This window comes from Neofelis nebulosa, chromosome 3 (assembly GCF_028018385.1).
Source record: "Neofelis nebulosa isolate mNeoNeb1 chromosome 3, mNeoNeb1.pri, whole genome shotgun sequence".
Taxonomy (NCBI): Eukaryota; Metazoa; Chordata; class Mammalia; order Carnivora; family Felidae; genus Neofelis; species Neofelis nebulosa.
Window position 1 is genome coordinate 150,669,057 of NC_080784.1, and position 122,151 is coordinate 150,791,207.

The following is a 122,151-nucleotide window of genomic DNA, read 5'->3' on the forward strand; positions in this document are numbered from 1 at the left end:
AGTATTTTGAGGTCTAGTACCTAATGATTTTAAATATCTAGGATCTGATCCATTGATGATACAAATGTCTAGACAAATAAAATTAGTAATATTTTTTTTCAGCAAAGATAAAATAATTCTTATGATAGTCATATATTTGATTGTATGTATTCATGTATTTGATTATGTGTATTAAAGTATTTTGCTATGATCTTTAGTGTTTGACAGGTTACTTTTCAGAAAATTTTAATAAGTCTGCTTAATACTATTTCAGTCCAGATATCGAGTCCCTACCTGCCTAATTAAAGATAATTTATTGCAGGACCTATTTAGTTTTCCCTTTTATTTTATTTATTTATCTAAGCATATTATGTTGCTCTTTGGTGCCACCTAATGATCAAAGGTGATACTCCTTCTGAAAAGAAAGGAATCAAAATAAAAATAGATCTATTGTCCTTTCTCAAATCTATAGGGTAGAGAGGGGATTTAGTCTCCCTTGGTTGTCTGTGTGTGTGTGTAACAGAGACAGAGAAGAAGAGGAGGATAAGGAAGTGGAAGGGAGAAGTGGCAGTACTTTGTAGTTTCCCTAGTCCATTAATTTATTTTTTTAAGTTATTTATTTATTTAGAGAGAGCATGAGTGGAGGAGAAGCAGAGAGAGGAGAGAGAGAGAATCTCAAGCAGGCTCCGCACTGTCAGTGCAGAGCTCCACGAGGAGGTCAAACTCACAAACCTTGAGATCATGACCTGAGCCAAAACCAAGAGTCAGACACTTAACTGATTGAGCCACTCAGGTGCCCCAGTCCATTTATTTAACGTTGGTTTGCTACCACAACTCTTTCCCAGACACAAAATTTAAATATTTTCATTTAGAATGGTTGGAAAACACCTAACCTGAAAAACAAAACTTGGAACCTCTTCAAGACTTGTAGCATCTTTCACAAAAGTGTGTGGAGTTAGGGGCACCTGGGTGGCGCAGTCGGTTAAGCGTCCGACTTCAGCCAGGTCACGATCTCGCGGTCCGTGAGTTCGAGCCCCGCGTCAGGCTCTGGGCTGATGGCTCGGAGCCTGGAGCCTGTTTCTGATTCTGTGTCTCCCTCTCTCTCTGCCCCTCCCCCGTTCATGCTCTGTCTCTCTCTGTCCCAAAAATAAATAAAAAAAAAACGTTTAAAAAAAAAAAAAAGTGTGTGGAGTTAAAATAAATCTTGAAGTCTGGGTTTCCTCTTAGCTTTCAATGTTTCTTCTCTGATGCTTCCATTAAGAATCCTTAAGTTTTACCTCCTCCTACTGGAACTAAAGAGAATATCACTTGTAACACCATCAGAAATTAAAATATCAGGGTGCCTGGTGGCCCAGTCAGGTAAGCCTTGGACTCTTAGTTTCAGCTCAGGTCATGATCTCAGAGTCGTTGGATTGAGTCCTGCATTGGGATCTGTGCTGACAGCATGGAGCTTGCTTAGGATTCTCTCTCTCTCTCTCTCTCTCTGCCCCTCCTTCACTTTCTCTCTCCCTCTTTCTCAAAAATAAATAAAGTTAAAAAAGAAATCAAAACATTAGCAATTATTTTTTCTTTGAATATTTAATAAACCTCTGAAACTGTCAAATCTGATACTTATTTTCTCTAAGTACTAAATGGCTTAAGTTTAAAGACTATAGTCTTATTTAATTGCTTATTAAATTATTACATTTCTTAATGTTATAATATAGCATTCAATAATCATTAATGAAATGTAATCAAAATCATGTTATTGATGTTTTCTTTTTATTTCTTGCTGATTAGAATCATATTTGTCAGGGATGTCTCCATTTCATGTATTTTTTAATTTACTGGCAAAAACAAAGGTGTTAGTAGATGTCTTCATCACTTTCATTTTATAAATCAGTTGTTCTTATTTGCAATATGGTTTATATATGTGATACTTTTATCTTAGTTCATTTTGCTTTGATTTCTTCAATTTTAATCTTTATTTTTTTTTAGAAAGTTGTTTGCTTTTGTTTTTCTGCTCTAACTACTCTTTCATTTTCTGCTTTTACTTGTATTTGAGTTCTGCATACACAGAGTTTATTCTGATATATTTTTCTTTTTCTAACTTTTAAGTTGAATTATTATCTCATTGTCTAATAGCCTTTTAATCTTAGAACAAAAAATTCATATTTATGGAAAAATTGTGAACATAGATTTCTCATATACCGTACGCCCAATTTTCTCTTCTATTAACATCTTGTGTTCGTATCATGCATTTGTTACAGTGAATAAACTAGTATTGATACATTATTATTAACTGAAGTCCACATTTGATTCAGATTTTCTTAGTTTTTACTTAGTGTGTTTTTTTCTGTTCCAGAATTCTAGCTAAGGTACCAGATTACATTTAGTTCTTATGTCCTATATCTATGGAAGAGCTGTTCTGACAGGTCTTCTTGGCTGTAACAGTTTTTTCCTTTTTGATGACCTTGATAATTTTTAGGAGTAACTCTCAAGCTATTTGTAGAATGTCTCTCAATTGGCATTTGTCTGATGTTTCCTCATCATTAGAGTGGAGTCATGAGTTTTGGGAAGGAGCAGCACACAGGTCAAGGGCTATTTTCATTTCAGCATTTCAAGGATGTACACTACTAACATGATTTATCACTGTTGATGTTAACTTTAGCAAATACGACAACATGCTTTGGATCTCATCCCCTCCTGAGTTTCTGATTCAGTAGACTAGGGAAGACCAACAAGTTCCCAGGTGACACTGACACTGATACTGCTAGTCGGGGGATCCCACTTTGAGAAATTTGTAAAGGAAAAGAATGAATTAAGGGCAGAGCCTGGCCCATAAAAGATAGTGAATTTTACTTCCTATACATTATGCCTCAATAAGCCTGACTTAAACAAACAAAATAAAAAAGAATTTTAGAATATTATTTAGTAAAACAACTAGTATGAATTCTGGGACAATCATCATGGCTCTCTTACCTTCTAGGTGAAGGATGTTGTGTGCATTCCTATCATTTCTGTGACTCTATTTCCTTACATACCAAATGTAGATGATAATTCTGTTTACTTGATAGAGTTTTCCGAGGGTTGAAATAGTACTTGGCATATGGTAACATTCAATCTATGTTAGCTAGTAATATAAATCGGTGGTAATGTCTCATAAAAATGAGAGGGAAAACTATTAGGTGAGTATGTTTTCCTAGTAAACCTCAGAAAAAGAATAAATCTGATATCTTTTTATTTTTCAAAGACAATCAGGGCTAGCAAAATGATAGGCCAGATTATTAACAATGGTTCTACTCTTAACGGAATGAGAGATCATGATCTGAGGCAAAGTCAGAAGCTTAACCCACTGAGCCACCTAGGTGCTCCTATTCCACATATTTTATTATATAGAATAATTTTATTACATATAGTACAAATATTTCCTTAAAAATACTGAGTTCTCTGTGTTTGATAACATGATTGAGATACTTATTTTTTATATTCAAGTCTTCTTATAATCTGATAATATTTTGTTTTAGTGTATCCTAGAAATGAAAATAAACAAAACAGTTTTAGGAAACATGTATTTCCACCCACTAATAGAGCACTAATATATTTATAAATCATACAAAATACATATCTTCAATGAAACCAGTTCATCACATTTTTACTAAGGTAATCCAAGAAATCTTTGATGGAAAAATAAAAATTGAACGGGAAAATTACATTTAACTTATATTTCTAATGTCTTAAAATAACATCAACTCTACAAATCACACTGTTCCCTTTCTAATCAGTCATGCTAATAATAAAACACAGAAATGGCTCTGAACATGATAAATTGATTTATTGCATTTTAAACCATTTTCTTAAAATAAAGGGTAATTTAAATCCTATTTTACATCTTTACTTAAGATTATATTGCGTTAATCTTAATGCATTAAAATGAATTTACATGAAAGATTGGTTATATCATGGCAGAATGTCTAAGAAACATTCTTTTACATTCATATAACATGTTATGAATATTTCAAAATTCAGTTACATCTTCTAGTGTATGCCAAGCCTTCCAATAAGAAGGACAAAATTTGGGGGAGGAGCCAAGATGGCGGAACAGCATGGAAGCTTTCTGTGTGTCTCCCATCCGTGAAATACACCCAGACCAACACTAAACCATCTTACACACCTAGAAAACCAATTGGAAGATTAACACAACAAACTGCACAACGTGAACCACAGAATTCAGCAGGTACGTGACACGAAGAGCTGAACTTGGGAAGCAAGAAGCCCCAAAAGTTAGGGAACCACTTTGCAGGAGGAGAGAGGACCGAGACTGAGTGTGGGGGGGGGGGAGCATACGGGAAAAGCACCCCTCCCCAAAAGCAGCTGGAGAGAAAGTGGAAAATTGGAAACAGCCACAGGGACTAAACTAAAAAGGGAGAAAGGAGAAAGGAGAGGGTTTAAATTCCATTAAGACTGTAAACAAAGGGAGCACAAAGGCTGCAACCCCGCAGCTTGATACCTGGTGGTGCTCTGGTGGGAAAGGTGAATCCCCAGGAAGAGAGTGGGGTCTGGGAGGTTCTTGGGCCACAGGGGGAAAAGCGGTTCCACTGCTGGAAGGACATTTGGTAGAGACTGTTGAAGCCACCTGATCCCAGCAGACCCCGGAAGGCAGCCAGATTTGCTGGTCCTGGGGCAAGGTTGTTGAGGGTGAAGCCTGGTGTCAGATGTGTGTTGTGATTTTCTATCGCCCCTGAAACGCTGAGGCTACACTGTCTCACGATTTTTTTGCGGGGCGAGCTGGCACCTGGCTGCAGTCTCGGGGCACCAGCAACAGCAGGATCCAGCAGTCGTTCCTGGGTGCAGCTGACATTTGGCCATTGCTCATTCAGCCATCGCTGGGTGAGACCCTCCTACAGAGGGGCGTAGAGGGTCAAAGCTGCAGTCCTTCTGAAGTAAGGGGCCAGGGAAACAGCCGCATCTGAGATAAAACTTGGGAGAGAGGTACTGTCTGGGGCCTACTCACGGAGAATGGAAAAGCAGGGAGTGGACGAGAGCTGAAGACGGAGGACCGGTGCATGACTGCTCTTCCGGGAGAACAGACTGGGTGGCTGCATGGCACCATTTTTCACCTCTCCCGCGCATGCGCATGCGGACAGACGAACACTGCAACAATCCACCCCAGTAGGCTAGCAGCGCCATCTAGGGGAGAGCGGAGCTGTTACACCGAGCCCTGCCCAACTAGGCCAACTTTGCTCTTCAAGAACTAACCTCACCGCCAGCTTAATCTATGGACTATAAAGAGCTACAAGGACTGACCTCTAGGGGAAAACAAAGCAATTTCAGTCCTACTTCAATCTATTAGCAGGTTCATCTGTTCAATTTTTTTTTCTTTCTTTCTCCTTTTCTCTTTAAAATTCTTTTCTTTTTCTTGAATAAAGAAAGAGATAAAACCCATTTTTATTTTCAATTTTTATTAAAAATATGTCTTTAATTTTTTACTATATTTTTTACTTTGTGTAAATTTTTTCAAATTCTACTTTACTTCCATCATTTTATTTTAGTCTGCTTCATTGTACTCACCTTTTCAAATTTTCAATTTCCTTTATTTTCTTTTTCTTTTTTTCTTTTTCATTTTTTTTCTTGAATGCAGAAAGAGAAAAACTTCATTTTTACTTTCAATTTCTTTTAAAAATATTTTTATTTAATTTTTATTACTTTATTTTTTGCTTTTATGTAAATTTTTTCAAATTCTATCTTACTCCCATCATTTTGTTTCAGTCTACTACAGTGTATTAACTTTTTCAAATTTTCAGACGATTTCTTTTTTTTGTCTTTTCTTTTTTCTTTTTTTTATCTTTTTTCTCTTTTTTGTTTCTTTTCCTTTTTTCTTAAATACAGAAAATGAAAAAATTCATATTTCTTTTTAATTTTTATTAAAAATATTTTCTATAATTTTTTCTACCATATTCTCTATTTTGTGTATTTTAGTCTACTTCAGTGTATTCATTTTTTCAAATTCTCAAACGATTTCCTTTTTTATTTTTCTCTCCCCCCACATTTTTTTTTGGCTTGTTTGTTTCTCTAATCTGTCAAACCACTTTCTACACCCAAACCAAAACACACCTAGGATCTGACATCATCTATTCAATTTTTGTGTGGGTGTGTTTTTAATTTTTAATTTTAATGTTTTTTCATTTTAATTTTTTAATTTTAATTTCTCTACCACATTAATTCCTTTTCTCCCTTCAAAATGACAAAACGAAGGAATTCACCCCAAAAGAAAGAGCACAAAAAAATGACAGCCAGGGATTTAACTGACACAGACACAAGCAAGATGTCTGAACCAGAATTTAGAATCATGAAAATAAGAATACTAGCTGGAGTCAGAAATAGATTGGAATCCCTTTCTTCAGAGATAAAAGAAGTAAAGAATAGCCAGAATGAAATTGAAAATACTATAAATGAGATGCAATAACGGATGGATGCAGTGGCGGCAAGGATGGATGAGGCAGAACAGAATCAGCGATACAGAGGACAAACTTATAGAGAATAATGAAGCAGAGAAAAAGAGGGAGATTAAGGCAAAAAGCACAATTTAAGAATTAGATAAATCAGTGACTCATTAAAAAGGAACAGCATCAGAATCATAGGGGTCCCAGAGGAGGAAGAGAGAGAAATAGGTGTAGAAGGGTTATGTGAGCAAATCATAGTGGAAAACTTTCCTAACCTGGGGAAAGACACAGGCATCAAAATCCAGGAAGCACAGAGGACTCGCATTAGATTCAACAAAAACTGACTATGAACAAGGCATATCATAGTCAAATTCACAAAATACTCAGGCAAGGAGAGAATCATGAAAGCAGCAGGAGAAAAAGTCCCTAACCTACAAGGGAAGACAGATCAGGTTTGCAGCGGATCTATCCACAGAAACCTGGCAGGCCAGAAAGGAATGGCGGGATATATTCAGTGTGCTGAATCAGAAAACTATGCAGCCAAGAATTCTTTATCCAGCAAGGATGTCATTCAAAATAGAAGGAGAGATAAAAGTTTCCCAGACAAACAAAAATTAAAGGAGTTAATGACCACTAAACCAGCCCTGCAAGAAATATTAAGGGGGACTCTCTGAGGGGACAAAAGACAAATATATATATATATATATATATATATATATATATATATGTAATATATGTAATATATGTGTATATATATATATATATATATATATACATATAAATATATATATAGCAACAAAAGATTATAAAGGACCAGAGAACACCACCAGAAACTCCAACTCTATAAGCATCATAATGGCAATAAATTCGTATCTTTCAGTACTCACTCTAAACATCGATGGACTCAATGCTCCAATCAAAAGACATAAGGTAACAGAATGGATAAGAAAACAAGACCCATCTATATGCTGTTAACAAGAGACCCACTTTAGACCTAAAGACACCTACAGATTGAAAATAAGGGGATGGAGAACCATCTATCATGCTAATGGTCAAAAAAGAAAGCTGGAGTAGCCATACTTACATCAGACAATCTAGACTTTAAAATGAAGACTGTATCAAGAGATGCATAAGGGCATTATATCATAATCAAGGGGTCTATAAACCAAGAAGACCTAACAATTTTAAACATTTATATGCCAAATGTGAAAGAACCCAAATATATAAATCAATTAATTACAAACATCAAGAAACTCATCGATGGTAATACCATAATAGTAGGAGACACCCCACTCACAGGAATAGACAGGTCATCTAATAAAAAAATAAACAAGGAAACAATGGCTTTGAAGGACACACTGGACCAGATGAACTTAACAGATATATTCAGAACATTTCATCCTAAAGCAGCAGAATATACATTCTTCTCCAGTGCACATGGAACATTCTCTAGAACAGGCCATATACTGGGACACAAATCAGCCCTAAGTAAGTACAAAAAGATGGAGATCATACCATGCATATTTTCAGACCACAATGCTATGAAACTCTAAATCAACCACAATAAAATTTGGAAAGGTAACAAATACTTGGAGACTGAAGAACATCCTACTAAAGAATGAATGGGCTAACTAAGCTGTTAAAGAAGAAATTAAAAAGTATATGGAAGTCAATGAAAATTATAGCACCACAACCCAAAACCTCTGGGATGCAGCAAAGGCGGTCATAAGAGGAAAGTATATAGCAATCCAAGCTTTTCTAAAGAAGGAAGAAAGATCTCAGATACACAACCTAACCTTACGCCTTAAGGAACTGGAAAAAGAACAATAAATAAAACCCCAAACCAGCAGAAGACAGGAAATAATAAAGATTAGAGCAGAAGTTAATGCTATCAAAACCAAAAAAAAAAAAAAAAAAAAAAAAAAAAAAAAAAAAGAGCAGAACAGATCAATGAAACCAGAAGCTGGTTCCTTGAATGAATTAACAAAATTGATAAACCACTAAGCAGTTTGATCAAGAAAAAAAAGGAAAGCACCCAAATAAGTAAAATCAAGAATTAAAGAGGAGAAATCACAACCAATACAACAGAAATAAAAACAATAATAAGAGAATATTATGAGCAATTATATGCCAATAAAATGGGCAATCTGGAAGAAATGGACAAATTCCTAGAAATAGATACACTACCAAAACTGAAACAGGAAGAAATAGAAAAATTTGAACAGACCCATAACCAGTAAGGAAATCAAATTAGTAATCAAAAATCTGCCAAAAAACAAGAGTCCAGGGACAGATGGCTTTCCAGGGGAATTCTACCAAACATTTAAGGAAGAGTTAACACCTATTCTCTTGAAACTGTTCCAAAAAATAGAAATGGAAGGAAGACTTCCAAACTCTTTCTATGAAGAGCCTGATCATTAGCCTGATTCCAAAACCAGACAGAGACCCCACTAAAAAGGAGAACTATAGACCAATTTCCCTGATGAACATGGATGCAAAAATCCTCAACAAAATATTAGCCAACCAGCTCCAACAATACATTAAAAAAATTATTCACCACAACCAAGGGGGATTTATACCTGGGATGCAGGGCTGGTTCAATATCCACAAAACAATCAACGTGATTCATCACATCAATAAAAGAAAGAACAAGAACCATATGACCCTCTCAATAGATTCAGAGAAAGCATTTGACAAAAGACAGTCTCCTTTCTTGATAAAATCCCTCAAGATAGTAGTAATAGAAGGAGCATACCTCGAGATCATAAAAGCCATATATGAATGGCCCAATGCTAATATCATCCTCAATGGGGAAAAACTGAGAGCTTTCCCCCTAAGGTCAGGAACAAGACAGGGATGTCCATTCTCGCCACTGTTATTCAACATGGTATTGGAAGTCTTAGCCTCTGCAATCAGACAACACAAAGAAATAAAAGGCATCCAAGTTGGCCAGGAGGAGGTCAAACTTTCACTCTTCGCAGATGACATGATACTCTATATGGAAAACCCAAAAGATTCCACCAAAAAACTGCTAGAACTGATTCATGAATTCAGCAAAGTTGCAGGATATAAAATCAATGCACAGAAATTGGTTGCATTCCTATACACCAACAATGAAGTGACAGAAAGAGAAATCAAGGAATCGATCCCATTTAGAGTTGCACCAAAAACCATAAAATATCTAGGAATAAATCTAACCAAAGAGGTGAAAAATCTATACACTGAAAACTATAGAAACCTGATGAAAGAAATTGAAGAAGACAGAAAGAAATGGAAAAAGATTCCATGCTCCTGGACAGGAAGAACAAATATTGTTAAAATGTCGCTACTACCCAAAGCAATCTACATATTCAACGTGATCCCTATCAAAGTAACACCAGCATTCTTCACAGAGCTAGAACAAACAATCCTAAAATTTCTATGGAACCAGAAAAGACCCCGAATAGCCAAAGCAAGCTTGAAAAAGAAAATCAAAACAGGAGGCATCACAATCCCAGACTTTAAGCTATACTACAAAGCTGTAATCATCAAGACAGTATGGTACTGGCACAAGAACAGACACTCAGATCAATGGAATAGAATAGAGAACCCAAAAATGGACCCAAAAACGTACGGGCAACTAATCTTTGACAAAACCAGAAAGAATATCCAATGGAATAAGGACAGTCTCTTCAGCAAATGGTGCTGGGAAAAGTGGACAGCGACATGCAGAAGAATGAACCTGGACCACTTTCTTACACCATACACAAAAACAAACTCAAAGTGGATGAAAGACCTCAATGTAAGTCAGGAAGCCATCAAAATCCTCGAGGAGAAAGCAGGCAAAAACCTCTTTGATATTGCCCGCAGCAACTTCTTACTCAACATGTCTCCAGAGGCAAGGGAAACAAAAGCAAAAATGAACTGCTGGGACCTCATCAAAATAAAAAGCTTCTGCACAGGGAAGGAAACAGTCAGCAAAACTAAAAGACAACCAACAGAATGGGAGAAGATATTTGCAAATGACATATCAGATAAAGGGTTAGTATCCAAAATCTATAAAGAACTTATCAAACTCAACACCCAAAAAGCAAATAATCCAGCGAGGAAATGGGCAAAAGACATGAATAGACACTTCTCCAAAGAAGACATCTAGATGGCCAAGCGACACATGAAAAAATGCTCCACATCATTCATCATCAGGGAAATACAAATCAAAACCACAATGAGATATCACCTCACACCCGTCAGAATGGCTAACATTAACAACTTAGGCAACAACAGATATTGGTGAGGATCCGGAGAAAGAGGATCTCTTTTGCATTGTTGGTGGGAATGCAAGCTGGTGCAGCCACTCTGGAAAACAGCATGGAGGTTCCTCAAAAAAATTAAAAATAGAACCCCCCTATGACCCAGCAATTACACTACTAGGTATTTATCCAAGGAATACAGGTATGCTGTTTTGAAGGGGCACATGTACCCCAATGTTTAATGCAGCACTACCGACAATAGCCAAAGTATGGAAAGACCCCAAATATATATATATATATATATATATATATATATACACACACACACACATATACACACATACATATACACACATACATATACACACACAATGGAGTATTACTCGGCAATCAAAAAAGAATGAAATCTTGCCATTTGCAACTACGTGGATGGAACTGGAGGGTATTATGCTAAGTGAAATAGTCAGAGAAAGACAAAAATCATATGACTTCACTCATATGAGGACTTTAAGAGACAAAACAGATGAACATAAGGGAAGGGAAACAAAAATAATATAAAAACAGGGAGGGGGACTAAACAAAAGAGACTCATAAATATGGAGAACAAACTGAGGGTTGCTAGAGGGGTTGTGGGAGGGGGATGGCCTAAATGGGTAAGGGGGATTAAGGAATCTACTGAAATCATTGCTTCACTATATACTAACTAATTTGGATGTAAATTTATTTATTTTTTTTTTTTTAATTTTTTTTCAACGTTTTTTATTTATTTTTGGGACAGAGAGAGACAGAGCATGAACGGGGGAGGGGCAGAGAGAGAGGGAGACACAGAATCGGAAACAGGCTCCAGGCTCCGAGCCATCAGCCCAGAGCCTGACGCGGGGCTCGAACTCACGGACCGCGAGATCGTGACCTGGCTGAAGTCGGACGCTTAACCGACTGCGCCACCCAGGCGCCCCTGGATGTAAATTTAAAAAAATAAAAAATTAAATAAAAAAAAGAAGAACAAAATTTGGCAATGTTAATCTCTATTTTGAGAGCAAAGGTATTTAATATTTATTATTATTGCATTTGGAAAATACATTGACTTTCAAAAACATATGTAAATCACCCATAGTAACTGGTAATAAATTTAAATAATACAAAAATTTATCACTTGTGATTGAATCTCTACAAAGCTACTTTTTGTTTAATAGACAAGTTTTAAAAAGAATTCCTAGGTTTACAGAAAAATTTCACAGAGGGGCACCTGGGTGGCTCAGTCAGTTAAGTGTCCGACTTCAGCTCAGGTCATGATCTCACAGTTCATGAGTTTGAAATCCACATCTGGCTCTATGCTGACATCTCGGAGGCTGGAGCCTGCTTCAGATTCTGTGTCTTGCTCTCTCTCTGCTCCTCCCCTGCTCACAATCTGTCTCTCTCTGTCTCTCAAAAATGAATAAACATTAAAAACAAAATTTTAAAAATTTGTAAAAAAATGAAATAATAAAATAAAATAAAATAAAATAAAATAAAATAAAATAAAATGTATTTCAGATCTCTCAGTCCTCTGTTCAGATCCCTGTGATGAGTTCTCCCAGAATAGCCCAAGAAGTTGCAGTGGGCTGCATAACCTTCCATCTGGCTCCCCGTCTCTCTTACCTCACTTTCTCCTTGTCCCTTTTTCTCCTAGATCCATAGTAACCTCACTATTCCCTAAGACATACTTGGCACGTCCTTGACTTGGCACATTTACACTAGCTGTGACCTCTTTTCTGGAGTGCTCTCCCCCAAAATACCTTTTTGGTTCACTCAACTCATTCAGATATCTGTTCAGATGCTACCTCCTCCAAAAGGACCTGACCACCATATTTAAAACAAACTCCTCACCCTACACCCTACTATCCTTCCTTAGTTTAAAAATTAATGCTAATCACTATTTGACTTTCTGAATGTTTACCGGTTTATTTGTCTATTGTCTGCCTCATCCCAACAGATTGTGGGGATTTAGGCTTATTTTTGGGTGCCCACTATGCCCTTAATAAGTACATGTGAAATGAATCAAGTGAAAATAATGTCTTTCCATCTGTGTACTAAAAATGATGGGATATTAAAAACCAGCTGGGAGACAGCCACTTCAACCTTGCCACAAAAGTTGTACTCTCAGTGGAATAAATATTGGTGCTGTTATAAATTTTTAATACCTATATTTGTTTATATAATCTGAAAGTAAATGTGAAATGCCTATAGCAGAGATCAGGGGTACTATTAATTATGGTGATAATCTTCCTATTCTCCCTTTGCCCCTTCTCTCTGCCTTTCTCCTGAAGCAATGTGACATGAGCAAGATAGACTGCAAATGCAAAGGCAATTTCTCCTTCTACAGGAGAAGAACCCACAACAAGTAAGCATTTGGGAGTTTATATACATGTCAACCTTCTCTGGTACTGAGAGATGAAAAGAAGTTTAGTCTCCCCAGTCTAAACAAATTATAACTGGGAAAGGAAGAAGAGGGTTTCAAGGTACTTATCCTTTGGAATGTAAAAGACCCAAAGTCCTGAAGTTTTGCAAACCCAGGAAAGTTTCCCCATTCCAGATTTTGATTCTATTCCACTTTGAAATGTAAACACATAAATCCAAGGGAGAGTTAATCTCAGTTCTAACTATCTATTCAGCCATCTTTTAACTTCTAAACCTTGTTTGTTGACCTATGTCCAAGATTTCTTTGTTCAGAAAGCCGTAACCAAATGTATACAACCAAAATATAAAAATATTTTCTCTAGTGTCCTTCCATCCAGTCATCTTTTTATCTATTCTCTTTTCTTCTGCTGAGTAATTTTATTCCATCTTGTCTACAAGTTCTTCTTAATTTCCCAGGGAATACACTAATATACATCCCCACATTCAAATCTATACCATCACATTATATAAATCCAAACAATTAGATAAAGCAAAGCCAGTATTTGATGCCACTCAATTTTGTATCTTTTTTCAGAGGGTCTTTAGAGATCAATTTGCAAATATTTACTTGTATGTATATATATATACTAAGACACATACATATATTAAAAAACATATAATGTTTTTGTTTATTTTACAATAAGGAGAACACATTGTATGAATTGTTTCCCCCAGTTTTTGTCATTTTTGTCACTCAAGAATATCCTGAAGAAAATTTATTTCAATATATATACATCACTATTTTTTTAGTACTAAGTCATTAGACATCTTGTATCTGTTCTTCTCCCTCTTTTTTTTTAAAGATGGAAAAGGGGCAGAAAAAGGAAACTATTTGCAAATAATGTATTGTTTCAGGCAAGGTGGCCTTCCTAAGAGGAATGAAGGGCCTATGGAGTGGGTAACCTCACTAACAAGTGATAATTCCAGTGCTAACAAGGTAATTCCAGGTTGACTGGTTAGAGTTACATTCCAGGGAGAGGGCAGGGTTGAAAGTACAATTAGCTTAGGTAGTAAGTCTTAGTTTGCTGAGGTAGTATTTAGTACAAATGATTCCATTCTGAGCCTCATATCTCCTTTTTGACATGAGGAATACCCTGAAATGAGAAAACAATCAAAACCCTCTTATCGTCTACCAAGTTCTAGCAAGTTTGTCTCAAAAACTAGGCATTGCTGATGAAAATCTTAATGTGTAACTGATCAAGGATGAGGAGAATGAAGACATTTACTCTTCTTCTCTGTACTCCTTTGTACTTTGCCATTATGATAATTGACACTTTCTGCTAGTGTTATCATAGGGTGAGTTTCTTAAAGGTAGTATCTACCTCTGATCACACTATGTGTGTCCAGTGACTAATATGATGTCTGGTACTTAGTTGATGCTCAGAAATGGTTTCTTGAATTAACTTTTAAATAATCATTTGAATTGCATCAACTAATGAATCTTAGATTCATTCCCTCTCAACAGAACTTTAAAAAACAACAGAAAACTAATAGAATTGACTACCTTTAAATTTTCTGATCATTTTTGTTTTTTATTGTGCCCTCAGCTAGAAATTCAAAAATGAAATAATGTTGCCTAGTCAACCTAGTTGCAGTTACTGGTATGTGAGAGCAGAATGATCCTGTACTGCCAGTAACAAAGACTCTCCTTGACCAAATTTCAGTCAGGCTCCTCTGAGCCCTCTGCTCAACGAGGCCTGGTCTTGGGCTTCATCTCAGTGCTTGTGGCATCTAGTCTTGGCAGGAATCCTGCTAAGTCAATTTAGTAAGAAACCCCCATCCTCAATATCTGATCATTCTCAATATCTGACCAATCTATCCCGTCTATCTACCAAGGTAATATCTGATCGTCCTGGTTACCTTCAGCCATAATTTTCTTTGGTCATTTTAGCAAAGAATTGCATTCTACCCTCTTAGTAATTTTCCATCTATTGACCCCCTCTCCCATAGTGCTCCTTTTAAATCCCCGTCTTTCCTTGCTGTATTGGGAGCTGGGCCCAATCTGTCTCCCTTACTGCAAAACCCTAGTGCAGTAATCTCCATACCCATTGCAATAGTCCTGAATAAAGTCTGTGTCTGCCTTACAGTCTTTAGCAAGTTTCATGAATAATTTTTTCTTTAAAATTAGCATAGCCTAAAGGCTCAGAAAATTCTGGAGTTGGTCAGATGGCACAAAGTTTTCAACAGTAAATTCTTTCTTTCTTTCTTTCTTTCTTTCTTTCTTTCTTTCTTTCTTTCTTTCTTTCTTTCTTTCTTTCAGGCCCCATGCCCAATATGGGGCTTGAACTCATGACCCTGAGATCAAGAGTCACATGCTTTACTGACTGAGCCAGCCAGGCACTCTCTCTACTTCTTCATATAGAAATGTACTACATGAATAAAACAAATAATTCAAATAATGAAAAGATACAGTTTTTACACTCAAAGAGCTGGTATTTATATAATTAATTAACCAGGGACCTTTTCTTTTTATAGTGATACTGCATCAATTTTGTTCAAAAAGTTCTCAAATAGTGAGACTTTAGTAAGATCCTAAATACTCAAAGTTTAGGGTGCCTGGGTGGCTCAGTCGGTTAAGCATCTGACTCTTGATTTCAGCTCAAGTCACAATCTCATGGTCATGAGATTGAGCCCTGCATCAGGCTCTGTGCTGGGCATGGAGCCTGCTTAATATTCTCTCTCTCCCTCTAAATTTGTCCCTCCCCTTCTCTCTCTTTTTCTCTCAAAAAACAAAAACAAACAAACAAAAACCTCAAAGTTTAAAATTTTCGTATTTATTCATATGCCTTCTTTTTCTACAATATATCACAAAAGAATAATAATTAATAGGAGATTATTTCTAAGATTATTTTTTGATTATTTTATTTCATCTATTAAAATATTTTTGGTTTCTAATTTTTTATACAATGACTCTGTAGGCCTTTTTAAATTAAAATGTAAATGTGGGGGAAATCCGTATAACATTTGGTGCCAACTTGTTTAAGATTGGCCAAATATGATAGTGAGGAAGTAAATAGAAGAAGGGCAAGGAGAATAGGACTGGTGGCTGCTTAGTAACCACCATCAACCTTCTACCTTCCAAGATGAAAGGCTGACTTTGACATGCAACTGTCAGTGCAAGAACTTGTAAATAATCATGGAACCACCTATTAGAAGAGATAATGAATTAAAGCAGCTATTCACAAAAGGACAATAACGGCAAGAACAACAAAGGTGAAATACGCCTACCCGTACTGCTGGAATAATGTAAGACTTCGTGAAAAAAAAATCATGAAGCCTACAAAAAGATGAAAATTAAGACTTGAGTAATTGAAAGATTCTATGATTTTACACAGGAAGACACAAACTCAGACACTTGACAATTTTTCCTAAGTTAGCTAATAAAGCATTCAGTCTAAGTGCATAGCTCTTTGATGGCCTGGCTTAATCCAGGGGTAACATTTTAAATATCCAAAGGAACAGATAGAATCCACTCCCTTCAAACAACTTTCCATAAATATTGCTTATCACACCCAGCCTTTTGATAAATACTGGACAGCAGAGAATTCAAAGTTACTATCTTTGACAGGTTAAATTTGATTTGTTTTCTACTTGAGCAAGATGTGGAAGCAAGCATGGGGAAGAGAAGGCAGTATGTTCTAACTAGGAAAGAGAGAACATGGAGCTCTTCCCAACCCCTCATACTCCCCACACTTGTTTGTTCGGTTAATGTGTATGTTACTCATATTAAAATAACATGTGTGATGCTTTTCAGCTTACAAAAATTTTAATAATAATTGCTCCTTTCCATTAGTAGGGGAGATAAGTGTTATTGTACTTTATACTAAGAAATATTAGTGAAAATAATTACCTTGCATCGTTCAGTTCATAGTAAGCATAGCCCCAGGATCTGGCCTGTTCTCATTCACTATCCTGTGTTGTATGGTATTCTATGGAGGGCTCTGTGAACTTTTGAACAGATAACTACATTTCATTCCTTATGTCAGTGTATTTACAATTTTGTGACATTGCTGACAATATTGAAGTGTAATTGCTGACAATATTGAAACTTTCCCAAGTTTCTGGAAAGAGGGGAGGCTGAAGGAATCTCCTCACAGTTTTGTGTCTTGGAGAAGGGCTTATTGCAAAGAGACACTCTTCCCCATAGGAATAAGATAAAATGCAAAGATGTCCTCTTGTTTAAGGGCAGGGCCAGACACAGACTCTCCAGTTTCCTATTCTTTGCCATGTAAATAATCAGGTGAACTGGTTGTCCAGCTAATCAGTAGGAACAAAATAGTTGTTAACTAAACTTTGGTTAAGATTCCCTCCATCCCCCAGGACTCTGAACTTTCTTCTACCCTCAATCTGAATTAATTCACAAGAGCTCACTCTGAGAATAGATAGGCTGGTCTCAGGCTAAACATTCTCTGATCTTCTATTCCCAACCTCTCACCCCACATCACCAAGCATGACTCTTTCCAGCCTCCTTGACTTTTTTGTGTGAAAGAAAAACCCTGTTGTGTGACTCCTCCCCCCATTCTCAGCTTTACTGAGGCATAGCTGACAAATACAAATTGTATATATTTAAGGAGTGCAATGTGATGATGTGGTATAAATAAACACTGTGAAATGATTACCGCAATCAAGCTAATTGACACGTCTATCACCTCACATAGTTATCCCTCCTTTGGTGTGTGTATGGTGAGAATACTGAAGATCTCCTCTTTCAGCGAATTTCAAGTATACAATACAGTACTATTTACTATAGTCACCATCCTGTACATTAGATCCCAGAATTCATTCATTTTGAAAACTGGAAGCTTGTACCCTTTGACAAACATCTCCCCATTGGCCCCTACCTTCCAGCCCTCCCCCCACCCATGTAACCACTATTCTATTTTCTGCTTCAATGATTTCAACTTTTCAATTCCACATATAACATCTACCCTACTTAACTCTTAAAATGCTTACTAATCTCATGGTCAGAATGTTCTCCCTATTGCAATAGTACCTCCCCTGCCCCCGCCAGACCTCCTAACTCCTGACAATAATTCTTTCAAATAAGGTCCCTTCTTACTAAGTCCAGATTTGTTTCTGGTTTGGGGGATTCTTTTTGACATTGCGTGATTACAATTGAGAAAGAACATTGTCCCTGTTACTGCCTGAGTAAATGCTTTTTTTGAAATATTAATCTGACCTTGATATTCCCATGTTCTTAGCTGTAAGCACTGGATTAATTGCTGTTGCCCAATCTTCAAAATATCAGTCCTGAACTTTCATAGCCTTTTATAGCTTCCCACTTCTAAGTACATATGCCTTACATTTCTTAGCTAAAAGAAGAAATTTCAATGTATTATAGAAGTACATTTTCTTTCTCAAATCTGTGTAAACACACGTAACTACTAGATTACTTTAGTGCCTTCTGTATTTTACTAACATGCAGTGTTCTTCCCTTTATCTACATCACATACATGACCTATGTTGATGTGACTATTATTTATTTAATCAGATGGGATCATTTGGAAAAATTTAACTTTATTTTCAGGATTCCTTTTTTAGTTGGCATTTTTTTTGAAAGAACAGACAACTGCAAAACATCAATACTTACAATGAGAAAAATTAATTTCTTGCTCATGCTGCTTGAGGGTGGCAACTCAATTATGGCATAGCTGTGCTCTGCTAAATTTCACATGTCTTCTCATTAGGGGACTGAAGGTGAAAGAAGAAGTATTATCCAGTATATTATGTTCTTATAGTAAAGGATTAGAGCAAGAGTGACGTCCAAAACGCATGCAGATATTCCAGGCTTTTGTTCAGACATAGCCTATGTCATGTCTGCTCACATTCAAGTGGACAAAGCAAGTTACATGGTCAATTCTAAGATCATTGGAGTAGAGAACAAGATTCTACCTGCAACCAGTTACCTCGGGCTGCCATAGCAAAGGACTATAAACTGGAACAGAAATTTATTCTCTCCCAGTTCTGGAGGAGAATTTTAGAAGTTCAAAATCAAGATGTCAACAGGGTCTTGCTTCCTTTGAAACTGTGGGAAGAATCTTGCTTCTTCCTACCTTCTGGTGACATCCATCAAGACTTTGTGTTCTTTGGCTTGTAGTCCATAATTCCAGTCTCCACCTTTGTCTTCACATGGAGTCCTTCCCTCTTATCTTTACCATTGTATTCTCATAAGGATATTTTCATATTGGATTGAGGGCCCCCTCCTCACTACAGTAAGATATCTTGACTAGTTGCATTTGTAATGACCCTAAGGTCACATTGTGAAGTACTAGGAGTTAGAAATTTAATATCGATTTTGGGTGACACAATCGAACCTATAATAGGTAGAGAGGGGAATACCTTCTTATAAATAAATTATAAATCTGCCACCATTTTTGTTCCTTCTGCTCTGTCCCTGACCATTCAAGAGTCTAACTACAAAACTTATCAGAAATTGAGGAAGTAGAGAATGGGTTGAGATTCAAGATGGAATCCTTTCCTAAGAAGTGGCTGAAGTAGTAGAAAGTGGGCTGACTGCAGAGTGCAGAACAAAGCAGAGATCCACAGCTGCCTGGACAAGCATAAGTACAAGCCATTTCTGTGACTTTAGATCTTTAGTACTTGCCCCTCGAGTACCAGTCCCCTGGTATTGTTGACTCTAAGAAAGATTCCTGGGGGACAATTCAAAAATAAGGATTATACCCAAGTCTCTGCACATGGAAGCAAAACCCTCTTGGTAGGTGAGAATGATTCTGATGCTATAACTTGCCCATTTCAGAACTGACTGAATTCTAACTAGGTGATCTCATCAGAGAGAGAACTAGTGAAGAAAAAGAGAGAGGACATGATGCAGCAAGTCAATGTCTTTAAATGTTACCAGGTGCTACCAGGCTTGAGAATTATTGGACTAAACTAAGCAATTGGGATAAATCTAAAAAGCAATATCCTCCCACCCCACAAAAGGATTTCTTATGTATCAGCACAGAAATCCAGCAACAAGAATCTGATAGAAGTCCCATAAGAATACAAAAAGTTTTGTTTATTTTTGAAAGAGAGAGAGAGACAGAGTGTGAGTGGGGGAGGGGTAGAGAGAGAGGGAGGCACAGAATCCAAAGCAGGCTCCAGGTTCTGAGCTGTCAGGACAGAGTCTGATGTGGGGCTCGTGGGGCTCAAACTAAACATCATGACCTAAGCTGAAGTCAGTCACTGAACCAACTGAGCCACCCAGGTGACACCTGGCCTAAGTCTTTCTGGTTTCCATAGCTGTGACATCTTCCAACTCCCTGAGGCCAATCCTGCCAGGAATAAGGGGGAAGTGGGAAGTGGAGGGACAAAGCTAAGGATAGTGAGGAGATTGGGGGTACTCAGTTGTTATAGTCCTTTGGCACAGGGGTTTATAAATGAGTTCTTGGATTAGTCGGTTTAGGTTCAAAACCCAAGTCAGCCACTTAGTGGCTATAAATTTGTGCAACTTGACTAACCTCACTGGCTTTCTCTCTTTTTCTTTCTTCCTTCCTTCCTTTCTTTTTTCTTTCTTTCTTTCTTTCTTTCTTTCTTTCTTTCTTTCTTTCTTTCTTTCTTTCCTTTCTTTTTTTGCCTTAAAATGAGGAAATAGTACTAATTCATAAGGTTATTGTAAGGATGAAATGAGATAATCTATGTAAAGTACTTAGCATAGTTTTGAGATGCATTAAGCCTTGTGAAACATTAGATATTATCATCATTATTTAGCTATGATTTAGCAGCTTAACAAATCAAGTAAGTGACTTTTTCTTATGACCAAACACCTGCCTTATGTCCCAGATTTCTCATTTTTTTTCACATTATCAGAATCTTCATCTAATTTCTTCTCATATAGAAATTAGACTTGTTTTTTTGTTTTTTTTTTTTTTGTCACTCTGGAAATTAGTCCTGCTTCTGAGCTCCAGGTAGTAACATCTCACCAACCTCCTTACCTCTTTCTTAACCTGTCTGGTGACTATTGATTACTGCCTGACTCTTAGAATACCACCAACTCTCCCATTCTCCAATTCCTGACTCCTGATACCCACATGTATATTACCTATTACACCATGCTCTCCCAATTCCACTGTCCTAGCACCTTCTGTCTATCTGATGTGTCATTGTTATCATTTACTTTATCAAGATATGTAATTCAAATCTAAATCAGTTTAAAATGAAGAATATACTTTCTTGAAAGGGTTTATGATTAGCCCATATTCTCCTTCTCTTTACCCTGAAGTTTCTTCTTATAGCTAGAATCCAGTATCACAGTATCATCATTCCAGTATCCACCTGCTGACCAAGTCTCAGAATATAGTTCCAAGACATAATCTATATGCTAAATGTGATGATCACAGATAACTATACATAAACTGAGTGGCATATAGTAGGTATTCTGTATATTTCATGATTTCTTCTTCCTCCTGTCATTGTTGCTGCCACAGATGCATGAGTAAGGAAAGAGCCCAATTACTATACATAGGTTAACATGGTACCAGTAACAAGGTTGACTTACTACAAAATACATGTACTATTAATAGTGTTTCAAAATGTTTTCTAATTTGCCAAGGATTTGGAGTAGAGAGTTCAGGAAGGGGTAAAATGAAACAACTTAAACCTACATATCGGTATCATTTTCGAGAATTAGACCCATTTAGGAGGAAAGGAATGAAAACAATAAAAGAAAAATAGGATTTCACAATTTTCCCACCAGCTGATACTTGCTTGAATTCAAGAGAAAGAAATTCCCACAAAATAAAGGGATTCACAAAAAATTAGGTCATAATATGAGGATTTTCAAAAGTCTTTACAAAATTGTCAGTACCATTTTTAAAGATATAGTAATACAGGGGCGCCTGGGTGGCTCAGTCGGTTGAGCATCCAACTTCTATCTCGCAGTTTGTGAGTTCGAGCCCCGCATCGGGCTCTGTGCTGACAGCTCGGAGCCTGGAGTCTGGAGCCTGCCTTGGATTCTGTGTCTCCTTCTCTCTCTGCTCCTCCCCCACTTGTGCTCTGTCTCTCTCTGTCCATCAAAAATAAATAAAATTAAAAAAAAAGATATAGTAATACTATACTAATTATGTGATGATGGCACAGGTAGTAAAAGAATATGAATTATAGTCTATTTTACATGTAGTTTATTATTTTTTAAATGAACAAGGTTGTTGGGGCACTTGGGTTGCTCGTCAGTTGGGCGGCCAACTCCTGATTTCAGCTCAGGTCATGGTCTCACAGTTGTAACCCCCATGACACACTCTGTGGTGAGTGTGGAGCCCGCTTGGGATTCTCTCTCTGCCCCCTTCTCTCTCTGCCTCTCCTCTGCTCATGCGCTCTCTCCTCTCTCTCTTTCTCTCTCTCAAAATAAATAAATAAACATTTAAAAAAATGTACAAGGTTGTTAATTGGATAAATCTAATTTGGAATTAACAATGTAATATATAGGCTGAGAACTCCTGTTTTTAGCATTGAAGCTAAGTAATAATTGGATAGCAAGAATATATCTGATGGGAGTGACAATGAAAAGATAAACTAATAAATTTGATATTGACAAAATATGAATTCAAGATTTTCTTCTACTAAGATTAAACAAAGATGCAAATTATTTTAAAATTCCTGACATTTAAGTATCCAGCATTTCAAGGTACCCATATGCTCAAATAAATGCTACTAAGAAGTTAGTGCTTATGTCTTTCTTTTGTGTTAAGATTCCCGGGGACTTTTCATGACTGAGAGATTATTGTGATCACTTTTTCTAGGCTTGAGGAATATGAAAAAGTGAGGCTACATCAATGTATTAAAGCAGTCATATCCCTGGTTTCAGCTTTGACATAGAAAGAGCATCAGTCACACCATCCTTCATCCTTGCAACAATGACAAAAACTGAACTGGAAATCAGCAATTCTTCTTAGATTTATTAGAGAAAGGAGGTCACAGGGAAGACTGCAGCTCCCAAAACTGGAGAGACAGCATGCATAGAATGAGAGCAATTGAGAGTAGAAGCCACTGAAACCTGTAACTGATAGGAAAAATTACATGATAACTGATGTAATGCTGGAGACTGAGTGTGGATTAGTTTAAGACTTAAAAACTCCTGGGAGCTCCATCTTAGAAAGGCTCCATGCTTTGGGGAGTTTTATTTCTGGGAGTCTCACTAGCTTATCATGATGAATAAATGGAGAAAAATACCCTTGAGCTTCAGGCAGAGGGAGGGGGAAATAACCATTTAAAGATAAACCTAGAGTGTTCTCCACCACACAGTCTTACTCACTATGGAAAAAGATATTATCAGAGACTTATCTAACCTGGAAGAAGGGAAATACTCAACTACAGTCCCTCTGGCCTTCCTGTCTCATAAATGAGGTGAGGGAAAGACAAAAGTGGAGATAAAACAAGGATGTTAGAGATAATTGAAGTCTGTGACACTATAGCACACAATGTCCTAAACTGAGAACACTGGATGTTGGTGACAATGTGGATCAATGGTAATTTTCATTCATTGCTGGTGGGAATACAAAATAGTACAGCTATACTGAAAGTTTCTTACAAAGCTAAATGTAGTTTCACCATATGATCCACCAACTGAACTCCTAAGTATTTAACCAAATGAGGTAAATACTTATGTCCACACAAAAAATTGCACATAAATGTTAATTAATAGCAGCTTTGTTCATAATAGCAAAATTGGAAGCAGCCAAGATGTCCTTCAATAGGTGAGGATATAAACAAACTATGGTAACATTCAGACAATTGGATAATACTGAACAATAAAAGGAAATTAGCTGTCAAGTCACCAAAGACATGGAAGAATCTTGAATGTATATTGCTAAGTCAAAGAAGCCAGTTTGAAAAGGCTACATAACTGTTTAACTCCAACTACATGATATTCTGGAAAAGGCAATATTACAGACAGAGTAAAAAGGTCAATGTTTTCTGAAGTTCAGGGGAGGGGACACAGAATTGTTAAGTAGAACACAAGAGTTTTTAGGGGTTTGAAACTATTCCAAATGATACCGTAATGGTGGGCATGTGACATTATGCATTTGTCAAATCTCATCGAAATTTATAATACAAAAAGTAAACCTTAATATAAACTATGGACTTATTTAATACTAATGTGTCAATATTGGTTCATGAATTCTGAGAAATGTACCACATTAATGCAAGATGTTCATAAATAGGGAAAACTATACAGGGGAGAAGAGTTGTATCAGACCTCTCTGTACAATCTGCTCAGTTTTTTTAACGTTTATTCATTTTTGAGAGACAGAGAGAACAGAGCGTTGAGTGGGGGAGGGACAGAGAGAGAGGAGACAGAATCCAAAGCAGACTCCGGGCTCTGAGTTGTCAGCACAGAGCCTGATGTGGGACTCAAACTCACTGACCACGAGATCATGACCTGAGCCGAAGTCAGACACTCAACCAACTGAGCCACCCAGGCATCCCTCAATGTTTTTGTAAGTGCAAAACTTCTAAAAAATAAAGTCTGTTAATTATAATAATTTAAAAAAACAGTCACACTCCCACCTATTTTCTCACAATTAGTGTTGAAAACTTGTCATTTATGAAACAGACCCTCAAACTCCACCCAGAAGAAATAAGTGTGTGATTCAGAAGGAAAACAAAAAGCTCAGTGGTCACAAATAAGGAACAACAGGTGTCTTAGCTTTTTGTCACACAGATATGCCAATCTCATATTTGTTTTTAGTGTTTTGGAGAATGACAGTGGTATAAATATCAACTCTGCCTAATTTCTAATGGTCAAGATAAACACTGAAAAAAAATAGGTGCTTATCTAGGATTTTTTTTTTTCTGGAATGAGTATACACAGGAGGAAAGCTTAGGCCAAGGACTCAATCATTTTGTAACTTCTGTACTCATTGATCATGGAGAAGGATGAAGGTTAGTTAAGGTGGCCATTTTGCCTATTGTTTTATTTTGATCAGCAAGTAAATTCTCATCATTTACAAGGTTTTCTTTTCAAATTTTTATTTAAATTCTATTTAGTTAAGGGGAGCCCGGGTGGCTCAGTTGGTTAAGCATCCAACTTCGGCGCAGGTCATGATCTTATGGTTCATGACTTTGAGTCCCACGTGGGACTCTGTGTTGACAGCTCAGAGCCTGGAGCCTGCTTCAGATTCTGTCCCCCTCTCTGTCTGCCCCTCCCCCATCCATGCTCTGTCTGTCACTATCTCTCAAAAACGAGTAAATATTTAAAAAAAATTAATTCTATCTAGTTAACATACAGAGCAATATTGGTTTTAGGAGTAGAATTCAGTGATTCATCATTTACATACAACCCCCAGTACTCTCCTTAATACCCATCACCCTTCCAGCCCATCCCTCACGCATCTCCCTCCATCAACCCTCAGTTTGTTCTTTATCTTTAAAAGTCTCTTATGGTCTCTCTCTCTTTTTGTCTTTACCATATGTTCACATGTTTCATTTCTTAATTCCACATATGAGTGAAATCATATGGTATTTGTTTCTCTCTGACTGACTTATTTCACTTAGCATAATACCCTCTAACACTATCCACATCAATGCAAAAGGCAAGATTTCACTCTTTTTGATGGCAGAATAATATTCCGTTGTGTGCAATGTGTGTGTGTGTGTGTGTGTGTGTGTGTGTGTGTGTGTATACCACATCTTCTTTATCCATCAGTCAATGAACATTTTGGCTCTTTGCATAGTTTGATTATTGTTGATAATGTTGCTATAAATATCGATGTGCATGTACTCCTTCAAATCTGTATTTTTCTATCCTTTGGGTAAATGCCTAGTAGTGAAATTGCTGGATTGTAGGTTAGCTTTGTTTTAAACTTTTTCAGGAACCTCCATACTGTTTCCAGAGTGGCTGCACAAGTTTGCATTCCCACCAACATTGTAAGAGGAATCCCCTTCTCTGCATCCTCATCAACATCTCTTGTTCCCTGTGTTGTTAATTTTAGCTATTCTGTCAGGTGTGAGGAGGTATCCCAGTGTGGTTTTGATTGGTATTTCCCTGATGATGAGTGGTGTTGAGCATATTTTCACATGTCTGTTAGCCATCTGGATGACCTCTTTGGAAAAAGGCCTATTTATGTCTTCTGCCCATTTCTTCACTGAATTATTTGTTTTGGGGTGTTCAGTTTGATTAGTTCTTTATAGATTTTGGACACTAATCTTTTATCATATATGTCATTTGCAAATATCTCCCCCCATTCCAAAGTTTGCTTTTTAGTTTTGTTGACTGTTTCCTTTACTATGCAGAAGCTTTTTATCTTGATGAGGTCTCTATAGTTCATTTTTGCTTTTGTCTTCCTTGCTTCTGGCGACATGTCTAGTAAGTATTGGCTCTGGCTGAAACAGGGAAGTTTCTGCCTGTTTTCTCCTGTAGGATTCTGATGGTTTCCTGTCTCACATTTAGGTCTTTCATCCATTTTGGATTAAGTTTTGTGTATGGTTTATGAAAGTGGTCCAGTTTCATTCTTCTGCATGTCACTGTCCAGTTTTCCTAACACCATTTGCTGAAAAGTCTGTCTTTTTTCCATTGGATATTTTTTCCTGCTTTGTCAAAGATTAGTTGACCATAGAGTTGTGGGTCCACTTCTGGGTTTTCTATTCTGTTCCAATGAATATCTATCTGTTTTTGTGCCAGTACCATAGTGTCTTGATCACTATCACTTTGTAATATAGCTTGAAGTCTGGAATTGTGATATCTCCAGATTTACTTTTCTTTTTTCAAGATTGCTTTGGCTATTAAGGTCTTTTGTGGTTTCATACAAATTTTAGGATTATTTGTTCTAGCTCTGTGAAAAATGCTGCTGTCATTTTCATAGGAATTGAATTGAATGTGTAGATTGCTTTAGGTAGTACGGACATTTAACAATGTTTGTTCTTCCAATCCATGAATATAGAATGTTTTTCCATTTCTTTGTGTCATCTTCAAATTCTTTTATAAATGTTCTTTAGTTTTCAGAGTACAGATTTTTTTTTTTCCTTTTTGGTTAGGTTTATTCCCAGGCATCTTATGCTTTTTAATGTAATTATAAATGGGATCGATTCCTTGATTTCTCTTCCTGCTGCTTCATTATTGTTGTATAAAAATGAAACAGATTTCTGTATGTTGATTTTATAACCTCAACTTTAATGAATTCATATGTTAGTTCTAGCAATTTTTTGGTGGAATCTTTTGAGTTTTCCACAAAGAATATCGTGTTGTCAGCAAATAGTGAAAGTTTGACTTATTCCTTGCCAACTTGGATGTCTTTTCTTTTTTTTGTCTGATTACTGAGGCAAGGACTTCCATATTCTATTAAATAATAGTGGTGAGGGGTGCCTGGGTGGCACAGTCGGTTAAGCATCCGACTTCAGCCAGGTCACGATCTCGCGGTCTGTGAGTTCGAGCCCCGCGTCAGGCTCTGGGCTGATGGCTCGGAGCCTGGAGCCTGTTTCCGATTCTGTGTCTCCCTCTCTCTCTCTGCCCCTCCCCCGTTCATGCTCTGTCTCTCTCTGTCCCAAAAAAAAATAATAATAAATAAAAAAAAAAACGTTGAAAAAGAAAAAAAAAAAAAGAAAAAAAATATAATAGTGGTGAGAGTGAACATCCTTGTCTTCTTTCTGACCATAGAGGAAAAGCTCTCAGTTTTTCTCCACTGAGGATGATATTAGCTGTGGGTCTTTCATATATGACCTTTGTGCTGTTGAGGTATGTTCCCTCTATCCCAATCTTGTTGAAGGTTTTTATCAGAAATCAAAAAGTATTGTGTCAAAAGCTTTTTCTGCATCTATTGAGAGGATCACATGGTTCTTATCTTTTCTCTTATTAATGTGGTGAATCACATTGATTGATTTGTGAGTATTGAACCACTCTTGAAGCCCAGGAATAAATCTCACTTGATGGTGGTGAATAATTCCTTTATTGTACTGTTGGATTCAATTTGCTGGTACCTTCTTGAGAATTTTTGCATCCATGTTCATCAGGGATATAAGCCTATAATTCTCCTTTTCTAGTGGGGTCTTTGTCTGGTTTTGGAATCCAGGTAATGATTTGTAGAATGAGTAGTAGAATGAGTTTGGACATTTTCTTTCTATTTCTATTTTTTTTTTTTTTGGAAAAATTTCAGAAGAATAAGTATTAACTCTTTCAAATGTTTGGTCACATTCCCCTGGGAAGTCATCTGGCCCTGGACTTTTGTTTGTTGGGAGATTTTTGATTACTGATTCAATTTTTTTTGCTGATTATGGGTCTGCTCAAATTTTCTGTTTCTTCCTGTTTTAATTTTAGTAGTTTGTATGTTTCTAGGAACTTTTCCATTTCTTCCAGATTGCCCAATTTGTTGGCATACAATTTTTCATAACATTCTCTTATAATTGTTTATATTTTGTGGTATTGTTTGTGATCTGTCCTCTTTAATTTGTGATTTTATTTATTTATGTCCTTTCTGTTTTCTTTTTATTTACAAGATTTTCTAAGGCTTCAGAGTGTTTTGGCCTTTGGAGGTTGCCAACATCACATGACTAGAAGCATTTGAACATCCCTGCAACGACTCGTTTATAAGTGAAAGATAAGAGAGAGAGCATGAAAGTTAAACCTATTCTGGTTAGCTTGTATTTGTATCTTGACTTTTTGAATAAAAGATTATTTTTGGCAAAGAATAAAGGAAGTCTCACAGATCTTTATCATTAAAAAATAATAGGGGCACCTGGGTGGCTCAGTTAGTTTAGTGCCCAACTCTTGATTCCGGTTCAGGTCATGATCTTACGGTTCATGAGATGGAGCCCTGTGTTAGTCTCTGTGCTGACAGCACAGATCCTGCTCGGGATTCTTTCTCTCCTTCTTTCTCTGCCCTGGCCCTGTTCACGCTCTCTCTCTCCCTCTCTTTCTCTCTCTGTCTCTCAAAATAAATAAATAAACTTAAACAAAAATAATTAAAAAATTAAACTATGCCACAAGGTTAAAAATTATAGTCTATATTAAATTTGTATATTTAATAATTAAATGTTTTAACACATACATTTTATCTAACTCAAAAAATACAAAAAATAAAATGACCAACTTCGCAAAACCAAATAAATAATATAAAATCTAAATTTGAGTCTCTGATTATTCCTGCTGTACCTTGAAAAGCCTCATTTCTCAGAAACCACTCATCTGTTCTTTTTTAGCTTTGGTAGGGCTAGGTATGAATGCCGCCTATAACTAAGGACTATGGTTTTCTTAGCTTGTTATGTCCCTTGCACACATTAGCCACTTTCATTCAGTTAATATGTATTCAATGCATAGCCTGCTGAATGCCAGACATAGTGAAAACCTTGTGTCTAAATCAGTTATGTGCTAATAAGGAAGCAGGACAAATAAAGTTTAATTTCGGCACAGTGGAGAAAGTGTTACGGAGGACAGTGTAGGGTTTGAAGGTGACTCTAAAGGATATTCAGTTCTGCAAGAGTCACGGAAGGCCTTTCAGAGGAAATGCCATCTCATTAAAATCAAGAGACAAAGGAGAAGTAATCAGGTTTGAAACTAATTGGTTTGAAGGTACTGGTGAGTGTAGAGGGGTAGGAGCAAGGAAGAATTTCCTCAACTGAAGACAAAGCAGGTGCAGAGAGCTGCAAAGAAGAAAGGTGAAGGGTTCTTGGGCTGCACAAACCTTTGACCTTTTATTTTTTGCATTCTCTTATCTAAATTCCATTGAGATTAACGATTAACTTTACATGGAAATTCCACAATATGCGTTAAGCGTGTGTTTGGGAGTGAAGAGAATTTTAAAATAATAGCTCAAAGGTGAGTGATGTCTACATTCTTTCCTTAGCTGTCATCTGTTTTCAGGGTTGCTTCAGAGTTAAAGGCAAAGATCTTAAGCAGGATGTGTTTTCCAATTGGCTTGTTAGAACACAACCAGGTACTACAAAGCCTTCTTAAACAGTTCTCAGGAAACAAAGCTGGGTCTCCCGATCCAGGGTCCTCACTGCCCTCCTGTCTTTTCCTTCTCTTTTTCTTCTCTCACTCCTCTAGGAAGTTTACTTTTTTGAAGGTCAACCTCATTTTATTATTTGCCGGTGTGTAAATAAAGGACCCCCCTTCCAAGTTCTCTTATATTTTTCTCCAAACCCTTTCTCCTTCATTTTCCCAGTCACTTCCTCTCCCTCCCTCTCCCCCACCCACTGATTGCTATTGGCAAATTTAGGAATTTGAATGTGAGCCAAAAATGAAAAATAACAGCAGAGGCTTTTTAACATCTCTGTATGAATGGGAATGACTCTGGCTAAGTGCATCAGCTGGTATATATACATATTTGTGATACTCCAGTGAATTACAGACTCCAGAAGACCAACCCCCGCAAATTTATCTCCGCCTCCTTCTCTGGCATGGAGAATAAAAGCTCACCAGAAACATCCCAAATGCATAAGTGGTTCTCATCTTTTTTGGCAGCCTAAAACCTGAGTGGAGTTTAAAGAGAACTAAATTGGACCATCCAGTTTCCTTCCCAGGATCATCTGGACAGGTTGTATTTTTATTTTTATTATGATATTAGTATTAAAATTTTAGATATAAAAAGTTTAGGTGCAAATTATATATCACAAAACTGTTAAAAAAGGAAATATAGAGAGAATAAAGTCTATATTAATACTTTAGTTACATAATAATGTAAAGCATTTTAAAGCCTTTTTAAATCCTTTGTTTGTCATTAAAAATAAATCTTGCATTACATAATGCTTTTCTGTTTAAATAATTTTAACACAAAACTACGGTATCATAGTTACCTTGTAAGTCCTGAATGCTGGACATGTTCTCCATTTCATTAATAAGGAAACAGAGCAAGCAGAGTAGAAACAGTTAAAATGAAGAGTGACTTCTAATCTGGTGATCACTTCTGTGAAATATGTCAGAACCAGTCTCATAGTACCATGGGCCTTATAAACATTATCATTACTTTTAGGTGAGATACATCAGAAAAAAATACAGCATATATCCAAGTCCTTAGTAAATAGTTGACAGGTAGATTTTTGGCAGCATAGTCCCTATTTTATCTAGGAGTCCTTAATTAAAATTGGAAAGCGCAGAGAGATTTGATCTAGCAATTAAATTTAACAAGTATTTTTTAGCATCTGCTTTGTGACATAGTGCTGAGGCTGGGGTGGATTGATGGAGAAAAGGATGTTCTCTGCTTTCAGCCATTTTACCCAGATCCAAGTAAGTAGAAGATGATGAGGACTGAGCAAGCCCTATACATCTGCACTGCCCACAGTTTGCTCAACACTTAACACTGTGTCTGGAAATGAGGTAGGCACTCACAGAGCTTATTTGCTGAATGAGAGTCAGATTAAGGGATGGAAGAGGGGAGGATAGAAAAAGGGAGAAAGAAAACAGGAAGAAAAGAAGAAAAAAGAGGAAAAAAAAGAAAAATTCTTTCTGAATTCAACTGAGTTTATAAATCACAGTCTTAACAATTTTTTGTTGGTGTTTCTAGACCACAATAACCTTTATAATGAGTTAGAAAATAAAATTGACAATTTCTAACTGAAATACATTTTTAAGAAAGAAGAGATCATCTAGAGGGTAAGTCCATATATTGTGATAAGAGATAATTTACCAAAAGAAGTTAACAAGAAAATAGATATTATTATATGCCTCTTCGCTTAACCCTGAGACCAAAATTGACCATGAAGGGGCAGCTAGAAGTCAGCCAAGTGCTGAATGATAAATCAGCTACTCCCAATCGACTGTAAGCCAATTTTTGCAAACTTGGCAGAATACCAAGAAAGTTGTTCACATTAATAAACAAATCAGTAGGTTGGGCAAGCAACACCTTTATACACATTTCTTCTAGTGAAAGATTTCTATTTTCTGACAACAAAGAAGGTTTAAGGAACAAGGTGATTTATTAACAAAACTGATTTTTAATCAAAATGTCATAATTCTGGTGAGATTACATCTAACACACTTGAGAGAGAGGTCTTGAAAGAGTTGAGTTTGCCAATAGGAACTGGAACTTTTTCCCTTTTAAGTTAGAACATGCAGGACTAGTTATTCTGTGGTTTCCAAAACATACATTAAGCCATTCTTGAGTCAAAAACAACAATTGAAAAAATTTTTCATTTTGTCTCTCTTCTGGTGTGTAATCTGAGGCCGAAATGAAATAAATGCTATAGTGGGTTGTCCCAAAGAACTTTAGTGGAGTAAACACCTAGAAGTCACATTGTGTAAAAGTCACATTGGATATTTACAGATTTTACTCTCCCCAGTGAGAAAACAGATAACTGATCATCAGTTTTGCCAGATAATTTTATATTTCTGAAATATATTCTTGGGAATTTTGACAACACATATTTTCCCTGATTTGAAAGGAGATATTACTATGTAATGTGTACTGTTTCTAACTTAGAAGGTCATAAGTGTCTGGCTCCTTGTCATGAGCCAGCTGTGAAGGTACACGTGCAGGTTGTGTCTTTCCACATTGTCAGCTTTATTGAATCATAAGGCAAAGTTAATCATAGTCATAAAGCAGGTTCGGGATCCCAAACTCAGTGTCATTTCCCCATATGATTAAACTTGGCTTCTTACACAGCACACCGAGCAGAAGAGAAGACACACCACACAACCGACAAGGCAAACAGAAGGGTGTGGGAAGTCAACGAACCAAAGGCGAAATCAGTTAGAGCTTCAAAGCTGAGCTTTGGTCACGTCCAGGTCAGCACCCGGCACGTATTGCCTATTACGTTCAAGAGGTGAAGGACCTCAGCTCTGTTGGGAAATCAGTCAGGCAGAGCCCTCGGAGGCAGCTGACTTTTTTAAGTGGTCAGACGTAGAAGGGTCATGTCTGAAGAGTCTGACAGTTTGTTGCAAAAATCCTCCCCTTTTCAACGGGTCTTGAGACCCCTGCAGACCTCCTCTGCTTCTGCTTGTTAGCAGTTCTGGGTGTCACCTGATGCTGGTCTGGGCCGTATCTTGGCTGGGCTGCAGTACCCTTAACCGCTTCTGCCATTGCTTGACACAGGCTCTTACTTGACATGACAGACTCCATCTTGCTCTCTACGCTCTATTATCATATGGATTTGACACAATAACAATAGGGACTCATGTTTATTAAGCATTTATAATGGAAATTTATACTTCAGTTGAGGTAAAATAATTTGCTAAGATTATATAATTTCAAATAGCACAGCTAGGATTTAAATGAGGTGGTCTAAGGGCAACTGGGTGTCTCAGTCCATTAAGCATCTGACTCTTGATTTTGGCTAAGGTCATGATCTCATAGTTAGTGAGTTTGAACCCCACATTGGGCTGTGCTCTGACAGCATGGAACCTGTTTGGGATTGTCTCTCTCCCTCTCTTTCTGTTCCTCCCCTGCTCACACTCATACTCTTGTTGCTTTAAAAAAATAAATAAATAAAATTTAAAAAACAATTAAAAAAATAAGCAGTGTGGTCTACTTTAGGGCCCACACTCTTAAAATTATATTCTATTCTTTGTTATGTACACATTAATCATCTAAATTAAAATGAATATATAAACTTTTAACACATGTATTTCTCATTATATGAACACATTGAAATATTTATGCTACCATATCAAACATAAGGCAAAAACTTGACACATTTGATTTTATGAGCAATAAACTTCTATATAACACTATTAAAAGAGTTTAAATATTACTGGCATATAAAACAGAAAAATAAGCCATACTTTCAATATAAAATCAACAATAAACTACTAGCTAAAAAATCAATTAGGAAAAAGTAACACCCTTGATAGACAAAATGAATCAAAATAATTAAAATAACCAATAAATTTATAAAAGATGAAAACAAAAAGTTATAAAATATCTCTGAAACACAGTTTTAAAAACATATATTTTCAATTGTGAAAGATTACAACAAATAATTTGCAAATACTGGTGAGCACGTGAGAATATAGGCAATTTCATATAGTGTGCAAATTGGTATAATTTTAGTGATTAAAAAATATTTAACAATATACCTTTTATTTTGGCAATTCCATTGTCACTGTGAAGATAATTGTGAAAAACATAGAGACATTCATTAGAGTGCTACTTATATCTAAAAAAAGTTGGGAAAAACAAGAATTTCCATCATTAAAGAAATATTTTCTATATTACACCCATACTATGGACTTCTATGTGTAATTTATAAGAATAAAAACAGAATTTATATATTAACAGCAAAATGCTCACATTATATAGTGAAATAATAGAGTACAAAATGAATGTAAAATATAATAAAATTAGGGGCGCCTGAGTGGCTCAGTCAGTTAAGCGTCCGACTTTGACTCAGGTCATGATCTTGAGGTTCATGAGTTCAAACCCCTCGTTGGGCTCTGTTCTGATAGCTCAGAGCCTGGAACCTACTTTGTATTCTGTGTCTCCCTCTCCATCTGCCCCTACTCCACTCACACTCTGTCTCTCTCTCTCTCTCAAAAACAAATAAACATTAAAAAAGTAATAATAATACAAATTAAATTAGGTACATAAGTGTATAGGTTTTATATACATTTAAATATTTGGAAGCATAAATATCGTGGTATTAGGAGCGATTATCTCTTTAGTTTGGATAAAGAAGGCACTTTCATTTTCTTTATGTTGTTTAATTTTTTTCACCAATTATGTGTCAAAAATAAGGATATTTCGGGTGCCTGAGAGTGTCTCACTCAGTTAAGCATCTGACTTTTGATTTTGACTCAGGTCATGATCTCATGGTTCGTGGGATTGAGATCCATATGGAGCTCCATGCTCACAGTGTGGAGCCTGCTTGGGATTCTCTCTCACCTCTCTCTGCTTCTTCCCCAGTTTGCTTGCTCACTCTCTGTCTCTCTCTGACAAAATAAATAAATAAATAAATAGATAGATAGATAGATATTTATATATGCACATTTACATGTATACATAAAAATGTGTACTTTTGCCCTTCCTTGCGTAAGAAAAATATGGTTTCTGTCTTCAAGAAGTCTGATGCAGGACAGACTTAACCTAATTAATGACGTCTGCTTTTTGATGTAATTTTATGACATATAAATAAGATTTTAAAATAAAACTTTTCAAATCTGGCACAAAGTAAATGCCTAGTAAAGAACATCCATTTCCTTTTACTGGTGGTTGTAGAAAGAAGAGATTTTCACTTTTTATAGGAAAGCCAGTTGGAAAGCCAGTTTCATATTCAATCAATAGTTGGATAGGCTTTGAAGGAGAGCAGTGAGCACAAAGGAAAAAAAAATGAGGGAAATGACAGGGACTGAATCCATGGAATTAGTGCCAGGTGCTAGTGATTGGGAGTTAGGAAGCAACATCTGAAAGTCTCCATCTGTAATGTGCAGGCTACAAATATAGTGGGGAAAACATGACTGGAAATAGCCTTTAGAAGTCAACGGTCTATTCATTTGGTTTGGTTTGTAAGACTTCTCTTCCTAAAAGTTTACCATCAGGTATTTCTTATTTTAGGTGAATCCATTTGTCATGGTAATTGCAATTTCATTTTTCTCTTTATTTTTTTCTTAAGTTTATTTGTTTATTTTGAGAAAGAGAGAAAGAGAGCAGGGTGAGGGGGAGGCAGAGAGGGAATCCCAAGCAGGCTCTGCACTGTCAGCACTGAGACAAATGTGGGACTCGAACTCACAAACCATGAGATCAAGGCCTGAGCTGAAATCAAGAGTCAGACACTTAGCAGACTGAGCCACCCAGGTGACCCTCGTTTTCTCTTTATAATGCATCTCTCATGAATTGGGATTCTCTATATTGAAGGAAACACACTGAGTGGTTAAAAGAACTGCTGCCTCCAGAAGGCTCCTGTTATACTACAAGGTCTCTGAAAAAGACAATAAAAGCCATAGCAGTTACAAATGTATAAGTGTATCAGGCAGCTTTTTAGCAAGAGTGAGGTATATGCAAAATGGGAGAGGGAGGTATATGCAAAATGACCTCCAAAGACTGAAGGAACTATAAAACCAAAGAAAAAGGCCAAGTCCAGCTTGACAAGAAATGGCTTATTAAGAGGACTTACGGATAAAAGAGTATGTTGGGCCACACAAGACAAGTAGATCTCTGTAACCCCACCTCCCTTAAGATTTGCTTTTGTAACGCTACAGGCTGGGAGCACTGCTAGGGAACCATCCAAGAGGAAAATGTTTAAGAATAAGTGTGTGTCACAGTCATGTCTCCAGAGTGGATCAAGGACATTTTGCCCTAAGGGTATACTTAAGGGTAGGAGGTGATGTGCTCAAGAAGGCTTCAGGTCACAGAGACTTCATCATGGTGGATTTGCATTAGTCTGGTTCACACAGATGAATAAAAAGGAGATCTAGAGTGGCTAATATCAAAGATGGACGAATTTTGTTGAGATGCTATATCACAAACAGAATGGAGAAGAAAAGATAGTAGAAGAAGTTGAGTCAATGAAGGAAAGTTTGCTTAATTAAAAATTCTATGACCAACCCTGAACACAAAATGGGTTATCATGGAATCAGGAAATGAATTATCTGTGATAACCATCTTGTTTACCCTTATAAGTTTCAGACAAGTCATTCAATGGAAATATCCACTACTTTACTAATCAAGTGAAAGAGAAAATTAAAAGTAATGTGAGAGGTCCCAGAGGAATCTTCTATTCCCTCAGGAATCATGTCTTAGAAATATCCATTACAGTTTCATTAATTTTATCTTCTTTTATATACACTCATTGAGCATTTGAATTTTTTCATTAAATGAAACATATTCAGGAACTAAGGAAGCTATATGGCAATAGCTATTGAATGTTACCATCAATCTTTATTGTTATTTAATGTATACATATTTAATCAGAGTGATTATCTACCAAAATATTGTTGTATTTTTGAGCATATTCATCTTTTTATATACCCCATCAATTTGTACAGAAATAGTGTTGTTGTGTTATCCTTCATCATGGAATTTTCTATGTCAAATATTGTATATAAATATAATATAAATGCATCACATTATTTTTATGTAGTTAAACACTTTATAGTGCCTTGTACTTTCTTACTCTTTTTATATGTTAGACTTACCTTCTTAATAGGAGAGATTCTTAAAGCACCAAGACTGTATTATATACTCCTTCAATATGCTTTTTACCTTAAATGCTCAATAGCTAAGAAATGCTAGAAACCCAATAGAACCTCAGTTAGAGCTATTATTAATGTTAATATATTTTAAAGTACGTATAAAGTGGAAAACATACTTTTTTTTCTTTTAGTGTACCGCTTTATGATGGATTCTTCCAAATCTTCTGACTATTGTGAATACTTTGGCAAAATCCATGGAATTCTAATGTATAAAGATTTTATAAAACATTGGGATGATGTGGAGACATTCCAGGCAAGACCAGATGACATTGTCATTGCCACCTATCCTAAATCTGGTAAGTCTCCTTAGTATGTCAATGTCGTTCTCTTTTCACCTAGAAATGACAAACCCACCTTGAATAGTAAATATTAAGCTGTTCACTTCTACCACACTCATTTTTCATGTGAAAGATACAGTAGTTTAGACATAGAAAAAGTGGAATATCAGAGCTGTATTCGAAGAGCACAATCTGTACCTATAACCTGAGTAGCACATTGACAGATAGGTATGGTTGGCCACTTTAGAAAATTATGTAATATAAATGGATGAATATAGAATCATAACTAAAACCTTAAACTACCAACTGCGTTTATCTAATGTCATTATTGTCATCACATAAAAGTATAAGCAATTTTTGCAAACTTTTAAAAAATTCTTTTTCAGCTAACTAGCTCTTTTTCTCTAAGGCTATCTCCCAAACTCCTTTTTTAAGCAACATCTTTTTTTTTTTCCTGAAATTAGCTCATAGTTCTGGAGTTTTACAGCCATAGATCTTTAGAAATTAGGAAGATCTGATCCAGACTTCTCTGGTTGCTACATTTAAACACTTACATATGTTAAACACTGAATATGTCTCACTTCATTGTTATTTTACCCTTCCACCAGAGGAATTCTTCTAAAACACAATCCTGATAATTGTGCAACATTGCCTGTACAACATTGTCATTCTAAAACTTATCAAAAGCTCAAACTCTTTAGTATGAACTATAAGGAATTTTCTGCTTGCTGTCTGCTTGCCTTGGCAGCCTCCTCCTCACCTATCTCTTCTTCAATTTAGGCTTTATAATCTATTTCCAATTCTTTTCTTCACCACTATATTAATCTTAAGTATGTGACCTTTGATTGAAAAAAAAAAAAAGACAGTTCTGCTTGGTAGAACCAGTCTCTGACTCGCAAAACCAGTGAACTAATGCCAATAATGTGTTCAGGCTAAGTTCAATTCTCATGTTGTCTTGAAGGCATTTCTTGTTGAAACATCACAGCAGCAGCAGCACACTGAGTTAAATGTTCCTCCTTTGCAGTCCTTTGAATTCCTATACCCATCTGTATTACAGCATCTTAAGAAAAAAGAAGTGTAATTATCAAGCATTGTTTGCAACTCTCAAAAGCACATCTGAGCACTAGAAGGCAAGGGTTCAATCTATTCTTTTCTGTATCCTCTGAACGGGGACTCAAGTTGAGGCATAAGAAGCTATCAGTAAAGTTTGTGGCTAAAGCGTGCTTCAGTGTATCTTCTGTTATTCAAGTCTCTTTACCTTTTTTTTTCTTTTTTCAAAATTAACATTTTGTATTTTGGCACAGTATTTACAGATATCTATTAGACAGAAAAGGTAGTCTAAATCCTCCTGTAATATCAGCATAGTGACCATATCTTATTTAATTGTGTATTCTTGGCATTTAGCATAGTGACAAGCTTGTACTCAATATATATGTTGAAAACAATGAATGAATGAATGAATGACACCTCCTTACTCACATTATCCCAAAAAATGTAGGGACTGATTATTCTCACTGGCCTGCCTCTTCACTATTTCTTTGCATGAGTTTTCCTTTTCTGTTTTCTCATTTATTCATTTAGCAAATATTTATTGAGTTCCTGCTATGTGACAAGTGTAATATTAGCCACTGGAGATATAATGGTGAACAAAACACACCTAATCTCTACCCTCTCAGTGTTTATAATCCCATGGTAAATATAAATAAAGTGGCAGATACAATACAGTATGAAACCGCTTTGGGTGAAGGAAGTCCAGTAGGGTATTGCGACAACATATAGAAGAAGCACCTCACCTGGAGCCTTTCAGAGGCTTCTTAGAATGAGCAAAGCAAAGACCTGAGAAGTTTAGCTCATAGAAGAGGGTTCCAGGCTGAAGGAATAGCACATATGTGGATGTGGGAGACTCTGAGAGTATGCTTTCTCTCTGGCTTCTTCAATTCTTTCAGTTCTTCCTTCTAGCCCACCTGCATTTAGTCCATTCTTCAAGACTTACCTGAAAGCTTTCTTTCTCCATTCTCCAATAGTCATCTTTTCTTTCTTTGAATTAAGCTCAGCATTCAGTTGTGTATTATTTTCCCTTGTACGACTTTAGTTGCCTTAAGCATATTTATTGTTAACTTGTCCTAGAGGTGAGGAACTATGTCTTATTCTTCTTTGTTTTTCCTGATAATGTTTAAATACAATGCTTTCCCTGCAGGAATATTTTGATAAATCAAGCCTCCCTACTTTTTAGATGTAAAAATTTAAATCCCTAATTGCATAATGTCCCAATTAATCATGGACAAATTTGGACTCCTACCATAGGCGTGTCTTACTACAATATTCATCCTTATTTCTTGAGACTATTTTTGGGTCTTACAAGAGTAAGTATTAGAAGAAATATTTCTTGAATTCTATGGCTATTCTTTTTTTTAATGCTTCTTTTTTTTTAAGTTTATTTATTTTGAGAGAGAGAGTACAAGCAGGGTGGGCAGAGAGAGGAAGAGAGAGAATCCCAAGCGCAGGGCCAGACATGGGCCTCAATCTCACAAACCGTGAGATCATGATCTGAGCTGAAATCAAGAGTCAGATGCTTACAGATGGAGCCACCCAGATGCCCCAAGTTCTGTGGCTGTTCTATCTTTCAAATAATATTCCATTGGTACCTTCCTACTTTATCCAGCTATAAATCCACTACCTGCATCATCAGCCCTGCATTGTCAGTGAGACACTAAGGTTTGTCTAATTTTTACAGGTACAACCTGGGTTAGTGAAATTGTATACATGATCTACAAAGAGGGTGATGTGGAAAAATGCAAAGAAGATGTCATTTTTAATCGAATACCTTTCTTGGAGTGCAGAAAAGAAGAGCTGATGAATGGTAATATTTAAGTAGATTTTTTAAGGTGTTTACATATATTTTAAAGTGTGGCTATAGCAGGTGCAAGAAAAGAGAGAGGAAGCAAGAGTGACAATTAGTATGATGTCCTCTACATGGAGAGTACATAAATTTAAACTTAAATCTTGACAGAGTTTATGGTATAGCATTTGTCTGATATAGAGTGAATAAGGATAGCTTTTATATGCCTTCAGTAGAGTCTAGTAATATGTAAGCATTTATCCCTATATGGCTGAATGTGATAATACTTTAAACATTAGAAAAATATATGTAAATTTTCAAGGATATATCCAAAATGATATTCATCAGAGGTTCTTTAAATATTGTGAAAAATTAGAAACAACTTAAGCGTTAATCAAAAAAAGGAATAGCTTAATGTGATACAATAACACTATGAAATCATTAAAAAAATTAGGTTGGCCTATGTTCCTTGTAGTTTCGATATAATATGTTAAGGAAAAATCAATTAGAAGATACTAAAAATTCTGTCTGCATGTGTGGTATTTAGATGGCTCTGAGACTGGGCATAGAGATATACAGTTGACCCTTGTACAATGCTGAGGTTAGGGATGATCACCCCTCACACAATAAAAAAATCTGCATATAACTTTTGACTCCCCCAGATTTAACTACTAATGGCCACTATTGGATCAGAAACCTTGCCAATAATGTAAACAGTCGATTAACACATATTTTGTATGTTATACATGTATTAATATATTGTATTTTTATAATAAAGTAAGCTAGAGAAAAGCAAATGTTACTAACAAAATCATAAGTAAGAGAAACTACATTTATAGTATTGTACTGTAAAAGAATTCATATATAAGTGGACCTGGGAAGTTCAAACACATGTTGTTCAAAGGTCAACTGCATTTATATGGAAGGCTGCTAACCAAAATATTAATACTTATTTTTTCCAATATGGTGAAATTGTATCTTATCTTGTTGTTTTCTCTATAATTTCCTCTATGTAAACTTCTATCATAGTGAGTATGTATTATTACTATGAATACAATATAGAATCTTAAAGTTACTTCTATTTTAAAAGTATGTATAAAATCCACATAAATATTTATAATTTTGGAAGTTGTATATAACCTTTAACTTTTTAAAAATCAGGAGTAAAACAATTAAAACAGATGGCATCTCCTAGAATAGTGAAGACTCATCTGCCAGCTGACATTCTTCCAGCCTCATTTTGGGAAAATAACTGTAAGGTAACCAGAGTCTAGTATTCTTAAAACTTCATCCAAGTCGGGGCACCTGGGTGGCTGTAGTCGGTTAAGCATCTGACTTTGGCTCAGATCATGATCTCACAGTTCATGAATTTGAGCCCTGCATCAGGCTTTCTGCTGTCAGTGCAGAGCCTGCTTCAGATCCTCTGTCTCCCTCTCTCTCTGTCCGTCCTCCACCTTGCACAGGCTCTCTCTCTCAAAAATAAATAAACATTAAAAAAAAGTCATCCAACTCAAAATAATTTTGCAATGATCAAGTCAGGTAACATCCTGTGTCTTATACACATTTATTTGTTCTTTCATCGAACCTACAGATATTTAATAAATATGGATTAATGTCAGTGTAGTTAGAGTCTATATTTCAACTCCAACTCTAGAGGTTATTTGGAAAAAAACAGGTAAACTCCAAGCCACTCCAAGGTATTCATCTGCAAGGGGATAATAATAGTATCTTCCTGGTGGAGCTGTTACAGGGATTAAGTGAAATAATGCTTGTTAAGTGCTTAACACGGTATCTAGTATATTATAAACATTTGGTAAATGGTAGCTACTTTTGTATTTGTTACTAATGATTGTATTGAATGTATTCCTTTTTGCAAACTATTGTACTTGGCATGTTGAGGCATTCAAGCAAACTGGAAAAAGATAAACCAGACAAGTATTATATAATAATTATTTACTGAGTATCTATTGTGTGCCAGCAACGTAAGGATTAATAATACATGTGCAAGCCTTGTCTTCATGATCACATGGTCCACTGGGGGAAAGGGACAAATAAGCAGATGATGCAGTAGGTGTCACAGGTCAAGTAAGAGAAGTCTGGCCCAGATATTACAGTAAGGCAGGTATTCAAGAACAAGTAACATCTCAGCTGATATTTAAAAGATGTATTGGAGTTAGTCTATACAATCCCAGAGGCAACCCTAATGATGATCTGAAACAAGTTCATTTCAGTTGCTAGGCTGACTATACACATTGGCTGGATAAATGAAGGGAGATAAGCTAGGGCTTGATCACAACAGACACTGAAGTTAAGTTAGGAAGTTTGGACTCTATTTGGTGGTAATGAGGAGTTACAGACATTTTGAGTTGATGATTGATGTGATCAGTTTTGGTTTTTACAGAGAATGATATATAACCCTAAAACATTACGTCTTGGATTATTGATGCTGTTTCTCAACACCTTTCTAGCTTTCTTTAGGATATACCACAACCCTATATGCTACAAGTATGAGATATCAAAGTACTATACGCAGTTGTAATAACAAAATAGGGGGTTTATCACAGTCAGGAAACATTTCTATTTTGTACTCTAATGATAGCTGGTGTGTTTGACATTTTTCTGGAGATCCATGGTCCAAAATTCTGAAGGTTCTAGTTTCTTGTTTGTTGTTTAACTTTCATCAAAAGCAATCCTAGATGGAACATGTACGTCCTGCTGACATCATTCATTACATGAAGTTTCTCTCATTAGACCACTTTATATATTTTTTGGGAGATGTGCAATCACCATTTTTCAAGAGATTTGACCAAGTTACCTCTTTTTCTTTTGGGGAATGGGTTGTGGCCCCTTCAGGTCTCAAATGAAAATAGATACAATCCATTTACAATAGTCTTAGTCTTCACTAAACTATTTAGCATTCACAAAACTGGTTATCATCTCAGACATCAATCAAACAGTTAGATAGAATCATGTCCTGAGCATTTCTGAGGTAATTCACTGGGGGACAAGAAGATAGATGGATTGGGACTATTAGTAAAAGTGTATTTACAGTGATGAACCAGAAGCTAAAAGAGAATTTTAAAAAGTGAGGGGAAAGGGGGTCAAACTGACACATAAAAGAAACATTGAGGACAATAAATTTCAGATCTTGGAATTGTTTCAGGACAGATATATTGGGAAAAACTGATAAGGAAGAAGGAGTAGGAATTTCTTGGAAGAAAATGATGTCCCAGCATAGGTCTTCAGAAGTGAAACCTTTAGAGTGCTGACATTATTTGTGATTTGGTCATAAAAGTGGTTAGCTGTAGTAAACTAAAGGAAATGATCAATGAATACAAGAACTTAGTGAATTAGATGGTTCATGCATACAGATACTAAAGTTACACTGGATGATGACAAGATTGGGAATGGAGAGTAATACAATGAGGCAGATGTTCATATTTTCAATTAAAGCAAAGGAATCACCACAAGCTTTAGCTGGGAGAGGTATGAAGTATCACAGGAACAGGGGTGTTTCAAGTGTAGCATTTTAAAGTGGATTATGATCCCAAGAGAATTGTGGGTAAACTAGCAACTTTGTCTGGAGAGTGATACAGGCAAAGCCCTATCTTTTAGAAAGACCTAGATTTCCCTCCAAGACAGGAATAGCATGCATGGCAAAAACTTTGGGGTATAGAATAGTATCTGTCAAAATGAAGATAAGATAAACTAAATGGGAGTTTAGGGGGAAGAGGGATTGCTTTTGTTATCCCCACCCCCTATCTGAGAAAATAAAAAGCCTCATGAAGACCTGCAACCAAGCTTTAAAGTAATGGATAGTATTTTGAGATGTAGAGAATATTCAAGACAGAGAGAACAGCATGAAGAAATGCAAGGGGTAAAAATTTGAAGTAAATTCATGCATACAGTGGCAATGAGTTCTATTCAGCTAATATGCAAAATGCAAGAAGGAGAGTGTTAAATTACATTGGAAAAGTTCAATATGGCTATTGATAGTTTTCATAAGAAAAGAAAATTCACCTTTTTTCTGCAGTAATTAGAGGTTTTTATAGCAGGACTTTAAAAACGAGAGCCATATTTCTTAGAATGTACTACAAGAATTCTTTAAAATTGTTTGCAAATGTAGAAACTTGAAGAGTTAAGAAAAGTTAGTGAGCCCAATCAAATCCAGTAAACAAGTGGAGAGTCATGAACAGCCTTCCCTGATGGCAAGGCTCAGGTTCCTGAGGGCAGAAGTGAAGACCACAGGAATGCTGAAGTTTCCTTTTGCGGATCTTTTCCTGCAGCACTGTGTACTGGACCTAGAAAATACCGTAAAGATCAGACGCAACTCACTTGCTTACTGGATAGAAAATTTATATCCAAAACTGGTGCTTTGCACAAGATGATAGAACTTTTTAGTGCCAGACTAGCAATTAACCAAGGCTTCCTGACTGCTCTTTCTGATTGGTGTTTCTTCTGCATGTAGTACAGGAACTCAACACGATGTTAGTGAAGATTACGTTTTCACTGTGATCAATGTGCATTTAAATAGACCCCCATTAAATACGTTTGTTCCCTCCAAGACTGCATGAATGACTGCATTTGTGACATTAAAATGAGTTATTATACATGAAAATGGCATACAAAATGAAAAGTGAGAACAGGCACTGAATAACTGTGCAAAAGATACTTTCACTTCAGGTTATTGAATTTTTCTTCTTTATAATTTTATATATTTTATATACTTTTTACAATGAATATGTATTATGTTTGTGGTTGGAAAGATAAATGTTTCTTGATGAAACTATGTTTGAAAAAAATCAAGTGACGTAATATATAATGTCATCCTTTTAGATGATCTACCTTTGCCGGAATGCCAAAGATGTCGCTGTTTCCTTTTATTATTTCTTTCTAATGGTAAATGCCCATCCAGATCCTGGATCTTTTGAAGAGTTTGTGGAGAGATTCATGGATGGACAAGGTAAGACACCTTCTTTACTTGGAATTCTTTCAAAGTAAATGATACAAGACAAATGACGTCTCTGAGCAAATATTTTTGTTGTCTGTTGTGGTCTGCTATCTTCTCTGATCCTTAATTAAAACAGAAATTCTAGAAGACTTTGAACTTTAGAACAAGCACAGTGTTTCCAGATGTGGATGGAAAATGCAGAATCTGGACACTCCAGTTCAGTGCCTAAAAATAAATATATAAAAGTGTTTTTGGAGGTTGGAGGTAACCATTTTCCTCTCTAAGACTGAGATTCAGTGTCCAATTCTGTATCATTTCTTTTTATTAGAAAAAGTATCTCATAGCATTACAACTCTATTGAATAAGGGGGCAAGGAAATAGAAAAGGGAGAGAGTGCCCATTTGTTTCCAAGGAAAATTTCAAGTGCTTTGTTGGATGAGCATTCACGAAGAAATCTGAGTATCTACAAAGTTCTTTTTCTTTTCACCCAGGGTACAGTCTGAATGTTTTAACTAGATTTCTCAGAACCATACAAGAGTTATTAGAGCAGAAATTCTGGGAAATTTTACCTTTTAATTAACTCCAGACGATAGCAACTATTTAAAGTTGAGGAAGAAAGGATTCAAGAAAGTCTAGTATTTTCTAAAGAAGACCATTCTGATACTGTCATAATAATTGCAAAAAAAAAATGGTAATAATGTCTTAATATCCATAGAAGGTAATATTGACTCAATAAAAGTGGAATATATGTACTTTATGTTTGTTGCTGTATTTTGGAAACATTTATGCTAACCATCACAAATTAAACATATGTCTAAAGATGGTCAAAACCCATATTGTAAGTCAGAGAAAGGTAATGTTGTACCTCTGCAAATTGGATGAAAAGATCATCCAATTATCCAATTATATACATATACATATACATACATATATACAATATTTTATGTTAAGAACAATTGTCAGTAGAGTCAAAGGACAGAAGTGGTGGACAATGACAATGCAAAGCAGTATACCTTGACTCACACAGCATTATATTATTTGGTCAGCTTTTTATTGGGTGAAACACTGGGATATGCATGAGAAAAGAAAAGGGAAGAGAGACCACTTTTGAGCATATCACATCATCTTCAAAATGTTCTAACTTTTTTGGGGTGCCTGGGTGGCTCAGTTGGTTGGACATCCGACTTTGGCTCAGGTCACGATCTCACGGTTCATGGGTTGGAGCTCCACTTTAGGCTAGGAGCCTGGAGCCTGCTTCAGATTCTGTGTCTCCCTCTCTCTCTCTGTCCCTCCCCTTGCTCGTGCTCCATCTCTCTGTCTCTCTGTTTCTCTCAAGAATAAATAAAAAAAGTCTTCTAACTTTTTAAAAATGAGAATAACACTAAGAGTCCCTAAGAAAACATCCCTACCATATAAACTGCAAGTAATATAATAAAAAGTTATATAGTTGCCAGTTTTAATTGTAAAAGCTAGTTTTATGAATAGTAAATTTCAACCTGGACTGAATTCTCATTATAAGATCATTAATAGTTTCATTAACTCAACTCCCTTCACTGACAACTTGATTTCACACACACACACAAATACACACGCACGCACACACGCACACATTTCAAAAATGCTCTTATAAGCTGTGAATCAAGTTAATCAGATAATTAACCATAAACCATGTCATAAACCATGTCATAATGTTGAAAGTTTAGAATGTATTTCTGTACATGGATTGTTCAACATACTTTGCCTCTCTTGCTGCAGAGAAATTTGCTTAAGATCTGTGACTGACTCTATTTTTCATGCCATGATCATTTATTTATATTTATTTGTGGTTACTATTGTTTACATACTCATTTTCAAGCTTTATAGAGATGATAGCATGCTGTTAAATTGCTTTTATGTCTAACTTTAGTGCCTTATGGTTCCTGGTATAAACATGCAAAATCTTGGTGGGAAAAGAGGAAGAATCCACATGTGCTTTTTCTCTTCTATGAAGACATGAAGGAGGTGAGAAATTGAAAACCTATGGACTATTGTACACCTAAGACTTAGCTAACTGGAATTAAACACTTTTAAAAAAGAAAACATATGGGCAACTTAATAGTTTCTAAAATATTAACACTTGACAAGACTCTAGATACAAAAATATGTCTTTAAATAGATGATTCAGGCATCTCCAAAAGTTATAATAATTCAGATACATTAACACAGATTTGAAGCTATTAAATAGAACTCTTCCATGAATAAATATATTTAAACTGAGTCTCAAAAAATTACCAAAGATAAAATTTGAAAGAACTTGAGTTCACAAAACAACAGCAAACACAGACACACACACACACACACACACACACACATACACACACACAGATATGAACACATAAGGAATCACGATGGACAAGAAGTGTCAACTGCCTCCAAATCTATGGGTGTTGGAATTATCAGGTAAACCCTATAAAATAATTATTCTTAATATGTTTAAAGAAATAAAAGAAGAAAAATATTTTACAAAGAAAGAAGAGGTTACTAAAATTGACTTAGCAGATTTGAAAAAATATAGCAAAATAGAATTTCTAAAATAATTTTTAAAAATTAAAAAATTAAGAGATGGTTCATATAACAGATAGAACATGGCTAAATAGTGAGTTAGTGAAGTGGAAATGGAGCAAATTACATAGAATGTACTACAATGAGATGAGTAGAATACTTTAAAAATAGAGTGATAGATATGTGGGATAGTGATACGATCCCACATCTATCAACTCAAACTTCCAGAAGAAGAGAATAAACAGAATGTCAGAGCAGCAATATGCAAAAGTATGATGATCTCAAATTTCCTCATAGTGTATTTTTTCTCAACTTCATTAGTAATCAGGATAACACAAAATAAAAGTCACTATGAGATGGCATTTCACGCACCAAACTGACAATTAACAAGTCAGTTAATGTGGACCATTGAGAAGTACCATATTACTGATAGCAGTATAAGAAGATACAGAAGATAAGAAACACTATGGAAACAATTTGTCATTATCTAAGAAGGGCAACCAAACAGGATTTAACACTCCCAAATGCCTACGTATATACTCTTGAGAAACTCTGGTTTGTGTACATTAGGTTATATGTACAATAATCTTCAAAGCAGCATTCTCCATAACTATAAAAATTGGAAACAACCCAAATATACATAGGCTCAAGAATCATGATATATGCTCTTGTCCTACAATTAAGTATGATATCGGAATGAAAAAGAGTAAACGTCAAATATGCACATCAATTGGGCAAAACCAAATCATATATTGTCTGTGGATAATATGTGCATGTTTGAAAACTACTAAGTAAGGCACAGGGTTGATTAGATCAGTTTTAGAACGGCAGGTTTTATGTTGATGTTTTTTGTTATTTATGGGAATGGAAAGTGGAATGAATGAAGTTCAAAACTTGCAAATGGAAGAACTCTAGAAATTTTGAGTATTCTATTCCATAAATTGAGTAGTAGGTTGAAGCACAAATGTACACAAATAATTTTTGCAAAAACAGACAAATCCCAGGTTTCTTTATTAAGAGAAATGTCTTTTCTTCTCTCATTCTTTATTAGCACCAAGAAAGCAATCAATAGTTTCTTGCTCACATCTTTGTACAGTTATTAAAATCCATGTTGCAAAAATTCTAGAGTTGTTTTGATCAGAACAAATTTAAAATAAAATCATACATAATATTTTAGAAACTGAAGTGTTATTTCTTTATAGAGTTTAACAGTATAACAAATTTGAAAAAGAGAAACAACCATGATATGTAGTTTATTATATTGCCTAATATTATGCCCTATAAGTAGAATATTGAAAAGAGTAAATTTAAAACTCACACACAAAAAATTTATTAACTAATCTAACCATTTCAACCTCCCACCCCAGGGTCTATGTTCACTTATTCCCTATTTTGGTTGATAATGACCATGTTGAAGTCTCCTCCAAATTTGAATCAGTAAGGTGCCTAAGAATGAATAAGTTAGTTTTCCTTTGTTTCTACAATGTATCAAGTAGAAAGAGAATAAGATATATTAATATTATATATAGATATACAAACTTTTTGGTAGAAGATAGACAAGTAAATAAAATTATGAGAATAAAGACTTATATGGGAATTTATAGGAGCAAAAATAGGGTTAGCTCACTCAGATTGGATTAGTCCAAAGAAATTATCCCAAAGAAGGTGATACTTGAGCTGAAGTTTGACAGGCAAGCTGTAATTTTTAGGATAGAGAATTTGAAAATTGCATTCTTTGTAAAGGGAACTATACACCAGAGATAAGCGTTATAGTTGGTATTGCGAATAGTTGCATTGGATGATTTTCCTGGATGGTAGGGCACACTATAAGAGTGACATAGGAATGGGGATGTTTATAGCTATGGTTTGTTCATATACATCTGATGTTCCATCTTGACTATTTGAGTTTTTATAATTTTTCTTAATCTTTTTGGTTACTTTGCTTCTCAGTATGTACATCAATAAATTAGAGAAAAATGAAAACTGTGTACATATTTTTAGCCCAAAAGTTAATCTGTTATAGGTGAGACTATAGTCTTTGAGCGTGTATATTCATACTGTTAGATAATAGTTGTTGAGCATGTACTAAATAAACATCAAGAACTATAAAAAATATTTTATAAACATGAGCTAATTTAGTTGATTCTAACAATCTTTAAAGCATCTTTTATATCTACATCATGGATAAAATAATAATGCCTAAAGAAGTTAGAAAAAATTCCACCTCTCCAAGAAGTGTTTTGTTTTGTTTTTTTTCACTTGAAACCTAATTTGAAGCCAATGTCAGTGGGGAAAAAGAGGTTCTCTCTCTCTCTCTATCTCTACCTCTCTCTCTCAATCCAAATAACAATATATTTAACTTTAGTAATGAAAGTTTCGAAATATTTTTTTTTCTCTAGGATATCAGAAAAGAGGTGATAAAAGTGATACAATTTCTGGGAAGGAAGCCATCAGAAGAGCTTGTGGACAAGATTATACAACATACTTCATTCCAGGAGATGAAGAACAACCCATCTACCAATTATACAACACTACCAGAAGAAATCATGAACCAAAAAGTTTCTCCCTTCATGAGAAAGGGTGAGCTCGTCCTGCCATTTGCCCCGATTGCTATAGGAAGTCACAAGTTGAAATAGTTACCGGCAAACACCTGTTGAAGTTATTCTAGCCTGTGGACCCAGCTTGTTTTCTTCAGAGCTCTTTTACATTTGAGTGATTTTTGTCTTGAGTTACCACTTCTATAGAGGCATTAAAACATTGGTATTTCTGCTGCTGCTGCTGCTACTACTACTAAATTGCTACTACTTATTGATTGCTTAGTATATGCAGCATATTAAGAAAGGCCAGCAGCCACCCCAGCCTTAGTACCAGCACTAATACCAGACCTACTAGCAATCCTTTATAAAGTCTGTGGGCCTTGGTGCTGCACCATGTACATTATATAAATGTATATGATTTTAAAATTCTAATTCTCTTTAAATTCAAACTAGACACTCAAGAAAACTTTGTTACCTCACTCTGAGATGAGGAAACAAGCCTGGAACGATGAGCTTTACCTTCACGAAGTGGTAAACATTTTTCAAGACCAAGTGGCAAATATACAAACTCCTCAAATTGTACACAATAAATGTGTATAGTTCTTTGTATATCAGTTCACCTCATTAAAGTTGTTTTAAAAGATTAAGTTTCAAAACACTTGTGGCACATACAGCTTTGTTTAACCAAAAATATCAAAATACAATGAGGTTACATTCTATTGAGAGGAGGAATTATCTGATGAGATATGGTCAGTTTATAAATCCAAAGGCATATAGAATATGCAGAGTATTGGGACATCGGTCTTGCTGATATATGAAGCAGAACAGAATAGAGAAAATCTTGCTCTTTGAAGGAAACTTTCAGTGAGAGGGTCAGGAATTTTTAAAATAATAGGAATAGCAAACCCACCACTGGCACCAGTAGAGAGCCCCTGAAAAGAGAGTTAACAAATGGATTATATTTTCATTGTTTAGTTCTCAGATAATCTCAGTCTTCTTTTTCATAGTGTCCATGTGTATTTTTAAGATAAAATGATGGACTTAAAATAGTAGTCATGCTTGTAGAGGGCTGCATACTGCTATAACCTCAGACCCTACTCAATTCTCAGGACACATATTTTCTATCTTTTCGGGTTAATTATGAAAGTTTAGACCTCCTTGAGCTAAGGGGACAAGGGAACTACTAATTTAAGATACTCCTTCTCCCAGGGGAGGGTTGGATGTAATGGAAAACAAAAGAGCCTGCTAGACTTGCAATAACACAAGGCTGGGAAATGTTGAGAAGCTTAACTATCAGCAGGAGCAAAAATTGAGAGGAAGCAAAGGATATGAAAAAATTCTGAATAAGAGTATAGAATTAGAATTAGTTGAGGGACAACTTACAAATTTATGCCTTGGATACCTAGTGTTGTCATTAACCAGGTTATGGAAAATTACACAAAGAAAACACAGTTTTGTGGGAAGAAAATGCATTTAATTTTGAACTAGTTGAATTGGAGACACTTATATGGAATCCAAGTGGCAATATCAGATAGGCAATTGGATATGGAGACATAAGCCTGGATTTGAGTTTTAGTTTGAAGATGATATTTCATATCTTGGGAGTGGGTAAAACGTGGATCTCATCTTAGAAGTACCGACATTTCAGAGGAAACTGTAGAAGAAAAATTAAGTAAAGTAGCACAAGAGAGAAGAGTCAGAGAAAGAAATTTATTGGGTTTTATTTGTTTGTTTTTTAATAATCAGGACAAATATTTCTTTGTTCAAATGTGTGTGTGTGTGTGTGTACATATTATTTATGGTATATATTTTATTTTTATAATTGAATATTATAAGAATAAAATTTGATTAGGTGTTAATGAATATAATAAATGTTAGAGAATGTCATGATTCTGGCTGGACAACATATTTACTATGTTTTCTCTTTTGTTGCAGGGATTGCAGGAGACTGGAAGAATCACTTTACAGTAGCACTGAATGAGAAATTTGATATACATTATGAGCAGCAAATGAAAGGGTCTACTCTAAAGTTAAGAACTGAAATCTAAGAAGGGTTTTCTAAATATATCTAAGGTTAAAGGTTTCTTCTCATCGTTCCTCACTTTTTTCAAATTTTGGATTGGTAGAGAAGGAATCATATGAAGGATCATGATTAGATTCACATGATTATTGAAATGTTCATATAAAAACAAGATTTTTGTCCAGGCTATGGTCTTTTTTGTTTTCTTTCTTTTTCTTCCTTTTTTTACAAATATTGCACAAATATATAACCTATAAATTACTACAAATCTATGATCTATATGTATGATGTAGGAACATACAGTTTGAATTGTCAAGTTAAAAATAACCAAAAATGTCCATCAATGGATGAATGGATAAATAAGATGTGGTATATATACACAATGTAATATTACTCGTCAATAAAAAAGAATGAAATCTTGCCATTTGCAACTACGTGGATGGAACTAGAGGGTATTCTGCTAAGTGAAATTAGTCAGCCAGAGAAGGACAAATATCATATGACTTTACTCATATGAGGAATTTAAGATACTAAACAGATGACCATAAGGGAAAGGAAGCAAAAAGAATATGAAAACAGGGAAGGGGACAAAACATAAAAGACTCTTAAATATAGAGAACAAACAGAAGGTTGCCGGAGGGGTTGAGGGGGGGCTAAATGGGTAAGGGACATTAAGGAATCTACTCCTGAAATCATTGTTACACTATATGCTAACTAACTTGGATGTAAATTAAACAACATATAAATTTTTTTAAAAACCCCAAAAAATAAAAGTAGTTAAATATCAAAAAACACAGACAGTTCAAATTCATTATATTTATGGCTACTTTTTTTCATTTAGTAGTATATTTAGTATGTGCATATGCTTCTAGATACATATATGCATAAATATATATTAATAACTGTGCATGGACTTTGAAGACCTTGGGAGAAAAAACTAAAGAATAAATACATTTTGAGGCATAACTATACCTTTTGTATTTTCTTTTATTTTCTGAAAAATGGCCTACTTTGGAATTTATCTTAGTCTAAAATAAGTTTTGGGAAGAACTGGACTGATTTCTAGATGTCTATAAATAATCCCAATGAGTATTATTTATGCTTGAATGCCTTTAGCTAATTTGAAATATTTATGCTCTAGAGGTCTTTCTGCCCTATATATACAATGCAATGAATGTAAGCTCTGTACTCTTTAAAACTTCTAAAGAATGTGATATTTGCCAGTAAAACAAAACAAAAACAAAAGTAAGAGAAGAAGAATTGTTATTTGCTATTTAAACAATGTTGTCTTGGGGCGCCTGGGTGGCTCAGTCGCTTAAGCATCAGACTTCAGCTTAGGTCACGATCTCTCGGTCCGTGAGTTTGAGCCTCCCATCGGGCTCTGGGCTGATGGCTCAGAGCCTGGAGCCTGCTTCCGATTCTGTGTCTCCCTCTCTCTCTCTGCCCCTCCCCCGTTCATGCTCTGTCTCTCTCTGTCTCAAAAATAAATAAAACTTAAAAAAAAATAAAATAAATAAAATAAAACAATATTGTCTTGGCTTGTATCTTATTTTTCTGTATTTTGTTGATGATTTTTTTCATCAATAAATGAAATTTTGCCATTTGTGACAACATGGATGAAATTTAAAGGCATTATGCTAAGGAAGTCAGACAGAGACAAATACCATATGATCTCAGTTATATGTGAAACCCAAAAAAATAAAATAAAAAAATAAACAAACAAAAACAAAAGGTCATAGATACAGGGAACAGACTGATTACCAGAGGCAGAGCTGGGGGTAATCAAAATGGGTGAAGGTAGTCAAAAGGTATAAACTTCCATTTATAATATAGTCATGGGGATGTAGTGTACAACATGGTGACTATAATACTGTCTTGCATATTTCAAAGTTATTTAAAAGTCTTCATCGCAAGAAAAAATTTTGTATGTAACTGTGTTTGTAACTCTGCATGGTGACAGATGTTAAGTAGGCTTATTGTGGTGATCATTTTGCAATATACACAAATATCAAATCATCATGTTGTACACCTGAAACTAATATAATGTTATATGTCAAATATATTTCAATTTTCAAAAAAAGTCTTTTTAGTATCTGGAAATAAAAAAATTAATTAAGAAAAAAAGCTGCCATGACATAAATATACTCAGCTCCATGGGCAGACCCTTATGGCCAAAAAAAAAAAGAGATCATCTGTCTTTGGCTACAATGGAGCTGAGGTATCCTGCCAACAACCATGCAAGTCAAGCATCTTATGTCTACCTAGGCACATATATATATTTGTTATTAGCAAGAGTTTGAAAAAAGAAACTCCTTACTCATTTGCCAATGAAAATATTTTTTTCATTTATGTCAACTCTTGAAACCATTGAACATTAACTAAAACTTCTAGTACTTTTGTCCAAATCTGTGAATATCAAAACCAGTTGTCTACAAAGGGCCACATTTATTATAGACACTTTAGAGCAACTGCTTATGGGGAAAATATTAAACTAGTCTCCAACTTAGCCACCATTTAAGGAAGTTTTATGAAAAGAAATTGTATTAGTCAGCTTTACTAAGAAATGAAACAATCTCAGACTTCTTGTTAACTACAACAAAGGGTTATTCCTTGTTTGTGTTGCTTTTGAGTGCCCCATGGTTCCAGGCTTTAGACAGGCTGAGACTTTGACATATGTGTTTTTCATTTTGGGGCCCAGGCTGAAGGAGCAGTTCCTTTAGGGGACATGTTCACTCTCAAGGTAGACAAAAAAAGAACAAGAGATCCATGGTAAAATACAATGTCTCTTAAAGCATCATTGGCATCTTCTCACTTCTACTCACATGTAATTGGTCAGAGATCACGGCTTAAGTCCAAAGTTATTGGGCAGGAAAATATACTGCTTTCAAAGGCAAAGTACGGGACAGTGAATATTTGCCCACATTAATATAATCAACTTCCATGGCCTTCTCTCAACTTTTTACAGCCCTTTATTATCAAAACTGTTGGCATTGATTTGAAATCCTGCAGGAAGAATTGTATGATGAAGAGCTCAAGAACTCCCAATTTTGCTCTTAACTCCGTGCCATAACCTAAAACTCAGTCAGTTATTCATTCTCATCTCACAGGAAGGCCTGTGAGAGTCCCAATGTTTGGGCTGAAGTGTCAAAATTGTTGGCGACTCCTTGACAGTGACAAAAACATTGAACTGATCTATACCTAAATGATCATTCAGAGTACATACTACATACATAGTAACATAGTTATAAGAAACTAGAGATTTATGTTTTGAGATATCTTGCCCTAAGTTTCAGTCTTATCTGATCAGGGTAGTATTGATGAAATCTACTGATGTGTTGCTGCCAACCCTCAAACACTTATAGTCTCATTCTATATATAATTCATCTTTAATGTATGTCTCTCTCTATATCTTTCTCTCATATATACAGATAGATAGATAGATAGATATACACATACATTTGGAGGCATATATATATATATATATATATATGCACAATATCATGCAAACTTTTAAAACTTATTTCTAAACAATATTTATTTATAAAATGTATCCCTACAGAAAAGAATATTTAAAATACTGTTTCAGCAATCAACTTGACAATGCTTTTTAGACCAATAATAATTAGGGCTTGGGAAAGTAAACCCTTTGAGTAATGGGGCAAGTTTACTAGGCTGGATACCTTTCATTTACCCCTCCAGGTTCCATCGTGTTTTCTGCCTTGGGAGGTTGAAGTGTATGGATTACATTAACAGGATTTTGGGCTCTCTGGCTTCTATTTGGCAGGAGATCTGAAGAAGAGAGGAGAATAAAGTTAAGTGGATTATTTCCCTGGACCTTTCTCATGAGGTCAAATTAAGTGGGATGCATCCTTCAATCAAACTAACCTGAAAAGTCTCATCCCTGAATTCCCTTGTTTTCATTAATGGCATGCTTTCTTCAGCTATATCTAGTAACACTAGGTCCTGAATCCATAAGTTGCAATTTTTCTGGAACATAAATCTTCAATCTCATGCAAGGGAGGCATGAGAAGAGCCTGAGCATCATATTCTAGCTGCAAGACCTGTGGAGAGGCAAACTGGAAATATTTTCCCCTGCTTTTCAGACTAATCTATAAATGGTATCTAATTTTCTCCAGATGTGTTGCCTTCCTGTAATTCTGTAGCAGTGTGATATTCAGGTTGTTTCTTAGTTTCTTCCCTGAAGCAGACTACAAGATAAAATCCTTAATCAAGATTTTCCAACTGGAGCCAAAGGAACGGTTGGATGTTCACAGAGGATGATAATATAGAATAATTATATCTTGGGGCACCAGAGTGGCTCTGTCGGGTAAGCATCTGACTCTTGACTTCAGCTCAGGTCATGGTGTTATGGTTCATGGTTTGGAGTCCCGGGTCGGGCTCTGTGCTGACAGTGTGGAGCTTGCCTAGGATTCTCTCTCTCACCCTCTCTCTCTCTCTCTGTCCCTCTTCTGCTTGTGCTTCCCCCCACCCCTCTAAACTAAATAAACATTTAAAAAACATCTTTATACTTTGTTGAATGAGAGGTTGCAATTTCAAATTCCATTTCTGTACAGTTTGATAAACTCACAGCTCTAAATAACTTTGCCCTGTGTTAACAGCATGATTTCAAGACCTAGAAACAAAAAGGAAGCATGTCATATATAGGTGATCATGTGGAAAATGACAAGAGTTTCAAGTCAGTTTTTTCTATTTGGAAACAGAATTTTTACCACAGTCACCACTATTGGCCCAGGGCTTAAAAAAGTGATATAGATCTGGCTCTGGATGGTAGAGGCTTCATTTAAGGAACAGAAGATATTCCAACTTTTCTTGGCTTCATGTTCTTTTCCCTTTGCTCCGACACAGGCAACATGTTCCTGCTGGTCTAATTTGCCCATGGAGTTCTAGAGGTACAAATAAATCACCTTTAAGTGAGAGTTTCTAATAAAAGCACTGGAGCCATGAAATAGCATCTGTGTTATGCTTTTATGGTTGAAATTAAAAGCGAAAGTAAAAGAGCCTCCATTTACTACGCATAATTATTGGATAGTGTTCATTCCAGATTCCATGGATTTCCACAGGCTCTTTGTTTCCATCTATCTACCACCACATGTAACAACAAAAAGCCTTCCCTTAAGCATTTAATACTTAAACTGGTAATAAATAGACTTTGTACAGCTAATTATCAACCTCATATAGCCCTACAGATTTCATCTTTTCTTCCTAATGCATAAGACAGATTATCTTGGTTGACTGAACAATATATAGAGGGAAATTTCCAGTAACCAATTTCTGTAGAAACAAACTCTGGGCCTCTAGTTCCTCAAGACAAGCATCTGGTAAGTGATTTATCAACTCTCTCTTTAAAGTATCAATATTTTGTATAAAACTAAATTTAACAACTGAAAAATCAGAGAACAAGAAATGGAGAATTCTCGTATGGATGTTTTGCTGTGAAATGGGAACTATCTGGGGATTCTTAGGTCCAGATTTTCTATCATAAATTCAAAGCATTATTTTTCATATTTAAAATTGTATTGTCTGAAGAGGTAGTCTGCTCTACTAATTTTAACTTTGTAAAGCTAAAACTAATTTTAAAGGTTATTAATCTTCCACCTCAGTATTTCTGTTTATCTCGAAGGAATATTTATCTCAAAGGAATATCTCAACTACTTGGTTGAGTTCTTTAAAAATCTGTGTGTAAGAATATGGAAATCCGATCTAGGTAAAGATACAAGTCTGCTTTTTTGTACTTCTTGAAATTACCAAAGAATTGTATTGTATAGATGTTAGATAAATGCATTTTCCATTGATGACTGCTTTATTTCCTTTTTCAAAAATAATTTGACTATATGACATGTTTTTCACTACAATGCATATATGATCTTTTTTATCTTTAAATTAGAGAACCACTACAGTAATGTGTTCTTCAGTTTCTACAAATTTATTACTTTCCTAAAGGTTTTGAAACAAGATTATTTTTTCATGTGCACTCTCCTACTGTCACTTTAATGAAAAACTACTTCAGAATGGTCTCTTCTATATCCCTTTGACTTTTACCTTAGATTTATTATTTAAGCAATATTCTAAAAACCCCACATTAGTACAGAAAACCTTAATAAATGAAAAGTCACTTGATATCACTAAATGTTTATTGTAGTAATGAGATTATTTAGCATTGTATTTTAACAACTGATGAAAAGAACTTAATACATTTTAAACCTAAATATTTGAAATTAGAATGATTCTAGTAAGTCAGATTAATTTATTTGGGCTAATGCCTATGACCAGTCAATACAGGTTTTTTCAACGCATAAATGTTTACAATCACGTTTTTTTAAAAAGAAAGATATAAATATTTTCTTCAAGATGTGAAAATTAGAAGCCAATGTTCTGAAAATGTTCCAAAATTATATTTTATTTTAAACCATTAAAATAGATTTATTAGCTATCAGCATGAATAAAGCTATACTGAACTTTAAAATCACTATATTCCCGACTGAAAATGGGGATAATATAGTCGAAGGCTGTATGATCATATGATACCTAAATTTCCAGATATACTAGGAGAGGTATTTTATATGGTAAAAAAAAAAAAAAAAAATTCACTTGGGGCCACATGACTCATTTAGTGTTTCATGATGGCTCAGAGTATGCAGAGGGTATTTTCAGCAACAATTAGACCCTTTGTTTTCTCTGGAATGTTGGCAAGTGTATCCTTCTTCATTGCATCTAAGAACAACTTCCTGTTGTGTTCTGAAACTTGACAGAAATAAATTTGAAAGAGTTTGGAACTGATTTCAAAAGTCAATAGGAAGTAGCTATCCAAAGCCTTTAAAAGTTTGAAGAATACTTTCAAGGGTGTGTGTCCGGGCAGAATCTAAGATGTCGCAGTTGAAGACGCACACCTGAGTTAAAGTCATCTCCTTCTAGGAAAAATTAAAGCTTTATGAAACTTCACAACGCACACATCTAGCGCTCGCTTTGGCAAAACATACACAGGTACATTCATCTCATTGCATCTCATAGCACCACATCCTGAGAATAGATTTTAGAGAGGAGGAACAGTGGAATAACACTAATCTTTCCTAGAAAAGAGTAATTCTTTGTTTTGGAAAAGGTTTGGTGATAAGAGATCTGACATTGCCCAGGTAATTTTCTTTAGGTCTGATTCATCCCACTATAGGCCACTTTGCCTTTGTCAATGTGGGTTTAAGGCTTAATCTAACTCCAGTTTTGTCAAGTTAGCAGAAATCAATGTTTTCAGCCTATATAAATATCATTATTTCTCAAAGACATTGAATTTTGTATCTTATTCTCCAAAGAAGGTTGTGCTAAAAGTTACAGTACCCATAGAAATTATAGATGGACAAGAAAGAAAGAAACATATTTTAAAGGAGAGTAATGAAATACTTTCATTAACAAAAGTGCTCAATTGGTTTAAACATTAAAAGGGAATAAACATATGTGTGTGTGTGTATATATATATATATATATACACACACACACATATGGATTTTTAAAAGGATGAATCGAGAAACAGAAAAAATATAGGCTAAGAAAAAGTAATGTTATTGTCTAATAAGATAGATTCAAAACAAAAAAGATCAAGAGTTAGCTAAATCTATGTTAATAAATATTATATTCCATAATGAACACAATCACAATTTTATAGTTCAGAGAGCATAATTTCAGAGTAAGAAGAAAAACCCATTTACTGTGTATGTTAAAAGTTTTGAGAGAAATTGATAGAAATAGATATGCAGAGGTAAATCTTACACAACATTAATCTATCTGAGAGATTATATTAAAATATTTTGAAGATTCAAAAATATATTGACATTGAATACATTTGTATATATGCATATATAAATATATACATTTACATATACGTACAGATTTATACATACACATATATACACTAAATATGGACACCAACAGATATACCAATAGATATATCTTATGCTACCAATAGATAATACAACTTGCCACAAAATGATCATTTTGATCATTTTGGTCACAATCAAATGTAAAATATAAAATTTATGATGTTTGAATTCTCTAAACCAGCAAATTAACATAGAGAATCTAATTAAAAATTTTAAAATGAGACAAGTTAAATTTGCAAATTAAAGCCAAATCAAATACATTTTCTTTGTAATAATCGATTGGGTTAGTAATCATATAATTAAATACAAATTATTTAGTAAATAATGAAAACTGGAAATATTTGAGCCTCTTGGCTTTGGCCAAAACTAACCAGTGACAAATTCAAAGCCTTAAATGTTTTTGGGGTGCCTGAGTGGCTCAGTTGGTTAAGCAATTAACTCTTGATTTCAGCTCAGGTAATGATCTCTTGGTTTGTGAGACTGAACCCCATATCGGGCTCTGTGCTGACAGCATGGAGCCTGCTTAAGATTCTCTCTCTCCCTCTCTATCTATGCCCCTCCCCCACTCTCTCTCTCTCCCTCACTTTCTCTCTCTCTCTCTCAAAATAAATAAACATTTAAAAAGTTATTTAGGGGCGCCTGGGTGGCGCAGTCGGTTAAGCGTCCGACTTCAGCCAGGTCACAATCTCGCGGTCCGTGAGTTCGAGCCCCGCGTCGGGCTCTGGGCTGATGGCTCGGAGCCTGGAGCCTGCTTCCGCTTCTGTGTCTCCCTCTCTCTCTGCCCCTCCCCCGTTCATGCTCTGTCTCTCTCTGTCCCAAAAATAAATAAAAAACGTTGAAAAAAAAAAAATTAAAAAAAAAAAAAAGTTATTTAAAGATCCTTAAATGTTTTCATATTAAATTAAAGACAATTAATTATTCAACTAAAAAAAAAAAAAAGAAAGAACAGGATGGTGTCCAGAATCCATAAATCTATGTATGATTTTTTTGAGTATAGATGACACACAGTGTTACATTAATTTATACACAGGTGTACAACTCAGTGATTTGACAAACTTGCACATTATGCTATGTTCACCATGTGTAGCTGCCATCTGTCACATCACATCTCTATTAAAATGTCATTGCCTGTTTTCTTTATGCCGTGCCTTTTACTCCCATGATATATTCATTCCCCCTTCCCTGTTTTGCCCAACCCTGCATCTCTCTCCCCTCTGGCAACCATCAGTTCTCTGTATTTATAGATCTGATTCTGCTTTTTGTTGTTTCTTCTTCTTTTTTATTTTAGATTCCACTTTTGAGTATAATCATATGATATTTGTCTTTCTCTGACATATTTCACTTAGCATAGAACACTCTATGGTCCATCCATATTGTCTCAAATGCCACAATCTCATCCTTATTTATGGCTTAGAAATATTCCATTTTCTATTGATGGACACAGATTGCTTCCATATCTTGGCTGTTGTAAATAATGTTGCAATAAACATAGGGGATAAGCATATGTCTTTTCAAACTAGTGTTTTCATTTTCTTTGGTAAAAGACTCAGTAGTGGAATTATTGGATCATTTTTAATTTTTTGAAGAAACTCCATATGGTTTTCCACAATGGATGCACGAGTTTGCATTCTCACCAACAGTGCACAAGGGTTCTTTTTTCTCCACATCCTCACCAACACTTGTTGTTTCTTGCCATTTTGGCTTTAGCCATTCTAATTGGTGTGAAGTAATAGCTCTTGTGGTTTTGATTTGCATTTCCCTGATGATTAGTGAGGTTGAGTATCCTTTCATGTGTCTGTTGGCCATCTGTATGTCCTCTTGGGAAAAACATTCAGGTCCTCTGCCCATTTTTTAATCAGTTGGTTTGTTTTTTAAGTATTAAGTTGTATAAATTCTTTAAATATTTTGGATATTAACCCCTTATTGAATATATCATTTGCAAATATCTTCTCCCATTCCATAGGTTGCCTTTTTGTTTTCTTGATGGTTTCCTTTACTGAGCAAACACTTTTTATTTTGATGCTGTTCCAATAGTTTATTTTTGCATTTGTTTTCCTTGCCTAAGGAGATACATCTAGAAAAATGTTACCATGGCTGATGTCAGAGAAATACTGCCTGGGGTTATGATCCTTCACTTCGTTATGTACATGTTGTTTGACTTTGGGAATTTCTCATAACATCTCCAACCCTTGGTTCCCTTTTCTGGAAAATAGGGGTAAATAATATCTATCTCATATATTGCTAGAAAGGTAAATTATTATTACAATTTTTTGTGGTTAATATTTTATTGATCTTTACTCTGTGTCAAGCATTGTTCCAAGTACTTTACTCATTTAATTCTTACAAGTATCCAATGTGATGAGACATAAAATAATTCCCATTTTACAGTTGAAGACAATATAGTCAAAAAATTTACAAAAATTATTCAGAATCACACTTGAAAGGGCCTTTTGAAAACTGGCTCCAATCCATTGTGGGTGCTCCATAAATGTTTATTTCTCCACCTTCTTCCATCTGCCTTTGCCTACTTTTGATCGTACAAAACAGGAAACATTTGCTCAACCTTCTAACCAACTCTGCCAAATATTGCCTATTTCTCTGCAGGAGAAATCCAAAGCTCCTACTTTTTAGGTGAAATCATACAGCATCATGGTGACAGAAAAGCCACATTTCAAAGAAAGAAAGACAAAATCAAGTTAAAGAAAAAAACAACCCACATACAAACACAGACATACACAATTCTATTTTCAATGAAGATACATGCTTGTTATCCTATTCCTAACATGTATATCATTTACACTTACAAACAAGAAGGCCCTATTATATAGCAGAGTTGTATATACTTTCAGGAACTGAGATAGTGATCTCACCAATCTCTTCCATTGCTATGGTCTTAGAGAGCTGTTTTCTGGATTTAACAAGGCCCTGGGGATGCCAGATGAAGAATATATTAACTCTTTACCATAAAATACCTATGTTAAAAGACCCTGACAATAAGAGTGCCTGGTAGCAAATGGCATCCATTACTTCCTATGTACAAAGAATTGCCTGAGGATATGAAATAATAGGGTACATTCATCTTGTGAATATCTGTATGAGATGGAGGAAACAGGTAATTGCAATTATCTCCACTTAAATACTAAAGTTGTTAAGCACTTTTAAAGCTAATGGCTTGCTTAAGACAAATTATAGTGGCATCTGAGTTGCCTAGTCAGTTAAGCATCTGAGTCTTGGCTTCAGCTCAGGTCATGATCTCACGGTTTGAGTTGGACCTCCACGTTGGGTTCTGTGCTGATAGCATGGAGTCTGCTTGGGGTTCTCTCTCTCTCCCTCTCTCCCTACTCTTCCCCAGCTCCAGCTCTCAAAAATAAATAAATAAATAAACAAACAAACAAACAAACATTTAAAAAGAGAGAGAGATTATAAAGCAGAGATTAAATATAAAAACTTAGACCTTTATCTCTTTTTGTGGGACTAAATCAAAGATAGAGAATAGTTCTCTAGATGAAAGAGAATGTATTTTTTTTCTGAATTGAGACAGTGTTAAAATTTTTAAAAAGCGTGAATTTTGAGGAGCGCCTGGGTGGCTCAGTCGGTTGGGCCTCCGACTTCGGCTGGGGTCACGATCTCGCGGTATGCGAGTTCGAGCCCCGCGTCGGGTTCTGTGCTGACTGCTCAGAGCCTGGAGCCTGTTTCGGATTCTGTGTCTCCCTCTCTCTCTGACCCTCCCCCATTCATGCTCTGTCTCTCTCTGTCTCAAAAATAAATAAGTGTTAAAAAAAAAAAAAAAAAACTTTTAAAAAAAGCGTGAATTTTGAGATTATGATGGTATAAATGGTGACCATATAACACTTTTAGAAATACATGCCCGACAGTGTGCTGCATTTTCTTTTTCTTTTTCTTTTCTTCCAAGTTTTTATTTAAATTGAAGTTAGTTAACCTATAGTGTACTATTGGTTTCAGGAGTAAAATTTGGAGATTCATCATTTACATAGAACACCCAGTAGCATGATGCATTTTCATACACATTATTTCATTTATGATATTTTTTCAAGTTTTTATTTAAATTCCAGTTAGTTTCATTTATGAGCTTATGACAATGACGTTAACACAATGACAATGATTCTATGAAATGGATGCTATCTGGTCAGATGAAGAATTCTATGCCCAAAAAAGTTCACTTGCCCAAAGCTACATAGTTGGTAAGTTCTAGATTTTTCTAGCAGTGGCCTTTCTAGCAACAAAGCTGAGAGCTTTCACTGTTGGATGAGTTAATTTCCAATTAACTGGTTTTCCAATTAACTGAAATCTGGTTTTACCATTTAGAAGTTTTGTGTTATAGGGCAGGTTGCATAAACTCTGAAAATTTCCAATGATAATATCAATTTCAAAGCTATTATTAAGTCAGGTGGAGATATATAATATGAAAATTATAATGACTATAAACGCTCATAAATATTAGTATTTTTCATGTATTATGCCTTTCATGTATTAGCCTTAATCCATGCTATCTTAGCCAACTAAATTTGATAACATAAACTAAGATCATTTATAGGATACAGTGTGTGGGAAAAGAACATAGGCTCATTTCTACGTAGACAGCAAACAAACAAAAGACAACAGTCAAAAGGCACATAATTGGATAATTTATTACAGACATAAACTGCCAAAAGTCATGTGAAAAATACAGAATATTGTTTGTATTATTTTTGAGATTTTATAAATAAGAAGCTTTTATAAATGTACGCTTTGAAGTTTGATAAAAGCAAAGCAGCATTTTAACTAGCAGTATCCTAACAGAATTTTTCAGTAATAGAGGAGTGTTGTGGTAAACATGTTCCTTTCTTGTTTCTACTGTTATGACCTAAAACATATAGTTGGGGGGCACTGGGTGGCTCAGTAGATTAAGCCTCCGACTTCATTCAGCTCAGGTCATGATCTCACTGCCTGTGAGTTCAAGCCCCACGTCAGGCTCTGTGCTGACAGCTGAGAGCCTGGAGCCTGCTTCAGATTCTGTGTCTCCCTCTCTCTCTGCCCCTCCTCTGCTCGACTCTGTCTCTCTCAGAACTAAAATAAAAACATTAAAAAAAAATTTTTTTTAAACAAATAGTTGGTAACCAGAGAATATTCATTTTATTTAGAATTGGAGAATGTTAGGGGTGAAACAAACCAGAGTGACCATTTTGTGTATTTCCCATATTTTTTAGACAGGTAAAACCTGGCTCAGAAATAGGAGGTAAGTAACTCAGGTTTATACGGTTGGTTTGTGAAACAGCTCAAATGCCACACCTCAGATTCCCAATGCTGTGCTTTGAAAAGCCCCACAAATACAGCATTTCTATTGCTAAAATAGTTTAGTCTTTACACATTTAAAAAGGAGTTCATAAAATCTGTCCTGTTTAGGTGTGTTGAATATCGGGGCACCTGGGTGACTCAGTTGGTTAAGCGTCCAACTCTCGATTTCAGCTCAGGTCATGATCTCACGTTTGCTGAGTTCCACCCCATGTTGGGCTCCACATTGAGTGTGGAGCCAGCTTGGGATACTCTCTCTCTCTCCCTCTCTCTCTCCCTCTTTCCATCTCCTCTGTTTCCACTCTCCCTGTCTCAGAATAAATACCTTTTAAAAAAGAATCTGAATATCAAAATATTATCACTTTCTAGGGGAATAACGTATTGATTATTGTGATTTTAATATTAACTTTTTTGTGATTAAGACACATCATATCCTTAGGTACAATATTTCATTATTTTAACTCATTAATAGGCATGAAAGTCAATGTTTGGTTTAGGTTAACACAGACTAACATTGACTTTTATCAGTGTGAAGAATATTAAGTAGTTTCCAAGGACTTATAATTATCTTCCAGAGGAAGTTATCTTTCAAGGGACATTTTGTTTACATCTATTTAATTTACTTGTTATTAATAATTACATTTGATTTAAAATTTTTTTTAAAAAGAGTATGCCTGGGTCGCTCAGTCAGTTAAACGTCTGACTTCAGCTCAGGTCATGATCTCAGGGCTCCTGGGTTTGAGCTCTGAGTCGGACCCTCTGCTGACAGCTCAGAGCCTGAAACCTGCTTGACATTTTGTGTCTCCTTCTCTCTCTGCCCCTCCCCCACTCACGCTCTGTCTCCCTCTCTCCCTCTCTCTCTCTCTCTCAAAAATAAATAAACATTTAAAATTAATAATTACATTTGAATTACCTGCAAAAACTTCAATAAACATTAGACAAAGTCAGCCATTATTCCAGTCTATTCTTTTGGTGTAGTTGACAGACCTTGTAAGAGACAATATGAACTTATTTCACTAGTAAACCCAGGTGGAATGAAAGTTTTATATCTAATGCTGAAACGTCTAAAGACATGTCTGTTTCAATTAAAACATCAACATTAAACTAACTTTTATATCAAATATTTTCCCAGACCATGTGAACTTAAAAAAACATGTAGGTTAGTTTCTATCTTTCTGAGAGGTTTAGAAAACCAAATCCTTATAAGCACTTGTCTTCAACTAAATAGAACTCTTTCAGAAATTAGTTTTAGCAATACCATCCAGAGGTAGAAACATATCACATATTTACAACATATATGCATGGACATACACCCAACACACAGACATATAGACCTTATTTCTTTTTTATTCTCAAGTTACTTAATGTACAGTGTAGTCTTGGCTTTAGGAGTAGAACCCAGTGATTCATCTCTTACATAGGACACCCAGTGCTCATCCCGAAAAGTACCCTCCTTAATGCTGGTTCCCCATTTAACCCATCCATTACATTTTAAACGCATAATAAGATGTATAACTTCAAAAGACAGAGAAAGAACCGACATTCTTCCAAGAAGCACTTTAATTTCTGAAGGCCAATGCTTTACAAGCCTTTAGAGATAAAAAGGGGAAGGTTTTTGTTTTGTTTTGTTTTGTTTTGTTTTTTCCTGGGAAACAAGGTTTTTATCTGTGGCTACAGCCACAACTGGGCAGCAGGGGCAGGTGGGAACACCCAGGCTGGTGAGTCCAGCCAAGCTGCCAAGTCAAGTTGTCTCCCACCTTCAGCAAACAGAGCACAAAGGTGTTCAGGGGCCGGCTGAGGGCATTGGTGCAGCAGTAAAAGCAGCAACACTCAACCTCAAGTGAGGTACCTGGAGGGTCATGGAAGGTCTCTGCAGGATGAGGGAGGACTAGAAACCCAGGGCTGGGACTCAGAAGCCTTAGGAACAGGGAAAGTTTTCCAATGGTAAAGGAATAGGTGAATTCTGAATTGCCTGCACAGCTGACTTTTGTTTTGCAAAAGGATTTGTGAGTTAAGGATAGTTTTTCTCAATTCCTCGAAGAATTGGGTGGTAACTTAATTGACATTATGGATTGATTCACCTTTCCAATTATATTATCTTCAATTTGCTTCTTTCCCTCTGCGTACATAGTTTTAATTTTAAATATTTCTGGCAATATTGAATAACCTCCATCAGGTGTCAGATGGGTCCCTAAAGAGAATGAAAAAAAATATTACTTTCTCAAAATCCAGAGTCACTTATAAAATAAGAAAAAAGCAAAGCAAAGCAAAACAAAACCTTGCATGTAACAGGCAGGCAGAAAGCCAAGCACAGTTATGCAAAATGAGACCAGTGAGAAGGCCAAGGCTGTCCCTGGGACAGAAAGGTTCAAAAAGCAATGGGTTTGGATTTCGAAAGGAAGGGTCAATGTAACATTGCATTTTGCAATCTCTAGCGGGCACTACAGAGACTCGGAAGAACTGATTTGGTAAGAATTTTTACCTTTGGTGGGCTTCTTCTGGTTTTTCAAAGATCCTCTCTATTGGCTCTGGTATTTGCCAGAGTTTTCCCTTAGTTGTTTCAAGGAATAAAGTAACCATTTACCTGAAAAATCTCTCAGTTTTTTCCTGTCTAGGAGAGGCCCATATAGGAGCCATCCTTTGGAGGCAGATCTAGGGGTGTCTGTAAGGCCATCCACTGAGATTTTTGTTTACAGTTATGTAGTCTCTTCAGGAGAAACAATTCAGACAGAGGATCACACTGGGGGAGCAGCAGGAGTTAAGTCAGTCATAGAATCTTTTGTTTCAGGCACTTCTTGCATCTTTAATTTATTGTTAGCCTTTTGTAATCTTTTAATGAAACTATTTTGAACTTTTTTAGCCTTGTGGAGGCTTCTGCTTGCCAATTAAAAGAGGTATTCAGTTCTGTTTGAGAACCCTTACTTTCAAGTGAGCTTCTTAAATCATCTTATCTGATCGGAATGATCCACGTATGGCCACTTTGCTTCCACATTGTCTTTAGTAACATTTTTCCATCTTGCTAGACATCTGGAACATTCTGGAACTATAGTTCTTAGACATAAAATAAGCAGGTGAGCCAGAAGGAAGCACACTCAATTCTCTATATACAGAGGATCCCATTTCTTTCAGCTAGGTTTTGGGTTTCTTGGAGCCAAACTAATACTTAAGAAGGACTTGTCAAGGGGTTGGGATTTAGTGAGGTGTTTTGCAGTGTGCCTCATTGCATGGAAACTTTCTTGAGGTTGGTTGGTGACCTAGTGTCAACCTAACTCATTCTGTGACAAATTTATCCTAACACAGAGTCTTTGAGTTAGGCAGTGAGTGCTCTAACAGCTCCTAAATGCTCAACCTATGCCCACTAAGTTTTGCAGCTTTTTGGCCTCCAAGATCCATGCTACCAATAACTTTTATTTACATAAAACAAGACAAAAAAACATGTGCACCTTAATACACCTGCAGCAACCAAAACATGTCATTCTGGACTGGTCAAGAGAAGGCCCCGTGCATACCACAAGCAAACCCCAACGTGGGCTTAACCAGCAGATGCCCTTCAGGAGACTTTGGACAGGAAATTGGGAAAGGATTCAACCAGCAAACTCCAATAAATAAGGGCCTTGGACTGGAACTGGGGAAGGGATTCCAACATGGACTTGTGGACTAAACCAAGGGCTAAGAACTGGTGTTCTGCTCTGTTAGAGCCTCCTGTCAGAAAGCCAGTTAGATCAGTAGCTTGAATATAAGAACAGAGCTAAAACCAAGACTTACCAGGAACCCTCAGAAAGGACAAGAAAAACAGTGGACTCAAAGGGCTTGTGGGGCATCATACCTATGTTTCTTGTTGCCCCCCAAATGCTATCAGAAGTTCACTCTGGATCCCATGGGGAGCCTGAGTGGCTCAGTCAGTTAAGCATCTGACTCTTGATTTCCGCTCATGTCGTGATCTCATGGTTCGTGGGTGTGAGCCCCACATTGGACTATGTGCTAACAGTGCATAGCCTGCTTTGGATTCTCTCCCTCTCTCTCTGTCTGCCCCCCCCCCCCGTTCATGTTCTGTCTCTTTCTCTCTCTCAAAATAAATAAATACACATGAAAAAATTACAAAACTAAAACTAAACACTAAAAAATAAGAAGTTCACTTTGATCCCAATGCTACCACCAAATCGGTTAGGAAACAAAGTTCAACCGAGTAAATTTTAAGATCTAATTTGTTAAATGATTCATGAATTGGGCAGCATCCCATCTATAGCAAGTAGAGAGGAGCTTTCTCATGTTGTTATGTGTGAGTTTTCTAAAAAGATTTATAGTTAAGATAGGGCCTAGATAACACAGTAGGGAAAACATATTTAGGAGGAAAGAAATGGCCTCAGATTTAAACGTTTTGAATTTGTCAAACAGTCAAGACATTCATAGAAATGTTCAGAATATATAAGTCTTTGTCAGCCTGGTGATGTTGACACTAATACGTGTAAGTCACATATCGAGGGTGTTTACAGAGTAGATAAGAATGCCGACACTAGATTTGAAGTTATCACATTTAAGGTGTGACCACTTATTTATCTGTCCTTTATGTATGAATTCTAGTTATCATTTTTCTCTTACTACTTAAGTCTTCATTCCTTATCACTTTACCATGTTCTATATTTCCTCATGGTACTTATCTCCATATAGTATGTCTATTCTTATTTTATCTAACTCCACATTGGCTCCATAAGAGTAGATATTTCATTGAGAATGTTCCTGTAGTATCCACAATATGTTGGATAGTACAATACAGACTATACTGTGGTAGGGTCCCCTCCCTAAGGAAAGAAAAAAAAAAAAAAACAAACTTCAAGGCAACCTTGCTACTTGACAACGTCCCTCAAGACCTTGTAACATGAGATCACTTAATCAGACTACAAGTTTGTGTGTTTCCATATATGGGAGACAAAGAAGCAAAAAAGATATAAAAAAAAAACTACACCACGTGGCGTTCTGGGCTCAGTTCTTTGGGTATGAACCCAGCTGAGTGGTGCTGGCAGGAATAAAGTTGCTTCCCGGAAAGAAAAGCCTCAGTGTTATGACGCTCTGTGCGAGAATCCTGCTCCATTACTTGGGGGCTCTCATCCAGGATTTGGAGATGGTGCGTTTCCACCTCCTTTGCCACTAGGGATGCAAACCTCAGGGCGCCTGGAGAGGTGGTTCACCAGGCACCAGCGGACTGCTCGATCCGCAGGAGACTAGCCCTCCCAGCGCACGGAGGCCAGGACCCTGTGTGTGACAATGGAACCCTTGAAGCCCAGGAACCAGTTCAGAGAATACCCGTCACACTGGTAGGAACCCGGGTTCATTTTGTCAGACCTGCCCCTAAGAGGCAGAAGGGGAGCCTGATCACCTCCCAGACTTGCCCTAGTAGTTCCACAAGGGAGGAAGAATGAAGCTGCAACTCTAAGGCTTTGGGTGCTGGGCAGGTTGGAGTCACCATGTGACTGTGTATGGGGACTTGTGTCTCCTTCATTTCCTGTGTCAATGACTATGATAATTAGAGCCAACAGTCTCTGGTTAGTCTACCTCAGAACGGAGACTTTAAGAAATATTCCCAAGCAGCTGCCGAAACTCCTTTTGTTTCGGGGAAGTTCCCTGTCTTCTCCGGACTGACATGGACTGCCTAATTCTACTGGTGGGAAACAAAACAAAAGAAACCTGGAGTCTGCTCCTCTGTCTGAGTTGACAAGATTTAAAAGTGGGAATTCTCTTTCTCTGCCTTGTGCTGGCACCTTGTCTCTTCTGCCTTCCCTTCCCTCCCTCCTGCTTCTGCACCACCTGGGGGGAGGCCTACATAACTGGCTCCTCAATGCCTCAGGCACCATCAACTCCTCTTCCCACCCTAGATGTTGAGAAGTGAAGACCACCGAAGACAGATTTCCCCACTAACATTCCAGGTAAAATTTAACCATGGGGAACAAATTGTCTTAAATGGACTCAAGTAAAGCATATTCAGTGTTTAAGCTAATTTAAGTTTGTTGGTTTGAGATAGACAATGTTTAACGACATTAAAAAAAATTATTCTACCTAGATTTGCTGTAGGTCAAATAAGCTCATGTTATCTCTGTTCCAATTTGTTAACAAAAGGATGACTTAAAGTGATGGTTAATTTTGTCTGTCTCAAAGTTTTCATGGGTAATTGTTAAGATAGCTTTCAAAATCTTCGGTAACCTAAAACTTTAAAGCTTTGCTTGCATGATAAATTGAGATTGAGTTTATTGGATATCTAATGAGATAAGAGGTGAAAGCACTAATTACTAGATGTAGGTTTGTGCTTCTGACTTGTTGCAGAAAAAAAAAAAAAACTAAGGATATTTGGAACTATTGAAAAGCATGCTTTCGGGGCGCCTAGGTGGCTCAGTCGGTTAAGCATCCGACTTCAGCTCAGGTCATGATCTCACCGTCTGTGGGTTCGAGCCCAGCGTCGGGCTCTGGGCTGATGGCTGGAGCAGGCCTGGAGCCTGCTTCCGATTCTGTGTCTCCCTCTCTCTCTGCCCCTCCCCCGTTCATGCTCTGTCTCTCTCTGTCTCAAAAATAAAATAAAACGTTAAAAAAAAAATTAAAAAAAAAAAAGAAGGGCATCCACTTTAAAAAAAAAAAAAGAAAAAAAAAGAAAAGCATGCTTTCTACTTAATGGATTCATAAGTTGGCCATCTAAAAAAAAGTTCTGATGTAACATAGAGTTCACAATTGGTCAGTACTTAGTTCACTGGTACCAAGGTTTCTAGAAGTTAAAATTCTGCTACATGTAGTTAAAACTGGTAAAAATAAGACAAGCAACTCTATGTAGACAAGTAAGAGATGTAAAAGAAAGATATAAAAAATGAAAATATATTTTTTTGAAGGGAAAAGAAAGTAATTTTGTCCTACATGAGACTGGCTATTTGGATAAAAATGGCTTGGGACAAAATCTAAATGCAAAGAAAAGTTGTAGAAGGCTCGTGAAGGAAAATCTTTAAAAAGAAATTTTATGTGTGGTCAGGATGGACTAAGGTTAAAATAAATGGATTTTAAAAGTACACAGGGTTAAGATTAAAATTCCTCCTTTGATCCAAGGAATAGGGAAATAATGGCAATACTCTTGGTGCCAGCCTCCAAATCCTCCACATTTGTGTTGTTTCTGTTTAGCAGAGGATGGATGCCTCTGCCATATGAGGGATGGATAATATATAAAGGGCTTTTACTAAGATACATGGGAGCCATTTTACTAAACTTAGCCCATTGTATGCCAAAAATGGATATCCACATGGCTGAAGCATATTTATGTGGGCATTGTTGGAAAAGGCAGGGGAATAGACCTTGACTTTGGCTCTTTAAGCCCCTCCCTCAATGGCAATAATCGGTATGTAAGTTATTGTTGGGCCATAATAGAATTAATGCACCCTATGACAACCAAGAAAATCTTGCTTGGTCACAGTCCATATGCCGAAGGTCCTACAAGCAGGAAATCGGGTGGGGGGGGGGGGGGGGCAGAAACCCTTTACATCAAGACAGATAAAAGGAGATCTAGGTAAACTTTCTGATTGGGTAAGTATATAAAGGCTTTTCAGAATATTACATATGTTTTTGAGTTGACCTGGAAAGATATAATGCTTTTGTTAAATCAGACTCTTAATGAGACAGATGGTTTGGGAAAAAAAAAAAAAAAAAAAGGAAATCTAAGACTTAGCCCTTAAATTATGCTAAATTAGCCACTATTTTACAAACATAAAATGGGAAGACCAATGGCCTTCCTACAGAGGTTGAGGGAGACTCTCATTAAATATATGGAAATCCCCCCGACACCCCTAAGGCTGAGATGATTTTAAAGGACAAATTTGTCACTCAATCAGCCCTAGGTATTCAGAGAAAATGCAAAAATTAGCTGTTGGCCTTGAAGGGACCCTGAAGGAGCTCTTACGAGCTGCCAATTGGGCATATTACAAACAAAACAGAAAAGGAAACTTTAAAAAAAAAAAAGAAAAGAAAAGAAATATGAAGCCTTAGTTGTGGCCTTACATACTATGTCAGACCGAACTTCCCGAGGTCCTGGCACCAAGTGCCGTTTATATGGCCTTTCAGAACACTAAAATGGGAACATCCTCAGAGGGGACAACCAAAATGAAAACCCCATAAGCCATGCCCCTTGTATGGAAACAATCACTGGAGATCTGAGTGCCCTCAGGGACCTCTATCTATGAGGGCTCAGATAACCAATGTCCCTGGAATGAACTAACCAGGTCCTGGAGCTCTTCACGGTGGCTCCCCTAAACCAACTATCAGAAACCCAGAACATTGGGTAACTCTGAATATAGAAGGAAAACTGATGGATTTCCTTCTTGACACCAAAGCTACTTCTTCTGTCCTCCTTTCCACTCCAGGCCAGCTATCCAAAGGCAACATGATAATTAGAGGCATCTTTGAAAAACTTCTAACTAAATTTTTCTCTCAGCCCCTGGGATGTATATGGGGAAACCTAATTTTTTCTCATTCTTTACTGATAATGCCAGAGAGCCTCACTCCCTTGCTAGAAAGGGACATTATAACTAAATCATAGACTATGTGCTACTAACTCCAGGACAGATAACCAATTACGTGAGTTTTTGAAAATTACTGGGTATTGTAGGCTGTAGATCCCAGGGTTCAAAAAAATAGTTTCCTGCTATATCAATTATTAAAGGGGACTCAATCCTACTAGTCTCCCCCACAAAAATAAACTGGGGTCTGACTTCCAGACACTGTCTCTAGCCCTTGGAATGGTTACAAACAGAGCAGGGCAATTACTATTACCAAGCTCACAGAGCTGAAAGATTATTAAAACACAGCATCAGGACTTTCATTTCGGGAGGGACAAAACTTATCAAATGGCCCAAAGAATGTTTACGAAAAGAAAAATTGTCAAGGACAGTTCTGCAAGTACTATCAGGCTGTAAAGTATGTCCTAAAAACAATCCTCTCAACCACAAACTTGCTTTCCCAGAAAATCAAGGAACTGGAGACTATCCAGTAAAGACTAACAATTAGGTTTCACTCATCTGCCAAAGTCAAAAAAAAAAAAAAAAAAAAAAAAAAAAAAAAAAAAAAAATTCCAACATCTGTTTGTGCGGGTTAATGCTTTTACTAACTGGGTAAAGGCCTTCCCCTACAAGACAGAAAAGGCACATAAAGTAATAAAAATTCTGCTTTATAAAATAATACCCAGGTTTAGCGTATCTAAAAATTTACAAATTAATAATGGTAAATGGCTGCCTTGACTCTTTCTCTAGTAAAACTCCTGGCTCTTAAAGAAGTTTTACACATCAAAATAAAGCAGACTGTCTGCTTATATTCAGCAAAACTCTTAATAACACCTGATAAGCATTAGAAGCCTTAAATTTTTTTAATTAAGTTAGGGCCAAACTCTTAGAAATAGAGCCACCATTGATTACTTACTGCCACCACTTCTCCATCACCTGGGTTAAGAGATTGATTCCCTGACATATGTTGTTTACAAAGTCAGGGTCTCTCCTAGATTATTTGACAGGTGTGGGAACTGGGGACATTATCTTAAGATGCTATCTTGTTGGTCAGTATGATCTTTACTGTGTGTTTTTCTCTTTATGTCTGCTAATGTTTATGCCACCTCATGCCTGTCAGCCTTCCTGTAAAACCATGCTGTGGGTCACTCGACCGACCCTTGAGTAGACTCTAACTGCTGAACCCCTACACCATCCCTTATCAGCTTGAAGAAGCCAGAGCAGTCATCATCCTTATTTTCTAACACCAGTTACAGGCCCTATTCCAGGGAAGAAATAAATAGGGAAAGGGTTAACATTAGGCAGGGAGAGATAAGGGACGTTCAGGAGGCAGACTGCAGCTACAAATGGGAGGCTGAAGAACCAGATGGGGTTTTCCCCTTATAAAATCCCTTATGGGCACCCTCTCCCCATTATCCAGTGCTTACGGAGGGATCTAAATGAGGTAGACAATCTAACCCAATCTAAGGCAACAGTTGCGAGCCCTTGGCTGTACCCTAACCACCTTACTCCACTGGGTCAGGGAGCGATTACCTGTGAATCTGACCACAGACGCTCACCCCTTTAAACCGGGAGATGCAATATAGATAAAGAAATAAACTGTCCACCCCCTAAAAGCTCCCTGGAGGGTCCCGTTCACTGTCATTTTGTCCACCCCTACTGCAGTAAGGTAGGCAAAGTGGGTCTCTGCATTCACTACAGCAGAGTGAAGCCAGCATCTCGAAACTGGGAGTGCATTCCTGATCCATCAATGCCATGCAACCTGACCATACAGAAGAAGCAATCTGCAACTCCAGAGGCTCTGGGAGACTGCAGCCCTGCTTTAGTCACTCTGGAAGCTGAGTAATCTACACATGGCAGAAGCTTAAGGAATTGACAGTCCAGTGGAACAAAAGACTGTCCTTATTTTCTATATGTTTCCTTACTGTGATGCACTGTCACACCTAGTTTCTTAATTATGATTCTTGCTCTGTTCTTTGCCATAGGATCAGCAGAGGCCGACCCGGCCTGGCTAAAAATGTGATGAGAGATTTCCGTGAACACTCACCTTCCTTTTGTGGTTAGGATACTTTGTTGGTTGGACCAACATGGGAAAACAATGGCCATAAGAGACTAGAAAAGTAGATCCCCACAAACCTTAGAGTAAAACAAAATACCCCAGTCCTACTGTCGGGGTTTGGCTTCTTAAAAGCTCAATTATTGGGGAAAAAAAACTGTCTTGCCTAGTGGGGAAAAAGTTCATCATCGTCTCTGTTCAATACTTAACATGCCTAAGCCAAAGCTTTTATAAGTCAACTGCCCGAAAAACCCAATGGTGGGAGATCCCAGATCACCTTGAGCCAGATTCCCCAACCTTTGTCTAACTTCTCTCATCTCTGAGAGACCTGGGACAATGTCAACACAGCTATCAAATGGCAGGCCCCAGGTGGACTATACTAGATATGTGGGAGGACAGTGTATATAAACCTCTAAACCAAGATGATGCCCTTTGACCCTAAATAGAGGGGTCTGAGCACCAAAGGGGGGACTGTGGTAGGGTCCCCTCCCTAAGGAAAGGAAAAAAAAATCCTCAAGGCAACCTTGTTACCTGACAACATCCCTCGCGACCTTGTAACATGAGATCACTTAATCAGACTACAAGTTTGTGTGTTACCATATATGGGGGACAAAAAAGTAAAAAATACACAAAAAACTACGCCACCTAGCATTCTGGGCTCAGTTCTTTGGGAATGGAACCCAACTGAGTGGTGCCGGCAGGAATAAAGTTGCTTCCTGGAAAGAAAACCCTGGGTGTCATGACTCTCTGTATGAGAATCCTGCTACAATACTATAGGAAAACAACAACAACCATAACAAAACAAAACAAAACAAAAACCCACAACACTAAAATATCAATGGCTTAACATAATGAAGAATTATTTTTTCCTGTCATGGTCTAAAGAAAGGTGGAAAGGTCACCTCAATCATGGCAGGACTAGGCATCTGAACACACAGACCAGAAAGGCTCCCTGGCCATGGAAGAAAGGACTGGAGGGTCAAGGAAAAGTTTTACGTCACCCACAGCCCAGTAACCAAAACTTAGTCACATCTTCCCAATCTAACTTCAAGGGAGACTAAAAAATACTCTCTGTGCTTGGAAAGAGGTAAAGGTATTGTGAACACATAGCATTTTCTCTGCCCTGGCCCTTGACTATAAATAGTACCAAAGGTACCCAGTACTTCCCAGCAAATACTATTTTTTAAAAAATCAGAATTTGTTATTTAGCAACAGAGGAGGGTAGACAATGACTAACTATGAACTTTTAAAACTTTACACTTCTTATTCTTTCTTTTCACAGGCAGATATCCACAAAAATTTGCAAATAATGGCAGGAAATATAGTAGTACCAATACCATCAAATCATAACCCAGTGCTGTCATAAATTTACTTTTGAGGTATAGCAAACACAAGAATCAACTTAATACTATCTATTGTATTGGAACTTTAGGGTATTTATAAATCCTAAGACTTTTGGTAAAAGCAAAATAATAATAAAAAAAAATAATGTTTACTTACTCTTAACACAGAGCCCACTTTGGATCCTCTGTCCCCCTCCCCAGCTCTCACTCTCTTTCTTTCTCTCAAAAATAAGCATTTAAAATAATAATAATAATAATAATAATAATAATAATAATATTTAAATATATACTCTTCCCCTATGATGCTCAGGAACATCTCAGAACCACTAACACATTACCATCCTTTCAAACTAGGTCAGAACTATTGTTAACTCTGTGCATAATGGTGGGTCAGTGGATTCTCCTATTCTGGTGGAGAACAGACAGAAACGCAGTTATATCCCAGACACAATCACGCAGAAAAAATACTGAAGTCTCTAGTTTCTTACAACATAATTTGGCAAAGTATTTACACACTCCAACCTCATTAACACTCTAGCCTTCTCTCTCCCATTTTAGGCTCTTTGCACGACGTGCTCTTTCCTGGTTGGAAAGTTCTCTTCTCACAATTAACACTTGCTCCTTTCTCAGGGGAAACATTTCTAAGCAGCTTGATTCTGTCAGTTTCCCTCTATTTATGGAATATATCTCTGCTTCATAGCACTTACCATCAATGAAAATTTCAATTTATTGGTATGATTGTTTGATCAGTATCTTTCTTTCCCACTCTCTTCGAAGCACCATGAAGATAGCTAAAAGTTTTTATAGTAGTTAGATTCTCCAGTGCAGTGTGTCCCAGATATTAAACAATAATATCCAATTGATACTTTTGAATTAATTAATTAATTTTGCTCTCTCAACATTGTCCTTTATGTTAGTATGTACAAGGGTAGTGAAAATCAAAATAAAACAAGTAACAAAATAATAACACCTTGTTCTAGAAATCAAACAAAAACCTGGTAGCTAGCCAAGCAAGAACTTGTACACTTTGTCCTTTGTTGCACTTTGACAGAGTGGAGAACATAGCTGGGATTACTCTGGGTAGTATGGACATTTTAACAATATTAACTTTTACAATCCATGAACACAAAATATCTTTCCATTTATTTGTGTCTTCTTAAATTTATTTCATTAATGTCTAATAGTTTTCAGTGTACAGTTCTTTTACTCTTCGGTTAAATTTATTCCTATTTTATTATTTTTGACGCAATTATAAACGGATTGTCTTCTTAATTTGTTTTTGATAGTTTGTTAGCATATAGAAACACAAAAGTGTTTCATATATTGACTTTGTATACTATAACTTTATAATCTTTTAAAATAAAAAGTATTTGCATGAGGCAGGGTAGGGGTGGAGTGAGGAGGATTTGAAAAGGAAAAAAAGATAAGAAATTGCACATGAGAAAAGGAACAGGTTTAATTATATCCTTTGACTCCGGTCCGGAGACTTCTGATTTTAATTCTTGAAGAGAAGTTCAGCAGCTGCCCGAGGGCTCAGGAAGCCTGATAAACCCACGCTTGTTACATAGTCTCTGTTTTTCTAGCACTTTAAACAAAGAAAAATAACCCCTTAGGCTCATGCTAAATTGGGAAAACAACAATATGTTTCAGAGTAGTGCTTAGGATATATTTCAAGCTCTTCCACTTATATATGATAGCTAAAGAGAGATAAAAGTACTTTTATTAGAACCATGCTGAGAATATAAAACTATACATGATGTCACTGGTGTTACAAAGTGCATTGGAGCGATGTATCTCCAGTGCTACACCTACCCCAAGCTTGTTTCTTTCACCCAGTCTTTTGTTGTCATTTCCTTCTTCTTCCCCGCCCTCCCTCTATACATACTTTCATTCTTGTGGTCTGTTAAATATAATTTAGATGGAATCATTTGCCAGTCTCATCTCGTAATTTAAAGGAGGGAAGTACTACCTAAGGCCACTCTTCAGTTTCTAGTTTACAGCCTGGGTGGCTCAGTCAGTTAAGCATCGGACTCTTGATTTCAGTTCAGGTCAGAGTCTTGTGGGTGGTGTGGTTACTCTCCCTTTACTTCAAAGCCCAGTACTTTTACTATCTATCCCACAGATCTCGGCCTCAATTGTCCAATGGACATGTTGATGGTATTTAATGTATAAACAGCACATATGAGATACATAGTGTAAGACCTATGAGTTTTTATAATACTTTCTTTCTTCCACTGATTCACAAGGCACAGTAATGTGATGTAAAGCTGCTGGATCTATAGTAATGAAATACTAATTTATTTAACAAAATATCAATTTATTTTACTTTGATTACCGCTATTAAAACAAATACTTCTTAACATGCTCCTTTTTGTTTAAAATCTAGTTTCTGAAAAATGGACAAGGAGCTGGATGTCTTCAGGAGGGAGTTAGTGGATGTTCAGGGTGTCCCCCTCTTCTGGAGTATTGCTGAGGAGTGGTCCCAGGTGGAGTCATTTGAGGCCAGACCAGATGACCTTCTGATCGCAACCTACCCCAAATCCGGTAAGATCTTTTTATTTGTTTGTACTCACTGATTGGTTATCGATCTGTATGTGTAAGCCCACTGATCTCATCACTAGTGAAGGGAACACAGCAGCAGTTGCTGGGACAGTTTTGTCTGAAATCAGATAAAACTCACTTTCGATTCTAAAAGATCTGCCACTGAGTAGGGGCTAATCTGAGGGAAAATTAATGCCATTGTCTTATTTTCCTTTTTAAATCCAAACAAAAATGATGAAAACTGCATATCTAGAATGATTTAGGTACATTAGATTATTTACATATTTATATTCCTTCTATGCATTTTAATGTTTATATTATTCATTGTAGTATTTTAAACATATTTGGTAAAATATTTTATTATTTTAAACACTTTATTATTATTTTAAATACATTTAGAAATGTTTTGCTATAATGTTAAACAGCTGCTGACCTTCTCTGATCTCAGAAAAAAGAACTTAAGATGACTCAATAAGAATCACTAATTTTTATTTCTCCAGATGTTTTTATGACAGTCTTCCAATTCATCCAGTGATAGATATACAGAGAAATATCAGAGAATGAGTTTTTATTGCCTTTTGTCCACTTAATTTACTTGAGCCTATAATCAATCAAGTGTTCCAATTGCTAAATTCTCTAATGTCAACTTTCCTTTATATTTCTGCTCCATTTCTTTTTTTTTTTTTTTTGTATAACTTTATCTATTTATTTTTTTGTGAGGGAGGAGCAGAGAGAGAATCCCAAGCAGGCTCATTGCTGATGTCAGCACAGAGTCTGACACAGGGCTTGAACCCACAAACTGTGAGATCATGACCTAAGCCCAAATCAAGAGTTGGTTGCTTAACTGACTGAGCCACCCTGGCACCCCTTTCTGCTTCATTTCTGAAAGGAATTGAGAAAGAGAAGGTTTTAATAATTACATTGACTACTAATTCTCTTTTTATTTTATAAATGTTGAAATTACTTCATAGGCCTATGTAAAAAAGCCTGGGAGGAAACACCTGAGTTTTTGTAGATTCTAATGCCAAAATTATAAACACTGCATGAGAACAAAGAGCTCTTATCAGAAAACAAACAAATGTACAATACAGACCTTTGTAGGAATAGAAAACAAGCCTATTTTGGCAAAAGCTAGTTTTTTCTTTCTTCTTACTACTTACATTGCTCTCTAAGCAATTTAGCAGACCCAAATTGTTTGGAACGAAAACTACCTTGCATTTCCTGGTTGAGGCGCAAGTTTAGAAAAGGTAGGGCAATTACTAAAAATATACATGATCTTTTGTTTTTGCTATTTAAAAAAATATATTCACAAGCAGAAAACCATTCGGATGATCTTTGGAAAGCACCATTATACAGTGCTTCATTTGTGAAAGTGCTTTTTGAAGCTGGATTTCTTTTGACGTAGTGAAAGCTAGGTGGCTAGCTGGCTATATGTAAAGTAATTGAATACTCTGTGGTCACGTTTTGTCTTTGATTTTTTTTCCCTTTACAAGCTGTTGAAAATGTGTCTTAATGTTATTAATATATCAGTTCCCTGTAAATTTTGAGAAGCCGAGCTAACTTATTCCTTACATGAGGCAAATCATGTGCTTTAAAAAAAAATATGGAAAATAAACATTTCCAATTTTAAGCATAGCAAAAATGGTACTTTCCATCAGATCTCAATGGCCACAGTTTGAATCATCCATTGACAGGAAATAAAATGTGTTATATTTTGGAATTTAGGTCTCTTCTTCCCCATGAATCTTTGCTTAAGCCTAACCCAGATCAGGCAACAAAATTTTCAAGGATAGTATTAATTTGACTCACATTTTTCTTAACACTGTAATTGTCTGTGTTAGAAGGATGAGAGAGATAGTCTCATACCCATGATTCAGGGACAAGAAGCAGAAAGAATTGTCTATAAGAAAGAACTAAAAAGGAGGCCGAAAGTACTCTCAATTATGGAAGCAACCCAAAGGTGCATCCTTGTGCTGTGGTAGGGTCCCCTCCCTAAGGAAAGAAAAAACAAAACAAAAAAACCTGAAGGCAACCTGGCTATAGGAGTACATGACAAGAATCCCTCCCGACCTTGTAACATGAGACCACTTAATCAGACTGTATGTTAGTGTGTTACCATATATGGCAGACAAAGAAGTAAAAAATATACAAAAAACTACACCACGTGGCGTTTGGGGGCTGTTCTTCGTGTACGAACCCAACTGAGCCATTCAGGCACTAATAAAGTTGCTTCCTGGAAAGAAAAGCCTCAGCGTCAAGACTCTCTGTGCGAGACCCTGCTACATTTCTTGAGGGCTCTCATCTGGGATTCGGAGAGGGGGCATTTCCACCTCCCTTGCTGCCCAGGATGCTAATCTTGGAGCGCCAGGAGAGGTGAGCTCGCCTGGCATCAGCGCGCACCTCGATCCACAGGAGATTAACCTATCCGGGCGCTCGGGGGCGAGGACCCAGTGTGAGCACAACCGAACCCGTGAGGTCCAGGAACCAGTTGGGGGAACTCCACCCATCAGACTGGTAAGAACCTGGGGTTCATTTTGGCAGACCTGCCCCTAAGAGGCAGAAAGGGAGCCTGATCACCTCCCAGACTTGCCCTAGTAGTTCGGCAAGGGAGGAGGAATGAAGCTCCAACTCTAAGGCTTTGGGCGCTGGGGCGGCAGGTTGGAGTCACCATGTGACTATGTATGGGGACTTGTGTCTCCTTCGTTTCCTGGGTCAATGACTATGATAATTAGAGCCAACAGTCTCTGGTTATTCTACTTAGAACGGGGACTTTAAGAAATATTCCCAGGCAGCTGCCAAAACTCCTTTGTTTTGGGGAAATTCCCTGTCTTCTCATACTGACATTGACTGCCTAATTCCACTGGTGGAAAACAAAAGAAACCTGGAGGCTGCTCCCTTGTCTGAGCTGACAAGATTTAAATCTAGGAATTTTCTTTTTCTGCCTTCTGCTAGCCCCTCACCTCTTCTGCCTTCCTACCACATCCCCCTCCTGTTTCTGTACCATCTGGGGGGGCAGCCTGCATTACTGGTTACTACTTAGTTTTCACTGGTGAATAAGGCTTCTAAGAGTTAAAATTCTACTAAATGTAGTTAAGGCTGATGAAAATAAGGAAGACAACTCTGTATGTAAAAGAATAGATGTATAAAAATATATAAAGAATAAAAATACATTTTTTGTTGAAGGTAAAAAAAAAGTAATTTTGTTAAATGAGACTGGTGGTTTGGAAAGAAAAGGGCTTAGGTCAAAATCTAAAAGCAAAGGACAGTTGTAAAAGGTTTGTGAAGAAAAAATCTTAAAAAAATTTTTTTTTTGGTCGGGAGGTCTAAGGTTAAACCTTTAAATTATGATAAATTAGCCACTATCTTACAGACACAAAATAAAACCCTGGTGGCCTTCCTGGAAAGGTTAAGGGAGGCTCTAACACTGCGGAAACTGAGACGTTTCTAAAAGACAAATTTGTCACTAGATTGGCCCCAGATATTCGGAGAAAACTGCAGAAACTGACTGTTGATCAGGAAGGCACCCTGTAGGAGCTCTTATGAGCTGCAAATTGGGCATATTACAACCAAGATCAAGAGGAGAATAAAAAAACAGAAAAGGAGGCTTAAAACAAAACAGAACAGAAAACACCAATCCCAGGCCTTAGTTGTGGCCTTACATACTATGTCAGACTGAACTTCCCGAGGTCCTGGCACCAAGTGCCATTTATATGGCTGTTCAGAGCACTGAAAATGAGAATGTTCTCAGAGGGGACAATCAAAACGAAAACCCCATAAGCCATGCCCCTTATGTGGGACAATCACTGGAGATCTGAATGCTCTCGGGGACCTCTATCTATGAGGGCTCACATAACCAATGTCCCTGGAAGGGACTGATGGGGCCTGGGGCTCTTCATGGTGGCTCCCCTAAACCAACTGTCTATCAGAAACCCAGAATGTTGGGTAACTCTGAATATAGAAGGAAAACTAGTCGATTTCCTTCTTGACACCAAAGCTACCTCTTCTGTCCTCCTTTCCACTCCAGGCCCACTATCCAAATGCACCATGATGATTAGAGGCATCTCCAGAAAACATAACTAAAATTTTCTCTCAGCCGCTGGGATACATATGGGGAAAACTAATTTTTTTTTCATTCTTTCTTGATAATACCAGAGAACCTTACTCCCTTGCTTGGAAGAAACATTATAACTAAACTACAGACTATAGTGTACTAACTTCAGGACACATAAACAGTTATGTGAGTTTTGGGGAATTACTGGATATTGTAGGCTATAGACACCAGGGGACAGGAAAATAGGTTGCATGCTATATCAATTATTAAAGGAGACTCAACCCTACCGACTCTCCCAAGAAAATAAAATGGGGTCTGAATCATAGACACTGTCTCCAGCCCTTGGAATGGTTACAAACAGAGCAGGGCAGCTCACAGAGCTAAAAGATCATTAAAACACAGCACCAGGCCTTTCAATGAGGGAGGGACTTATCAAAAGGCCCAAAGGATATTTGCTGGAAAAAATTTGTAAAGGACAGTTTACCAAGTAGTATCAGCCTGTGAAGTATGTCTTACAAACAATCCTCTCAGCCACAAACTTGCTCTCCCAGGCAATCAAGGAACTGGAGGCTATCCACAAAACACTGACAATTAGGTTTCACTCATTGCCAAGGTCAAAGGAATTCCTACATCTGTTGGTAAGGGTTGATATTTTTACTAACTGGGTAAAGGCCTTCCCCTGCAGGAGAAAAAAGGCACAAAAAGTAATAAAAATTCTGCTTTGTAAATAATACCCAGGTTTGGCTTACCTAAACATTTGTAAATTAATAATGGTAAATGGTGGCCTTGACTCTTTCTCTAGTAGAACTTCTGGATCTTGGAAAAGTTTTACACCTCAAAGTAAAGCAAACTGTCTGCTTATATGTGGCAAAACTCTAAATAACACCTCACAAGCATTAGATGCTTTAAAAAAATATTTTGAGTAAATTAGGACCAAACTCTTGGAAATAGATCCACCATTGATCACTTACTGCTCCTGCTTTTCCATCACCTGGGTTATAATATATTCCCTGACATAAATTGTTTACAAAGTCAGGGTCTCTCCTACATTGTTTGACAGGTTTTGGAACTGGGCACATTATCTTAAGATGTCATTTTGTAGGTCAGTATAATCTTTACTGTGTGTTTTTCTCGTTATGTCTACTAATGTTTATGCCACCTCATGCCTGCCATCCTTCCTGTGGGCCAATCGACTGACCCTTGGGTAGACTTTAACTGCTGAACCCCTACACCATCCCTTATCAGCTTGAAGAAGCCAGAGCAGTCATCATCCTTATTTTCTAACACCAGTTACAGGCCCTATTCCAGGGAAGAAATAAATAGGGAAAGGGTTAACATTAGGCAGGGAGAGATAAGGGACGTTCAGGAGGCAGACTGCAGCTACAAATGGGAGGCTGAAGAACCAGATGGGGTTTTCCCCTTATAAAGTCCCTTATGGGCACCCTCTCCCCATTATCCAGTGCTTACGGAGGGATCTAAATGAGGTAGACAATCTAACCCAATCTAAGGCAACAGTTGCGAGCCCTTGGCTGTACCCTAACCACCTTACTCCACTGGGTCAGGGAGCGATTACCTGTGAGTCTGACCACAGACGCTCACCCCTTTAAACTGGGAGATGCAATATAGATAAAGAAATAAACTGTCCACCCCCTAAAAGCTCCCTGGAGGGTCCCGTTCACTGTCATTTTGTCCACCCCTACTGCAGTAAAGGTGGCCAAAGTGGGTCTCTGCATTCACTACAGCAGAGTGAAGCCAGCATCTCCTGGGAGCTGATCCATCAATGCCATGCAACCTGACCATATGGAAGAAGCAATCTGCAACTCCAGAGGCTCTGGGAGACTGCAGCCCTGCTTAGGCACTCTGGAAGCTGACTAATCTACACATGGCAGAAGCTTGAGGAATTGACAGTCCAGTGGAACAAAAGACTGTCCTTATTTTCTATATCTGTTTCCTTACTCTGATGCACTGTCATGCTTTCTCACTATTATTGTGATTCTTGCTCTACTCTGTGCTGTAGGATCAGCTGAGTCTGGTCTGGCCAGCTGGAAATGTGGTGAGAGGTTTCTGTTAGCACTCACCTTCCTTTTGTGGATAAGATACTTTGTTGGTACCAACATGGGAAAACAATGGCCATAAGAGACTAGAAAAGTAGATCCCCACAAACCTTAGAGTAAAACAAAATACCCCAGTCCTACTGTCGGGGTTTGGCTCCTCAAAAGCTCAGTTATTGGGAAAAAAAAAACTGTCTTGCTTAGTGGGGAAAAAGTTCATCGTCATCTCTGTTCAATACTTCACATGCCTAGGCCAAAGCTTTTATAACTCAACTGCCTGAAAAACCCAATAGTGGGGGGCCCCAGATCACCTTGAGCCAGATCCCCACCTTTGTCTAACTTCTCTTATCTCTGAGAGACCTGGGACAATGTCATGCAGCCATCAAATGGTGGGCCCCAGGTGGACTATACTAGATATGTGGAAGGACAGCCTATATATAGTACTTCCCTCAATCTGGGCATGGTCATATGTGCTGGAAACTATTCATCCATCTTTCTTCCTGCTCCCACTTGCCAGAGGGAAACATTTGGGGGTCAAAGTGTATGGGGACAGGGCGACTCAAATGAAGTGGTGTGCCTTACAAATAGGCGATTAAAAATATAATAAATGCCTCCCGAGCAATAATCCACTATTATGGCCATGCCACTAGGGAGAGGATGTGTCCTGGGGCTACTGCCCTCCCATTTACATGCCAAACCACATAATCAGACTACAAGCAGTTATAAAAATTATAACCAGTAAAACTCCCAGAGCTCTTAACTTACTAGCCAAGCAGCAAACCAAAATGTGCAATGTTATCTATCAAATATTGCTCGGACTTAAATTACCTGCTTGCTTCTGAGGGAGGTGTTTGTAAAAAGTTTGACCTAAGCAACTGCTGCCTACAGACAGATAAGGAGGGAAAAGTCATGGAGGAGATCACAAATCAAATGAGAAGGATGGCTCATGTCCCCATCCAGACCCAGAACAGTTAAAATTCCAGGGAGTTATCTGGAGGATGGTTTTCAACTTCCAGGGATTCAAAACTCTCATAAAAATTATCGTCCTAATTCTGGGAAGTTGCTTACTCCTACCTTGCTTAACTCCTCTGGTTGTACAGTCTGTCTCCTGTCTCACTGAGGCCACGATTTTAAAAAAGACGGCCACTCATGTAATGATGTTACGGAAATATAAACCTCTAAACCAAGGTGATGCTCTTTGACCCAAAATAGAGGGATCTGAGCATCAAAGGGGGGAATGTGGTAGGGTTCCCTACCTAAGGAAAGAAAGAAAAAAAAAAACAAAAAACTGAAGACAACCTGACTATACACGTAGGTGACAACATTGCTCACAACCTTGTAGCATGAGATCACTTCATCAGACTGTATGTTAGTGTGTTACCATATATGGGAGACAAAGAAGCAAAAAATATACAAAACACTACACCACGTGGCATTTGGGGGCTCAGTTCTTTGGGTACAAACCCAACTGAGCCATGCGGGCACGAATAAAGTTGCTTCCTGGAAAGAAATGCCTCGGTGTCACGATTCTCTGTCTGAGAATCCTGCTACGGCGCAGGTCAAACTTCCAATGTCTATGCAGTGCCTAGATCATTTAATGTAATTTTTAGTTTCTAACCATGATTATTCAATTTAAAGACTATCATTTATTGCACATTTGGTAAAGAGGAAAGGGATGAGAACAGTTAAGAAGATATTTTTCTCCAAACTTATATTTACTTTCTAAAAAAATTTATTTATTTTAAGAGAGAGCATGTGTGCATGAGCAGGGGAGGGACAAAGAGAGACAGAGAGAGAGAGAGAGAGAGAGAGAGAGAGGGAGAATCTCAAGCAGGCTCCAGGCTGTCAATGCAGAGCTTGATCCAGTGCTTGATCTCATGAACCATGAGATCATGACCTGAGCCAAAATTAAGAATCCAGCGCTTAACTGACTGAGCTACGCAGGTGCTCCATATTTGCTTTTTTAGCACAGCCTCAAGAAACTGATCATTGAATGCTTTAGATGATTAAATATCCTTACATACAGACTTGTGATAATTTTACCTTCCTATAAATGCATCATAAGTTGAAAATGTATTTTAAACCCCTAAACCACTAAACATCATAGCTTACCCTAGCCTACATTAATTGTGCTCAGAACACTTACAAAGCCTGCAACTGGACAAAATCATCCAACACAAGACCTACTTTGTAATAAAGTGCTGAATTTCTCATGTAATCTATTGAGTACTGTACCGGAAGTGAAAAATGGAATGGTTGCCTAGGTACGGACTGGTTGTAAGGGAATCTGTTTTTTACCCCCATTCAGACTGGGAGCTGAAGCTGCACTGTCCAGCATCTGGACAGTATCTGTAGATATCTGAGAGCATCGTATTGCTGACCACTAGACCAGGAGATCAAAATTTTAAATTCAATGTTGGGTTTCTACTGAATGCCTCTGAGTTTCACACCATCATAAACTAAAAAAAAAAAAAAAAAAAAATCATAAGTCAAACCATGATAAGTAGGGGACCATCTGTAGTCTCATAAAGATCTCAGTGACTCGATCTACTCTGCTCAGTGAGGATGTATTGTCTTCTATTTATGAGTAGCACACTAGTCACCACAGACACAATTCACAAAGTTCTCTTTGTATCCTCTCTTCACACCTCCACCAAATGTTGAACATTTTTACCTCAAGTATTCTTCAGTCCCAAAGCCTAGTAATATCTTTTGATGTTAATAAGAAACGTACAAATCGAAATTGGCCACTTCCCTCTCCATTCCACTCAGGAGGGTTTGCTACATAACTTACCTCCTGTCTTTTGCATTATCCATGTTTTACTTACTTTTCATGACTTACTTTATAATTATTTTAGTCATATTTACTCTCTCTCACACATCACACACACATATACATAATACATATGCATATGTTCAAGTAGATGGTGCTATCTCCTATAAAAGGGAGAAGAGAGAAAGGGAATGGGAATGAAGAGCACCTTTCTGTTTCCTCTACCTCTATTGACTCTCTTATACTGTTCTTGATAGAAAAGTGTAAAGTTGTTTGATTTTTTCCCCCTTAGGGACAACCTGGATCAGTGAAATATTGGATTTGATCTATAATAATGGGGATGTGGAGAAATGCAAGCAGAACGCAATATACAAACGAGTGCCGTTCATGGAATTGATAATTCCTGGACTGGATAATGGTATTTTCCCTTAATGTTTCTTTTCCCCATAGCAATAAATCCCCCTATTGTTTTGTGGTGTCTGAAGGAGTCATGATAGAATCGATATAGACAGAACTTGGACAGTTGACTCATAAGTGTCTATAATAGAAGAGTAAGAATGTGGCTATACCAATATTATACTCCTCTTGCACCCAAAGATAATATCTGTGTTAGAGGAGATTTTGATGAGAATACTTTTTTCTTAATAGCACAGGTGGAAGTCTTCAACATTTAAATGTTGTACAATCATTATATACAGAAAATTCAGTGTTTGATTCAATATAAAATCATGTCTACTTCTTGTTAGCTGATGTTTACAGATTCAAGGAACAGAACAATGGATGGTAATGCATTATTAAAATTGTGTTAGTTATGAGCCTCAAGGTTCAATTTAATCTTATAATTTGAATATAAGAAAGCTGGAAAAGGAATTTGAAATCTTCTAGTTCAATTTCCCCATATTGTAAATAAGAAAAAGAGAAAGATAAATGAAGGAAAAATTTGGATATCTTGACATGGACCTGTTGCTGTTTCCACCTCATCGAGGTACTGTATCTGAGGATATTACAGACAGTTATTGACTGTAATACATGTGAAATAAAACACGTAAGTAGCCAGAATTTATCAGTTTTGATCTCATTATAGATTTTATATGAAGCCATATAGCCATATGATCATTTCAAGCCATATAGTGAGTGGGGTTAATGTCTACAAAATCTTAGATTACATTGCCATTAACCTTTATGATTCCACATTTATAATATAGTTTAACTTTTGTGCTTGTAGGTGTGGAGGATTTGAAAAAAAAGCAGTCTCCTCGATTAGTGAAAACACACCTACCTGTTCAACTTCTCCCTTCTTCATTTTGGAAGAATAACTGCAAGGTAGCAAATTTTAAAGAAAACAAATCCTTATTTGTGTTGAAATTTCTTTTACTAATCATGCAGAAATTACGGTGGGTGATTGCAATCCCTGGATAAATAATTGCAAAAATAATAATGTGATCCCTATACCCCAAAGATTGAAAAAGACACCAGAGGACACCAGTGCCATAGATAAATGGATGTAGACTTAGTGCCCAAGCACTGAGACTCTCTCAGGTTTTCTATTCTCTAAAATGCCTGTTTTTCTGTCTAAATCCCTTCACTCACTACCTACTTTTAAATATTTTATATTTAAGTAAAAAAATACTTAAATATCTAATATGTAAATACTCAAACAACTATTTAATATTTAAATATTTAAATAACCCAATAACTGCTTATTCATGAATTCAATATAATTATAATTTACAAATATGGATTTATAATTATATATATACACACATATATACTTATATATGTATATATATATATACATACACACACACATATATGGATGTGGATTCAGTTAAACTTCCTTTTTTAAATTCAAGTATAACATTTTAAATTCAAGTATAACATTAAAAAAAATTTTTTTTAATGTTTTTATTTACTTTTGAGACAGAGTGAGACAGAGCATGAGCAGGGGAGGGGCAGGGAGAGTGGGAAACACAGAATCCGAAGCAGGCTCCAGGCTTTGAGCTGTCAGCACAGAGCCTGACACGGGGCTCAAACTCACGGACTGTGAGATCATGACCTGAGCTGAAGTCGGAAGCCTAACCAACTGAGCCACCCAAGCACCCCTCAATTATAACATTTAGAAAAGTACATAAATCCTAGGCATACTGCTTGATGAATTTTTACAAAGTGAGCATATCCATGAAACCAGCATCCAAATCAAGAAATTGAACATTACTAACACCCCAAAAACTCTGTTTCTTGACATTCTGGGCAACAATCCCTGTATTCAATGATAACTACTATCCTAAATGTTTTCACCATAAATTAGTTAGCCTGTTTTGTCTGTAATAAGAAAGTATGTAATCTTGAATATTTAACTTATTTCATTTAACACCATATTTGTGAGTTCAATTCTTATCATGCTTGTTATCTTGTTTTTGTTTTGTTTTCTTTAATGTAGCCTATCATATGTCACAAAATGTGGTACCTTGAACAAAAGGAACGTGTTAGAGAAGCAAATCTCAGGCCCAATTCAGACCTACTGAATCAAAGACTATAGGGATGAGGTCTAGAAATATGAGTTTTAATAAGACTTCCAGGTGAATTAGAGTCATGCTAATGTTTGAGAACCACTGATACAAGGCATTCCATTACATCTATGTGAGTATTTCACAACCTACTTACCCACAGTATTATTGGTGGTTGTTAGTTGTCAGTAATTAAATAGTACTTCAATGCACATCCTTTTTTTTTAAAGTTTGTTTATTTATTTATTGAGAGAAAGTGAGCAAGTGGGGGGTGGAGCAGAGAGACAGAGAGAATCCCAAGCAGGCTCCACGCTGTCAGCACAGAGCGAACATGGGGCTTGAACTCACAACTGGGGAGATCATGACCTGAGCCAAAATCAAGACTCAGTCACTCCTTCAATGCAGATTATTATTTTTTTTTAATGTTTATTTATTTTTGAGAGAGAATGAGACAGAGTGCAAGCAGGGGAAGGGCAGAGAGAGGGAGACACCAAACCCAAAGCAGGCCCCAGGCTCTAAGCTGTTAGCAGAGATCTCAACGCAGAGCTCAAACTCATTCACTGGGAGATTATGACCTGAGCTGACGTCCAATGCTTAACCTACCGAGCCCCCAGGCACGCTTCAATTCACATTCTTACAAAAGTTTTCATTACACATGTGTGTACACATTTCTCCTTGGTGTTATATCTTGGGATGGAATTGTTGGATCTAGTGTATACATGTAACCAGCTTTAATAGATATTTTCAAACATATGGACCAATCCACACTTTGACCAGTAGTGCAAGAGTTAAAGTTACTCTACATCCTCATCAACCTAAAATATACTTAAAAATATTTAATTTTAGCCCTACTAGTAGATGTATGGTGGCATCTCATTGTGGTTTTATTCATATTTCCCTAATGACTAATTAGGTGAAACACTTTACATAGCTTAAATATCTTCTTTCCTGAGGTATCTGTTCAAGTTCCTTGGCCTTTTTCTTCCGATAAGTGCTTCTTTTTTTTTGTTATTAAAGTAGAAATTCTCCATATATTCTGGATACAAGTCCTTGGATGAGATCATTGAATTTTTTTATATCCTAATTCACTCTGTTTTTTTCTTTCCTTAATAATGTCTTAAAGAAGTTCTTAATTTTGACGTTGGTCAATATATCAGTTTTTTTCTTTATTTTTTATTTTTTGGTGTGTGTATATTTGTTTAAGAGAATGCCTTCCCCAAAGTTATGAAGATATTTTCTCTTCTGTTTAATTGTATTGGCTTTATTGTTTCAGTTATCACATTTAGACCTAAATATCTAATACCTATAAGAAAGATGTTCTTTTTTAAATTTTCTCATATAATAGTAATTCTCTGTCTTCCTCATGCACACACACACACAAACACACACTAGCATTATTTTATGAATGTTTGTTACTGGTATGTGGGCATAAATCTTTTATCCTGAAACCTTATTAAATTCACCTAATAGGTCTAATAGATTTTTTTGTAGATCCCATTCATTGTTCTATGTAGATGCTCATGCTGTTAGTAAATAAAAAATACAAAATATTCTTACTTCTTTTTTATGAATGCTTTTTGCTTATTATTATTATTATTATTAATTTTGCCTTATTGAACTGGATAGAACCTCTAATACAATACTGAATAGGAGTGGTGAGAGCAGATGCGCTTGTCTTGCTCTTGATCTTAGAGAAAATTCATTTCGAAGTATGATGACGTCACCTGTAGGTTTTTTTGTATATGCCCTTTACCTGGCTGAGGAAGTTCTGTTCTATTTACTTTGCTGAGTTTTTATCAGGAATGCATGCTAGATTTTGTCTAATGATTTTTTTCTGTACCCATTAAGACAAATCATATGAGGGCACCTGGGTGGCTCAGTTGGTTAAGCATCCAGCTTCAGTCAGGTCATGATCTCCTGGTTCATGGGTTCGAGCCCTGTGTAGGTCTCTGTGCTGACAGCTCAGATCCTGGAGCTTGCCTTGGATTCTTTGTCTCCCTCTCTCTCTTCCACTCCCCTGCTCGTACTGTGTCTATCTCTTTCAAAAATAAACATAAAAAAAAGACCAATCATACAGTTTTCCATTATTTTAGTCTGTTACTATGATTAATTACACCAATTGATTTTTTAAATGTTAAAACAACCTTGCATATCTTATATTTAATTATTGATTGTATTCATTTATGATATGTATTAATTTGGTGTTGTCATATTATTGAGTACAACTTGCTAATTTTTAAAAAATAATTTGTATCTTTGGGAGATAATTGAACTCTACTTTCCTTTTCATTGTAATGTCTTTATCATTAGGGAATAACCCCTTCCTTTGGTACTATAGGGACTAATAAGATGAATTGAAAGGTATTTATTCTTTTCCAATTTACTGGAAGTGTTTGGTTGGAATTGGTACTATTTCATTCTTAATATTTTGTACAATTCACCAGTGAAGCGATCTAAGCCTGGAATTTTCTTCTTCTGGAAGGATTTTTAACTGCAAATTGAATGTATTTCATAGATTTAGTATTATTCAGATTATATACTTTTCTTTACATGATCTTTGGTAGTTTATGCATTGTAAGGAATTGGTCCATGTCATTTAAACTGTCAAATTTGGGGGGCACCTGTGTGGCTCAGTTGGTTAAGTGTCCAACTCTTGGTTTTGGCTCAGGTCTTGATCTCACAGTTCATGGATTCGAGCCCCATGTTGGGCTCTGCATTGACAGTGCAGAGTCTTCTTGGGATTCTCTCTCTCCCTCTCTTTCTGTCCCTCTCCAACTAGCTCTCTATGTCTCTCAAAATAAATAAATAAACTTCAAAAAAATTTTTAAAAATAAGCTGTCAAATTTTTGTAATGAAGTTGCTCATGATATTCCTTTAACATTCTTTTAATATATGTAGAATCACATTTCTCATCTTTTCATATTTTTCTATCAGTTATAGAGAGAAGGATGTTGAAATCTGACTATAAATTTTTAATTTCTCCTTGCAGTTCTGATTCAGCTACCTGTAAGCAAAATTCTTCAATAAGCATATAATCAGTAAACCTTTATGGAAGTGCTACTGTGTATGTACCAATATTGTAATTGTTATTATAAATCCAAACACAAATAAGACATTCTCTGCCATCTAAGATCATGATATTTTATTTAATTCTTATGAATACTATTGAGCTTATACAAATAAGTCTGTACATGCATTTATGTGTGACTTTCTTTTTTATTCAAACTCTAAAACAAAAAATGATAAGAAAGCAAAGATATAGTTTATCATCTTAATTCCAAAGGTAAAAATCCTTAGATGTTCCCAGAAACACATGGTCTTGCTATTAAGAGAATTGGGGCATATCTTCAGGATAGCCTTCTATCTACACTGTGGGAAGTGGAAACAGTCAACACTAAAGAACTTACATGACGATAGAATAAAATGATTGATTTGTTACCATATACTCCTGCTATTGAAATAGGAAGTTATTGGAAATGTTTATCTCAAGAAATTGGATCAGCAATAGTCTCAACTCTTAGAACTCTATACTCAATCTTTTGAAAAACCTCTTTTTACTCTCTCTCTCTCCTTGCCCCAGAATATGAGAACTACTATCAGTGACTTGGGATTATAAAACTTCCCATTTCTTTTTCCTATCAATTGGAAGAGAAGAAGGAAGCTGATTCTAATTAGAGAAAATGAGATTTCTTCCTGAATGCATTTTCCCTTAGAGTTATGTTTACTGCATAGGTGGCTGGGACCTCAGGATTATTAGATGTACTTCAGGGGAAAAGTAGGATTATGGATTTCAGTGGACTTCCCTGAAAATCCAATTAACACTGAGACATAATAATGTCATTTCTTTTGGAGAATATGTTCAAAATTTCTTTTTTCAAGTAGACTTTAGGACTCTATACATAAAATAAATTTTAATCTCACAGCAAATCACTATAAACAGCAATAATTGTTATGTATCCATGGTCACGAACAAAATGAAGAATGTTTAATCATTATTGATTAAATGTATCCTTATAAAAAATTTATTTTCAATTAAAAATAGGGCATTTTTTCAGTTTTAAAAATTTTACTTTAGGTTTCTATAAGTTTTATAATTTCTGTTTCTTTTTACATGTTTTAGTAAGTGATATAGAATAATATTTTAAATTTGAGAACAATATTAGCTCATTTTTGCTAATATAACATTTACTATAATTCTTATTATATTTGATTTTCTGTGTTTTAAGAGATGTTCTTTTCAAAAGCTAAGGAGAAACAGGGTGTGAAGGCCCAAATCTTTGTGTTAAATAATACATAGTTGTGAATATTCCATGTCAGGATATATATATAAATGCTGAGATCAGGACATTGATAGGAGAAAATAAGCATTCTCGCAAGACAAGCAAGTTTACAAAATATTAAAAAATATAAATGAAATGATGATTTGCCATATCTCTCCACAGATGGTCTACGTGGCACGAAACGCTAAAGATGTGGCTGTGTCTTACTATTATTTCTACCAGATGGCAAAACTGCATCCAGAGCCTGGCACCTGGGAAGAGTTCCTGGATAAATTCATGACTGGAAAGGGTGGGTTCAACTCTTACTTTACTCAAGGTGTTCTATAGTGAAAAGTCTTTTTTTTTTTTTAAATAATTTTTTAATGTTTATTTTTTATTCATTTTTTAATTTTTTTAAATCTTTATTATTTTTGAGAGAAAGATAGAGAGACAGAGTGTGAGTGGAGGAGGAACAGAGAGGAAGACACAGAATCCAAAGCAGACTCCAGGCTCCAAGCTGTCAGTACAGAGCCCGACATGGGGCTCGAACTCACAAACTGTGAGATCATGACCCGAACTGAAGTCGGATGCCCAACTGACTGAGCCACCCAGGGGCCTCTTTAATGTTTATTTTTAAGAGAGAGAGAGAGACAGAGTGTGAGCAAGGGAGGTGTAGGGAAAGAGGGAAACACAGAATCTGAAGCAGGCTTCAGGCTCCGAGCTGTCAACACAGAGCCCGACTGGGGGCTTGAACTGTCGAGCCGTGAAATCATGACCTGAGCCGAAGTCAGAGGCTCAACTGACTGAGTCACCCAGGCTCCCCATAGTGAAAAGTCTTTTTGCAAGAAGATAGAAAGTTCAAATATAAATCTGTTATTATAAACCTAATATGTGCCCAGCACTCTACTAATGAATTAGAAAGACTATAGAAGAAGCCGAATACATAGTCATCTCTTCCCTTTAAGAACTTTTAGGGAATATGTAACACAGATTTTTCAGTTATTAGTCTTGTTTCATTAGTGCTTAGTGACGATTAAGTGTTTTCATCCCTTGCTGTGCAGCCATTGTATTGTTTCGATTTTACACGTATTTCTTAGGCTCTCTTTTCTCTACCAGTCCCTTATTTTTATTACCTAGACTGAAAATTCTTGAGTAAAGATTTTATCCTTAAGGCTCTGTTTCTCTACCTGTGTATCGTCTTTCAGGGAAACATACTTATGCCAATAGTAGTAGCTCTACATATAGTTCTCATACAAACATTCTTCTATAAAAACTCTCTTTTCAAGGCAAGTCCATCTCAATGGTGTCTTGCAAATTTTTACTCCTGCTACTGCTTGGATGATTCTCTGTCCATATAATGTCTACTCATTCTTACTATTATCAAAGCCCAATTTTTCCTCTTAGATCCAAATACATTCTTCTTTCTCCAGAGCCCTTTCTTAACCTCTCCACCCCTATCATTTTCTCTCCCTTTCTTCTTCTATAAAGTTCCCTGCCACTCCTTTCCAAGTAAATTGTAAATTTAGAGAAAACAGAAGTAATTACCCTATTAGCCCAATTTCTTGAACTGATAAGTGCTTTTGTGTTGATAATGATGACTTGGAATAATATGTAACAGTTCTTTATGCAAATGGTTTTAATTTTCCAAACATTGTATCTTTCAATTTAGTGGCTTTTGGTGCGTGGTATGATCACGTGAAGGGCTGGTGGGAGAAGAGGAATGATTATCGTATTCTTTACCTATTCTATGAAGACATGAAAGAGGTGAGAGGCAACTACAGTACAATTTCTCTTTTACTTTTTAACGAAAACTAAGGTTCATCTTTTTTTATATCACATTTTCCTTTCTTCTTGATCTATAAATATGACCAATCCACTATCCTATTAATTACACCTTGAAAATTGATATTTTACTCAATCCCCTATTTTTCTACCACTACTGCCTCCTGCGCTAGATCAGACAACTATATTGACTTATTTGGAGTACCTCATTTTGCTTCTATTGTCCACCGAGAGAAAATGATCCTCTTGAAAACTCAGAGTATGCCCACTCCCTTCTTCAAATCTCTCAGTGGTTTCTGTCCCTACATGAAATACAAAATCATTAAGATAATTTTGAGTTCAGCATTATTTAGTCCCTATCTCTCTCCAACCTCTTCTGGTATCACCTTTGTTTTTCTTACTAAGTGAGCTTGCCTGAAATATTTTTCCCCACTATTTTCAAATTAACTTTTCCTCATTCTTCATGTCTTAAGTTAAATGTTAACTCTCCAGAGAGTTCTTTCATGTCCATAATGTCAAATACTTCACCTTGTCTTATCTATTAAAGTCTCTTTTGCAGGGCACCTGGATGGCTTAGTCGGTTAAGTGTCTGACTCTTGATATCAGTTCAGGTCATGATTTCACGGTTCATGGGATTGAGCCCTGTGTTGGGCTCTGTGCTAACAGCATGGAGCCTGCATGGGATTCTGTCTCTGCCTCTCTCTCTCTCTACTCTGCATGTTTGCTCCCTCTCTCTTTTAAAATAAATAAACTTTTAAAAAGTCTCTTTTGCTGTTGATTTTTTCATAGCATCTACTACCATATCTTTTTAAATGATCATATGATTTTTATCTTTCATTTTGTTAATGTGGTGTATCACATTGATTTGCTAATGTCAAACTACTTTTCCATCACTGCAATAAATCCACTTGATCATGGTATACAAACCTTTCAATGTGCTTTTGAATTTTGTTTGCTAGTATTTTGTTCAGTATTTTTGCATTGATATTCACCAGAGATGTTAGTCTGTTATTTTCCTGTGCTGTTCTTATCTTTTTTTGGCATTTGGGTGATGCTAACCTTGTGAAATTGGTTTGGAATTGTTACTCCCTCTTCTACTTTTTTGGAAGAGTTTGAGAAGGATAGATATTAATTCTTCTCTAAATTTTTGATAGGTAATCTATTCTTGATGTTAGATACACTTTAAAAAAGGAGATAAAAATTTTGAAAATTATACCTTAGGATAATAGTAGCTTGCTTTATTACCATTTGTTATTCTACTGGTTAATTTTATTTTTGAGTGTGAAAGGTTGAATATTAACCCAAATTGTTTTGCATTTTTTGAAACAGAATTTAATCTTCTTTGTAGCAGGTGATTGCCTGGCATAACCAAGAATAGGACATGTACTTTGGAAAGCAAAGTAAACCATACACATAAAAATATAAAATCATTTTCTCGATCACATTGAGATATGTAGAACCATATTAAATACATTGCCTATTGCATGACTATGTCTACCTGAAATAATTCTTTTATTTTATAATTTTTTAGGATCCAAAGCGTGAAATTCAGAAATTGTTAAAGTTTCTAGACAAAGATCTGCCAGAAGAAACTGTGGATAAAATCCTCTATTACAGCTCTTTTGATGTGATGAAGCAGAATCCATTTACAAATTATACCACTGTAGCAGGAGTTCGTATGGATCATTCCATTTCTCCCTTCATGAGAAAGGGTGAGAAATCATATACTAGTTTGCTAATTACATTATAGATAGGTGGAGAGCTAAGAGCAATACTGTAGGAGATGGAAAGAGATTGAGTATGCTGACAAGAAAAAAATTAGGAACAACAGCAACAAAAACTTAGGGGAAATACATGGCAAATAAACTCTGTAATTCCTGTAAGCCTATCATGTAAGACAGACCTTCTAATGAGAAATGGTTACTCAAGAGCCTATACATTGATAAACATGAGTCTTGGCATCCATTGCTATGTCAGAAGAATGCCTTTCATTTATGTGAACTCTCTAGATATTTTTCACATGCCTTACAATTTTTTCTGTGGTCAGTAGCCAGCTTAAATGATGTTAGACATCATTTTTTGTTAACAAAGCTCTTGAGGGCAAAGAATAAAGATTGTGAGACATTGAATTTTCTTTCAGTGACATTTCTTGAAGCTATTTGAGAGATTATTTCTTTATATAAGATACTGGAAAAACCCATGGGTATTTTGGAAAACTAAGGAGGCCTGGGAGTTTGGGAGTGAGGGATGGAGTTATGGAGTTCTAAAATTAAAGATTTTAAAATACAAGTGTGGTAGAATTAACAAAATTGATAACATCCTGGCTAGACTTATCCAGAAGAAAAGAGAAAGGACCCAAATAGATATATCATGAATTAAAGAGGAGAGATTGCAACCAACACCACAGAATACAATTGTGAGAATAATAATATGAAAAATTATATGCCAACAAACTGGGCAATTTGGAAGATATGGAAAAATTCCTAGAAATATAGAAACTGCCAAAATTGAAATAAGAAGAAATAGAAAATTTGAACAGACCCATAACCAGCAAAGACATTGAATCAGTAATCAAAAATCTCCCAACAAACGAGAATCCTGGGCCAATGGCTTCCTAGGAAAATTCCACCAGACATTTAAGAAGAAATAGTATATATTTTCCTCAAACAATTCCAAAAAATAGATGTAGAAAGAAAACTTCCAAACTCATTCTGTGAAACCAATTGTCTTGACTACAAAACCAGACAAAGACCCCACTGAAAAGGAGAATTAGAAGCCAATATCCCTAATGAAATGGATGTAAAAATTCTCAACAAGATAGTAGCAAATCAAATTCAGCAGTCCATTAAGAGAATTATTCACTATGACCAAGTGGTATTTATTCCTGGGCTGCAGGGCTGGTTCAATATTTGCAAATAAATCAATCTGATACACCAAATTAATAAAAGAAAGGATAAGAATCATATGATTCTCTCAATAGATGCAGAAAAATCATTTGACAAAATACAGCATCCTTTCTTGATAAAAACCCTCAACCAAGTAGAGATAGAAGGAACATACCTCAACATCATAAAGGCCATATACAAAAGACCCAGAGCTAATATTATCCTCTATGGGGAAAAACTGAGAGCTTTCACCCTAAGGTTAGGAGCATGACAGGGGTGTCCACTCTGACCACTGTTGTTCAACATAGTATTGGAAGTCCTAGCCTCAGAAATCAGGCAACAAAAAGACATATAAAAAAGGCATCTACATTGGCAAGGAAGAAGTCAAACTTTCACTCTTTGCAGACGACATGATACTCTATGTGGATAACCTTGAAAACTCCACCAAAAAACTGCTGCAACCTGACATATGAATTCAGCAAAGTCTCAGGGTACAAAATCCACATACAGAAATCTGTTGCATTTCTATACACCAGTAATGAAGCAGCAGAAAGAGAAATCAAGGAATTGATTACATTTATAATTGCATCAAAAAAACCACATGAAATACCTAGGAATAAACCTAACCAAAGAGGTAAAAGCTTTTTACACTGAAAACTATAGAAAGCTTATGAAAGAAATTGAAGAAGACACAAAGAAATGGAAAAACATTCTATACTCCTGGATCAGAAGAACAAATATTGTTAAAATGTCGATACTACCTAAAGCAATCTGCACATTCAATGCAATCCTTTTGAAAATAACACCAACATTCCTCACAGAGCTAGAACAAACAATTCTCAAATTTGTATGGAACCACAAAAGACCCTGAATGCTGGAGGCATCACAATTCTGAACTTTAAGCTGTATTACAAAGCTGTAATTATCAAGACAATATGGTATTGGTACAAAAACATAGGTCAATGTAACAGAACAGAGAACCCAAAGATGGACCCACAAATATATGGCCAACTAATCTTCAACAAAGCCGTAAAGAATATCCAATGGAAGAAAGACAGTCTCTTTAGCAAATGGTGTTGGGAAAACTGGACAGTGACATGCAGAAGAATGAAACTGGACCACTTTCTTACACCATACACGAAACTTAATTCAAAATGGATGAAAGACCTATATGTGAGACAGGAAACCATCAAATTCTTAGAGGAGAAAATAGGCAGAAACATCTTTGACCGCAGCCAGAGCCACTTCTTCTCAACATGTCGCCATAGGCAAGGGAAACAAAAGCAAAAATGACCTATTAGGACTTCGTCAAGATAAAAAGCTTCTGCACAGTGAAAGAAACAATCAACAAAACTAAAAGGCGACCCACATAATGTGAAAATATATTTGCAAATGACATATCTGATTAAGGATTAGTATCCAAAATCTATAAACAACTTAAACTCAACACCCAAAAAAGAAATAATCCAGTGAAGAAATAGGCAGAAGACATGAATAGATACTTTCCTAAAGAAGACATCCAGATGGCTAACAGACACATGAAAAGATCCTCAACATCACTCACCATCAGGGAAATACAAATCAAAACCAGCCCTGTCAGAATGGCTAAAATGAACAACTCAGGAAACAGCAGATGTTGACAAGGATGTGAAGAAAGGGAACACTCTTATGCTGTTGGTGGGAATGCAAACTGTGCAGCCATTCTGGAAAACAGTATGGAGGGTCCTCAAAAATAAAAATAAAACTAGCTTATGACCCAGCAACTTCACTACCAGATATTTATCCAAAGGATACAAAAGAGTGCAATAAGTGAAATAAATCAGAGAAAGATAAATATCACATGATTTCACTCATATTTGGAATTTAAGAAACAAAAAATATGAACATAGGGGAAGGAAGGAAAAATAAGATAAAAACAGAGAGAGGAAAACCATCAGAGACTCTTAAATGCAGAGAACAAACTGAGGGTTTCTGGAAGGGAGGTGGGTGGGGTTATTGGCTAAATGGGTGATGGACATTGAGGGGAGCACTTGTTGGGACTAGCACTGGGTGTTATATGAAAGTGATGAATCACTGAATTTAACTCCTGAAATAACTATTACACTATATGCTAACTAACTTGAATTTAAATTAAATATATATATATATATATATATATATATATATATATATATATGGTAATTCAAATTAAAACTGATCTAAGAAGGAAATTTTATAGATGTCTCAAATTTGTCATTTTATCTTTCTTTTCAGGTATTTTGGGAGATTGGAAAAATCACTTCACTGTAGCCCAGTATGAGAGATTTGAAAAAGAATATGATAAGAAAATGAAAGGGTCTACACTGTCGTTTCGTTCAGAGATTTAAGAAATACTGTTCTTTCTCCAACTCCTTTACCTAACCCTTAAATTAGAAAAAAAAAATCCCTTCAAACATTTAGTGAAAAAAATTCTGCATGAAATATTTCTTTACTTACTAATAGTAGTGTTTTGTAATAGAATATTCAAAGAAATTTGGAGTCTACATATAAAAAATCAATAGTCTCTATGATTTAATTAATTAATGTTCTTACTGTTCTTAAAGACAAAATAATAAAATTAAGTTTAAATCTATAAACATACCTGCTTTATTTTTTTAAGTTTATTTATTTATTTTGAGAGAGAGAGAAATAGATAGCAAACAGGGAGGGGCAGAGACAGAAGGAGACAGAGAATCCCAAGAAAGCTCCATACTGTCAGCACAGAGCCTGATGGGGGGCTTGAACTCATGAACTGTACAATCATGACTTGAGTTGCAATCAAGAGTTGGGTGCTAACTGACTGACCTGGGTGATGCCTCATTGCTTTTTTTTTTTTTTAATTCAAGTTCTGGGTCATTGGACTTGCAAAGAAGATATTTAGGACAGTCTTCAAGATGGATGGATTAGAACCAAAATATTCACCTTAAAAAGGCTTTAATTTCTCTTTGTTACATGCTTAGAATGATACCAGTGTAATATAAGCTTAATGACATTTTTGTGCAGAGAGTTCACTGAAATGTATTTCTCTAAAATGGTTTACTATGGATTAAATTTTGGATAGTATATCAATCAGTAGTAGTCTCCTGTTATAGTTTATATGAGTTCAAAGAAATTTAAGCCAGATTAGCACTAAGAAAAAAATACACGATGAGGTATGACCTCACACCAGTCAGAATGGCTAAAGTTGACAACTTAGGCAACAACAGATGTTGGTGAGGATGCAGAGAAAGAGGAACCCTTCTGCACTACTGGTGGGAATGCAAACTGGTTCAGCCACTCTGGAAAACAGTATGAAAGTTCCTCAAAAAATTAAAAATAGAACTACCCTACGACCCAGCAATTGCACCACTAGGTATTTATCCAAGGGATACGGGTGTGCTTTTTCAAAGGGGCCACATGCACCCCAATGTTTATAGAAGTACTATTGACAATAGCCAAAATATGGAAAGAGTCCAAATGTCTATCAACTGATGAATGGATAAAGAAGATGTGGTATATATATATATATATATATATATATATATATATATATACATACACACACACATACACACACACACAATGGAGTATTACTTGGAAATCAAAAAGAATGAAATCTTGCCATTTGCAACAAGGTGGATGGAACTAGAGGTTATTTTGTTAAGCAAAATTAGTCAAAGACAAATATATAACTTCACACATATGTGGAATTTAAGGTACAAAACAGATGAACATAAGGGAAGGGAAGCAAAAATAATATGAAAACAGGGAGAGGGACAAAATAAGAGACTCAAATATAAAGAACAAGCTAAGCATTGCTGGAGGGGTTGTAGGTGGGGAGATGGGACAAGGGGCCACAGGAAGACACTTGTTGGGATGAACACTGGGTGTTATGTGTAGGAGATGAATCACTGAATTCCACTCCTGAAATCATTATTGCACTATATGCTAACTAACTTGAATGTAAATTAAAAATAAATAAATAAATAAGAAAATTAACATTAAAAAAGGAAGGAAATACAGAGAAATAATTGTAAGAACATAAGAAATAGCTACAATACCAGTAGTTGATATTTACTGACAGCTTACTACGTAACAAGCACTGTGCTATACAATTTACGTGGCTATACTTTAACTGATCTTCATTCAATTCTTTATTTTTTATTGTTATTTAATTTAATTTTTTGTTTCAAGTTTTTATCTAAATTATAGTTAGATAACATATAGTGTAATATTAGTTTCAGGAATAGAATTTAATGATTCATCACTTACATATTGATCTTCATTCAATTCTTTAAAATAGGTATTCTAATTTTTCCCAATTTTCATAGTCAGTAAACTATCAGTACACACATAACAAATATTCTGTAAAGGCATAAAGAAAGGCCAATTTGGTTTCTGATCCTTTTTTATTAACTCTTATCTTCACATTCCTCTCTGACTTATTCTGTATTCTCCCTCTTTCATGTTTTCAAATCCCTGCCATTGTGTATTAATCACACTTCATGACTACCAGCTATTTCAGATGTAAACTTACCAAGATCACTGAAAATCTTCTCTGATGAGGAAAACAACAGAAGTTCTCAAATTTCATGCATTGTGAAACAATAAGAAAAACTGCGTTGCTTCAAAAAACCTCAAGTAGAAATAAATAATAGCTATTCTTGGATTTTATTTTTAACTTTTTTTACTATGATATATACACATAGTAGCGATTTAATAATAAATAATATGTTTTAGATGCCACAAACTGAGGTTTCAAACTTCTTTTAATCCATATTTATTTTCTATTTTGACTTACCTTAGATCTTGAAGTGCCTCTCACCTTTCTTCACATTATAGTCTTAATAATTATGACTATTTTATTTATTTTATTTTTTTTAACGGTTATTTCTTTTTGTGACAGAGAGAGACAGAGCATGAACGGGGGAGGGGCAGAGAGAGAGGGAGACACAGAATCGGAAGCAGGCTCCAGGCTCTGAGCCATCAGCCCAGAGCCCCACACGGGGCTCGAACTCACGGACCGCAAGATCGTGATCTGAGCTGAAGTCAGCGCTTAACCAACTGAGCCACCCAGGGGCCCCAATTATGACTATTTTAAAGATAGAGAAAATCACAAAGAATTTAAATGATTTTCCCCAAATCATAACATTTAAGAAGTAATGAGATTTGTTCTATAATACAAATGACCAACATCGGTTTTCCAATACATGTCATTGAAATGAACAAGTGGTCATTTCAAATTTCTGCCAATATCCTCTATGTTCTGTGCTCCCTTTATTCAATGAAGATTTAAAATTGTATTTTGAATGAATCAAGATTTTTTTTTGGCTTAAAATATGTTAGCATCCAGGGGCGCCAGGGTAGCTCAGTTGGTTAGGCGTCCAACTTTGGCTCAGGTTGTGATCTCACAGTTTGTGAGTTCGAGCCCCACATCAGGCTTTGTGCTGATAGCCTGGAACCTGGAGCCTGCTTCATATTCTGTGTCCCCCTCTCTTTCTGCCCCTCCCTGCTCACCTTCTCTCTTTCTCAAAAATAAATAAAACATTAAGAAAAATAAAAATACATTGGCATCCACGGAATTTTTGTTTCATTTTGTTTTTGGAGAAATACAGCAGAGAATCGGACACACTTCAGATTTCTAAAAAATATAGTCGATATGCAAATGTAGACAAAACATAATTCCTATTCAGTGCAGCACTGAAACTATAAACATGGCATGAATGCTCTGATAAGGAAAACCACGCCATGAACTACAGTAACTACATAAGCTGAATTTTCATAATGTCTCTCATTTCAGATACTTTGCCTGCTTTTTGTCATGGATATACAGGTAATTTTCAGACCACGTTGCCAGTATTTTGATTCAGAAAACATTAGCACTGCACTTGTAATTCTTGACTTAGTATAAAAATAACACTTTGGGCATAATAAAGGTAGTAAATACTGTCTATCTTTAGCACTCAATTGAAATGAAGAGTTCAAATGCACTTACCTAAAATCTACATTTGATGTAAACCATTTGATCTTCAAATGATGTGAAGCGTTTTCTTATTGATAAATACTATACTATAATTTCATCAACCAGGTCCTTTTCAACTCTCAATTATTCTATATTATAATAACTCTCAAGAGCTCTAATTTGAAGAGAGGAGATCTCAATTTATTGAAATTAGCAGTTGAGTAATTGAACTTGGCATGCACGTTCCTAGGTTTTATTTTAAAATGTGGTAGTGGGGTGCCTGAGTGGCTCAGTCGATTAAGCATCCGACTCTTGACTTCAGGTCAGGGCATGACCTCACAGTTCATGGGGTTTGAGCCCCATGTTGGGCTCTGAGCTGACAGTGCAGAGCCTGCTTGGGCTTCTCTCTGCCCCTCTCTCTCTGCCCCTCCCCTACTCATGCTTGTGCTCTTTCTTTCTCTCAAAATAAGTGAATAAATTTTTTTTAAATGTGGTATTTATACTTTGAGTATCTTACATTCACCTGAAACAAATAAGACAGTTGCTCTGATACTATTCTAGACACACTCACATGACACTTTTAAAAGTAAAATGAAAAAGAATACATACTCAAGACTAAGACTGTAGGTGGTTGCTTTTATGTTGCAGTGAAAGATGTAGTCACTTTCCTTATGCTATTAATTTAGCAAACTAATAACCTTCTGATACGTAATTATAAACAGACCTATTCTAGTTGATTAAATAATTTTATAAAGTGTGAACTGTTTTATAAATTCAGTAACCATATAATATTATATATTATACTATGATATAATAATGTTAATAATTATATTAACTATAAAAGTATAATGCCATATTATTATATTATGCAATGTTAAAATAATATGTGTGTGTACCAACCTAGGTAATATTATAGGATGTTTATTGCTTATGCAGAGCCCAAAGAAATAAAGGGAAAAAGTGGAGCTGTTCCTATTGAAGGAGAATATAAATAAAAACATATATGATTTAAATTCATACATATTTTATTCAGAATGGCAATATTCAGAAAAATTAAAACCATATATATAAACAGAACTTTAAGGAATCATTAAATGGGACTATTTCTTTAAACCACACTTTCCTATGCTTGGTTTTCCCTGATTTCCATCAACCAATTCATGAACACATGGATCTATGTTTCTATCACTACACTATTCATGTTAGAAACAAACAAATGCTGAGCACATGGCTCTTGTCTTTGGGGAGCTTACAACTGAATAAATCAAAGAGAGACATGGGACTACATATTAAGTGTTACATTGTCTTGTTCAGACATTAAATATCTCAGAAATTCTGATAAGATATTTCTTTCAGCTGTGAGAGACAGAGTACATATTGCCTGTCAGCACTGTTTTTATCTCTAGAAGGAAAGAGGTGCATTTTTCTTTTTTAAAAATATTTTTTAATGTTTGTTTATTTTTGAGACAGGGAGAGACAGAGTGCAAATGGGTGAGGGGCAGAGAGGGAGGGAGACACAGAATTTGAAGCAGACTCCAGGCTGTATGCTGTCAGCACAGAGCCCCACTTGGGGCTTGAACTCACAAGCAGAGACGTGATGACCAGAGCTGAAGTTGGAGATTTAATGGACTGACCCACCCAGGTGCCCCAAGAGGGGCATTTTTCTTTAGAATTTTATAAGTTACAACTTTCTAAACAATTAACTATTACTGGTCTATATGTCAAAAGATACGGACCAGGAAGATGTGGCGAGAATTCTTAGAATCAAACAGTAATAGATGTAGATCAGAATTTCCATATTAAATGTTAAATAAGACAAAGAAAGAAATGGTTAAGATAGTTTTTAAAAATTAGTAAGCTAGGAAGAGAAGGAGAGAGGAAGAGAGAGAGAGAGAATTCCATTTTATATATGCCAAGACTACGGCATCCAAAGAGGGAAATGGAAACTTATCTTGCATTGCTTCCAATTCTTTAGGGAGGTAAAATGTTTTATCTTTTGAGCAAGTATAGAATTACATGTGACTCCTTGAACAGTTTAAACCAAAAATAAACTAACCTTATGAATCCTGTCCATTAGTATGTCCTGTGTTTCTATTTTTCAAAATGGAAAAAAAAAACCCACAGATAGTATGCTGAAGAAAGTGGAAAAATATTAAATTTTTTATCTCAACCAAGGACTTTAAGAAAGACCCCATTTATAATAAAAGGGTTTATAACTTCAACAAAATGTATGGGAGAATTCCTGAAAATTTTTAACGAATATAATCACAGCCAGATTTACTTTTTTAAGATAAGAAAAAATGGACTGTATTTTATATACAAACTTAGTATAATATTTATATATAAAATATATAAACATACATAATTTATGTATATAGTTATATGTAAACACATATTAATGTATCCATTATCACACAGAGTAGTTTTGCTACCCTAAATATCCTGTTTTGCCTATTCATCCCTTCTTCCCCACTAACCTCTGCCAACCACCAATCTTTTTACTGTCTCAATAATTTTACCATTTTCAGAATGTCATATTATTAGAATCATATGGTATGTAGCCTTTTCTGATTACCTCGCTTCACTAGGTAATAAGCATTTAATTTTCCTCCATGTCTTTCTGTGGCTTGGTAGCCCATTTCTTTTGATGGATGAATAATATTCTATTGTTTAGAGTTTAATTATCCATTCACCTACCAAAGGATATCTTAGTTGTTTCCAACTTTGGGTTATTATGAATAAAGCTGCTATAAACATCCCTGTGCATGTTTTTGTGAAGGCATAAATATTCAACTTTTTTTGGGAAAATGCCATGGAGGGTGGATTAGTGGGCCATATAATAAGAGTATGTTTAGGTTTCTAAGTAACTGCCAAATTGTCTTCTAGAGTGGCTGTGCTGTTTTACATTCTCACCAGCAATGAACAAGAGTTCCTGTTGCCAGGATTTGACGTCTTAATGTTCCAGATTTTGGTCATTCTAATCATTTTTAGTGGCATCTCACTGATGTTTTAAGTTGTATTTCCCTGATGACATAGGATGTGGGGCATCTTTTCATATACTTATTTGCTACTTGTATAATTTCTTTGGTGAGGTGTATGCTAAGGCCTTTGGCCCATTTTTGTGTGTGTGTGTTGTTTGTTTACTTATTTTTGAGTTTTAAGAGATTTTTGGTATATTTTGGAGAATAGTCCTTTATTAGATGTGTCTTTTGTAAATATTTTCTTCCAGTGTGTGGTTTGTCTTTTCATTCTTTTGACAGTATTTCAAAGAGCAAAATTTTTAAAATTTTTTAAAATATAATTTAATGTCAAACTGGCTAACATACAGTGTATACAGTGTGCTCTTGGTTTTGGGAGTAGATTCCCATGATTCATTGCTTACATAAAATACCCAGGGCTCATCCTAACAAGCACCCTCCTCAATTCCCATCACTCATTTTCCCCTCTCCCCCCTACCTCCCATTAACCGTGAGTTTATTCTCTGTGTTTAAGAGTCTCATGGTTTGCCTCCCTCCTTCTCTATTTGTAACTATTTGTAATTTTCCCCCTTCCCCTCCCCCATGGTCTTCTGTTAAGTTTCTCAAGTTCCATATATGAGTGAAAACATATGGTATCTGTCCTTCTCTGACTGACTTATTTCACTTAGCATACTACCTTACAGTTCCATCTACATTGCTGCAAATGACATGATTTCATTCTTTCTCATTGCCAAGTAATATTCCATTGTATATATAAACCACATTTTTCTTTATCCATTCATCAGTTGATGGACAGTTAGGCTCTTTCCATAATTTGGCTGTTGTTGAAAGCGCTGCTATAAACGTTGGGGTACATGTGTCCCCATGAATCAGCACTCCTGAATCCTTTGGATAAATTCCTGCTAGTGCTATTGCTGGGTTGTAGGGTAGTTCTATTTTTAATTTTAGTAAATTTTAGTTTATCAATTCTTTCTTTCATGGATTGTGCCTTTGGTGTCATACCTAAAAAGTTGTCACCATGCCTAAGGTCATCTAGATTTACTCCCATGCTATATTCTAGCAGTTTTACCATTTTGCATTTTACATTTAGATCTGTGATCCATTTTGAGTTAATTTTTGTAGAGGGACTAAGGTCTGTGTCCAGTAACTTGCAATTTTAAAATAAAATTTATATCACTATTCAATGACTTGCTTTTCTTTAGAAATGGTAGGGGTCTTAAAGTCTGTTTTAGCTGATCTTAAGGTGCCTAAAATTTTTTTTTCTGATTAGCATTTGCAAGTATATCTTTAGCTTCCTTTTACTTTTAGTCTTACTCTTTCTTTATGCTTTAGGTATTTTCTTGGAAAAGACTTTTACTGAATTTTTTTTTCCTGATCTAGTAACCTGTTTTTTTCACTATTTTATTATTTACTATTTTTTCTTCTTCAAATTTTTATTCAAATTCTAGATTGTTAACATATAGTGTAATATTGTTTCCAGGAGTAGAATTTAGTGATTCATTACTTATATATAACTCCCAGTTCTCAACATGACAAGTATCATCTGTATTTTGATGATACATTTAATCCTTTTTTTTACTACAGTTGCAGATACATTTGGATTTATTTCTGCTATTTTATTTTATACTTTATATTTATCCTCTTTCTCCTCCTCCCTCCCTGTCTCCTTTCTCTTTTTTCCTCATTTCTTGCCACTTCCTCCTATTCTTGCTTCCACTTCTACTGGCTTAGAAGCTTTATTATCATTATTATTATTTTAGTAGCTTCTCACAAAATTTTTCATGTTGAATTAACAAGATATAAAAAATAATCAAAAACTTGAATTCTGATTAATAGAAGGAACTTAGAATCCTATATAACAGTCTACTCATCTCTTCAAGTAATATGCTAATTTTGTATTTAAGTTGTCCCATATATTATTAATCCTATGATTCACATTTTTTTTTTTAGTTTTATACAATTAGAATTTGTTTATATTTACTATCATGCTTTCTCAACATTCCTTCTTGAACCTCAGAACTTTCTACCAGGATTGCTTTCTTTCTTCTCGAATTTTATTCTTTAATTCTTTTTCTTATATATATATATATATTTTCTTTTATTCTTTTCTTGTAGTGAAGTTCCACTGGTGGTAAAGTCTTAGCTTTTAATTAAAGACATAAAATGTTTTTAATTTGGCTTTGCTCCTAAAGAATTATTTTGTTACGCACAATTCAAATTGCACAGATATTTTCTCATAGTGCTTCAGTATATTATTCTACAGCCTCGAGTTTTTATTGTTGCTCATCAATTTGACTGGCATTCCAATTGTTATTTCTTTACACATCATCTCTTTTCTTGCTTTTAAGATATTTTCTTCAGGGTGCCTGCCTGGCTCAGTCGCTTAAGCATTCCACTTCCTCTCAGGTCATGATCTCGGGTTCCATTGGGCTCCGTGCTGACAGCTTGGAGCCCGGAGCCTGCTTCCGATTCTGTGTCTCCCTCACTCTGCCCCTCTCTCACTGGCACTCTGTCTCTCTCAAAAACAAATAAACATTAAGAAAATTAAGATATTTTCTTTATTTTGATATTTGCAGCTTTATAATTGGAATTTTTAAAAAAATGTATCTTGTCTGCAATATGTTGTGTATCTTGAACCTGGGAAGTCACGTATTTCATCATTTCGAGAAATTCTCATCCATAATTTCTTTAATGAACTGATCTCCCCTATTCTTTCTGTTTTCTCATTCTCGAACTTTTATTACACATATGTTAGAATTTCCCATTTTATCTTATTTTCTACATGTGTATTCTCTTCCTCTTTCCTTTCGCATTGTCTCTTGCTTTGGTTCTTTTTTAGACCTGTTCACTTTTTTAGTGTTGTTCAGTTTTACTCTTTTGTTGCTTGCCCATCTATTGATTTTCTTATTTCTATGATTTTAATTTTTTAAATTTTGTTTAGTATTTTCTTATAGCCACATAATCATTTTGATAGTTTAATTTGTATTGCTATTTTATTTCTTAAAAAATTTTATCATAGTTAATTTAAACTCTCTGTGATAAAACCAACCCTTAATATGTTGAAAAACCTATATCCCATTAACTTTGTTTCCACAATCTCTTTTTTGTAGTGGATTATTTCCTCCTGTACTGTGGAATTTTATTGGGAGGTAATAATTGTGTGAACTTTATATATTGCAATCCTGAAAGACCCATATTTAGAACAGTATTCATCAGAGAATATTTGTATTTGCATTTCTCAGGCATCAGTGGCCACTACTAACTTGGGATAATATTATTGCAGCTTTAATACTTTGCAGGTCTATATAGATCATGCACATTTGATCACAGACCCACATGGTGAAGGCTTATGGTAACAAATTCTAATGGGGTGTTATTAACATTATCAACTCACAGTCTTACCAGAGAGAAACATCTTTCATTGTGGGGTTTTCCTGATTTCATTAGCTCTGCAATACTTGTGGCAATAAATTCTGTTTTATCATAGAGAGGGTTCTTTGAACATTCTTTTGCCACAGTTAAAAACCCTGGTTTGTGTTTTCACTTTCTCCTTCTGATTCCAAACAGCTGCTGGTGACTGGAGGCTACTACAAAATGGCACCAAGTAAAAGATTTTATGCATTCTTGGCCAAAAAACTGAAAAACAGGGACCATGCAAAACTTTAGAAGTGCGATGTGAAGCAGCCGTGGCTTCGGCACTGTGGAGTTTGGTGGTGGATTGTGGTGATTCTTTTACAGCAAACAACACTCCCAAAAATGTGTCCATGAAACCACACTCCATTAGTATGCAATGGGAATGAAACTGGGAAAAGAAAAGAAACGGTTTTATATTAAGCCCAAGTTCTAATGAGTATGAATTCTTACTAATAATTATGATGCCGTATGCTCTGTTCCACTTTCAGACCACAAACACTCCTCATTTAAGACAATGTCCAAAAAGAATAACATCTGTTATTCTTGTATAGTTCTGTATAGAACCTGTATACTTGTATTCCTGTATTCTTGTATACTTGTATAGAACCTGTATAGTTCTGAGGGTCAAATAACTTGCATTGATAAGCATGCTCCACTTACATCACCTTGTCAGAGATCTGTGAAAGGTTTTAACAGACCTGATAAATCAAGACCATATTTTAACTCAGCAATCCATGATAGATTTTTCTTCGGAGAGCAAATGAATTATCTATAAAACAGAAGTTACAGTTTTTATAGCAGTGTCTTTACTAAGAGTTTCTATGTCCCAAGCACTATGGAGGTTTCAAAATTCCTGGGAACAAATTTGGTAAGAGCAAATGTGAACAGCGTAGGGAGCAATGGTTCCTGTGGATGCCTATGGCGTGTGAGTTTTGGGGGTTGGGCTGATAAAAGAAGACGGTAAAGGGGCGCCTGGGGGGCTCAGTCGGTTGAGTGTCAGACGTCGGCTCAGGTCATGATCTCGCGCTCGGTGAGTTGGAGCCCCGCATCAGTTTCTGTGCTGACAGCTCAGAGCCTGGAGCTGCTTCGGATTCTGTGTCTCCCTCTCTCTCTGGCTCTCCCCCCCGTTCATGCTCTGTCTCTCTCTGTCTCAAAAATAACTAAATGTTAAAAAAAATTTTTTTTAAAGAAAGAAGACAGTAAGAAAACCAGAGAAGGGGAAGAATTCAAACACACACTGACACTTTAGTTGCAAATATAGGTACATAGTAGCAATACTGGGTGTCCCACGGAGCTTTCTGAGACAACACAATGGAAAACATAAAACATAATTTCTAGGAACTGTCCTCTAAAGCAAAGGAGATGTAGCATCATTGAGGGGGAAGCCAGCTATGGTTGGCAGTTCCATGGGAATAAAGTTATTCCTGTTGTGGACAAAACTGAGCATAACTGCATCTGGTTTATTAAAAATTCAGTAAAATAGCTCATTTCTGTCTAGGCACTGCTCAGAGGCCATATTCATTGCTCCAGCCTATCCTGCTATTGAATTAGGAAGTGAACACAGGAGAAATAATAAGTTCATACTTGCATTAGTGCTGACTACCCCTGGAGCATGGTACTAAGTGTTTCACAAATGCTTTTTGAAATTTGCACATCGTCTTTATGAATTTAGCTCAGTATTATCCCCTTTTTACATAAGACATGACTGAAATACAAAGATAGTATGTAGCTTCCCCAATGTCCAATAGAACTGGTATTTGAATCTAGTCAATTCTGCTTTGCTACACAACCCTACCTCATCCTAACCAAAGTTAGTGCTTCATAAATTATAAAATTGGCACTGGAAAAATTAAAAATGCTTCCAGGCTCTCCTGATAGAAAGGGGCAGAGACTAGGTTAGAAAGTATCTTCAGTTCTGACTTTCAGCCCTAAATCTCTAACATGATTGGCTGAAAATGGTGCAGACCAGATAGTGAAGGGGATTTAAAACTAAAGTCATGATACAACAAAACAGAGGTAATTACATCCTGGACAAAGGACACACAGACAACGTGCATAAGGTGAGGGTTTGAGTTGTAATTCACCAATCTACACTTTCTATACTTCTCCCCTTCACAGATTTTTGGTGTAGTCTGGCTGTCCCAGAGAGTTACAGCTCTTCAGGAAAAGTTAAAAACGATACCAAGAATAGCAAATACACGAGCCACCTATATTTACCGAAATTTGAATCACCATTCCATATTTACTTCTTGATGTAATGTCTTTATTTTCTGAGTACATTCAGATATTTATAGGGTGTATATTCAACTTTCTATGTCAATTAAAATACTGTATATCCAGATAACATGACATTAAGCTCTTTATTTCTTTAGATATATACAAACCCCAAAGGGTCTCCCAGATCTCAAGCTAATCTGATCTTTGGAAAGTTCAATAACTACAACGTATAAGATCACTTTAATTTTATCAAAAGTGAAATGAAAATGTCATTATTACACCCTATAAAAGAAATATATATATATATATATATATATATATATATATATATATAATTTCATGAAGGTAAAATAAAAGCAACCATTTGTTTTGCATTTCAAAGAGTCATAAAGCAAACATCTTAGACTAGTTGTTCTTTCATATGTTTACCTCATCTAGTTATGAAAGTCAAGACTCCTAAAAGTATTAACAATACAACTTCTTCAAAAGCAGTAAATGATAGCAATTATTTGCAAGAGCAAGTTGAATAAAAATCTACAAGGTAAGTGGTTAAGAGGGAGCAGAAAACTTTTCTAAAAACTTATTCAGCTATGAAATTATAATTTCTAAAGATATTTTTAAAAATTGGTTATATAGGATTTTTGACAAAGTTGTTGATGTATATCCAAAGAACTACTTCTCAATCTGAAATAGGCATTACTAAATATTCATTTTTTTAAAAACCTTATACCAAGTGATGTATTCAACAGGGACTCTTGCCCAACCACATACTTTCTCAGGCTGCGGTTCTGATACAGGGCGGGTGTCTCCAGCACTGTAGAGATTAGAGAAGGAGAAATGATGGGCAAAGGTTGATATTGAAGTGCAAATTACATGTAAACAGAAAATATCATTTCTATGTTTTGCTGAGACAGCTGTAAGGTCTCAGGCCAAAGGCTCATTTCCTTAAGAGAGCTTTTGTTTCTTTTTTCAGGAAATGGAAACCACAGACAGAAGTATGGACAATGGAAGCAGCTGCTCACCTTTCCCAGGCCTGAAGGAGTAAAGAGCCAACCTGTGTTTCCACTGGCTTCTCTCCCCCACTTGGAGTAAGAGGAGGGAACGTCTTCAACTCAATACCTTAGCATTATGATGTTAATCCCAAGAGTGGGATTACCCACCTTGTATTTTTGTGAGTCAGACTGTATGTGCCTTGGACTGGTTCCCAGGAAAGCAGCTCTCTTGTCTTCCATTTCTTCCTAGAGAGGAGTGCGTGAGTGTGTGTGTGTGTGTGTGCGTGTGTGTGTGTTGAAGTTGGGTGGGGTGGAGTGCGGCTAGATGGGAAAGAGACTGGAAATCAGGTAGTAGGTTTTATTTCCTTCTCAGGAGCAAGGGAAAGCCAGGATCATGTACAAAAACCATGGTTATCAAACACGGCTTTTCTCTTTGGCAACTAAGAAACTAAACACTCCTGGAGCACCCAAGATTATAACCTTTGGTGCTGAGACATTCACTTTCCATTGTTCTGTAAAATCACTTTTACTAACAATGAAAAAGAAAAAAATATATGTATCCATACACACAGCCCCAACCTTGTCTTGCTTAATTAAACAAACTTCCCTTTCTTGAGGAAGAAGAGAATATATTTGATTGGTGGCAGTTATATATGAGAATTTACTTTTGTGCTCACTTTCGTTTCAGTGGAGTACACCCCACAAGCAACACGTAAGTGGAAGAATTTGAACTCGTTCATCTTCCAGATACTGAAGTTCATGATCTCATTGCTGTACTATGGTCTCATTGAAGGATGATTACTTGGACTTTGGGCCAAATTAACGATTAGAGGTGAAATAAGTGTGAGGTTAATTACATGCTAGTATTTATCAAACACAGTTTTCTAAATAAAATTAATCTACTTCTTATATCTAAGACTAAAAACTCCTATTAATATATCATATAACTATGGTTATTAACATAAATCTAAAAGCCTTTCATTCATCAAAACATTTAGCAAGTGCATTCAAAGGGTCGCTAGTCTATAGCACCAGCAAATATAGTTCTTTATGTTGCGCACTCTACAATTCCAGGTCATTCATATTACAGTGCACAACGTGGTGTACTTGAAAGACAATTCATTTATGAATAGGAATAAGCTCTAGGTTTTGCCATCGAAGGAGTTTGAACTAGGGTTAAACAAGTGAACTCTTGCTTTTGAAGACATCTAAAGAAAGAAGGTCCAGATTCTGCCAGCCCACTTTTGGATATTTTCATTTAGTTTTCAATGTCAATAATTTTTGTTTCTTGTAGACATTTCTTTATTTTTTTTAATTTTTTAACTTTTTTTATTTTGAGAGACAGAGCACGTGCAGGGAAGAGGGGCAGAGGGAAAGAGAGAGAGAGAATCTTAAGCAGGTTCCATGCTCAACATGGACTCTCATGCAGGACTTGATCTCACGACATGACCTGAGCTGAGATCAAGATCCCTGTGCTTAACCAACTGAGCTACCCAAGCACCCCATATTTCTTGTGGATATTTCTTTACCCAATAATGACCCTTCATTACTGTCATCTTCTTCCTCATTAAAAATGACTGAGGCCTACAGGGATGTCAATATTCAGATGAGGGAAGAAGGAAATGAGGAGAAAGCATTTTGGTGACAAATGTCTGTGTAACCTGCCTTCACAGAGGGAAGTAGATTCATCTCCACCCTAGTCCCTGCCTTCTTAGGTAGATGAGCTATGATGACACAAGGAATTTCAAGGAAATGACTCTTAGCATTATTTCTGTCACAGAAAGAAAGAGATGGCCCTTTGCTCAAGAATTTGTAGGGAAGCAAAAGTTGCTAACAGGATTGGCTTCTCCTTTGGACTCACACATTCCTAAGTAGTGTAACTGAGAAAAATATGCATGCAGAAACCACTGGTATAAAAACAATGACATTTGGAGAACATAGATAGATATCAGGATAGTAAATTGCACACTCGTATAAGGAAAATAAAAACAAATGTCCTCAAAGTGTAGAAGGGAACTAGAAAAACATCATAATGTGAGAAAAACTGTCATCTCTTTTGCCTTGAGTTAAATATCACAAAAATATCATTTCGAGTTTCAACATTTCTTCCCACTTTCCATTTTTGAACTTGCTCTTTAAAAAAATTAGAACATTTATTCAGTATTACTAGGTTCATAATCTGAGGCTACTATTTTTATAAACATACAGTAAGATATACCATGCACTGTGGTCATTATAAGACTGTGGTGAAAATTTAGAGACCCTTTTCCATACCAGTGCAAATATAAAAAGAAAGTATGTATTCAGCATTTCTTTGTATTTGCCTTGCATATGCTATTTTTTTAATTTTATTTTTTATTTTTTAAAATTTACATCCAAATTAGTCAGCATATAGTGAAACAATGATTTCAGGAGTAGATTCCTTAATGTCCCTTACCCATATAGCCCATCCCCCCTCCCACAACCCCTCCAGCAACCCTCAGTTTGTTCTCCATATTTATGAGTCTCTTCTGTTTTGTCCCCCTCCCTGTTTTTATATTATTTTTGTTTCCCTTGCCTTATGTTCATCTGTTTTGTCTCTTAAAGTCCTCATAGGAGTGAAGTCATATGATTTTTGTCTTTCTCTGACTAGTTTCACTTAGCATAATACCCTCCAGTTCCATCCACGTAGCTGCTATTTTCAAAAGCATAAGACACATTCTCTGTCTTCACGGAACTTATCTTCTTATAAGATAATAAAAAAAAACTAAAATTTATTAATAAATGCCAAGCTATTATGCATAGGCAAATTGCATGCCACAAAAAATGACAACTTTGGGAAATATTTGTTCTATTTATGGAAGAAAAATGGTTACTGTCCTTAACATATACCGAGTTTTAAAATGACAAGAACATAAATATTTTAATAGAAAAATTGGAACAGATTAATAATAGTTTATCCACCCCATTAAAAGCAACATTAAATCGAGATAGTATAAAAAAGTCAAGCTCTGATATAATTTTAAAAATGTCAATTAAAACAATGAGATAACTGATCATTTTTGAATGTAAGATTATAAAGTACCATAAAGTTTTTCCAAGTCACTAGAATGAATAAAAGGTCCATTGGTATTCTGTTGATGAGAATTTAAACTGATAGACACTTTACAATTACATACTTTTGATTAGAAATTCTGCTTCTAAAAATTTTTCTGAAGAAATAATTTTACTTAATAGTGAAATTCAGCATAAAACTGTTATATATAATATAATTTTATTTTGGGGGTAAAATGTGCAAAACTTTTAGAATGTTCTTTGAATACCCAAATATTAATAGTTGTTTCTGTAAGTGAAATTTAGAACAAATTTAAATTCATGTTTCTTATATCTTCTAGAATTATTTTACAATATGCCTCTTTATTTTTATAAACAGAAAAAAGCAAATATTTTATTTATTATTTTACTATCACTTTTAAGAGAAAGAGAGAAAATGCAAGCAGCAGGGCACAGAGGGAGAGGGAGAGAGAGAATACTAAGCAAGCTCTATGCCCATTACAGAACCCGACCCAGAACCGACACCAGACTTGATCTCACGACTTTGAGGTCATGACCTGAGCTGAAATCAAGAGTCAGATGCTTAACCGACTGATCCACCCAGGCACCCTGCAAAAAGCAAATATTTTAAAATGTTAAGTTCCTCTCAAATTTTTTTCTCACCTGCCATAAAGTAATTTTCTAATTTATATAACACCTCATAGAATTTATTTATTTATTTATTTATTTATTTATTTATTTATTCATTCATTCATTCATTTGCTTATTTATTTGCTTATTTATTTATTTTACTGGAGAATGACATTGAAAGAATCTAAACTTCTTAAATACTTCTGTTTAGACTGGTAAGGACCAATTTCAAAGAAAAAGGAATACATTCACTGTGAATCTTTTCTGTAAGTCTTGTTTTTAAATTAATGTTTATTTTTATTTTGGGGGCAGCAGAGAGGGAGAGGGAGACAGAGGATCCAAAGCCAGCTCCATGCTAACAACAGAGAGCCTGATGTGGGGCTGGAACTCACGAGCCATGAGATCATGACCTAAGCCGAAGTCAGGTGCTTAACCGACTGAGCCACACAGGTGACCCTGTAAGTCTTTCTTAATCTCTCTTCCATCTCTATTATTTTATGTGTTAAGCTTACATGACTTGGAAGTCATAAGTTGTTTTCTGAAGTTGATTTGTTACCCAGGATTGATAAGCCCTTAGCCAAATCATTTAGAATCTCTGAATTTTATAGGTAAAATTTGAGTTACTGACGTTAAGCATGCCCTAAATCAATAATGATTTATGAATCAGCAAGGCAAACACAATACCTTTCTTCTTTCCCTGTTATAGTATCTGGAACATGATAGTTTTGGAAACTAAGTAAATAAATGAATGGATAGATAGATTAATGGAAGAATTGACCCTGGAATATCGGTGTCTCCTTGAAAGCAAGAGCAAATTTCTATTCATGATTCTCAAAGTGTGCTTTTCAAACCAGTAGCATCAGCATCATCCTGGAGTTTGTCTGAATTGCAAATTCTCAGGCTCCATCCTGGAGACTGGGGGTTGGGACTCAAGAATCTGTGTTTTATGAAGTCTTCCAATATTTGCTTCTTATTTAAGAATCTCTGACTTAGGTTACTGTTGACTTAGTATATACTGATTAGAGTTTGATGAGTTCATTGATAATGTAGTTGCCAGGCAATCCATACACATTTGAATAGAGTTTTTCTGAAATTAACACCTAGTGCCAAACTTTGCAAATTGCACTCTTTGCCATGTGTCATACAAAAGTGTTTATGTTTATTTTAATTGGTGCATGGGGTTAGTTGTCCATACTTGAACATTTAGCATTCGGACAGTTTTACAAAAAGAATCTATCTAGATCTCTAAAAATTTTGCCCTTGTTTTCTGCATGGCAAGATACGCTGGATCCGGCATCATCATCACATTACTCACCCACTACAGAGACTAAGTACTATCTTTCGTGAATTGCTGTTTATCTTAATCTCAAGCTATTTCATAAGTTGTCTATGAGGGGCGCCAGGGTGGCTCAGTCAGTTGATAGTCTGACTCTTGATTTTGGCTCAGGTCATAATTTCACAGTCATGGGATGGAGCCCTCTGTTGAGCTCTGCACTGAGCATGGAGCCTGCTTATGATTCTCTCTCTCTTTCTCTTTCTTTCTGTTTCTCTGTCCCTCTCTCTCTCTCTCCCTGTCTCTGACCCCCTCTGCCCCTCTCCTCCACTTGCACACTCTCTCTCTTTAAAATAAAAAAATAATTAAAAAAAATAATAAATTGTCTATTAATGTATGGGTGATTCATTTTTCCAGTTTGTCTGGGAGAGACTCAGTTTATACCTTTGTTCCACATAATCATTCATAGTCTTACCTTTGTCTCCAAAGTGTCTTGGTTTGGATGATAAATTATAGGTCACCCTATTCATAGACATTTGCTTTTGCTACTCCAGACTTGTCATCCCTTCTCAAAGCTAATGTTGAGGATCTTTAACAAAAGACAAAGGTAAATGTGATCCTAAGTGTGGGGAGGGGAAAGCAGACAGGTTCAGAAGTAGAACCCAAATCAAAAATAAAATTTCCTTAAAATATTATATTTCATTTTAAAACCTATGTAAAATTTTATTTCTACATAATATGTACTTTAAAATTAAAAGAAATGTCTTTAAAGTAACAAATATAAGGACAAAATTGTCTACAATCTATTTCAATCGGTTGAAATACCATTGTATTGGGATATGACTCAGCAAGTTGAGTCTTTTTCAGAAATTTGGCTGAATCAAACTGGAAAATAATACATATCAGATTAAAACTTCCAACCAATTTAACTTCTATATTTGGCATTATAATATTTTGAGAATCCAGGTGTTTATAAAAATATCTCTAAAAAATTAAAATATCATTTCTACTAGTTTGGGATCATGACTAGGCCCAAATATAAATGCCCCTCTCTCCCTCTGCCCCTCCCCACCTTCTCTTTCTCTCTCTGTCTCTCTTTCTAAAAGAAAAAAGGAAAAAAATTATAAAATGTCCTTAACAATCTGTAAGTAAAATGGAGGGTCTTAAAGAATGTGCTAGTTTCCTTCTAGTCTGTTTGATTTCCCAGAACTACATAGGTATAATCTCCAGGACAAGGGCTTGGCAGTTATAGCTGGATCTATCTTGTTAAGTGGCCTTAACTAAAGGATTGATTACAGCAAGCAGACTATAAGCAAATCTTACAGAGTGGTTGAGATAACAAGGGTAGAGAACAGGAGCCTATTTCTGGGGCAAAGTTTCTTCCCTTCCACACATAGCTTCTTGTTTAATCTTTCTTTGTGTA

The 122,151-nt window shown here is 36.0% G+C and overlaps 2 protein-coding genes across 5 annotated transcripts; both read left to right on the forward strand.

Moving 5' to 3' along the window:
* The first annotated feature begins 30,393 nt into the window (after positions 1-30,393).
* LOC131507501 (sulfotransferase 1E1-like) lies at positions 30,394-53,065 on the forward strand. Of its 2 annotated transcripts, none has more exons than XM_058722356.1 (8): positions 30,394-30,531; positions 37,250-37,414; positions 40,131-40,256; positions 41,397-41,494; positions 45,072-45,198; positions 47,093-47,187; positions 50,127-50,307; positions 52,200-53,065. In XM_058722356.1, the coding sequence occupies exons 2-8, from the start codon at positions 37,261-37,263 to the stop codon at positions 52,310-52,312; spliced, it is 894 nt and encodes a 297-aa protein (XP_058578339.1). In that variant the 5' UTR covers positions 30,394-30,531; positions 37,250-37,260; the 3' UTR covers positions 52,313-53,065. The 2 variants fall into 2 exon arrangements, with proteins under 2 accessions (XP_058578339.1, XP_058578340.1); XM_058722357.1 differs by lacking the exon at positions 30,394-30,531 and adding an exon at positions 32,627-32,717.
* Positions 53,066-57,253: 4,188 nt separating this feature from the next.
* On the forward strand, positions 57,254-103,325 carry LOC131507502 (sulfotransferase 1 family member D1-like). 3 transcript variants are annotated; one of them, XM_058722360.1, is made up of 8 exons: positions 57,254-57,623; positions 79,770-79,927; positions 89,092-89,217; positions 90,025-90,122; positions 95,749-95,875; positions 97,235-97,329; positions 98,879-99,059; positions 102,486-103,325. In XM_058722360.1, exons 2-8 carry the CDS (start codon positions 79,780-79,782, stop codon positions 102,596-102,598), a joined length of 888 nt encoding a protein of 295 aa, XP_058578343.1. In that variant the 5' UTR covers positions 57,254-57,623; positions 79,770-79,779; the 3' UTR covers positions 102,599-103,325. The 3 variants fall into 3 exon arrangements, with proteins under 3 accessions (XP_058578343.1, XP_058578344.1, XP_058578342.1); XM_058722361.1 differs by lacking the exon at positions 57,254-57,623 and adding an exon at positions 70,465-70,777; XM_058722359.1 differs by lacking the exon at positions 57,254-57,623 and adding an exon at positions 70,808-71,386.
* Positions 103,326-122,151: the final 18,826 nt, after the last annotated feature.

What these genes read in the sequence shown, in the direction of transcription:
- LOC131507501 (XM_058722356.1), top strand. Translation starts at nt 37,261, where the DNA reads ATGATGGATTCTTCCAAATCTTCTGACTATTGTGAATACTTTGGCAAA. An exon ending in TTTGGGAAAATAACTGTAAG is followed by an intron (nt 41,495 to 45,071) that starts GTAACCAGAGTC and finishes TCATCCTTTTAG; the next exon opens with ATGATCTACCTTTGCCGGAA. An exon ending in GAGATTCATGGATGGACAAG is followed by an intron (nt 45,199 to 47,092) that starts GTAAGACACCTT and finishes GTCTAACTTTAG; the next exon opens with TGCCTTATGGTTCCTGGTAT.
- LOC131507502 (XM_058722360.1), top strand. Translation starts at nt 79,780, where the DNA reads ATGGACAAGGAGCTGGATGTCTTCAGGAGGGAGTTAGTGGATGTTCAG. An exon ending in AATTCCTGGACTGGATAATG is followed by an intron (nt 89,218 to 90,024) that starts GTATTTTCCCTT and finishes TTGTGCTTGTAG; the next exon opens with GTGTGGAGGATTTGAAAAAA. An exon ending in TTTGGAAGAATAACTGCAAG is followed by an intron (nt 90,123 to 95,748) that starts GTAGCAAATTTT and finishes ATCTCTCCACAG; the next exon opens with ATGGTCTACGTGGCACGAAA.